General features: G+C 40.2%; 11 protein-coding genes across 14 annotated transcripts; 5 read left to right on the top strand and 6 right to left on the bottom strand.

Moving 5' to 3' along the window:
- Positions 1 to 7591: 7591 nt before the first annotated feature.
- oxtrb (oxytocin receptor b) lies at positions 7592 to 13424 on the top strand. Its single transcript, XM_030051834.1, has 2 exons — positions 7592 to 8648; positions 12605 to 13424. The coding sequence occupies exons 1-2, from the start codon at positions 7727 to 7729 to the stop codon at positions 12865 to 12867; spliced, it is 1185 nt and encodes a 394-aa protein (XP_029907694.1). The 5' UTR covers positions 7592 to 7726; the 3' UTR covers positions 12868 to 13424.
- A 1538-nt stretch (positions 13425 to 14962) lies between these two features.
- On the bottom strand, positions 14963 to 16155 carry LOC115359641 (caveolin-3-like). Its single transcript, XM_030052202.1, has 2 exons — positions 16039 to 16155; positions 14963 to 15304 (listed from the first exon to the last, which is right to left on the bottom strand). Exons 1-2 carry the CDS (start codon positions 16153 to 16155, stop codon positions 14963 to 14965), a joined length of 459 nt encoding a protein of 152 aa, XP_029908062.1.
- A 2688-nt stretch (positions 16156 to 18843) lies between these two features.
- cav4a (caveolin 4a) lies at positions 18844 to 19893 on the bottom strand. The gene is made up of 3 exons (XM_030052217.1): positions 19657 to 19893; positions 19152 to 19339; positions 18844 to 19032 (listed from the first exon to the last, which is right to left on the bottom strand). The coding sequence occupies exons 1-3, from the start codon at positions 19873 to 19875 to the stop codon at positions 18882 to 18884; spliced, it is 558 nt and encodes a 185-aa protein (XP_029908077.1). The 5' UTR covers positions 19876 to 19893; the 3' UTR covers positions 18844 to 18881.
- Positions 19894 to 28239: 8346 nt separating this feature from the next.
- Positions 28240 to 35307, bottom strand: LOC115359664 (probable G-protein coupled receptor). The gene is made up of 2 exons (XM_030052236.1): positions 35039 to 35307; positions 28240 to 29686 (listed from the first exon to the last, which is right to left on the bottom strand). Exon 2 carries the CDS (start codon positions 29577 to 29579, stop codon positions 28299 to 28301), a length of 1281 nt encoding a protein of 426 aa, XP_029908096.1. The 5' UTR covers positions 29580 to 29686; positions 35039 to 35307; the 3' UTR covers positions 28240 to 28298.
- A 693-nt stretch (positions 35308 to 36000) lies between these two features.
- LOC115358673 (uncharacterized) lies at positions 36001 to 38918 on the bottom strand. Its single transcript, XM_030050626.1, has 6 exons — positions 38635 to 38918; positions 38176 to 38337; positions 37916 to 38072; positions 37529 to 37704; positions 37005 to 37233; positions 36001 to 36871 (listed from the first exon to the last, which is right to left on the bottom strand). Exons 2-6 carry the CDS (start codon positions 38323 to 38325, stop codon positions 36666 to 36668), a joined length of 918 nt encoding a protein of 305 aa, XP_029906486.1. The 5' UTR covers positions 38326 to 38337; positions 38635 to 38918; the 3' UTR covers positions 36001 to 36665.
- Positions 38919 to 39134: 216 nt separating this feature from the next.
- Positions 39135 to 46935, top strand: rrp9 (ribosomal RNA processing 9, U3 small nucleolar RNA binding protein). 2 transcript variants are annotated; one of them, XM_030052135.1, is made up of 15 exons: positions 39135 to 39356; positions 39640 to 39734; positions 39866 to 39978; positions 40091 to 40158; positions 40270 to 40311; positions 40398 to 40524; positions 40661 to 40785; positions 41514 to 41606; positions 41755 to 41855; positions 41999 to 42133; positions 44161 to 44223; positions 44344 to 44501; positions 44769 to 44848; positions 45443 to 45516; positions 46772 to 46935. In XM_030052135.1, the coding sequence occupies exons 1-15, from the start codon at positions 39273 to 39275 to the stop codon at positions 46872 to 46874; spliced, it is 1461 nt and encodes a 486-aa protein (XP_029907995.1). In that variant the 5' UTR covers positions 39135 to 39272; the 3' UTR covers positions 46875 to 46935. The 2 variants fall into 2 exon arrangements, with proteins under 2 accessions (XP_029907995.1, XP_029907996.1); XM_030052136.1 differs by having other exon boundaries at positions 39137 to 39356; positions 44344 to 44489.
- A 2178-nt stretch (positions 46936 to 49113) lies between these two features.
- grm2b (glutamate receptor, metabotropic 2b) lies at positions 49114 to 77308 on the bottom strand. Of its 2 annotated transcripts, XM_030052133.1 has the most exons (6): positions 76228 to 77308; positions 70231 to 70856; positions 55764 to 56601; positions 53742 to 54805; positions 51254 to 51446; positions 49114 to 49821 (listed from the first exon to the last, which is right to left on the bottom strand). In XM_030052133.1, the coding sequence occupies exons 2-6, from the start codon at positions 70738 to 70740 to the stop codon at positions 49748 to 49750; spliced, it is 2679 nt and encodes an 892-aa protein (XP_029907993.1). In that variant the 5' UTR covers positions 70741 to 70856; positions 76228 to 77308; the 3' UTR covers positions 49114 to 49747. The 2 variants fall into 2 exon arrangements, with proteins under 2 accessions (XP_029907993.1, XP_029907994.1); XM_030052134.1 differs by lacking the exon at positions 70231 to 70856 and having other exon boundaries at positions 76228 to 76325.
- Positions 77309 to 83000: 5692 nt separating this feature from the next.
- tex264b (testis expressed 264, ER-phagy receptor b) lies at positions 83001 to 120563 on the bottom strand. The gene is made up of 4 exons (XM_030050588.1): positions 120090 to 120563; positions 112488 to 112709; positions 90094 to 90259; positions 83001 to 84186 (listed from the first exon to the last, which is right to left on the bottom strand). Exons 1-4 carry the CDS (start codon positions 120339 to 120341, stop codon positions 83909 to 83911), a joined length of 918 nt encoding a protein of 305 aa, XP_029906448.1. The 5' UTR covers positions 120342 to 120563; the 3' UTR covers positions 83001 to 83908.
- Positions 120564 to 121240: 677 nt separating this feature from the next.
- On the top strand, positions 121241 to 122995 carry gpx1a (glutathione peroxidase 1a). The gene is made up of 2 exons (XM_030052001.1): positions 121241 to 121609; positions 122320 to 122995. Exons 1-2 carry the CDS (start codon positions 121385 to 121387, stop codon positions 122671 to 122673), a joined length of 579 nt encoding a protein of 192 aa, XP_029907861.1. The 5' UTR covers positions 121241 to 121384; the 3' UTR covers positions 122674 to 122995.
- Positions 122996 to 124476: 1481 nt separating this feature from the next.
- brk1 (BRICK1 subunit of SCAR/WAVE actin nucleating complex) lies at positions 124477 to 126576 on the top strand. Its single transcript, XM_030052002.1, has 3 exons — positions 124477 to 124662; positions 125840 to 125922; positions 126029 to 126576. Exons 1-3 carry the CDS (start codon positions 124545 to 124547, stop codon positions 126053 to 126055), a joined length of 228 nt encoding a protein of 75 aa, XP_029907862.1. The 5' UTR covers positions 124477 to 124544; the 3' UTR covers positions 126056 to 126576.
- Positions 126577 to 127207: 631 nt separating this feature from the next.
- Positions 127208 to 137010, top strand: LOC115359320 (RNA-binding protein 5-B-like). Of its 2 annotated transcripts, none has more exons than XM_030051719.1 (25): positions 127208 to 127364; positions 127631 to 127675; positions 128271 to 128448; positions 128551 to 128706; positions 128908 to 128977; positions 129399 to 129472; positions 130284 to 130367; positions 130650 to 130710; positions 131101 to 131166; positions 131287 to 131447; positions 131673 to 131770; positions 132184 to 132271; positions 132353 to 132421; positions 132780 to 132846; positions 133418 to 133518; positions 133626 to 133773; positions 133987 to 134078; positions 134182 to 134352; positions 134883 to 135023; positions 135154 to 135237; positions 135397 to 135582; positions 135731 to 135805; positions 135912 to 136012; positions 136131 to 136260; positions 136384 to 137010. In XM_030051719.1, the coding sequence occupies exons 2-25, from the start codon at positions 127659 to 127661 to the stop codon at positions 136507 to 136509; spliced, it is 2544 nt and encodes an 847-aa protein (XP_029907579.1). In that variant the 5' UTR covers positions 127208 to 127364; positions 127631 to 127658; the 3' UTR covers positions 136510 to 137010. The 2 variants fall into 2 exon arrangements, with proteins under 2 accessions (XP_029907579.1, XP_029907578.1); XM_030051718.1 differs by having other exon boundaries at positions 135151 to 135237; positions 136384 to 136525.
- The last annotated feature ends 5847 nt before the right edge of the window (positions 137011 to 142857 follow it).

Below are 142857 nucleotides of genomic sequence, written 5' to 3'. Positions count from 1 at the left end.
GGTATCTATTACATTATCAAACTGTACAATCACTATTCTAAATCAATGCCTCAATGCATTCCGAGAGTTGCATTTTTTTCCATTGGCATGCAGTGTTTTCACTAAATGTTTCTGTGCAGTTGCCTTACAGTTAGTTATTCAGCCTAATAGAAATAATTTATGGAATACTTTTCAAATTGTTAAAGGCAACTTGTGTTGGATTTTCTAAATATATCACTTTAAAATTGTTGTAATTGTTGTAATATCAAGTGTCTATTTCATGTGCAAATAACTATTTTCTTTTAATAGATGAAATAATACCACAGCTTACACGATTATCTGCCGTTTATTTTGGCTATTAAAATAATGCTTGGCATACAATGATCATTAGCATTCCCCTGCCCATGCCACCTTTTCAAGATGCAATACCTTCAAGATTAGAGTGACTCATTCAGGGAAACAAATAATTATTGACCACAGCATTTTAGGCAGGCGTCTTGTCAACACATTCAAGGCATGAATACTAAACACAGTGTGAGAGGAGCCAGAAGCGAAACCAGAAATTATATTATTTGGAAAACATTTTCAAAGCATCCTCTGACTTACTTCTTGCATAAATATTAGTCAGCCGGTAGCCAGCATCTGAAAGTCAAAATGTTTTGTAAAAGGTTTCATTTGTGCACTTCAACCTGTCATAGTCTGTTTATCAAAGCTTATAAATAAAATATTGCCATTTTAAAGGACCATACTAGTGTTTGGCATGTGCATGTGCCAATATACTTTATATTTCGACTGACTATTGCCCAAAGCATATACACCATACTTTACAGTTTTGTTAGTATTCATTATTTTCCTAGAATTTCTTAATTCAATCTTAATTCAAAACCTAGTTTTAATTTGTTGCTGTAGCTAACATTCATGTATGGGTTAAGTTCATGGGTTGCTGTTAGCCAGACTGATCATTATAACTTTTTGAGCAAGAAGCATGGTCCTTTAAATAGCATCGTGGTGCAGACTGCCAGTGCTTGGGGGCATGCCCAGCTGCTCCTGCTTAAAACCCTATGAGCGTTCAATGTAACTTTTACAGGGATGTTGTGCAGTGTTTGCAGAAAGAGAAATTATTTGGGCCATGGCAAATGTATTTTTGAAATGATTTGCATAATGTTTGTCACACAATATCTCCGTCAAAATCATTTTTTTGTGTAATATATTCAGACAGTTAGCCATTATTGATACCTGGGAGAGGTCTTCAGTTTGAGATTCTTCTTAATGTTTAGCAAAACTCATGAACAGTCTTTTGACCGATCCAAAAACCAAATGAAACACAATGGAGGTTTTCAAATGTGTGTTGTAGAGCCTGTGAAGGAATCTCTGAAATTACAGTTAAATAAAATTGGAGGCATTCAGGGGTCATATGTATCAAACTTAAAACCATGTTTCTTGCTTCCTGAGGGATGTAAAATGTATGCTTTTATTGGCAGCTCTTTCCCCATTGTAAGCTGTGGCTTGGATGCTGCCTTGGATGTCCCTGGATGATGAATTGACCAAACAAATTTCAGAGAGCATCAAACAAAAGCACTCCTATGTCTCAACAATAAATCAGTCTATAACTCTACACCAGTGTTTCAGAAGTCAGAAGAAGTTTATTTTTTAAATTATACTTAACTCTCACAACCAGCGAGATCCTGCCCCAGGGTCTAACCTTTGGATGCTGTCCCGCTGGCCTACGAGTTGCAGGGGTTTGAGGGAGACAGCCCATGTTCATCACCGAACAGAGGCACCCGGGCATGCAGAAGGAGCCTCCACACTAAGACGGGGAGTGGAGAGGTTCTCCTATAGATAACACCTACTGCCTAAACCTAGATGCCATATTTTCCCAATGAAAGCGAGGGATTTTTTTTTTTTTTTTTTTTTTTATTTTATTTTGGGTGGTCATTTTGCTTCATTGCCTAAGGGTTAGGGTTAAGATAGGGTTAGGCATAAATTGGTTTTGGCTAATATGAGGGAAAGGCTGTAGAAAATGAATGTATACTACATCAATTAAAAATCCCCTTTCTTTGCTCGCCCAAATCTCACCACAATACTTTCATAATCATCAGTCTATGTCACATGATTCCATCATAATAAAACTATATTTATTTCTATTTATTTCTTGTGTGCAAACAAGTGTAGCAGATGTACAACATCATCACAGAAAACACATCACATTCCGGGCTTAATATTGTATGTAGGCAGCTTTCACTGCCTTTAAATATCAAATATGGTTAACTTTGGCAGTGAATGGGATCTGAACTTCTGAAAGTGTTAAAATCAGCACTACTGGTATTTGCCCAGTCAACATTAATTAGCATTCAAAATTTTGATGTTTATGGAATCTCATTGACTTCACACCCCCTTGGGGCAATGATTCATAAGTATATGTCATATGTGCCCTTTATTATCTATTCACCCACCTCAGAAAACCTGCTATTTGCATAAAAGGAGCTGATTACTTAGGCCTGATGCTCCCCTTCCTGCTGTTCTTTGACCATTTCACTCTTCAGTGCCCCTAATCAGCTGTGTACCTGTTTCAAGTGGCAAATAGGTAAGCAACTATGGCAGGTTTTTTCAAAAGACACTACCATTCTTTATGCATTTAAATGCATTGTTGTTGTGTGTTTGACTTCCTTTTATGTGTGTGGGGAGGTTTGGGGAACTTTTTAAGTTAATGTTGGTGGGATGTGGAATAGTGATGTACTGTACTGTTTTGTTGCATAATATAAAACTCAACAAACACTGTGTTGGAATCAGGACCTCAGGAGCAGTAAAAGGCACCTCTTTATCACACTTCCAGTAGTACTTATTACTGTTTGTGCTCTTGCTGAGTATTTATCTTTAATATCTATGTGGGGCAGTAGGCCCAGCAACACACATTGCTCAAACCCAGAGATGTTGGAGATACAGCCTGTGGGCCGAATCCTTCCCGTCTGATCAGGCCCCCAAGATGTTTAGGAGGGAAAGGGGAAAAAACAAACAAACATATTTTTAAATCAAGATATTGTTTTTTTTGTTTGTTTTTTTTTTTTTGTTTTTTTTTGTATTGAAATATTTGCATCCAATTATTATCAATACTATCATTACTATGTGTGATAAGCAAAATAAGAGCGTTCTATAAAGAAATGATAAAGGAAAACCGTCAGGCTAGTTGCTGTGCTGATCGTTCCTACATTATGTTAGTTCAGCAAACATTTGTATCAAAAAAGTGAAAGGTTGACATGCAATGCAAGAAAGATGGAAAGAGCAGTATTTCTTCTGGGAGGTAAATGGCAAATCTGTATGCTTTATATTTTGTTGCATTTCTCTCATCTGGTTTATGTAATTCTGGATGATGTGTTATTTCCATGTGGTAGGCTGCAAACTGATTGATTTAAAATAATAAATGAGAAGGTAACCTGAAATATCCAACTAGGGTCCTGCTGATATTAGCAAAAAATAATCCAGTCCCATGTGAGGTCTCATTTGAATGAATGCAGCCCACAACTTAATATGAATCATGTTAGATTGCTCCCCTGCTCTGACCTAACCCTAACCTGTATTTCATGTTTAACGAAATATTGAAATGGACATACCTGGAGGCCTGGTCCAAATGCCCCAACTGTTAGTACAGAGGCTTTGTTTTCTTCCTTTGGTTTAAAGGGGTATCTTTTTCCTCCTGTTTTTGCAGTTCGGAGAGAAGCCCTGGTTCTGACTCATTCTGTATTTGGCGAAAATGCTTCCCCTCTCTCATTCTGTTTGGCCAGACCGCATGACCCTTCAGGTATTCTTGTTAAGTACTTTGGAATTATTCATGAATCCATTTTCTTGCCACTCATCTTGGATGAGATTGCAGTGGAAAAAGGGGAAGAAGAGCAGCTCAGATATGTTTTCCCCACAGGAACGTCCTCCAACTCCTCCTGGGGGATGCCAAAGGAGTCTCTCCAGCCAGCTGGGGAGATTTAATAGCCTGTCTAGCATATTCTCATTGTCTTGCCCTGGTGTCACCTCACAAGTCATCTGTGCCCAGAACACTGCTAAGCGAGGCACTTGCAAAGCATCCTTACCAGGTGCTCAAACTACCTCTACTGGCTCCTCTTGGAGGAGCAGCAAAGGAGCACCAACTTGACTTCGAGTTTTTTCCAGATATCTATTCAACCTGTCTCAGAAAGTGAGGCCAACCACCCAGATGCTTGTATCCATGATCTCATTCTTTTGGTCACTGCCTTCCTCTGTGGACACAACAAGCTGACCATAGATGAAGGTCCAGACAAAGGATTTTCCTTTGTGGCTCTGCTCTCTTTTGACTCATCTTATTGCAAACACAACAATAACACAAACAGCATTTCTTCTTGGATTGAGGAACCATGAAATTGATGCAGTATCAAAGATATTGCATGTCTTTGTAGATATGTAACACAAAAGGGAAATTGTCAAAGTATATTTATGCTAAAGTCTGCAGAGCACAGCTATCTAAATGTCTCATGGTTTATATTATTGGCACAAATGGTTTCTGTTATTGGCACTGTACCCACAATTCAATCTTTAACATCCAGAGCAAGAGTCTTGGCCAGTATTCCCCAAATTTGCCCTTATTAGTGAACTGTACAGTATCCATCACTGATGAACTGACAAAATGATTTCATTATTCAATCATTAGAGCTCATTATTGATCACTAATAATCCATCCTTACTATAAAATATGGCATCAGGAGATTTTGGTGACATGCTCATCCTTTTGTACCCACTTGTGGGTATTTTACACTCTGAGAGCAAAAGTATTCGAAATAAAATAAAGAAATAAGATAAACCACACAGGTTTGGAAATGGAATTTAAATAATGATACGATAAGCTGTCAGACACGTTGCTGGATCTTTCCAAAATCAAAACCTGAAAGCATTTTAGGTTCTATATTTACTGCCTATCGACCATCAGCCATCTACTGCAGATGCAGCTAGATGCAGCTTTGTTGTCACCTGCAGTTTTTTTTTTTCCCAAAATAGAGAGAAAGAGAGAGAGAGAAGCAGCTACGGTGGGATATTTTGAGCTTGTGAGTGAATGAATCATATCGAGTCATATGTCCTTGTACATCCATTATTCAAATGGATGGATACTTACTGCTAATCTCTGGCAGTTGAGGCACAGGAATGAAAATGTAAGCTATCGGTTTCATCTCACATCTGCCTGGGATTGACTGGTATGAACCACAAACTGTTACTCTGCATATTTATATGAAAATGATATAGATTCAGCCAACAGATGTCCCTGTTATGTCAGCATTCCCTTGAAATCATCATGAGAGCTTTATGGCCATCTGCACGATACAGTCAATTATTCACTGTGGGCATCAAGTCCCTCACACTTTTAGCAGTCATATTTGCATACCTTGTGGACTCCTCAGCTGTAAATACCCCCCACACCATCCGCCCCCCTTTCCTGCACAAGCAATCTGTGGAGGAATGAAAAAATAACTCTTCAAGGAGAATGAATGAATGAAAATAACTTTTCAATAACAATAAATTCCACATGTCTTAAATCCACAAAATAGAGACTTTTGTATTGTTTGGCCCACTTCTGTATCCTTTAGTGTGAGTTTGAGGCTGTTTATTTCCTACTAGGGCTTTCTTTGAGCACTTCACTGCAGTATGTCATTAGTGGCCTTACACACTCATGCAGCTCCATTCACTTATCTGTGCTGGAATCCACTGAAAACAATAAAATACTGAAATGTTACGTAGCGTTTTGTTGACAAAAATATATAAACTATGTGACCCTGTCTTGTTAACTGGGTTTCCACAACCAAAACAGGCCCACTTAACTACAAAACATGATTGTGTGTAGCCCAAATTCAACAAAACATCTCTTAGGAGGGCAATTCAGCTGAAAAATGCCTAACAATGAAACACCTGCTAGTGTTTAAAATGAACAAAGGTGCTCACACAGTACAATCATGTCGAGTTCACGTGTACAGGTTGTGTTCGAGAATAATGAAACATTTTGTTAAGTGTCTACTATATTGGGTTTCGGAATGATGACCGATGACAGTTTCCCATTTACATGTGGCTCAGCTGTGATTTTATGAACTGATACTGTTAATGAATTGTTCATATAACTTGTATTTACCTGTTTCAGACATGAATCCAGGAAAGACATTCTGCTTTATTTATTTTCTTTCAGAAGGCATGTCTGGACAGCTTGTTGTGCAGATGAGATGGGAATAAAAACGACAGAATAATTACTTGGAAATGGAGTGTGAGTAATTATGACCCTAGCTAATGAGTAAGTTAGTTTACTGATTTAATTTTTCCTGAGTGAATGATATGAAACACACTGCTCAGTCACTCCCATTTATAATCAACGCATTTCCTGAGTGGTGTGCGACAAGATTTCATAACTAAGAGCTGTGTATGGGTGCAAATTAAAACAGCGTGCATTTAATGTCAAAGTTACACTGTTTGGCCCCTTTAGGCACCTGTAATCAAAAGCAGATTGATACTGCACATGCCAGATCAACTGCATCAGTTTACAGCAAAGGATCAAAGTCTTACATGTACAGTAGTTTCTTTAACAAAACACTTCAATCCAGCTACACAGCTATCGTTTCTTTCCATCTCCTCTGTTTTTCTTTGGGAGAACAGTGTCCTCTTGGGCTCTGTTTCTGGTTAGGATCAGGGTGAAATTTTCCTCCTTTGGGAACAAACAACACATCACTCAAACAGATGCTAAAAGCATTGACTCAGAACTGCACACCACAACACAACACCGTCCAGATCTCATTAAAGAACATTCAATTTCATTCCTTTGACAGAGACACAAAGCATGCCATAAATTTGGGCCTTAACATAATGGAAAAGACACCTGGAAAATGGGTGAGAGTACAAGACAGAAAAAGAAAGAAAGAAAGAAAGAAAGAAAGAAAGAAAGAAAGAAAGAAAGAAAGAAAGAAAGAAAGAAAGAAAACGAATACTATACAAACTATTCATGCATCTTTGCTTCACTGACTTTTTTGTGTATGAAATGACACACATACCCAGTCATAAAATGCCAGTGGTAACCTACAACACTTTAAGTAACCTAATACCTTATATACACAACATGACTATTGTGGAAAAATGGTGAAAGACACTTAACCACACACATATTTTATTGGGTGACATGTTACTGTACTCAGTGGGAAGTTCAACCTGTGGGTTCAACCCATAGCCACATAAAGACACGTCCGGTTTGTGAGTTGTTTTTTTTTTTCCTCCATAAGAGAGGAGGATGAGGGGAGGGGGCAACTCAAACTGATGGGCTACAGTGTTTGAGCAGATCCGACCATCAGACGACACTGGAGCAGCAAGTGATAAGAACCAAGCCATGCGCCTTCTTTAACTTGTTGCACAAAAGATCGCTTTAAAGGTAAGCCTCATTTGAACAAAGCCGCTTAATGCGGCCATAAATGCTTCCTTTTTTTTCTTAACCATTAAGTTGCTGGTATTCCCATTAGTACAGTAACAGTGATTACGTTTTTGTTTCCTTCCAGGCTGCTTCCTCCACGCACGGCTGACTTATTTACGCACCGTCCAGTCATGTAGCCTTCGAGCACCTCACCAAATTTGAAAGAGTGAGTAGCCGACAAAGATCCTGTCGTCTGGCCAGGAAAGTGCGTGGGGCCACCATTACTGACAGAAGTTCAGAATCTGCGCTTGTGATGTGACAATTGGCTGCGCCAAAGTGGCGCTTTTACGCACGATGGAGGAGCTCCTACGGGAACAAAATATTTGGGCAGTGAATGCTTCATGGGGTAACTCAAGTCGGGGGAACGACAGCCACTTGGGGAACAGCACAGTGAATCCTCTGAAACGAAATGAAGACGTGGCCAAAGTGGAGGTCACTGTCCTGGTCCTGGTGCTGCTGCTCGCACTGGCAGGCAACCTTTGCGTTCTGCTGGCTATCCACACCACCAAGCACAGCCAGTCTCGGATGTATTACTTCATGAAGCACCTGAGCATCGCAGACCTTGTTGTTGCGGTCTTTCAGGTACTGCCGCAACTAATTTGGGATATCACCTTTCGCTTCTATGGCCCAGATTTGCTGTGCAGGCTGGTCAAATACCTGCAGGTCGTCGGCATGTTCGCATCCACCTACATGCTCGTCCTGATGTCCATAGACAGGTGCTTAGCAATATGTCAGCCACTTCGCTCTTTGCGCAAGAGAAAGGATCGCTTCTATGTTATCGCCTCTTGGATGCTGAGCTTAATATTCAGTACTCCTCAAGTGTACATATTTTCTCTGAGGGAGGTAGGCAATGGAGTGTATGACTGCTGGGGGGACTTTGTTCAACCATGGGGCGCCAAAGCATATGTCACGTGGATAAGTCTTACTATTTACATCATCCCAGTGGCAATTTTAAGCATCTGCTATGGCTTGATAAGTTTTAAAATATGGCAGAACTTTAAATTAAAAACTAAAAGGGAGCACTGCCTGTCTCTCACACCGAAGGCGTCCAAAGGGACGTCGCTCTCTCGTGTGAGCAGCGTGAGGCTCATCTCAAAAGCCAAGATCCGTACAGTGAAAATGACTTTTGTAATAGTCCTTGTCTACATTGTGTGTTGGACTCCGTTCTTCTTTGTCCAGATGTGGTCTGCATGGGATCCCGCTGCACCAAGAGAAGGTAAATGCACACAAGCGATACTGTTACGCATGCACAAGCAAAAATGCAAAATAATGAACATAACAATTCCAAAACACACCCATTACCCCAAATTTAAAATAAATCCGTGATTAATGTGCACATTTTATTGTTCCCTTCTCCATAGTGTACCAAGTACATATTAGTATTTTGATAAATCGACAGCTCATGAAACATATGACGTCACACCATGATAGAAGAACACAATTCTGCAGCTTATACATCATTGGGTAGTTTTTGCTTTTTAGTGATGGAATAATGTCATTTAAAGGTACCAAATCACATAACGTACATAACAGTGGCACTAAGAACACTGTCCTATAGTGGGAAAGGCTCATTGCATACTTATGAAAAAGTTTTAACGCCTATTTTTTATTTGACAGTTGAGTTATTTGCTCAGTCTGTGTGTTGTATTCAGTGTCCTGCTGACATGAAATAATCACTTTTACAACAGATGCGTAAGTACTCAGTCATTGTTTATATACAGTAAGCCTACACTGCAATATCGAAAGTGAGAATCAAATATTCCAGCTAACAGTCCATTTCACTTCCAAGACAGCACAATGGTGTTAAACTTTGGATTCCTGTCAGACAGAAAAAAGATGAATCGGATTGTCAGTGGTTATAAGAGGAGAAAAAAGCTGCTCTGCCCCGGATACATTTGAAAGCCCTCGAGGCCTTTGGGAGAAGGTCCAAGAGTTTATCTGTCTCTGAGAGATCCCAGTGGTTGGTTTGTACCATTTCCATTTAACAGCATAGTTTGTTAGGAGACTTGCCCCTTATCTGACCAGCTTGCCTTTAAAAAGGAGAGCTGGACCCTGGATATAATCCACCCAGCCTTTGAAGTTTTGTTGATGTTCAGCTGCCTTGTATGAGCGTTCACTGCAGGATGTATTCACTCATTTAGCTGATGGGTTTTGAGCCGTGTTTAGCCAACATATGCCAATCCTCCCCCAGACGAAATAAAAGACAAAATCTCCACGCTGACCCAGGATGACATGCTACAGGCCTCAGTAAGTACATGGCATAAAGTAATCTCATTTTACAAGTCACTTCTTAAACATTCAACTTTTTAGTAGAGCCAAAAAGATTTGTTTATGTTTTACTAATCATTTTGTTAATTATTTTATAAATACCCACCTGGATTATCACTGAGTAACTAAAGCAGGCAAAACTAAGGATTTTATTCATTAACAGTTACAAAGCAGTAGATAAAAAAAAAAAAAAAAAACTATTTTGTTACCATGCTACTGATTAATGATTATATAATTTACACATTAATTTACAATTAATAAACAATGTAGGAAATGAAGTGGACATGAATTAGCTGTGTGCTTTAAAAGAACATTGTAAAACACGACTAATGTTTAAGTCACCATGTATAAGTGACTGTTTTTGCAGAATGCCACCAAGAATTATGGAGCTGAACAACAATTTTAAATCAAACTTCAATAAAGTATAACTAACTTATAAAAGGCTGAGCAGTGCAACAAAATGAAACAGTAAACGTCAATTCTATATCTATTAAAATAAAAGAATAGAAACAAACAATATTATGTGTGTATAGGCAGTGTGTGTGCATGAGAGAGAGAAAGACAGCAAGAGGGGAAGTGAGTGAGTGACAGCAAGAAAGAAAAATATGCAGTCAGTATTCATCATGCAGTATCTCAGCTGTTTTTTAGGGTACAGGGTACATTCATGAGAGATGAGTTGGGAGATTACAATGAATATGTATGTCACTCACATTTTGAATGATATTAATGTCTAGTTCCAGAGGTTTTAGAGGTAATTCAGAGGATATGTAAATACCAGAGGAGCACGTTGAATGACACTCTGCTTTTCCTCATTGACTTTTAACGTCAAATTTGGCAGGAGACACTCGAGTGAAAGTGCACCGTATGTTGTTTTTCTTACAATGGCAGAAATGGGATGATTCATGCCGTCTAAAGTAGGTATTTTCTCACAGGGAAATGCCACTCAAATGAAGAATTTCCATATTGCTGTTGTCCAACCAAAACCTTATATCTCCATAATATCAACACTTCAGAGACAAAGGAAAACAGTCTTGTCTCTAGGTTGACAACTGTACATTTTTCAGTTTCTATAATTCATTTTGCAAAGGTTTCATAACCCCAGGGTTTGTAGAAATTTACGAACCCATAGAGGAACATGTAAGTCAAAACATGAAAATCACCAAAACTGGAGATAGAAGGTTTTCACTGGACAGCGATTATATGTGAAGTCTGCAGCTCAGAAAAGTTCAATCAATATGTGTGAAAAATAAAATGAAATAAATGAATAAATTAACCCATTCTAATCTGTAGAAGTCATACATTTATAGAGCCTGAGTCTGATCCACTGCCACTGAGGGGGAAACTGACTTTGCGGACTTTGTAGAATGTTTGTTTAACTTTTACCATCAAAATGATCTTCATTACAGTCTGAATTGTTCCCAGCCAAAAGACAACAATGATCACACTGAACCACAGTAATCCTTTTGATTGCACACATCCGTTACTTTTTCCACTTCATTCTCACATGAGCTCTTATGTCAGTACAACATCACTGAACTTGGCAGTGAATGTTCCTCAAGGTGCACTCACTGTCCCAAGCAGGGCTATAGTGATAGCTGAGGAGGAAGTAGGTATATGCTTCAATATATATTTAAAAAGATTTTTGGCTGATTGGTGGATATGCTGTAAATCACCAGTAAAATAAGTGGGTATGCCCCATATTCCCACATATACCCTCCACTGGTACCAAGGGGCAGAAAATGATTTTGAATTTGTGTGGTCTTTCCCTTTAGAATGACTCTGTTCTCCAAGGCCAAGAGAGTTTTTGCATACTTTGGACAGTGTTTGCTTGACATACACACTACACACTTGTCAGACTTAGACAGGGCTTTTGGTTAACATCTGTACAGCTCCGCCTCCCTCTCAGGCAGAGGGCCGTGGGGAGGCAGCGCACCGTCAACAGGTCATCATTTTCACTCATTGAGGGAAGAGGATCACACTCACTCCTTCTCTCGCACCCCATTAAGCTTAAAACTCTCGGAATTTTTCCACCCTCCGCTGTCTATCCAGTGCGCTCTATGCTTCACACAGCTGGAGACTTTGCCATTTTAAGAAAATATATTTTCCATCCTGGACAACTTCCTTTAATTACGGCTATTTGTTATGTTTATGTTATGTGCCACATCATTTTAAAATCCTTTTTATGCACAGTCCATCAACTATTCCTCTACTTATTGCATTCCTAAATGTTTCTAGGAATTTCTTCCAGTGGGTGTTTTTAACATGGCACAGCATGCCACTTCAAATGCACCACTATGATGAGTGTGTATTAGTACGTCAGTTGCCATGGAGCAAGACAGATATATTAAAAGTACAAATGAAACGGAGAGATGTGAATCAAAGACCTGAGAGCTTTCGTGTCAATGCGGGATAATGTCAGGATTTATTATAATATGCTTTGAAAAGTTCCACACTCTCCTTCCAAAACTGTCCACTGATGATTGATTAGATTAGACACAGTCTTACCTCTCACTGTGTGCGTGTGTGTCTAAGATCATGCTCAGCTCAGTATTGAAGACTTCAAACTGATGCAAGAATAACAAAACACATAAAGAGACAAAACACACACTTCTGAAGTTAGCCACCATAATGTGAATAATGGGGATTAAATATCCCACTGGAGTGGAATCAAAATGAGTCAGTGTTTGACAGTAATACAGTAATATTAAAATGCTATTTGAGAGGCCTTTTAAGAAAAGTTGACATTGAATCATGCTAATATTTTCCTCATACCAAGATATCACAATTCAGACGCATGGTCTCCTTTTGAACAATTTGAAGATGTAGATATTTATTACAGAGACACTGACCAAATATCAAACATGTCACCAGTGTGGTCTGTGTTTTGTGCTGTCTGTGTTCCAGACATGGCCTTTATCATTGCCATGCTGTTGGCCAGTCTCAACAGCTGCTGTAACCCCTGGATCTACATGTTCTTCGCTGGGCATCTGTTCCACGACCTGATGCAGTGTTTCATCTGCTGCTCCAGCCAGTACCTGAGAGCCTCGCCCTGTGAGCAGCGGTGCAGCCACAAGAGCAGCTCCTCCACCTTCGTCATCAAGAACACCAGCAGCCAGAAGAGCCTGACGCAGACTTCCAGTACAGGAGCACCCGGCCAGACCAACTGAAGGCCATCCAAGTTCCCCATAGTCGAGTTATCTGGCCCATTTAATCCCCACTACTACTGCTGGCCACTGCTACATGTTTGATTAATGTTTCAAAGAGAAATCAACAGACAAATCATGGCATAAGACCCTTGTGCAAACCATTGCTTGCATATTACTGATAACGGAGAAAAGAACACAATTTCGCTATGTTAAATTAAAGGTGAAGCTACTATACCAGCTACATCTGTGGTTAACGTCTCTCTGGCGTTTGAACACTCTCTGCACAAGAATGTGCGTCCTTGGCTTTCCCGAAACATCACTCTCCCAGTGGACATGTGTATATTTGAACAGGGGTCCTCCAAACCATATTCACCTCCCCAGCATAAGTTCATTGCATTTGCAGCCGTTTGTAAGGCACGTTCATTACTGTCCGAGTCCAGCTCGTTGTCAAGATTTATCGTCTGCCTCGCTGAGCAACCATGAACATTTTATTCCTCATATGTGCTTCAGTCTTTCGGTGTTTGTTTTGCAAGATTGTTCCCCAGATTAACGTCCTGATTTGAACTTTCGCGACACAAGCACAATACACAGACATCATTAATACAAATAAGAAAGGGGGGGATGTTTACATTATTAAAAAATTATTACATTTTATTCCTGTGTAAATGGTCACACATTCAGTTGAATTTACTTTTCCATTTTTCAGGCATTACTAGCACTCTTCTAGTATGCAATAATTACTTGTGTGGTTAATTTGAAATATTAATGTACATGAATGTATAGTCATGATATGTTCATGCAATGATAATTTTCACTCTTGAGGGAATGTTTAATGCAAATATGTCCACTCTAACTGCAAAGCTCAACTGGTAAGCCACTGGACTGCGTGTTTCTTTATGGAGGCAGGTTTCAGTGACTTGAATGGATTTGAACTCTCACTTTAAGTCTAATGTGCAATAGTGTAGATAAATTATAGTATTTGTCCTTCATGTCATTATACTGCACTATTTGATTCACTTTGTAAACAGTTTCCTCTGCACCTAATCTGTATCTGCACATCACCCGTGGTGGTCTTTATCAACATTTTCTTTTTTTTTTTTTTCTTTTTTTAATAAAACAAACATGGTGAGTTAAATATTAACAGATTTTTGTCTTCTGTTGAGTTCACCTGTGGAGAAATAGCACTTCTGCAAGATTTGTGTTGGAGTTTATCATCACAAGTGTAAGACAATCACAGGTGGTCATCACTTTACCCAAAGGTGTAAACTGATGTTGTTTTTCTGCAGCTGGACGACTCTATTGTATTTCAGTTTGACTCAAACCAGAGCCATGGTACCCCCTTGTGGCCAAAATGGTTATCTGTATTTAAGCCTCCTGCTGTGCCTGTGTTGTAGTTGGGAATTGAGTGATATGAAAAGTGTTCAAAGTTAATATATTGAGAAGGATCAGAGAAAATAGCTTTTTGTTTTTATTATGTGTTGTCACCTTATTATTGTGCATGGGTTGCATTTCACAATTTTTTAACCCTTATGTAACCAAGCAAATTGTTGAGGGAAAACCGTGTTGTATACAGCAACACTTGGGGATGGTAGTTGCAGTATGACAGCACAATTCACAAAAAATTGGGATAGTGATATTTATAATTATGGAATCATGTATTCACTAAATACTGCTAAATAGTTTCATGTGGAATGAAAACAATCATATGAAAAGTAAATTATTTAATCGAGGTTTAACCAACATCAGTACTGTATAAAAAGAGAACATTTCATGGTTAGTCAATGTTCAACGGCAACAGTAATTTAAAAATACCAAGAAAAAAAAAAAAAAAACAATATCCAGAGTGAACAGCCAAAGGGAAACAAGCCATTTCACAATAACTGCCCCTCCTCCTCTTACTGTTGAGTATTGATCTATCACAAACACAATACAGTGTAAGATCTGCTGCTATAATTCAATGTCACAAAACAAACAAACAAAAAAAGACCACTTCTTGTCTTGAATCTTTTGCTAGCTTTAGGCCTTGCTGGCGTTCCACGAATCTGGTTCCTAACGTCAGAGAGAGCTTCATAAATTTGTCTTTGAGCCAGGATAATGTGATACATCCGTACAGTATTCAGACATCCTTGTGCAGAGCTACTCTCACCCTGCTGAATATCTTCCCCACTGCCTCAAAAAGTGGGTCACAGCAGGTGTGCACCGCCAGTGAGTAGATCTGACTCACACACTGCGATTCGATCAGACAGCTCTTAATACAGGGCATAACAGCCCAGATGTGGCAAAATGAGAGACAAGCGAACAAGAAACCCCAGAGCAGCGACACAGGAATCCCCAAGATGGCCGTCAGGATGCGGTAGCACCAGTACTTGGACACAGTGAAGGTGGTGTAGCTGGTCTTCCAAACCCCATCCAGGCTGTGGGTGCCACTAGGCTCCGCAATCACATCTTCAAAGTCAACCTAGTGCAGACCAACAGAGTTCCTTCTTTTATTTGGTTATACAAGCTTAGGCTTCTAGTCTTATATAAGATAATGACTGGCTCAGATGATTTTATAATGATTTCCTCTCCATTACTGTAAAATGCAGAATATTGTAGGGTGCTGAAAGGTGCTCCATTGAAACTGCTGAACACACACCTCTTGTTCTGGTTAAATCAAAGGCAATTCTGAAGGATAAAAAAAAATAATAAATAAATTATATATATATATTATTTTCCTCAATTTTACATCCCAGTTTAATCTCTGATGTGCATGGCAACACAACTGTCATTTTACCTTGCCAACCAGCTAATGATAGCAAGCCAAAATTATTCTGTGAGCATTGCTGATAGGAATAAATAGAAATGAAAGCTTATGAAAGCTTATGAAAAGCTTAACTATAAAAATAAGTCATATACCTAGATTTGCATTAAAGCTACTTCCATTGAAGCTACAGAGCTAACAAAACTAAGCATGTCGACACTTCTTATCCCATTGAGGTTTTTTTTTTTTCCTTTAAGTTACACCATATCCTCTCAGAAATATCTCTAACAGAGATAGTGATACCATGCGAATGGCTATTTTAAGGCACAATTTTGACAGGGCACACGCTGTCAAGGCCTACTTAATCTATTAACAAAAGTATGATCATCTGAAATAACATGTTTCAAGTTATGTATGTTTTGAAAACAATATAACAAAAACACGATTTGCACCTTGACCACGTCCTCATTGATTAGCTTGGGGTCCCTGTTGATGAGGTCAATCTCCTTGACGCGGCTGTCCTTCCTGAACTTCTGCTCCTGGCTGTGGTTCAGGTCTGCCATGGTCATGGAGAGGGTTCAAGTAAGACTGAGGTGGTGAAACAAAAGAAATCAGAGCGAGCGGCCTGGTCTGTGGCTGTTGTGGTCAGAGCCTCGCTGGTGACTGTGAGTGCAGGGAGTGGCTGTGCATAGGCTGAACCTCCACCCAGTGTTATGCCATCCCAGGAATACCAGCAGGCAGCTGCCAGTAGCTACCACTCCAACTTGTCAAAAATACAGCAGACTCTGCAGACATACCACATAAAGTAAATGGATACAGCTACACGTACAAACAAACACACAAACTAACACACTTCCACACGCAACAATGCTGTCCACTCTTTTGTACAAAGGTGATAAGTCACACTGGGATCCAAAGCATTTCTTAAGGGGGAAAGCATGCAGGCTTGTGTTACATTTCACACTGACCTAAAGTGTCACTAGATACTACAGTAGATCATTTGAATAGACACTGGGATCCTTTTGCCACATGTATAAGATGTTCTTGTGTATTTCATATACTCATCTATACTTTTTACTCAGGTGCAACATGACATGACATTTCAACAATTGTTATTGATACTGTAAGGCATACATTTCTGTAAATCTATACAGACCCACAGACCACTTGCCTTCCAAAGCAAACTTAAAGGAATACTCCAACATTTTGGGCAAAATATCTGTTTTCCAACTTACCCATTAAGTGGTTTGGTTGCTATGAGTAGTGTTTTGTGTTAGCTTAGCTTTAAGACTTTAGGTCTATGAAATTTATTAGCCTAGCTCCATCAATGGGAAAGATTAAACCTTACAGCAACTTCAAAGCAGTCTTATTTACACAATGTATCATGTGTTTTTGAAATACACATTTTGGAATTAAAAAAAAAAAAAAAAAGTCTGGGTAAGTCGGAAAAAGCCTATTTTGCCAAAGCATTGGAGTATTCCTTTAAGCATAAATGGATTGATGGTGAAATATGAAATGGAATGAATGGATAAATGGAGAATCTTCACAGACAACTTTCCTTAGGGAGTATGAATATACTCAACAAATGTCATGGAAATCTGCCAGATATGTTTTGTGATCTCTCTTACACAAAATGACATTTTAGCCCGAGGGTGGTGCTATAGAGGAAAGGTCATGGGGTCACCAACATAAACAGGGTGTGTGGTCTGGGTGTCATGAATGCACTGGGCAAATTATGTGAATTTCTTCCCAGTACATTCTGAAATACCATATTGGACTTTCTGGCCTGAGGGTAGTGCAAGCAAAAGTCCTGGGTAACATGAATGTGTTCACCAAACTTCATGGCACTCTGCCCAGTAGATTTTAAGATATGTTGTCTTGGAGCAAAGTGTTGAAATGGATGCCTACCCCCAAACCCACTCTGTAACATAATGGAGAGTTCTTCCTGGACAGGAGAGTGAGGTCTCAAACTTTTTATGAAAATAATATTTTTTATATCTTATATGTTATTTCTTTAAAACACAGCAACAATTAGTGCCTACTAAAAATGTAGACACTAATATTCTGGCTAAACCTCAGCTGTAGGGTTGTGCAAAATAACACATACTCTACTTGATGACACTTGGACAAATATGTAATCTTTAAACTTTCAAAAATATTCAGCCATTACACATTTATCAAAATTAGCTCAGAATTCAGACTCTACTTACAAAAAACCTTTTTCTCTTTGAGCTCTCTGATGCTGCTACTATTACTAGTAACATCAATATTAAATATTATGACCTTAATAGTTATAATGCAATATTAGTCACAGGTGAACCCTCTGCTTTACACAGACTTTTGATTTAATTAAACAGAATAAGAAATTTTGTGTTTATCTGGTTTCAAATAGGAAAAAAAAAGAAAAACTTGAATGCACTGCCTTTTCTGCCTTTCCATTCATACAAAATATCCCTAACATGATTGCCTTATCTTTTCAACACAACTATTTCATCTTAATATCCTCAACCTTTTAAATCAGTCATTTGCATGGTTAAAATTTAACACAATTTACAGCACAGTATTTACATACAGAATCTCTAACTCCTTGTTAATTTCATAGTTGCCTAGTCTCAAAAAGTAACAAAATATGAAACAGAGGCTGGAAATTATGACATATAAAGAATATAAGACATTTAACTGTAGCGTGCATGCCAAAACCAGATACTGAAAAGTTCAAAAATCACCCTCAGTGTTTATATGCTAAAGTTATATCACTGTGAGAAATGTACTGCATGCTTAACAAAAGGGAACACGTTCAACACTCTCACCCACTAGGCGTATCTAATTAATGAAATCAGTCACCCTAACGGAAGTTATTAAACAATGTCTTCAGTTATTAGACTTTAATCACTCTAATCTTGGTTGTTAAATACTCTGATCCTCTCTGATCCTCTTTTGGGTCTTGCCAAAGCCATTTCACACTCTGAGGATCTCAGGCAGCATTTGATGAGGTCATGAAGTGCATCACCTTCTTTTTGTTGCTGTTTCAAGAACAAGGACCAAATTACTGTTTGAGTGTGTCAAAAGCCATGTACGATCATTTGAAAGGGCTAGTGGATATAATAAGAAGCTGGACATTGACCAAAATTGTCTGTGAAAGACCTTTGACAGTAAAGTAAGTATTTTACACTAAGTGAACAAAATGAGTTGCCAATGCCCTCCTCAGCTCAGTCTTTAGAGCACCAGTGCACCATGGCACAGGATGTGGTGAATAATCCCAGTCTTGATGCCTCCCACATGGGTCAGGACTGTCTTATTCCTTTGCCAGGTGAATGCTGAAGCCTCCACAGCACCTGCCAGCACTCATGAAGAAGGGGCGCACAATGATGTCCAGCACAATGCTCCACAGGCTCTGTAGCCACTGTGTGCCAACAAAGATGCACCGGATACATGGACGCACCATCCTGTTATAGTGAGAAAAGAAAAAGAGGAAAAAACTCACAGACACAGAATATACAACTGAGAAAATAGGTCACAGATGTATTTTGAATGACATGACTAGATGATATTGTTCTAAACCCACCAGATGTGCAGGCAGCTGAGAATGGCAAAGAGGATACCAGAGATAATGGACATGGGAATGGCCAGGAGCACTGTGACTATCCTGTAGATCCACACCCTGGACACCTCAAACAGAGCGTGGCTCCAGATCCACACTCTGTCCCCGCTGCGCACCGACACTGGCTCAGCAATCACATCCTCAAAATTCACCTGACGGAGACAATGAGAAAGTGGCACTACACCTTTCTACTGCACTGTCATGTTGTAATTCTGTAAGTCTGTTCTGCATCTTGCTGTATTTTACACGTTTAAAACCTTATATCCACTAGGGGGCAGTGCAACTAATCAAGCAGCCTCTTGTTTCTGCATGCCTTTCGTTTCGTGTGATCACAGATTGTATTTGTATTTAACTTTATTTTGGTGCATTTGGCTGCAATAAGGCAAATAGAGAGAGAGAGAGAGAGAGAGAGAGAGAGAGAGAGAGATTGTTTACAAACTAATACAGCTACTTTGTAAAAATGAAATACCTTGAGGCAGTCATTGATACCTCGGGGGTCTCTGATATTGAGCAGAGGCTTGGTGTCACTGATTTCCACTAATGCAGATGTGTGAATGTTCTCCTCTTCTTCCAACACAGGAGGGGCCTTCCACAGCGGCTGTGGTTCCTCCCTGTCAATGTAGTCATCAGACTCATCAGAGTCCCCCAAGTCAATCTCTATTTCCTCAGAATCTTCCCCTTTCATCATGGTGTCAACCCAAACACAAGCAGAGAGCCCAAGCCGGAGAGCAGAGTGGGTGTCTCTTTTGCTCCCCCTCACAGCTCAGTCAGGCTCATTCTCAGACCAAGACTAGCCAATCACACCCCTCGGCTGGCACTGCAGCGAGGTTATATCGGGAACGTTACGGTGCCCTGGATGGTATTTCCAGATGGTCTTTCATGTGTAGATCACTTTGCTATGCTTAGGGAGTGCCGTCTACATCCCAGGATATAAATAATGTACCAGGAAGAGGACTTTCACTGTGTACACTGATACACCCTAGTGGGAACACAAACACGCACACACCTCTGCTCTTCAGATCTACTAGATAGAGCAGAGCATGACAGCACAGATAAAGTAATCTAAATATATGCAGTGCACCTCATGTAAAATCAGTGGTGTATAGCCTGATTAAAATATTGCTAAGTCAAACAGGTGTACAAGTCATATTCATTTTATAGTTTCTATGATTTCATTAGGCAAAGTTCAAATACTAAGTTATAAGGTCGGCTCAGCAGTTGGTGTTCCCAGGTCTTGTTTAACTGAAGGGAAAAGTTTTGAGTCTAAATCAGGAAAGGGGTCAGCAGTTGCAAGACTGCAACACAACACTGCCTCCCTCTGGCTTGTAAAGAAAATGATGTATTCTTTTCACTTCACATCTCCAAACCTCTTTTCGTCCCATTTTTGTGCTAATCAGAAACCATTAGTAACAGTATAGCTTTCTGTCAACATGCAACTGAGATATTCCATGTGGGAGGCATATGTATGTTGTGCATTGTGATTCAGTGTCTGAAGTGCTAATTAGAAAAATGTTCCTTCTTATTTGTAGTTAAAAGGTGACTCAAGTATCAGATCTAATGACTCTCACATTGTCTGATCTGTTATAATGCTCATCTCTTAATTTTAATGGAAAACTTAATGTGTGAATTCTGGGCAAACAAATGATGATGTTTCACCGGAAGCAGCTAATCACTCTGCTGTGAGTGCACAGGGTCTAAATTATTGCCGTGGTTTGCTCTGTCCACTTCATCAATAGCATCAATCACTGTCCGGAAACAGCAGGGAAGATATGTTGGCACAACACGCTCTTGGATAATGAAGAGAGTATTCTCAGTTCTCTGTGCTCTCTCTGGTATAGGCGATGTTTCGCAACATGCTTTTAAGGAAAACCTTTTCTCCTCTTTCAACCTTTGGACCCATTAGGAAGTCATCCTCACCACTATTAATAGGTCAGCTATGAGTCCGCAGAGAAAGGCTTCATCAAACAGTCTTCCCAGCTCCCTGCCAGACCTCTGAGTGCAAGACCTAGGTCTCACCCTATTGTCATCATCATCCTCATATAATGATGAAAAGACAGGACGGCATAATCTGACGTGAGGATTTGCAAACACCAAAGCAGCAACATCCACAACCTCATTTAAACTTGCTGCCCCACTTTCAGAGAATTATCTCCATCAGCATAATTCTGAACAAAATCAGACGGCTGTTTTGCACTATAAACAAATGATCAGTGTACTTGGAAGTTTTGTTTGAAGAATTTGAAATTGTTCGTGGATCAATAGAGACATGCAATAAAAAATACCAATACATCTGCGCATCCAAACACTTTCATCATGCAGCGCACTAATGATAAATTAAGTGAGGCAAGCAAAATGGATTTTCATTCCACAAAAGGTGAATATTTATCCTGAATGTAATGTCGTAGTATATACACAACAATCTATTAATAACACAACAAACTGTGCAATTATATAGCATTGAGCACAAGGGAGCTACTCTGTGATGGCCACTGAACAGTCTCCATAGTAATGGTAATTTTGCTTGCTGGATGAAGACTGAGAGAGGACACAACGTGTTGACGGGTAAGAGTTTCCTGTGGCTGTGCAGGCTAGCGGGAGACAACGGTATGCTAATGGACTGCACACCTCGCCAGATGGAGTTTGTTTGTGTGAGTGGATAGACAGGTGAGGTGACCAGTGGAGAGTGTGTGTACACCTGTGTTTGTGTGTGCGTGAGAGAGACAGAGATAAAGATGGAGAGGAGGGGAATGTGAGATTGTCTCCTGCCTCGTATTTCCATGTGCCATCACACATTTTATTGTGAATAATGAGCACCCTAGATGGATTTTGATATGTATTTCAACTGCTTATCATATCAGTGTTAATATTTAGCCTATATCTCTGTGAGGGAGAACCTGAGACTGGCATATTGGATGGTGTTTTGATTCAATAAAGATAACCCCGAAGCTCACAGCCGTCCGTCCCGACAGCAGCAGCTTATGTGGAACGCGCGCGATCACACACTGTTCCTGTTCAGCACCTGTTCGTCCAGCTGTTTTCACAATTCCAGCACAACAGGTCACACTAACAGTTTGTTATTCCTAGTTTCATGGTGGCTTGCAGTTGGTACTTTCACTGCTTGTCACATCAAATATCTAACATGGGAAAATCATGGTCCTGTTAAGCACTGGTGTAAGACCCAAGTGCAACATCAATTGTCTTTTCTATGTGTTATTGTTCCATCCGTTTAGGTTGAAATCGGCCTTGATGTTGGGAAGGCGCCCAATACAGAATAAAAACAATCAATTATTTTACACAAATGCATTAAAACTACAGTGACAAGCCTGTTTTGAAAATGCAAGGAGTAGAAAGAACAGATATTTGAGTTAAAATATGGGGAAAAACTCAGAAAAAAATCATGCAAGTAGTAGCAGGTTTATTGTTTCCTCTTTGATGGAGCTAGGCTAATGACTCCCATAGACTTCAAGTCTTTATGCTAAGCTAACAAGAAATGCTACCCACAGGACGCACAGAGGTGAACATGGTATCAAACATGTTGTTTCAGTCTGGGTAAGTTGGAAAATTCGTATTTTGCCCAAAACATTGCAGTATTCCTTTAAGTGTTGAACATCAGTTGCATTTATTCGGTGCAATTTTGCAACAAACCTGATCAACATTATGTTTTGATACACTGATAAAAAAATAAAAAAAAATGCCAATGCCTGGTATGAATTTGTCTCACATACTTCCTTGCCACAAAGTATGAACTACACTCATTAGCTGCTACCTGAAAGCCAGGGGGCATTTTGTGTTTAGTGGGCTGTGATGAATACACACTTTAGTTGCCCTGGCACTGGGTTCTTACTTAGAGGTCACTTGTGAGCTCTGTGGAGACGGCTGAAAAGCAGCCATGTCATATGTGTGCGTGCAGCTCTGGGCGAACTCATCCTGCTATACTGTTTCAAGCATAGACTAATGAAATAATGTGGCCGGCTCCTGTAGACAGCAGCATCAATCACGCCTTCTCTCTTTGATTTCTCAGGACTGGTTCACTCATTACTGCTGTCTCTGCAACGACAGAAGAAATATAATCAAGCTTAAATTAAACAGACAGCTGAAGGTACAGCACTGAGGAAAACATCAGGCCTTTTCAACAAATTTACCGTGAAGTCTATCTTGAATTGCAAACCACTCTCGACCGGGTTCAAGCCATTCTCATTTTCCAGCAAGTGGGCTAGTGTTTGATATACAATGAATATGCTCTGCGACAGGGATGGAAAAGTGATTTGATTGTGTTGATTTAATAAAGCTGCCAATGAGATGGAGGTCCTTCACTTTAATTAGCAAGTTATGAAGACTGCTCAGAATCAAATATTCATTCAATTGAATCCCATACTATGGAAGCAGGGCTGATGAAACAGGGCAGTCAGCTCTTTGAACTGTATTTTCATCATCCTTGTTGGCCCTTTTCATATAATTTTATTTCATAAGTCATATGCATGAGAGAGATTATTAAAATTAATTTTCAGGTGCCATGATATGCAAAGTCTACCTCCAGAGTGGGGAGGAATATATGGTACAAGAATTTAACATGACTATCTCATCTTGGCCTCACTTTTTAGCTCATTTCACATTGAAAATACATCATAAGACATTATTTAGAGTTATACTAAACAGGATTAAAATTAAAACCAAATTTAAACACATGAAGTGATCATGAAAAAGAAGAAAAGCAAACCCAAAAATTAACATCATTAGCACCCAGTAACTTGACATGAATGAATGAATGACCATATAAATTATTATTATCATAAATGCATTTGATATATCTTGTTACATGTTATAAATAGCCTCCCCGAAAGACTATAAACATCTTTTTTTCTGAATGTGGGCATTTGAGAATTAAAAACTGAAAACTGTGTCTATTCCTAGTGAGTATTTAAATTTGAGAAATTGCTGTGCTGAGCTGTTGTTTCACACACACTCCCAGAAGTCACTGAAAGCAGCACAGAGAATAACTCCTGCCTAAGGCTTGGCACTAAGCAACCGCCACTGAAAACTCCAATGCAAACTAATGAGACCAACCAGGAATAAAAAACAGGCTTTGTTTCCCAAGTATGCACTGTCACTGTCACAGAAAAAAAAATAAAGTGTGTATGTACAGACTGTGTACAAACAGAGCTATAATCATGGCTTACAGGAGTTGTGTCATTTGATATTAGTGCACTGTAATCCTAAAATGTACTGTAGCATTAATCCCTCTGTCTGTGTGTGTGGGGGGATGTCTGTATGTCTATGCTGTTTGTGTCCCTGTATGTGTTTGTGTCCCTGTGTGTGTGTGTGTGTGTGTGTGTGTGTGTGAGTGATTTCTGAACAAAATGTTCAGTCTTTTCGCTTCCTTACTGCTTGACTTTGCTTGTGTTTTATTGTGTGTTCAAAGCTGAGTTGATGCAGTGTCCTCTGCCTTATGTTGTGGTTCTGTAAATACTCTGCAGCGGATGATAGTTATGTGAATGAGTTTACAGATATCGACCATAAAACTGCATGGTGCTACCTTTGCTTTTAGTTTTACAATACATCCGGACATCTATAAATTACTTCACCCTGTTCTTTTGTGTGTGTGTGTGTGTATGTGTGTGTGTGTGTGTGTGTGTGTGTGTGTGTTTACTTGTTTCTTACATTAAGAATATATTATTTAAAACTGGTACCAATATCTAGGTTTCATCATCACACCATATATTTTCTCAAAATTTTAACAAAATTATGCATTTGGTCTTTTAACAACAACCAGATACTGATGACGATGATTTGGTCCTCTATGTGTTATTATCACTATTATCCTTTTCAGTGGAAAAATGCCTTCCCCTGAAAAACATTGGGCAGTTGTGTGCAACAACATCAGAGCAGCTTAGTGAAGCAAGGCCAAATTATTCTCCTGAGTGCTGAAAAACTCTCTCCAACAACAGACTGCAGTTAAACTGAATGTTTGTGAGTGGGAAGTAAAATTCACACTGGGGACATTTTCACAAACCAAGTGATTTTAAAAGCAGGACCAGGTAGACCTTGAACAAACACACTATCTGAAGACCAGCATATCAAGCTCACACCTTTATGCTGCAGATCAACATCTGCATCTGAGACACAAAGCTAGCAGGACAAAAAAACGGCCTAGAGCAAAAAACTAGAGTCAAAAGATGATTGGCAAACTGCAGCTTAATGGGAGAGTAATGGTTGTCACACATCTTCCTCAATGACAAAACAATCACATTAAACTTGGGCCAAAATTGGACATTCATGGTTGCAATCACAGAGTTTATATGAAGAGATGCTGCTTGAGAGGTTGAAGCACCTACAGTCAAACATGATGCATAAAACCTACAGTCAAACATGATGGTGGAAATATTCTGGTGTGAGGATGTTCCACCTATTCCACAGTTGGTATCCTGCATAAGATCATCAGCACATAGAGGTGCCACCCTGCTCTGCAGAGGCATCCTGTCCCTTCTGGTAAAGAGGATTCATTTTCCAGTGAGACCGTGACCCTAAACATAATTGAAACTATCGAGAGAAAATTATGTAATCTGGTTTGAGAAATGTCATTTGATTAAAAACTTGTATTAGTTTTTAATGAATGCTGAGACAAAGCGTGGTAAAGGTCTAAGACTTTTGAAGCCCACCGTTTAGAGGACTTGGGCAGTTTAGCGCAGCATGTTCATTTCATTTGTCCCCAGTGATGGCCACATGTATCCCCGTTATCTTTTAAGTCTAATCTGTTTGTGTGTGTGTGTGCGTGCGCGTGTTTGTGAGTGTGTGTGGGGCCCATCACCTAAAAAATATTCAACAAGGACACATCTTACCAACATTTTACACTAAAAAGTCTTCCCACTAATTATCTGTCAAAATGTTTCTCATGAAATATATATATATATATACCTATGATTAACCTAATTTATTATAAAAGAACTACATGTACCAAAATTGTATCTGTGCAGTTGAGGGAAAGTATGTCATTTCCATAAATAAATGGATGGGGATATAAATTCATTGTATTTAATCTTCCAGTGTACACATATTAAGAAGGTATTAGAGACAACCTCTTTCAGCTGTTATGAAATGGTATTTTCGTCTTATATAATCATATGTTAACTGGGCTCAGTCTCACTCATGGGCTTTTTATAAATGGGCACATAAAGGACATGAAGGTCAGGACTCCAGAGAATCACAGCTCATCTATGCAATATTAAGCACAAAGGTACCATGATGCCGGGGCAGATGGCTCCTTTTAGCCACATGCCAGGTCCCATCCAGTGGCCGGGCAGGGATGGATGTTCCAGTTTTACATTTTAAACATTTAGCTGACATTTTTTAGCCAGAGTGCCTTGCAATGAGTGAACCCATTTGGATCCAGTACCTTGCTCAAAGACACTTCGACGGGAGACATGATGTGTTTTTGATGGAATCCTTACTTGGATCAAAGCTGACAGCTCATGATTATGATACACTCCTGCAAGGCACTTGTTTCAAAGACTGTCCTGTAAAATTCCTGGTCATGACTGAGTATTAGAAAGGAAGAAAGAATACCGAGGAAGGATACCCATTTGTCTGTCATTCACATACAATGTATTTCTTGATTTTCTTTCCCAAAAGTTACAGTAATTCTGTTCAATACAAATCATATAAAGCACAATTTGCTATAATATCCAAATATTTATCTCGCTATTGATGTAGATCTGAATTCCTATCTTTATAGTTTAATAATCATAATAATAATAATTAGGCGTAGATTTATTTGCACACTTAAAGCAAAAGGATACAACCGGTTCTTGAACAAAAAGTGATGCTTCTCCTATTGTGAGTGCAATAAATAACGTTTGTTCCAGCATAAATACATTATGACATTGAAATGTGTGTGATAATTATTTGTACGTTTGTATATTGCCGCTAATGACATGGTAGGTCTATTTCATAAGAACTAAATAGTCTCCAGCACTCACAGATATTGTATGATAGAAATTACAGCTCTCACTTGCATGCTCAATTAACTAAAAATACCTTTTCTCTCAGATGACAGCCAAAGTTGTTGACCAGATGTACGGTGATATACTACAATTTGCGTATGCCATGTTTATGTCATTACCTTTTTAGTAAAGAATTGGCCCTGACTGCAGCCAAACAGCCACATTGCTTTCATGGCTGGGTAGTAAATGTGTTCCATAATGGGATTAGTAACTGATCACTGATAATTTACCAGAAAGTTATGTAATGCCACTTATTTGCAATATATTCTTTTTATGAGTGAAAAAGTGAGTGTACACCTCACTCTTGTTTTTCATCAGTCTTGGAAAAGAAAACTGAAATTATGCCAGTTTGCAAAGAAAAAAAAACACATGAATATTTGATGCTATATCTACAGTGTATCAGTGCCACTGTAGGGAGAAAGAAAAAAAATACAGAGCCAGGGGAGAGGGGGTAATATTCTGAGAAAGATGTCAATGTTTCATAAATTTATTAAGGAAAAAATAGTTTTTCTTATGTTATCAGATTTAGCATCAAGAAACTTCTGATGATTTTAGCCCATTATCACATTATTATCATCATCATCCAGACTTTGAGGAGACATTGCTGTGACTTGGGCCTGTTCAGAAGAAAATAATATTGTGATTCTGGGCTAAAATCACCAGTATTTCCTTTTTACTAAATCCAATTGAAACCATTAAAGAATAATTTAAAGAGGTCATTATCTGCAGGTGTGATACACAGCAGCATCTGTGTGGTTGATCCAGCCTTGCAAAGTGAAGCCATGTGGTTCCTTGGCCCAAGAAAAAATTATGAGAAAAAATATTTTTCTGGGTTTTTCTGATAAATTTGTGAGTTTTTTCTTATAAATCTACAACCTTAATCTTGGAAATTCTGAGTTTTTTTTTTTTTTTTCTTGCAATATTACTCCCCTCCTCCAGCTCCATAATTTTTTACCCTGCAATGACCCTAATATGCCGTCGTATATATCTCATCTCTTACTGTATGCATATTATAGGTAGACAGTCATGTAAGTACTGTTAACCTCATGGTTATCTTGCTGCTGCAGTCTTCCTGCAGGCTGATCATCCTGTGGCACAACAATGAGGTATATGTCTAACTGAACTCCTCAGGGATCTGCCCTGGTATCCTAAATCCAGTCTGCCCAGTTTGATCTAGAGTGTTCCTAGGGCTGGATGTTGTAAAGCTGGCACGGGTCTCCACGGTGCAGCTTGTCCTATGGAGGAACTGCAGGAAGTTTTCATGGCCAGATCCCTCATGGCTGGAGACGGCCAGCTCCACTGGCCGGGATGAGTAACAGCGCCTCAACTTACAAAGCTCCTCCCTGATCTGCCGGTTAAGAAGCCCGTAAAAGAAAGGATTGATAGCAAAGGAAGAATATGCCAGCCAGGTGACTGCTTCTTCCAGGTCATCAGGAATCTTGGGTGAAGCGTCGAGTGTCAAATGGAGGTGGAAGGCAAAGTAAGGCAGCCAACAGATCAGAAATTGGCCAACAATAACCACCAGAGTGAGCGCTGCTTTACCGCCTCCAAAAGGACGATCACGAGCAATCCTGCGAGGTGCATTGCGGGTGGTGATGATGGTAGTCTGGCTGTTGATTGAGTCTGAGCGATTCTTCATTTGGCTGGTTGTCCAGGAGGGTAGGGGCCCATGCTGGCGGGCAGCCACACGGGCCACTTTGTACACATTGCAGTACACAGCAAAAATAACAACCGCAGGCAGGCAGAAGCAGGAAACACAGAAGAGCACAGAGAAGGCTCGTCTGTGGTCACTGTGGCTCCAGTGCAGCGAGCAGTGTGCTGCACTAATGGAGCTAAGGCTGCCATAGGATGGCCATCCAAATACTGTGGACAATCCCAGCACGGCAGAGGCCACCCACACCATGACCATTACAGCTGCGGTCAACTTCAGTGTCATCTTGACTTCATATCGCATGGGATGGACAATGTAGTAGTACCGCTCCACACTGATGGCCGTGATGGTAAAGATAGAGGCAGCAATGAGGAATACGTTGAGGAAGACATAAACTTGGCATTCCAGCACAGTGAACACCACGCCAACAAAAAAAGGGGAGCTGGACACAATTCCCAGAGGCATGAGCAGTATGGCACACAGCAGGTCCACTGCACACAGGTGGCACACAAAGGCAAATTTCCTGAGGTGAGGGGCTTTTATGACAACCACCAGAACAGCAGTGTTGGCCAGAAGCGCCAAAACATTCAGGGTCACCATGAAAAAGATCCCTGACAAGTCTTTGAAGCGTGTCTGAGCATTGGGGAGGGTACCCAGCTGTCTGCTGGGGGCTGAGGGCAAAGGTGCCCAAAAGGTGGTGCTGTCATTGAACTCAGGGGTCAGATATGGTTGAGGTTTCTCCATGATTCAAAGTAAAAGTGTCAAAGCGCACAACTGTGATCCAGATTCCCCCATCTTCTAGTGGTGAGACAGACAAATCCTTCAGAGGTCAAAAGAATCGCTCTTCCCTCCTACATTGGGAAGAAAATAAAGGTCATTATTTCAGTTTAACAACAGAAGCAACATTACATCTCAGCTTGTTTAACAAGCATAACACAATAAAGTTATGGACTCATTTCCACTGAGGTACTTAGTATACCTCAAAACATTGCATTAAAAAAGAGAACAAAATTATTAATTGGGAGGTTAACAGTGTGCAGATCACACTCCTTTGCACTATGCATTGAGCATTTTTTTTGTCTTGCACCTGGACAATTTGCCTAGATGTGAGTATAAAATACACATAATACCCTAATACCAAATAAAACACTAACATAGAATGGTCACAGTATCATAATGGCTTTTGTTTGTTTGTTTTTGTTTCCCAAGTTGTAATTTATCTGTCATATTAAAATTAGATTAATCAATATCCAAACTATTTGATTCTTGCGCTCCTGATAATTGGAATTGTGTTAAATCTAACTACACTGAGATCAGCTGCAGTGTGTTCATCAATCAAATCAATTTATTTTTGTAATTTCTTTAGCCATGCCTTTGACAAGTCTACTATTCAGGAGCTACTGGCACAATCAGAGTAACACTGAACCAGATGTTAGAAGCATCAAACAATCCCTACTGAACCTAACACAGTGTAGGTTCATCAAGCTGTCCCACCAAAATATTCAGCGGGACAGATGTTGCAAGTTAGATTCCATCTGTATAAGCACTGATAAGCCCTGTCCTGTTTAATGACTGAAACGTCCTTCTGGGTCAGGCAAACATAATACTGTTCAAAGCTACTACCAGGGTATCAGCACAGATAATAGTTTTTAGCATTAACTGTTACACTTACAATTTTCTTTAACAGACGGTATCACATTCACCATAATGACTTGTAATCAAATAAGCAACCACAATTACACTTAGATCCTCATCTTGGCCCTCAGCAGCACACAGAGCTGGTGCCTGTCATTTCTCCTTAAAGGTATAGCAAAGTGAATCAATAACTGTTCCTGTTATCAGTTTGTGGGAATATTTATGAAGGGATGCTCTCTCGTTTGGTGAGGAAGGGACATGATCAATAGGAATAATTCATGGAGGACACCCTATCTCTCCTCTATCCGTCCCCATCCTTTTGAAATGAAAGATAATGAGTGTGCTTGTTTTAGCCCAGCTGCAGGGAGCTGGCTGCATTGATTAGTATGTGCTCAGTGTCACCCTGCATAATGCCATCAAAGACACAACCTCTCACCAGGAGAGGTCTGATCCAGAATCACCAGGCAATTTCATAACTGAAAAAAAAAAACAAAAAAAACACCAACAGCTATTGGGTAAATGTCCATCTTGTGCTATGTGTTTGAATTTATTACCAATCAGGATGTAAATAGGGCAAAATAAGTCCTTTACACCAAATTTCAGTCATACAGTGCTTGAAATATTAAACTTCTTCATCAAATTTCTTCTCTTTTATAGTAATATAAACATGCTCTGTGTTGTGTCTTGTGTCTGAATCTCAATCACAAGAATGGCAACTGCATCGCTCTGGTAATGTCATGCCCTTCACACCAGAGGACGTTACGGGCAATTAGTAAGTAATACATGAATCTGATGAGGTGCTACTGATATCATAATCAGGTTTCTAGTATATGACGCTGGAGTATGCTTTGTCCTAAATACATGTGCTTGCTCACTGCCAGTGATCTACTGATGTTCCCCCGATATAATCTTCTCTGGTGGACAGCTATTGGCATGCCATGTTTGTAATGAGATTTATCCCCAGGAAGGACGAGTGCATGTACATTCTATTGCACATTATGTAAGGGTGTCCTCATTTTCAGCTGCAGCACAGCATATCTTATATCCTTAAGACCCACACTTCACCTCTTAAGCAGATGTTCATTTTCAGCCCGCTTAATTTTTTTTTTCGTCCACATTTTTGTAATTGTTAATCTAGGAAGGGGGAAAATCCCTCTGCTCTAGTTCAGTTAAAATTTTTTGAGTGCGCACAAGTCATCAACACATTGTTTTTCTGAATAATCATGAGGATGCGGGTGTAACACAGGTCTTTAAACCCACCTTAAAGCTGAATTATAGTTTTAGCTTGTACTTTTATCTCTGCCAAATATAAGACATATTCTAGAATAGATTCCATACACACACACTTGTACAACCTAATTCAATCCAATACGAATGTTTTCTTTTTGTCACAATAATGGAACAGAGATGTTCATTCAATTCTCTGTTTGGCACTGAGCTCATAGCGAGTGGTGCTGTTGTACTGGACTGCATTTTATTGAGAGCTGTTTCCAATATTCTGTCCCCCTCATGTATATAAATTGGGAGGACAAAAAATTAGAAACACCTCTCAATATAAAGTAGTCCTGTATAAGACCTCTACAAACTACAAACTCAATAATAAACATAGCATTAAATCTACAAATTCTCGATATTGTCAACAGAAACTGAACATTATAAACTTTCTTAAAGGGCAGAATTTATGGCAGAGCTGTCCAGTATAAGTCAGTGTCTTATCTAGAATGCACAGGGCTAGCATTATTATTAATAATGTTATTATCTTGATGGAAGCAGGTCATATTACCTGCTGGAAAATAAAATTTGCCATAGTGAAAGATTAGATGACGTGGCTTTAATCATGACTACAGTTGGAGTTAACTTGCATGACCCCTCTCAACATAAATGTCAGCAGTTTTATAAATTGTTGTAGACTTCTGATCTGACCACTTCAGTGAAAGAATCTGAAAAGCTTTTCAGAGGATTAAATGTTTTTCATCTTTGCCCCATGAAGCAAGTGTTCTGCAAACTCCCATGGCAGCTGATGAATTATATGATGAGTGAATTTAAGTCCATGAGCCATGAGAAATCCCTGGGATAAGACAGCATCCCTTCTGAGTTGTGTTTGTCCTTTTGGTATATAACTGGCCCATCTCTTCTAGAAATTATTCAAACAACCATAATAGAAGACAGCTTCCGCAGAAATGTGGACACAGCTTTTTGAAGTTTTCAGCCTTTAAATTTGATCAAGTCAGATGAGAAATTGTCTGCCCATGTTTTAGGTTATTACTTGAGAGGCACCTTCCTTAATGCATCCTGATGAGAATACGGCACACATGTACATTGACTGCTATTACTCTCAATGTATTTTTTTCATGTGCATTTTTGAGTTTTGTTTGTTTTTGTTAGTCATTCATTTTACTTTCACTTAGCTAAAGGTATATTTTTGCTGAAGTACTGTGTGTAGCTATACATTTAAAATCACATCTATTACAGAGTACAAATTTTGCAAGCTCTCCGTAAGTATCAGAAACTAGGCCATCATGAAGTTTTCAACTATGGAGCCATTCATGGAATCAATCGGCACAGAAGAGTGGTCTGACTTTGCTTTTTTGAGCTATTAGACTTAGACTTAGACTTTCTTTATTGTCATTGCACAAAAAAAAAAAAAAAAAAAAAAAAAAAAACACAGCAGTGAGTTTTTTGCAACGAAATGTCGTTGCTTGGCTTCTGGATTTCAACAGAGATGGAATTGTGGGGCAGTTTAAATAATTAAAATATAATCTATATAACAAGTGCGTAAAAAACAAGAGCTTAATAATAATGAGTGCAAGAGAGAATAAATAGATGAAACAGAATAAACAGTGTAAACATCAAAATAAACAGTGTAAACAGCAGAAACATCGTAGCAGCAGGGTGGAGAGTATCTCACAATAGGAGGTAATTCTCCTCATCTCAGGGGGGTCTCCCAGTACTGGGCCACATACCCTGGGCCTGAAGAAGCTATCTTTTGATTTCTTGAATTTGATCCTCCTCTTGTCCTTTTGCATGGACAAAAAGTAAAGGTAATGCAGAAACTTTAACTCTGATTGCATTATAAAGCAACTACATTTTCATTTTATTTATTTATTTTAAGACTTTACAGCAATTTGTCTACTTAGTAAAATTTCAGCAAGGTAACAGTTATTCTGCTTGAATAGGATGTTTTAGTGCTATAGACTTAAATGGTTCTATCTCTGGCATGCATTATGAGAATTTTATATGGATTTTATTAAAACATTGTATAAGGAACTGGAACCTACAACACTGGCAACAAGTATTGTCCACCATTTAGGGTATTTATAATAACATGGGGTATAGGACAGGGTTGCCTGTCCTATACCCCAATTCTATTCACAATTTCCTTGGAGCTGTTCAAACAAAAAATAAGGATTACTGAAAATATATTTTTAAAAATACATCTAATAAAGTCTACAGTCTGTGGTCTAAACATATGATTTAATGCAGTGTCCGGTGCCACCGCTACATTTTGAATGGTGTACCATATGTTTGAAGAATTTAGTTCAGAATCAGGTTATAAAATCAGCTTTATTGGCCCGAAATAGAGAAATTATTTATCTGAATGTGAACACAGAAATACCAGTAATGCAAATATTCGCTAGTTTAGGGATTCAGACCCCATTTGTGTTTGCAAAATTCACCAACATGAATGCAGTCTGAATCGGTTTACCAGGTAAACTGAGGTGACCTCTGTAGAACCTGTTGTTTCTGTGTGTTCAAATAATACTAAATGTTATGCCAACTGAAAGTTGTCTAGGTTTTAACAAATGAAAAAAAATGGGCAAACACATATATTAACATTACAAATGGTTAAAGATACCACACATTTTCACTTTTCACTAACATCATACTGAAACCCTCATGGCATACATTCCTGCAGAGACACAGTTGTGACATTGAACAGACCACATGCTAAAGGCCCTATTTTGTCCTGTAACAACATCAGTATGACTTCATGGCTTACTGTTGTGAAAAAGCCTGTGCATCTGTATGTGATGGTGTGAGGAGGCTTAGCACAGCAAAACTTTTGCTGTTGCCTCATTTTTGAAAAAGCACAGTCAAGTTCAAGAATTGTGTTAACTTCATTTTGTGCCCAGAGATAATATATCTCTTGGCACAGCCAATCACAGCCAATCTTAATGGTTTTTTGGATATTAAAATGTATCAATTGTATCATATTTTCCAGAGAAAATGTCTTGAATGTTTCACATTAACCTTATGGGGTAATTTTCCATGATGAATTCTTTATATTGACTGAAATATGACCAACAGTGATTTATACACAGTGGATAAACAAGGAAACATGTGAAATGTTTTTATGTGCCCTTAATATTGTGTCACAAACCACTTGGCACTAAAAATGTTTCCATTACATTCAGTAGGCTATGTTTTGCCTTTTCAATATTTATATTACCTTCTAGTGAAAATTAGTCTAGAGTCTGGAAATAATCAAAGAACAATTAGCCTAGGTTTTTCATACAATTCCATGAGCATGAACTTAACCCTGCCGACTGACCAATAAAAAAACTTACCAACCAACTTGTCATGTTTTTACATTTTGCTGTAGGTCCTCCAAAACGTCCTCATTGTTGTCCAAAGTTGTGTATTTCCAAACACCACCAACTCTACCAAGAATCCCTCGAAGCACCAAAGTCCAACCTCAGGTGTGACTGTTTCCAGGTGTAGAGACTACAGGTTTGGAGCACAGAGCTCTGTCGGGACTAGCACTACTTATGGAACTACACTGGCCTGCAATCTCTAATGATGACTAGTTCCCCTGATGAACAGATGGGTGAACACTGGCAGGACCCCAGGATGGGATGACATTAGCAGCAAGAGAAATAATGTGTTGTGGGACCACTGAGAGCACAGCTGGCTCAGGGAGGGAGGAGTCAGCAACTGGTCATTGTTCAAATCTTTCAGGAGGACGACTCTCTGAAACCACACCCACTAATCACATCCAACCCACCCACCCACCCACACACACACACACACATACACACACACACACACACACACACACACACACACACCGTCTTTCATCTGTCAGTGTGTGGCAGTGACTGTCACACATTCTACCTCTGCCTTCACACACACTCCTCTATTCCCCTTCCCAGGCATCTCTGGGGCTCCATGAAAAGATGCATTGAAACAGGCTTCATTCATCCAGTTAACTCACCATCTTGCACACAACTGACATTCTTAATAGACTTTTTGTATATGCTCACAGAAATGAGCGCTGCAAGCTTTCTAAAATAATTATGCAAACCTTTGCATCTGCTTTACATGGTGTTGCCTTTACACCTTCACTCAATCAAATACTACAAACCCATGCATCATAGCCACTGTGCCCTTTATGGAGTGAGTAAAGCCTTACTGAAGAGCATGGAGAGCTCAGTGCTGACATCTGTTGGTTGTTAGTAAAAAAAGAAAAGTGGATTTCTATGACAACATACCATGCTGTACTGATGTGTCTGAGGAAAGATAACAAAAGGATATTGAAAAGTTTATTGGCCCTTAAGGTAGGAAAGCACAACAAACACAGAGGTGACGTGATGGTGTTGTGGAGGCAAGAATTTCATTTACCACTTAAAGCACACTTTGCAACAACCATAGGTACCATTTGGTATAGGTGTAATCCAGAAATTGTCATAAACAACATATCCCTATAACAGTGAAAATGGCATTTTAAATGTCCTTCCTCCACTTACATATGCTAGCTGATTGGAGACGCTACTCAGTGAATATATATGGACTGACACAGATCAACAAACCTGTTATTTCTAAATAACCAGATATCATCGGCAACCTATTACCTCAAATGTGTAAACTTTTCATGAAATAAGGAAGCCTGGTTCATTCTGCCATTGACATCCATGCGTTTGTGACATTTTACAATGTTAATCAATGGCTTGGTTCAGTCCCAGGTCAAACCTCACACTGGTACAGGTGGGGGAACATTAGCAGCTGTGAATTACAGTAAAACAAAATGTACGATTGTAAACAGCATCAGAACAGTTTCGATATCAATTAAAAGACTAGATCTCAATACCAAATATATGAGGCATATTGATTGAAAAAGGCAACCTGTCAAACATAGCTACCTGCCATGAAATACAGATGAACAGCAGACCAAAAAAACACAACTCCTCCCATCAGCTATAAGTGACACTCATCATTTTTTACCACAACATTTTCAGTTAGCATTGCAGCATCTTGGCAAGAGCTCTGATCCACAACAACTCTGGGTTCAGCTCTGCCCAGTCCCAGTCTTTTCTTCAGTAATTTGTCCTCATTATTCAGTTTCGTCCGGATTGCAGTTTTTATTTGGCTGTTATCGACACCAAACTTGATTCCCACGTGATCTGAAAAAAGGTAAGAAACATATCACCAAACTTCTGATCACAATTCTTCATTATCAAATGCAAAATGATATCCAGGCACTGGGGAGGCTTTTGTAATTAGTAATAAATGATATTAAGAGCTTCAATGCAGTACCGATAATACTTCTCAAGATATCAGGTGGGAGTTGTGGCTTTTGGCAGTCTTCCCCGGTGACGTTGGTCCTGCGGCCTTGCAGAGAGTGCGTGGCCAAGGTTTCTCTGTCGAAAAGCATCATCAGCAGGGCTGACGTGTACTTCTTGAAGTCTGTGATCTCGGAGATGCGCTCATACAGATTCTTAGGAACTCTCAAGCCCTCGGAGAGATACAGATAGTTGTCATCTTCCTGGGGGCAAAAATAAGAATGTCAGCACCAAACATGCAAAGCTTCGTCTACAAAAGAGCAGCCATCAGAAACTTTCTTCACGTGATGCAGTAATCTCCTCAGGCTACGTCTGAGATTCCCTTTTTAACATGGTTCTCTACTGAGTGGGACCTGCATTCATATGCATTGATAATCTTAGAATAGAGGTGCCGATGTAAGACTGGTTCTCCTCCTAGGATAAAACAACATTCAAGTGAACTGACCAATGTTTCCAAACAGCACCGCTATGAGAAACATGGAGCTCATGGGCCCTGACCTCTGGGACTTGATGCAGCATTCTCATCTCCCCCTCAGGCTCAGAGAGAAAAGAGATGGCTTCGTCTTCAGCGTTGTGCTGCGCCACTGCTGCATCACCTCCCTGTCGCACGTGGTCCAGAGTAACTCGCAGCTCGTGCGCCGTGTGCCTCATCTGCATCATGAGTGTGTTCATCTCTGCAAAGTTGGAGCAAACAAACTGTTGCAAACCACTTTAGAAATGACAAGCATGAACCGAGTTATTCAACATCAATTATTTAGGTTTATTTAGGACCACTATCAAAATAAATCAACTATTTTTGGGGGTCATTTGGACAGATACAGTGCTATATTTGTGCAGGAAGACATTGTTCTCCATCATGCTAACTCCATCACCACTTCAACCCACCTTTCAGCTCCCTCAGTTCTCTCTCAGCCAAAATCCTGCACCTGCGTTCGTACTTTAGTTGTGCTTGCAGCTGCTCTATTTTCATCAGAAGACTTATCGTGTCGGTTCTGATCCCTGGACTTGCAATACTTTCTTCTTCAAAGTCAGCAGGTTCGCCCTGCGAGTAAAAAAAAAAAAAAAAAAAGTAGGCTGATAAGTCAAACAGGTTGCTGTGACAATGTGGTAATAATTTTTACATTAGACGGTGCAACTTCTTGTACCTCTTGAAGCGGTGAGTAGCTGGGTGCCTCACTGAATCTGAATTTATCCTCCCCAGAGTCACAGCCAAAGTCCTGTATTTCTGAGCCAATCTTTATCATTTTGACTGGTGGTTGTGTTGATGGTGCCACAGCTCCTCTCTTGGGTGGCATGGGTTTGCAAATCTGGAAAGATCAGGGTTTGTTACATTCATAAAAAACACATTTAGCCTTACTTAGTACAGCAGGGAGTAAATCTCTTAGTCAAACTTTTCACAATGTCCAGTTTGTCCATTTTAAACGAGTTCATGTGATAAAACTTTGTCAGTATTGCATCCTCCACCCCCTGCCTCTCCACCCCCTCCTCCTAGTCCTCAGTTTACCTACAGCTGGAAGCACTGAACGATACAAACTGTCCTCAACAGCAAATCACATTTTAAAAAAACGATGTTTTCACATTTTGCAAGTTGATAATAGCCTCACCTGGCTGCACAGTACCGTTTCGGAAATGCTATGTAACGATACGCATTGAGGACAAAGACAGCGCAGTAAATGGAAATACTGCGTAGTAGAGGAAGTACTAGTACTACTGCAGTAGTGCAGTACATAGATCCTGATACAATTACAGGTAAATACTGGCAGCTGCGCAAAATGCTCCCGGTAAAATGGCTGTGAAATACAGCATGTCGCTTTTCTTCTATTATACAAGGGGCGGTTGTGTATAAAGTTATTGTGTAGTGTAATTTTTATTTTTCCAATTACGTGCGGAACTAATGTGCCAAAACTTGACTCGAGGGAAGTCTTTCTCCTTAGTACAAGTTTCCTGCGCAACCTAAATTTTTCATAGCCAATGGAAATTCATCTCTCTTTGCCGTCAGTCTGCTCAGCCATTCACATGTCGGTGCTTTGCGGGAAGGCGGGACTTGCTGGTCATTTTAATGGGCGGAGTCAAAGCGGCTCTCGACATAAACCAATCAGCGTTTCCATTCAAACAGCCCGAGCTTCATAGTTTGTGTGAAGCGTACACATGTGGATGCAATGTTGATTTGCCTGGACAAGCTGCATAGCATCTCTGGCTTTAGTTATCGTTTAGTTTGAAACTTTGTCCTCCGTGGTTCACCATGTCTTCTTCTTTCTTCATAAAGAAAAAGGAAAACCCGAAGTTTTCCAAAAAAGGGACCAACTCGGCAGTGACAAAACGAAAGGTGAAGGAGCAGAGCTGTTAGCAGGAGGCTAATGTACAGCAATTTACTTTAGCTGTGAACCTCAGGCTAGCTCTACTTTACTGCTTACTGTGTGGTTACAAATACAACACTGTATTAATGTTATTTTTTCCTTAGCACGTTGACTGTGCAGTTTAGTTTTGATGGCAGTTTCTGATTTTACAGTATTCAAGACATTAAGGTCACTTTATTATATGACAGCAGATGCTAAGGAGTTTTATTCAAACCTTTCTCTTACTCATCTCTTCTTGTTTTTCCCTTCCAGAGTGATGGTGACCCAGGAGGGAACAGCAAAGGAAGAGCAAAGAAAGTCAACCCAAAATACAACGAGGAGATTTCTAGTGACTCAGAGACAGAAAGGTGAACATGTCATGTGTTTGCTGCTGGTTATGTGTTGATGACTACCGTCTGTGCCCCATAAAAAAGAAAACTAACTAACTAACTAGCTCAGTTTGCCTTGCATGTTGTGAACTTTGGTTTTCGTCACACAGCCCTGCAGTTTCAAAGAAAAGACAGTCCCGTGAAGAGCCCGTATATGAGGAAACGCCGCAGGAGAAGAAGCTCAGATTGGCTAAACTTTACCTTGACCAGTTAAGGGAAGAGGGTAAGTCTTTTTGCCTCCACATGGTTATGTCTGTGATTAATCAAAGCGAGGTCATAAAATCAAAGCTTAACATGTTGGTCTGTGCCTGTAACCACTTGACTCCCTTCACCAGAGGACAAGAAAGCAGAAGAGGAGTCCTTTGAGTCTGACCTGATCGCAGGAAGACTTCAAGATGAAGTGGTAAGATGTTTTTGTGTTTAATGTTGGACAGCGTTGTACACAGTGGACTTGTTATGAAAGAGAAATATTGGTCTATGTTGCTAATCTCACTGTGTGCTTCATTTTCCTCAGCTTGAACAGAAAGGAAAGCTCCAGCGACTTATCGCCAAAGATGTAAGTATATGAACGAAAAAAGGTCTGTTGAAAAAACTGACATGATTTTTTCCTTTTAATTAATTTGTCTGCTTTTTGTCCTCCAGCTCATGACACCAGATCCCTCTGAGATTAGGCTGCTGAGGGGACACAAACTGCCCGTCACCTGTCTGGTCATCAGCCCTGATGACAAACACATCTTCTCTGCGGCTAAAGACTGCTCCATCATTAAGTGTGAGTATTTGCAGAAATTATCTTTAGAGCGCCATAAAAGCATGAGTGAAAATTTTATCATGACTGTGGAGGCTCAGTGACCTAATTTGATAGTCCCTGTCCAATTTTCTTTTATGGTATTATCTGGTATTTTCAGGGGATGTTGAGAGTGGTAGGAAACTGCACACAATAGCTGGTGGAAGAAAAGGAACAGAAGATCGCCATGTTGGACATACAGCCCACGTCCTGTGCATGGCCATATCATCAGACGGAAAGTACCTGGTGAGTCGACCTCACACAGTAAATCTTCCTATACCAGCTTTGATAAAACACCCAAGATTTAAAAACATATACACCATACCATGTTAATTATTATTATTGAAACAAACAGCTCCCACACTGCAGGGCTCCAGTGTGGACTGAGATATTGCACTAACACCAATGTGACGTTTCGAGCACTACTGCTCTTCATCAGAGCCATCGTCAACTTCTGGCTCAGCTCCTGCCCTTTTTTGGTGTTGGATGTGCATGTGTACTTCTGTTTTGCTCAGGAATTACCTGTTGATACTTTGGAATAGAATAGTTACAGTCAGCTAATTGGTCAGCGGCAAATTATGCGATTAGGCATTTCAGTTTTATTTTTTCTTCCACTGATTATTGCTTCAGCTTCTTTATCCTTTTGTCTTTTGTTACATACATGCTTAATCCCACCAGCTGTGTGGAAAGCAGTGCTAAACATGGCCCATTCAGATTATCATTCATCTGAAAGGTTTTCATGCAGAAATTCTAAGATAGATGAATAGACAAAGATTCTCTTTGCCTTTTCTGTTAGTTTGAGAAGAAACTGAATATGTTTACCATTAAGATGCCAAGAGAGTTCATGAAAAAATTGACTTTTGCACATCCCTGTTTATTTGTCAGTGTTGACAGTTCAGTAAGGCTTGCCAGAGTGTGACATATTGTCATATTGTGTCAAATTGTCCCAGCATCTTTCTCAACTTCTCGTTTAGGCAACTGGAGATATGAACAAGCTGATTATGATCTGGGAGGCTGAGACATGTAAACACCTGTATAAATTCACTGGACATAGAGGCCCTGTGTCGGTAAGATCTCACAATTTAAAGTTGTGTGTAAAATAATAAACTCCTTTTACCTTAGGTACCTTTTATCTAACAGTGGCTCATTCCATTGTGTAGAATTTATCCCTGAAAGCCCTTTTGTGATTTCTACCAAACATCTTTCTTTTTTCAGGGTCTCTCCTTCAGGAAGGGAACTCATGACCTGTACAGTGCCTCTCATGATCGCTCAGTCAAGGTGTGGAATGTGGATGAGAACGCCTACGTGGAAACTCTGTGAGTGACTGTATTTTTTGTTTTGTTTTGTTTTGTTTTTGTTTTTTTTGTTTTTTTCCCCAAACGTGCAGAGCATTTGTCTTAGTATTTGTATGTGTCTTGCCTGTGTGAACGCTGCAGTCATTGTGAATCTCTTTTTTTAGTTTTGGGCATCAAGATGTCATCACAGGACTGGACAGTCTGAGCCGAGAGCGCTGCGTGTCTGCCGGCGGGCGGGACCGCACCGTGAGGGTGTGGAAGATAGCGGAGGAGTCTCAGCTGGTTTTCCATGGTCACGAGTGAGTGAAACTCAAAAATCACATTATCTAGTAATTTTAAAATCCTGATGAAATGACCTCACATGATCTCTACTTCCTGTAAAACAGGATTTTAGATGGTGAAATTATCTTGCATGACTGGGTGTAAATTTCAACCACCAGAGCGTGAGAAAGTGTTTTTCTCACAAACTGAGATCCTATTGGTTTGCACATCTGAATAATCCTTCCCTGCACTAGGTCCCGCCCAAATATCCTGTTTCAACAGGAAGTTCGAAAAAATTAAGGAAATAAGAGTCCATCTCATGGGGTCTTGATTTTTTTTTTTCCTGTCAAAATTAAAATTACTATGCAAAAATTTAAATTTGTAGTAAATTTGCAAACCATATCACACCTGCAATATCTGTAAAGTTAATCACAATATGATTTTTTGCCATATTGTTCAGCCCTAGTCATCACTTCACATGGCATCGCTCATGTTTTCATTCATGAGGCTCACTGTCTTGGTTTGAGGGGCAGTCCCTCAGGTCTGCTGTCTGCTCAGGTAGCTGAGAAGTCTTACATCAAACCGAGCCAGTCTGAAAACTCAGTGGAGGCGACTGATTAACAGGCCCGATATAATGAATTTTCAAATTGTTAAACAGGCAGCTATTCCTTCGAAGCAAAATGAAGGAATAAATGTACACTGAATTTGCCTGATAAAGACCTTATTCTGTCTAAATGTTGCAAAAAAAACTTGCTTGGAGCTTAAAATACAGTGTGTGACTGTGACTTATAATTTGCTGTGAGTTTTGACTTTATCCCAATTTGTGTTGGATGCAAACATTTCAATATTAAACAGTATTATATTTTTCTTATTTATTTAGTATTTTTCAGATCATATTTATCAACCGATAACTTAACTAAGTGTGCTGTTAATTTTCAGTGGAAATGATTTGGTTACATTAAACCTTGACAAATTCAAATCAGTTTAGTCACAAAGCTCATTGTTTCACAAAATCATACATGCTTGAGTAAACTTCAGTCTGCCCAGATTGCTGCTACAGGGTCAGTGCTCGACTGGAATGTAACCGTGGATCATTATGTCCAATTTATGATTCATTATATTCATTATATTATGGTCACACACTGGCTGCCCTCCTTCAGGGCTTCAGTTTTTTAATTCTTTTTTTTTCTAGTTGTGCACATCATGAACAAAGCGCAGGATTAGTTAAACCCTAAAAAAAAAAAAATAGATGTTGGACTTAACTTAACATGGATTTTTTTAGTGGATATTATGAAATCAGCTTCAGTTGGGTAAAGCTGTGTTCACACTACATGTTGAAGTGGGCCAGATCTGATCATATAAGAAGGAAAAGCTCAGAATTGGATCACTTTCAAATTTAGACTAAAATACACCAGTCAGTGGTCTATTTTAATGATCATGGCTAATGATTTTGATCTGTGGTTGGGGGTGATCTGGTCATGTAGAAACTGATTTGCGTGACACAGTCATTGAACTGGAGTTAGCCACTGATGAGCCCCTACAAGCTGGCATGAATGATGGAGGGCTACACCTCAAACTCATTGGAGAACACAGAGTAAAATGAGATGAAGCTTTTACTTAAATGAGCTTTGCCTCTCACATAATCAAAATCCACACTAATGTCTGAGGAAAGGGGAGCGAAAATTGTTTCTAGGGATTTTCAGTCTTTGCCTGTCCTGCCACGTCTTCTTTAAAAACACAGTTCACACATTACTCCATAACTTGTAGCTGTGCTTATTTTTCTTCTCAAGAGGCTCAAATATGATGATATGGGAGTGTGATTTTTGTCTTTTGATCAGACCTGTTCATGTCATTTGGGAGCTTAAAACTTCTTGGACAGGGAAAGTGTCAATTTTGACTATTTGATTTTCCAGGATGTGTGTCACTGTTAGATTTGTGGGACGGAAAATAAGATCAAAATGCCAGTCTCTAGTATGCATCTATTCTTTCCTGTCACACTGCTCCTAAGACAATTCAGGCTGTGTCTTGGCCTCTATTGTAGCTGCTTCTGCTTGGTCTCCTGCAGGGGTTCAATTGACTGCATCCAGCTCATAAATGAGGAGCACATGATAACAGGAGCTGATGATGGGTAAGACATCACTCGGTGTATTTTCAGCATTTGTATGAATTACAAGATGCAACCTGCTTATCTTTTTTCCATTCATGTTCTTTTTTGTTTTATGCCCTCTCAATTTTCTGAACACCTCAGCTCCTTGTCTCTTTGGAGTGTCAACAAGAAGAAACCCCTGAGCACGGTGAAGCAGGCTCACGGTTGCCATGGTGACGCTGGGTTGGAGCAACCTCATTGGGTAGCATCAGTAGCAGCGCTTCAGAACTCCGATACCGTAGCCTCAGGTGCCTCTGGCTGTGAGAATCCTCTTCACCAGCTTTTCAAAACACGCGCACACACACACACACACACACACACACACACACACACACACACACACACACACACACACACTCGCTATGTGCAAGAGACATTCATTAAAAGTTTGCACAGTGGAGTGTGTCCTCCCCTGTAAATGCTCATTTCATAAGTACAGCAGCTGTCACATATTTGGCTTAACTGCAGTGAAAAAGCTGTTTGGCAGTCTGCAGCAGTATTAAACAAGCGCCGTGTCTTCTCCACAGGTTCCCACAACTCGAAGGTGCAGCTGTGGAAGTGTGCCCAGGGGTTTCGGGGGCTGGAGCCGCTTTTCAGTGTGCCAGTGGTAAGAACATACCTGCTTCTCCTATTTAAGATGGTGCAAAACTGCCCCTGGTGAGGATCCTTTAGACTCAATTGACAAAAAACATCGAGTATGCACCTAAATCGATAGAGCCTTGGCTGAATGTCACCACCTCTCTCTCTCCCGTCTTTCCTGTCTCTCTCCACTGAATTGGCCCCCCACAAAACTCCATATTACAGTAAATTGAGCAGAGGCCCACACTTGAATAGGAGACAGTCCAGAGATGGATTGACCATCTGCTGTTCAATTCAGTGATGGTGTTTTAAGTTATGAGTCTGTGTTGTTCTTTGCATAGTGTACTTTTCCTCCTTTTCTTTGTGAGAAACCAGTGTTTCATTTCTCTCAAGCTAGTTGTTTTGCTTTCTTGAATAAATTACAGTGTTAACCCATTTAACTTTTTATCAGTTTAAAGATAATAATGGGGAGTGACACTTGGACCCTCAGTAGTCTGGTTCTGGGTGTTTTTTATCAGTTGGGATCGAGGGTCTTCAGCCGCGCTTGTTATCCAGAATGGGGCTCATATTGTTGACCCCAGAAGGCCTGAAGTTTTCTCTCTGTCCCTGCTCTCTGTCACAGACAGGGTTCATCAACAGTCTCAAGTTTTCAAGCTCTGGCCAGTTCTTGGTGGCAGGAGTTGGACAAGAGCACAGGTAAGACGACTTATGGTCTTGTTCTCACAGAAACCATGTCTGTGCAGTCCAAGCCAGCTACTGATTGGAAGTGCAGATTCCAGCTCCACTGGTTGAGAGAAACCCACTAGATGGCACTGTTAACCCATTCTCTCAGTTTGTATTCTCATAGCAGTGAGAACACATTTAATTTGTTTTCATCTCAGCCTCACCTGTCTCCAGTCTTGAAACCACTGATAGCTTTTTGAAATGAGGCAAATATCTCCACTAGTGTCTTGATAATCACTCACTTGACTGAAGAAAGCAAATTTATTTACACTGGAAATAAGTTAAATTTTCTCACACGATTGTCAGATGTATTTGCTTGTTTTAAGAAGAAAAGATTTTAAAACTCAACACCAAGCAAAAACTATGGATGTTTATTTTCAGGATACACTAGTGGAAAATAATGGCCTGCTCCGTAACAGAAAGCCTATTTGAAATGCAGAGGCTGCTGTCGACTCTTTCCAGAGCACCTCAAAGGAATTTGCCATGAGACCCATGATTTAGATGGGTAATATCTGAGGTGGTCATACTGAATGAAAGAAAAGACTAAACCCAGGAGGAAGTGAATTAGTATAGGAACCAAGTGTTGTAACATTGATTTTTTTTTTTTTATTATTATTATTTATTTTGTTGGTATACACATTGTTGCTTAGTGGAGATGAGAAAAATTGACGGCTGCTCCAATGAACCATCATTTTCTAAATAATCTGTCCACCTAATATCGCCGGTTCCTCCTCTTACAGTCCTTGTGTTGTGATATGACTCTGTGCTCTGATTCCACTGCTTTGAAGTTCAATCTGGGATCAGATGGCTCAGGAAACAGGCTTTTAAGGAACGATCACAGCAACCACAACAGCAGCAACCTTTATGACATATTTTGGAAACTTGTTGTGAGCAATGCATGATAATACCAGGGTGAAATAAATCTGCAATGCTGAATTCCACCCATTAGATTTAGGGACAATTACAGTGAATTCCTTAGTGGTGTTGCTGCTGTTTGGAGATTTCAGGGGTTTCTGAGCTCTTTGTGCCAATGTTGTTGTTTTTTTTTTTTTTTTAAGTTTCCATTGGATTTAGTCATTTGACTGACACTTCTCGTACTTTAATGTTGAGAATCAAAGTACGTCAGCTCTAATCTTAAGACGCCCATATTTCAAGTGATGCCAATTATTGTGTGTACCTGTCTGTCCTTTCTTCCTGATTTCTGGTTTCTCTTTGTACCTCCTACAAGACTGGGCCGATGGTGGAGACTAAAAGAGGCAAAGAACGGGCTCTACATCATTCCACTTAAAAGGAAAAGTCCTCAGCAAGAAGACGACAAGATTGCTGACTAGTGGATTGTACAATATCCCTTTTTTTGTTTGTTTTGTAAAATAAAATCCTTTAATGATTTCCTGTTTATCGAGTTTGTTTATCCTACATCACTGCAGCGTATATCCTATTTTCAAACCATCTTTGTGTGGTGATTTTTGTCTTACAGGCATTTGCTGTAGGATTCCCTTGGGATTAGAAAAAGTGCTTTTAACAGCTTGTGCATGAAGGCATCAGACCGGTACAAGGGGGTTGGGGGGCTGGGTGTGGTGTGCTGTGGGATTGGCCCGTAACATTTGTTGAGGAGGCCTGTCTCTAAGGAATTGATGCATCCTACCTAAGCTGTCGTAGACTCTAATCAAGTGTTTGTAAGCCGCACTGTTAATTTTTTTTCTTTTGTTTTTAATTTTTTGTCTTTTACTGCTTTCTTTTACAGCACAACCACCCAGTTTGCATGGTAAACCATTTAAAAAAAAAAAAACTTACCAGCAGGCAGTCGCACAAAGCAAGATTAGTGTCTACGTTTGAGCTTGACTTCTGGATATTTGGTCTCATGTTTAAGCAGGTAGATTGGCATAGTATTTTCCTCTTATGCAGATTCCGTTCAGACCATCTGATACAAACATTAAAGTGATAGCCACTCTATAACTGTCATTATTATCCCTAGAGGACCCCCTGGTATTAAAATGGTCTTATTGAGGAAATTCCATCTGCAAATTTGAATATTAAATGCATTTTTGGCTTATAGTTATCAATAATTAATTAAATTGACTGTTGTATGTTAGGTTTGCTGAAACTCTGGAGTGATTTTCAAAGCAGATTGCACACTAATCCAACACCACAACCCAGGGGAACATGAGCCAGACTTTGAGGCTGTGAAAAGATTTTCTGCTCAAAATGTGACAATGCTGTGTTGTCTCAATGAAAAGTGCTGTTATGCTCACTGTGCCTCCATGATGCTTCTTTAGCTTTCAAACATGCATGTGAATATAGAGAGCTTAATGTTCTGCTGGTATTATTTGTCCCAAACCGTTAACATGGCCTCGTCTCCTGAGAATAATGGTTTCCTCACATAACCCACCTTGTCCATTTATACCAGTTTGTTCTCTACGGAGCCGTACAAATGTGTGCCAGCACACATGGGCACAGCAGTGAAAAGGTGGTGGAGCAAAAAATGCCTTCAAAAAGCTTCTAGTGAAAGATGAAAGAAAATTGTCTATCATGAGTTGCGAGTGCCTGCTGTGATGTTGAAAATGTCCTGTTGCCTTACTTTTAAACTTTAGCTTGAAAAGGTACATGGCAACTGGGAATGCTGAATTTGTAATGTACATTTGCAAATTAACATTTAAAAGCAGACAGACATTTGAGTCATACAGTAAATATTCTTAAACATGAATTTACATGCACCAACAAAAGTAACCTTATAGGACAATGGTAAAGTTACTCATTTTAGAAAACGGGTATTAAATTTCATAATAGTGGTCAAACAAGGTTTATATCTTGTGCAGAGTTCCATTAGCTGTCATAAAACCATCGTGCAACCTTGGTAGTTGCTTGAAATCCATTTGTCAACCTCTCTCTCCAGTGTTTCTGCATTTTAGTGTAATGCTGAATCCTGATCTAGCCACCGGCATTCATGTAAAGTACTATGCAGTACATGGCCGGAGAGTGAGCTTTAGTAAACAAGTGCACTGAGGGGTTGTTGGAGGGTATGTCTGATTGGAGTTAGTGAAACTAAGCTGAATCTAAAAACTTGCTGTAATGTTGCACAGTAGTGTTGTAACTAAGAGAAGTGCTGAACAACATATTCAAGTTGTGCATTGATGCAGCTCCTGCAGCTAGGAAATCACAGAGCTACCTCCTCGCACCAACCCAGAGCTGGTTCATGTACTACCACTCTGAGCAAGTGCACAGTAGTTCCCATATACAGGACTCTGCTGTATTAAACTTAAACTGTACATTGTAAAGAGTGCACGTTGTAAAAAGTGTTGACACACTAACAACACACATACAGGGATACTGTTGTATAGTATGTTGTATGTGCGCCTTGTTGTAGCCTAATCAAGTAGTCAGTGAAGACAGGTATAAAATGAAAATAAAGTAAGTAAAACCAAATTTAAAATGAAATAAGAGAATGGATCCAGACCTTAAAATTGTGTCGTGTCCAAATACTTACAAAGCTCATTGTAGTTGTCTCCTGTGAACAGCTGCTCTGGCTATTTGAGCAAATACCGAAAATTAAAAGCGTAAACCGAAACACAATGGTATTTAATATTTTAATATTAAAAAAAAAAAAAACATTTTATTTACATAAATTACAGGAAAAGCACAAACTGGTTCACCATAGTCTACATTAAAACATTGTCCTTTATATTGTGTAGTTGCCTAGGTTTCATCACTTCACTATGGTTAATCGCATATCATTTTGTTTAGAGGAAGAGGTAAATTCATTCAGTAGGATTTTTTTTTTATTTATTTTTTTTTTTTTAGTCATTGTCTAAAGAAACATTTGGATATTATTCACAGCACTGTAAGGACAAGATAAGAACAACCTTTTAATTTGTATAACACAATGATTGTTTCACAACCACCCAGCTGACAAGACTTCTTATGGCAAGGCTCAGTCCATCCAACCATGTCTATCTGTAAACCAAGGCGATATCACCACACGTTAAATCTATACAAAAAGGCTTTACGACTGGTACACACTGTTTGCCAGAGCAACATCATTTAGCTTTCACAGTTAGAAGTATACCCTTGCCACCATCAGTCTACTGGGACAGAGTTATCTCTCGGCAGCATGTTTGATGGCACGGGTTTCTGTCACAGGCAGCCTTGTTCGATGGAGGGATGATTAATGAAGGGATGGCGTCTTACACTTGGAGAGGGATCTTCTTCACAGAGAAGATGTTGTAGAGTCCACCACCTCACGGCCGTTACAAACTGTTGGCACATAATTGGAGGCTGATCCTGAAAAATAAATAAATAAATGAATAAAATACCAGTTAAGACTTTTCCACAAATCTTAAAGTACAGATACAGGCTGTGTGGAGCATAATGAAAATATTCACCCTCACTGCTGGGAGTCTGTTGCTGGTAATAGTGCATTTTGTGTTATCTTTTTGCTCTCAGTCTTTTGTACCAATGGCTCATAATAAAATACATTTCAGCACAAAGTCTCTTCAGTCCAGAAATACAAGTGAGCAAAGCCATGTGTCAAGACAACTGTCTCTAAATACATAATTACAGATTGGGCTTTTAAATCTGAAAGCTTTAGAAAAAAAAAAACAGTTTCTGTTTTTCTGAAACTGCACCAGAGCTTATTCTCAGCTAATTAATTAATAGACTGACAGTTTACAGTTTTCATCAATTAATATTCCTATGTTATAGCTGGCTTTTTCTTGAAAATGAGTTTCGGTACTTTACTTTCTCCAGTGATTGCTGTTAAATTGGTAAGACTGTCCTCTGATTGGTGAACTGGGGATTGCAGGATAGCTGCAGATAGCTGATGGGTGAGGTCTCAAAACGCTTAGTGACACTTGGGTAAAGCAGCTGATCACCTGGGACTGAATTGTATAGAATAGTAAAGATGACGGTCATATGCAAAGGTATTATCAATAAGCATATATAAGCCTAACTGTGCATTTATGGGAAGTTCATCAGCAGCATATCAGTTAGCTGTAATAAGCACTGACTTTGTCCCGCGGGAAATGAGTGGACAAAAAAGCCAACCAGAAAAAGCAAACCACACCAATATAGATTCATTACTAGAGGTGTAACAATATATTTAGTTCTCATTTTGTGGTACATAATCCAAGGTTTGAAAGTATCAAGAAATTTAGGATAAAATCTCAATGAAAACTAGATAAACAGCTAAGTTTTTTAGAGCCTGGAAACAAATGCAATATTTAAGCAAATACAGGCAACTACAGTTTTACTCACGATGTGTTTATTGTACATGGTGCAGCACGTTGCCACTGATACTTGTGAGGCAAGGCTTTCGTTCAACACTTGTAAATAGTCTGGTGTAAGCGGCCTTATGTCTGTTTTCTTCCTGAGTAGGTACCTCAAAATGCTGCCATACAGCAGACTTAAAACTTGACAGAGAGTCCTCAGGTTCAGTTTTTTCCGCACTCATCTTGTCTCCTACGTTTGTCTACACAGCAGATGTGTTCTGAATGTCGTTTCTTAGATATTAGTCTACAACTGAAATCGCCAACATTTTTTTCCATTTCAATGATTCATTCAGTCAGATTAGTAGTATAATGAAATTTTGCGTCATGAGCATTCATTACATCCCTGTCCATTATCCACTGCAGTCTTGTTGCTGCTTTCTTTATAAATATGTTATGTAATTGAAGGGACATGTTGCAGTAAGCAATGAGCGGATGGGTGTTGGCACCTTTTGAGTAGCTGGAGCTGGGAGCAGAGGCAGAGGCAGACACCGTGGCACTGAAGCGATTGGCTGTGACCCTGAGTGTGGTCACATTCTTCTGGGGCTGGAACAGGATGATGTGGACCTTGGGGGCAAAGAGGCAGCCCAGCACCACAGATCCACTGAGACTGACTGAGATGCACATGGTGGTGGTCTGCACCTGGGACAAACAAAGAGCGGAGGAGGAGTGCTAAACACAAAACCAACATGGTAACTGCAAGTTTTAATGCTTGTGAAACTTAATCAAAACCGTGAATGCAATTTGAGCATATCAGATTTCTCTAAACTGCACATATTTTTTTTCTATATTCAAGACTAATCTACAAAGATTATGCTCAGAAAAAAAAAACATTTAAGTTATATCTACTGCTGCAATAAGCAAAGCCATAGCAAGAGTAAAAATTTAAATCTCTTCTTTTCAGCACTCGGTGTTTCATATAAAGGGAATTTAGAGGCATAACAAGTAAAGTTTCCGTGTTATTTGTGCAGTCACCGTTATGCCTTGTATTTGCCTGTGTATGCAGATGAGGGCAAGAAGAATGTAGGATTTAGGCTAAGCACTGCTGGCTGTCCTGGTCAGTCAGGGCCTTGTTAGTCATATTTCAGCTGCTAATGTGAGCTGACTGCTGGGGTCATCTTCTCTTCCCACCCCACTGGTTACCCCTGCAGTCCAGGAACTTCTATTTGCAGAACCACAGCATGATGTGAAATCCCTCCTAACCATAGCGCACAACAACAATGCAGAAATATGTGAGAGGGCTGCACACGAACTTCAGATTACAAAACAACTAGAGGAAACAGCTGTGGGTAATATTTAATTTGTCTTGTATTACAGCTCCTTCTGTGTTTTATTTATATTCACTTTCTACTACCTGCTTGTGTACATATATTTTTTTTTATGTAGATATACTTTTATATAGGATATAACTATATTTCTTTACCATTCCAGTGTTTACATATAAGTGTTTTACTATACTCTAGATAATCTATTTGCTATTAAATCTATTCACAGAACAATAAAGGTATGTTATGTAACTATGCAATGTATAATTCATGTATAACTGGAAGGAATTGTCATATTAAGTTTTGATAGGAAAAGAACAAAACCATGATAGAGAGGTGAGCTGAAAAAAAAAAAAAAACTGTGCAAGGTTGCTGTAAATCCAAGAATATTTATGTCTATCTGTTATAGACACGAGGTTCATCATGAGTCATCATAACCAGCAAGGCTGGTCTTTCATTAGAATATATCTCCAATGTGTTATCCAAACCCTATTTGAAATGTAGAAACTGCACCCACAACAATTATTATTGGTGTCACATTGAGCCAAAGTGGCAAGGGTTCTGCTGCAGAGCCAAATCCCCTCTTTCTCTCAGTTATTTTGTCTGCTGTCACTCCTGCATAAAACTAATAATCCATTCTATTCAGAAAGTCTCATTTCCTTAAATCCCACTTGGAATCAGAAAAAGTAAAGGTTTTTAGTTTATGGTTTGGTGCCAGGAAGACTGATCAGTACAGACATGAAAAGCCCGAGGTAGCTCATGATGATACAAAGCTTGTGTGATACTAGACCTCCCCCCATCTGTTTGCACAACAAAGGCCTTGTTGCACACCCTGACCAAATGGTGCAGCAGTAGCCGTGAGTCTGCCTACGGCACCAGCACTCACAACTTACATGGTCTGTCAGTTTTATACTCTGTGTTTCACCTTATTTGTCTTACTTTAAGCCATACATTTTCAACATGGGCAAAATAAAATATATATTCTAATGCATTCTTATCTGTATTCATCTCACGTATTGAAAGTATTTTGTGTAATGGGTAAAGGCTGCAAATGCGTATGCCTGTGCCTACGTGCTCTGTAACAAATTAATTCTTCTACAGAGGCAGTGTCACTAAGATGGCTGCAAACCAACTCTGTGTCCCTGTTTGCATTTCCAGGCATCTATTTCCTTTTAATACAGATCATGATTCAACTTTGCAGCATGACTGTGGCCAAAGTAGTGGTGATTCTATCTCAGTAGGACCTAATCTCAAATGCTCAGTTATTGTCTTCAGAATTTGTCTTTTACACATTAAATGTCTCATCAAGCACTTGTCTTGTGATGTCATGATTTCATGAATCCATTTCACTGTCAGTGATTATTCATATATGTATATTCAGGCCCAATCTGTGTCTCCACAGTCTTTGTTCTAGCTTTGAAAGATTCTTCAACCCACATGAAAGAAAGCTAGCTCTTTCATGAGACTGGAGGAAGGTGATCAAATGGAATGTGAAAGTGACACCTACTTCTTCAGGGATGGTAAACACACTAGGGACGGTCATTTATAAACTATGTTTACATTATCTGACAACAGAGGTTGCGATTTATTTATTTATTTATATATGAGAAATTTCTACAAAGCACATTCCAACCACCCCATTGAGTTATTACAGACACATTTTTATACTTACCCTATAGTCACTGGCAGTGACATAGAAGATGGGCTGAAAGGCCAGCCAGATGATGCAGGTGGTGTACATGGTGAACCCAATGAACTTGGCCTCATTGAAGTTCTCCGGGCACTTTCGGGTCTTGAAGGCATAGACAGTGCAGAGGATGATGAGGATGCAGTTGTAGGTGAGCGACATGAGCATGCTGGAGTCCTTGCTGTTACACTTTAGGGTGACCACGTCTCTCCTCTCAGGACTCACCTCCTTCCTAACCCCTGGCATCTCCACCAGCAGCCAGATCACAGCCACTAGCAGCTGGCAGGAGATTAGAGCACCACAAATAGCAACTTGGGAGGCTGGGCTGATGAACCGGGGCCGCTGGGCTCCATCCTTCACCCCGCTGAAGATCCGAGCAATGCGGTTGGTCTTAGTTAGCAGGGCAGAGTAGCACACAGCAAAGGAGGTGCCCAGGCCTAGCCGGCGTAGTGTGCATACGGCAGTGGAAGGTTTGGTAATGTAGATGAAGGTCATGCTGTAGCACATCAGCACTCCCAGCAGGAGGATATACGAGAGCTCACGTCCACTGGCCTTCACTATGGGTGTTTCATTGTGCTTGAAAAACAGGCCAACAACTGACAGAGTACACAATATGCCAAGGCAGGAGATGGTAACAGGCCCAATAGCCCAGGCATCCTCCCACCGGATGTATTCTTCAGGCAGGTCAAAGCAGCCTGTCAGGTTGGCCAGAGGCCACTGACCAAAGCTGCAGTTAGCACAGGTGAACTCATCCAGCAGGTACTGGTAGGGCTGACAAGGGATACAGATCCAGCAACACACATCTCCAGGCTGCATGCTCTTCACTTCATTCTTCCTGCAGGGGTCACTACACTGGGAAGTGGGCGGTACAAGGCCATGCCAGGGCACCATGGTGGTGTTTAGGGTCAGGTTTTGGGCCCAGTAGCCAACCTTCTTGTAGATGAACTTCCCATCTTCTTTATGATAATGAAAAATGTTGTAGCGGCCAATGCTGTCGCCAACAGAGTCAAAGCGCACAATGTTCTCAGTGTCTGCATGTCTGAATGGAGCTGGTAGGAAGCAGAAATACAGCAGTGTTGACTTAAAGCTACTGGCAAAGCTATGTATATAGATAGATAGACAGAGAGAGAGAGGGAGAGAGAGAGAGAGAGAGAGAGAGAGAGAGAGAGAGAAATACTAAACAACTTATTAAGTTGGTTAAATAGGTTTGTAAATAACAAACAATTTTGACTGTCCCAACATATAAAGTAGTAAAAAAACAAATTCAAATTCTTACTAGACTGGTCTCATGTCATTTAAGTTTCTCTAAATTCATTCATCAGACATGCTAAGAATAGAGATGTTCTGGATAGGCTTCAGAGGTGTAATTCTTCCCACTGATATCTTTATGCTAATTTGTGGATCATTGCTACAAACTGAATAATTACAAAGCCTCATTCAACTCTACATGGGAAATAATTTGAAATTTAAATCCAATTTCATGCTTATTGGCACCAGTGTTTGCTTTCAATTAAACAAATTTACCAACATTCATAATGAAATTGTAAATCCAATATTTTATAACTAACTCACAGTAGTAGCTACATATAACATAAGTATGTAAATCTATCTTATCAGATTGAAAAAAGGTTTCAGGCTATAGTACTTCAAGTTCCTCGGCACCCACACAGGGTTTCAGTTCTGCTAGCTGGTTAGACCTCTACTCAGGGCTGTTTGGTTGAGTACTGACTATGCTTAATTGAGACTTCACTGGCTCCTCCTTGACATTTTTGTTCCAATTGTTAGGGTGGGACAGTTACCCTTTCTTTATTATTGGATAGTGAGTTGACCTGGGTCAAAGCTGACATCACCTTGAAACAAGCACAGCTCCACCCAACGCCAACCTGAGTACCTGAGATCTAGTCATCCATCATAACAGGAAACACCTGTGTGGGTGCCCAGGGTCAGTCATGCTGTGACACACCACACTGACAAACCCTCTGTGTTTGCTGTGATTACTTTGCTGACCTTCAAACTTGGTCTTCAGGATGAACTCTTTGTAGAACCTCTTGCCATTGCCTGGTTTCATGGCATCACAGACTTTGGATGCATTGGAGCATACAGCCTGCCTCATGTTGTGTAGAGCGTAAGCCATGGCATACACTGCGTTCACCACAAACATGATCTTGGACTCCTGCTCAAATGTTCCATCACGTAGGCTATGCTCAGTACAACCAGGCTCCTGGAGGCTGCAGCGAAATCGGTGTTCCCAAAACTCCTTGAACCACGGGTTCCTTGTGTTAGTGTACGGGTTCAGCTTTGTGAAGTAGTCTTCAAACTCTCTGATCGGATAGGAAGCCAGCTCAATTGTGAAGGCCCCATCTGCTGCTGTCTCGCTGCCCCTTACCACGCTCTCCTGTGCCCCCCAGCCATCACTCGCCACCCAGGTGAAAGTCACATTCATTCGAGCAGCGGCCACCAGCAGCTCTCGGGCATCCTCGCTGCGGGTGAACAGGATGACCACCTTGGCATTGGATTTCTGCTGCAGGGAGCGGATCACATTGTCATAGCCCTGGCGGCTCATGGAGCGGCTCACCTTGGCTGCAGTTGCAATACAGATTTGGCGAGTGCGGGCCTCCTGCTGGAAGGCATCAATGCCAGTCTCGCCATAGTCGCCCTCTGATGCTACTGTCGAGACGTAGGTCCAGTTGAAGTAACGCAGAATTTCAGCCATGGCCTTGGCCTGGTAAAAGTCAGGGGGCACGGTGCGGGCAAAGTAGTCATAGCGGGTCTTATCGCTGAGTTTGGCACTAGTGGAAGCGTAGCTGATCTGAGGAATCTGGAACAAGCGGAGAAGGTTTGCCACCTAGAAGACGACGGGAGAAACATCAGTAGGTCAGTGATAGTCATAAAGCTCCAGCTTAGCTTCTGTATCAGCAACTATTAGTTACATGCTTTCCAGTTGTGCTCATCCTTGGTACTGGTAATTTAATGGACAGATTATCATGAAGTAATGATTAAGTACTCAGTAACCACTCATTATAATCCACCACTGTAGCGGACACAAACTTGCTAAGTAATGAACAGGTAATGACTCAGTGTTCAATTATTTAAACCATATGGTGCACCACTTCACTTGAAGAGACACAAAAATACAAACTAATAGGCGGATAACAATGAAGTAATGATTTGTTATTGGTTAAGTGCCATTTAGCTCATTATTCAGAAATAATCATGAAATATGCACTATCAAAGAACCATTATAAGGATTCATTTATACCCATAAATAGTTAATTACACATTTGGTCATTAACATAATATCTAACAGTTGTCTATAAAATTTGATTAGGAGTTACTCAAGAGCTGCCTGTTAACTAATAGTTTAATAGCAGTTAGTTCCTCTATTGTAAAGTGTTAACAAGTAGGCTAAGCATAGTGTTTTTGTGTTTTAATAGATGATGATGCATACTGAGTGAGAAGATTGGAACAAGTTTAAGTAGTTTGATTGGTTTGAATAGCATATCACTGCATTGGCTATTTCATTTATAATTCTGTTCAATTCCTGTTTTACTTGTAGTTTGTATTATTTGCATTTTAAAGATGTCATGATTATGTAATCTGACAATTTTAGTAAAGATGAAATTATGTTGAAATCATTTTAAATGAAGCTGATAAATTATGTGTTGAGTGATTGCTTGTAATGATTATTAAGAATTGCGTGCATTAGTGTGCTGTATCTTGGTACAGCAGCATTTATCATGTAATGTCTCATAGCTGAGCTTAGCTAATCTATAATGGCTACAACTGCAGGCATTTCAGAAATGCTGAATTCAGCAAGAACCTAATTGTTTACTGCTCGTTGCTGGCAAATTGAAGGTCTTGTAAAGTCAGAGATTATGCTGAAGAACAAAGTGCATAATCTAAAAATGTTGTTGTGATAACATAAAAAAGATGGTTAACATCAATTTGAGCTGTCACCTGTAAGATAGACTTATCCTGTTTGAACAGCATCAAATGGGCATGCAGTGCATTTGATGCTGTTTTAATCACTCGGGCTTTTGAGCTTCTGCTTGCAGTCACCCATCTGGCCTGTATTTGAGGGGGAGCCAGTCACGCACAGAGCTGCTGTCTATCATGTGCTTCAGGTCTGTGGCAAAGGGTAGTGCTGGAGACAGGGGCACTTCCATGTCCCTGTATCTCAAACTGTTTACCCTGTCAGGCTTCCACATCAGCAGCAGCCACAGCCACAAATCCCTCCACAGATAGTGTCAGATAACAACAACAGCACCAATAGCATACAGATAAGAATTATATCGAAGTGTTTGGCTGTTTTTTTCAGGTTAGAGCCATCTTGTTTCCAGCAATTCAAGCCTCAGGACAGAATTCAGTTTGCCTCAAAAGCCTTAATTGATATTTTCGAACAGGACGTTGTTATGCCTACCTAACCCAGACAAATATATTGATTTCCTTGTGGGAGTGATAGCTGGTGCTGTTGAGTGCAGTGGGGGTGGACAATAATCTGTGAGATGATCTTCCTGGGCATTTGACACAAGCTTGTTGATACTGTTGTCTTGAAATCCTGTTACATAATTTCATGGCAATTATTTTCACACACAACAAGACAAAATGAACAATGACAAAAAGCTGGTGAAAATTAGCTGTCTTTTTTGTTTTTTTTTCAGACTTCCCAAGAGACATTGTGGAGATCAGTGAATACCCATGGGTGCACATTGCTTCAGTATGGCCACCTCTTCCCTCAGGCATCATACTACGCCTGCAGGCTTCCCAAACAATGGTATCCCAATGCATTTAATTGGGACCTCGCACTGTCATAACAACCTCTGTTGCAAGTCCCACTTGTTTTTCCATCCCACTCACCTGTGAGAATTTCAAGAGAAATATCAATCCATTTAGTGAGACTCAGGTATTTTATATGCCCACAAAAATGTGTGGATCCCCAAAGACAGATTCTGTGATGTGCTTGTGTAAGATGTCCTGCAAGATGTCAAACCCTCCATATACGGTGAGTAAGTTAATATCACAGTGGTGCAATACATCATTAACATTCATTCCATTACATTCACACATTTCTTTACCCCAGACATGTTGATGTGTTCATCTCATGGCCAGCCCTTTGTATAAAATGAGGCATTTGCAGATATACGTTAGTAGAGAATATAAGGCAAAGAAGAGGGACTAGTTAGCATGGCAGCTGCAGTGCAGGGTCTTTTTTGCCTTAGAGATTACTGACATGAACCCTGATCTCAGAACAGCCGTGTGCTTAACCCCCTCTGACAGGTCCATTTAAAACGCCCCAAAGACAAGAGCCAACAGAAAACACAAGCAAACTACAAACTCTGCAGGGGAAATATTGAGTAAGTATGATGTACTTAGACAAGCGCAATGCACCCGGCAGTTGTCCTTTCCGATATCTCTAGTTGAATATAGGGCAGACATCATCATCAAATGTATATCCGCTAAGACACATGGTTTCTTACTTCTTTGGTAATGAATGGGAAGCCCTGTTTAAACCCCTGCATTTACTGATTCATTTGTGTTATTGCTGGAATAGACGGTGCTTGGTATGCAGCAGGCCAACACTATGACCAGCTACATGGAGTCAGTCACACATGCATGGTAATGGTTCCCTCGACCAGGGCTTTCAGACAGACAGACTGTCATCAGCAGCATCTTGGAGAGGCTTGACAGCATACCTTTCAGGATAGCACTGGAGTGTGTGACAGTAGCAGTCTGTTCTTCCTCATGCAGTATTTTCCTCTGTCTGTCAATGAGTCAAATGAAAACATTTCCACAGGACTATCACACTATTAATTTGCTCCTTATGTGTGCGGCCCAAAAACTGCAACCAAACAGTGTTGATCAGTGTTCATTTATTTAATTCCTTATTATTGTGCAAGATCAATACATGATAGAAACTTCACGGCTAAACCACAGTGTCTTCCTATAGAGATGTTTTGATTAGGTTTTTAAAGTACTTAAATGTGGATATTAATGATTAAAACCTATTATGTTAAAACGGTTAAAAAAGGTTCATAGTAATATGGTGAGTGCAAGTTATAATTCTCATTTAATGCATTAATCGAGACCATGCACCCAAAGGCTGCTTGTCAAGTCTGTGTACACACCTTCTATTTTAAATTAATATGGCCCATGGATTATGTGAGGAAATAGCAGGTTGGCATAGAAATATTTGCTAATTAGTACATTATCATAATTAATGACCTCATTAGCATAGCTCATATTTAATATATGGTGGTGATTGTGGCAGGACATTAGGCAGGTTGATTATTACATTATAGGAAAATATTGATGCTGTAAATGCTCTTTGTAAATAAAGAAGCAGTTAGTGTGTCTCCTTCCCCTCAGTGTCTCTTTAAACCTAAACAGTGGGACTGTCTTCACATCACCACATACAGTATATTCATCATACTACAAGCAAAAGCATTTGCCAGGCTTGCCTTTGTCAATTAAAAATTGTTGTTTTATAAGATACAAAACATACATTCAGGTAGATTTTTAAGTAATTATAAATGGGTTGAATACTTCATTAGATTGTAGTAATTGTTAGAGATTGTGCCTGTCCTCTGTCAAAAGTAGTTCTGGGCAAGGACCTCACAATACAACATGAATCTTGCTATATGGATCACATCTGTGTCATGAAAACATCTAACTGGAGCTTAAACTACAATCCATAAACTACAGATTACCTGACTAATCGGATGACAAACTGATTCAAAATTAGTGTCAATTAATTATCTTCAATTAATTAAAACATCAATGACATAACATCATATAAGTATACAGATGACATATTTTGATAGAGGGGTTTAGAGGATCGATATAGCACTGCTAAAAAACAATATTGTGATATGCAGCTTTATTGATTTGTTTACACAGCCCCATAAAAGGCTATTCTGCTTTCTTGTGATATTTTTGTTCAGATTTAATGAGGGCAGCGGTAGGGATTTAAAATGTCTTCCCTCAGTATTTTTCCACAAAATGCACTGTTAAGTAAGGAGATGCATGTCATCGTTTGTGCTAACAAGTAGTGAGGCATCCCCTAACAAAGGTGGATGTCATTTGGGCTTCCCTAAGCGTTTTCCTGCGGGATGTTTTTCTCTCATACATAGTTCCAGTTTACACTCATCCTTGTGTTCCTTGAGCCTTCATATCTGAATAAGTAATAGACTAGCTTTTAAAATAGTGTTTAAGAGTTCATTTTAAACAGTCTAAGCAGGTGGAGAGCAGTGGCTGTTGCTGACCCAAGGCTAGAGGGACATACACACACACACACACACACACACACAATCCTGTTATGAGACTGTTTAACTTTCATTTTCCATGTGGCAATAATTCACAATTAGCTGTATTGTAATAGATTTAATCATAATCAAATTTACATAGCTGAAACTGTCTGTCTGTGGTTGCTGGTCTTTGATTGCATTCCATGGAAAGACATAAGCTAAAATGTAAAAATATGATTCAGTGCAGATTATGACTTTAAACTCATGTGATTTCAGTCTCTAGGCTGGTGACTCCACAGGCTAGTTTCCCCTCAAAGGAGCAAGAGCTGTGAGGACAGACATGAGACAGCTGGAACATGGGCACCCTCTTACTTATGTGTCTGTCATGATTCTTTCAACATGGAAAATCCATCTGGATGTCCCTGAGGTTCCTGCCAGGCTGAGCCATACTGTAGATACATTAAATGACATGCAGAGAGAAACTACAGAATATACAGTATAATGTCCACCCACTACCAGAGGGCCAGGGATGCATGTTATGCATAATAGATCAAATGCTCATTGCCACCAGATGTGCACGTAATGTATTTGAATTCAAGTAATAAAAATGGATGTTGCAGCTATTGGCAATAGCATTTCAAAAATAAATGCCCAGTGGGAATCACAGAGACATTTTATTTCAAAATACACATAATTATGTAACATGGAGACCATAAATTGCATGTTTTGTTTTTGTTTTATGAGTGTGTGTCTCAACTCAGTATACGAAATACACATAGATTTGTAATGACACTGACCAAAGCTGTGTGGAATCTGTCTGCTGATGGAGCTTTATTGATCTAGTTGCCTATGAGAAATACATTGACTCATTAAACAAAACACACTGATTTAAAAATGCATTTTTGTTCAAATTTCATTGCTTCTAACTGATCAATCTAATGCCAAAAAGATGGACAGATGATATGTGACCAAATGATATGTGTCCTGCTTTCGTTAGGTTCAGTTTGGGATTTTGTCTATTACATTTCTGATATAAGAAATGTTACATGCAGACTAATGATGAAGTACACATGGAAAGTAGCGGAAAGAGGAATCATAGTGATAAACCGCACCCTAGGTTCTGTATTTTAAGCTATCCCAAAATATACGACTGACATATGCTTATGCATGAAGTGACAACATGACTATTGATTGGCTAATTTATATCGAGAACCTGAAACTTGTTGGATATTATTCACAATACCTTGTGCACGGATGAGAGAGATGGATGCCAAATGCAGTGGCAGACTTGTATTAATGTGAAGCATTTGGCACTCTAATATTTGATCTTAAGATTCACTGTGGGTATGAAATATTGCATGTTAATAAGCACAGTGACAGGTGAAACAAGGAAAGAAAGACAGAGCCAATAACAGCCTGTAAGGACATGTTCTCTGTGCTCGCAGTCTGGAGAAGTTTATTTTCTCCAAGACAACTTAGGGCAGATGCTCCCCTCAAGGACAAAGTACCTATTTGACATTTTTGACTTTGATAATCCTCTCAAGAGTCTAGTTTTCTGCCCCACCTGTGGGCCTGACTGAAAACTCATACTGCGCACAGATCAGCAGGCTTGAATGTACAGTACTCCATCAGCAAATGTTTGTGTTTTGTAAAATTTCACCAGTCAAGTGTGCATTACCTGTATGTAAAACGATATGGCATTGAATTAATGCGAGCTCTGGTGCCCTTATGTCTACAGCACCTGATTTAACAAACCAAGTGACCATGAATATGCTCCCGTTGACAGTACAGGGGTGTGTACTGTGAACACTAGTGCTGACTAGCAGCGCCCGCTGATCAACTGAAGCGTCATCATCCAGCTCAACAACCAAATTATTAACCTCCTGTTGCTGCAGTCTTGGTCGGATCCACCCCTTTTCCTATCTTGCATTTGCAGGATTTGCTTATTTGTGCATTTTCATAATTCAAGAATTCTCTTAAAGCCAGCTTCGGCTTGGCTTTTCTCATACCCACAGCTAATGGACTTCCTATATTCCTCCTAAAGGGACCTGCTTCTGAGACACATCTCAATAGCCTGAGGCATTTCAACATGTGTCTCTTGGATCAGGCATCCATCCTCCTACAGCTGATGAGGCAACTACACACATTTCTCAGAGGCCAGATAACCTGCTGGTAGGCCTACAGGGTAAACTGGTAGTGCCACACTTTGCACTTCCCCGATAACTGGCTTCAATCTGCTGTAGCAGGGCTGTCTGAAAGTTGCTTCAGGACTATTTTCTGTTGGTTAAGGAGAGGTTTTGGAAGGGTTGCTCTGCTTAAACCTTGAGTTCCTCTCACCACTGATGAAGAATATGTGGTTATTTCTGACTCTTGTATGGATGGACAAGTGGTGTGATTTGTTTGTTTCATTCTCATTCAGTCCACCAGCTCATCCAAACACTTCAGGAGTCTGGCCATGCAAGGGCTGACATCTAAAAATGCTAATGAGGTTGTCCAGGTTACTCCTCAGTAGGGGCTGTCATGCCCTAATTGTAGGCATAGTATTATAAGGAGCTTGTTTTTCCTTTAATGAAAAAATAATTTCTTCCTGTCTTAGTGAGCCACCTTTGCCCTTGTACATTTGATGTGACTCTTATGTTTATAATGTGTGTATGATTTGTGCCAGAGATGTGTGCTATCTTGAATATCTATGAGGAATTAATTTTAATCCTTGTAACAATGGGTATGCAGAGGCACAAAGCAGTGTCTGTTGATGTGCTTGCACACTCTATTTCAGGAAGAGACACTTCTCCACATTAAACATACATCTATCAACATTCCCTCCCACCACCAAAACAATGCTCACCACAACGGCGACCTTTAGAGCCTGTTTGAAGTTGAAGGATACATCTGTGGAAAAAAATGCAGCTCGTCATCATCTGTTTCTCAGAGCTTTGAAATGTTACTCCTGAGTCTCTCGCATTTGTGAATTAAGCTTGATAAGTCTGCTGTTTTTCACCGTTATTGAGAGTAGAGGACACACTCCTGTCACACATTCTTAAGCATACAGTTAAATTCACCATTTGAAGTAACAGCCACAGGCTCCGAACAAAACATGATAATTTATTCTTGTGCCACCCTGTGAAAAAAAAATAAAAGGAGGAAAACAACAGCTCTAAGACAGAGAAGATGAAGGGCCATGGCTGGAAATCGATTGGCTAGCATTATTATTGACCGTTTGGGTCCTGACTCGGCCCGACCTTCCAGTCGTCACAATTCTTCGCCTCGCTACAACATTGTGCTGCGCTAATTAAAAAGCTGAGCTGTGCTCGCTAGATGTGCTGAAATTTCCAGTTCAAAAATAACAGGTTCAAGGAAGGTAAGGTAGGAGGGGAGTGGAGGTGTGAGGGTTAGCTATGATATCACCCGATAAACAAGACCCTTTTGAAGTTCATGCTAAAGTGGGATTTTTTTTTTTTCATCTGGCACAGAGGAGGATGCACAATATGACAGAACCTCCAATTTCTCTGTGCCACACATCAACAGGCTTAATAAACCACAACAAACTAATAATGTGAAAGAGTAATACTCATAAAGCTGGACAGATATGGACAGAAGTCTAACAACAAATAAATCTACAATTACTGGGCACAACCCAATAGGTTCAATGCTGGTGAGAGTTTGTCTAATGGTTCCATTGAGTCAAACAGCAATATATGACTGGACAGAAATGAACCCAGAACAATCCACGACTCTGAGATTATTAAGGATATTCCCAAAACCCAACAGGTTCTGCTTGCAAGTTTGTCTAATTATTACATTGAATGGAGGTGGAGCTTCTGGCATATAAATTTTAGTCAAAAAAGACAGAATAAGAGAGTAGCAATTGTTAATTATGTTAAGGGAAATAACATAAAAAGTATATATCATCATAGATCATCAGAGTTATTCGAAGCTCGCAGTTCCATCGCCATGCCAGAAGAATGGGAAAATGCATCAGGTTACACAGTGACTACTTCAAACTGGGTGAATCAGAAAACTGACTGCTTGGCTTAATATCTCTGAGTTTAGGGTATCTTATCTTATATCTTATTTGTTTGACATGATGGGGAGCAAGATTTAAAATGCACTGAAAAAAATCTGAAAATTGCAAGGATTTGGTAGCTTAGCAAACCTCTTGAGACGTATTTACGGTCTTAGTTTTATAGCAAATATATAGGATTTAAATGTTAAAAACATTAAGACATGCTAAGGATCCGCCCTGGGAGCTCTCTAATGTCACAGCTTAACAACTTATTTAAAAAGATGAAATCATTGACACTGAGGTCATCTATTAGTTCCCACATCCTAGATGACATTGAAGAATATTTTCAAAAATTAAACACAGACAAGGTATTCTAAGGATAACAAAGCATCGCATAACAGGGTTAGTAAGAAATGTAGCATACTGTGAGTCCTCTGAATAATCCTTTTGAGGCATCGAGAAACAAGTGCATCTCCCGCCACCTTTCCCACATCCCATCTTTGGCCCCTTTTTCCTCTCCCCAGCCAGGTGGACACTTCCCTGCCAGCCAGTGGAGAGCTCCTGCACCCCACAGATGGGAAAAGCAGCTCCTCTGAAGTTCCCCAGGACCTTCCCTGGCACTCGTGCTCCTCACTTTTGTAGTGCTCCTCATCACAATAAAGTGGTTCTCTGTGATAAACGGCAACTGCGTAAGCCATCAAAACCCATAAAAAATCCTCACTATGGCCCTCTCACCACTCTCAAGGCTTGTGTCGGTGTAGTGCCCAGAAACTGAAGGCCACCGACAAAGAAACCATTGAGCACCACTGACAGTAAAAGTATGTATTCACATCCGTACAAAAACACTCGAAAGCGTTGAGTGTCTTTTTAAATCTCTGTGACTGTGTGGTCTCTGAGGCTCCGCTCACAGGGAGGCACACAGTCCTTTTCATACATCTTGAAAACATGCAGCTCTTTTGTCAAAGCTATCACTGACACTAAGGGGGAAGTGGGTCTATATTGTCCTGCTCTTTCTCAATGAAAAAGCTCTTCCTTTACATGGGGTTTGAATGATCTTAATGGTTCAGTGGACACCCATGATGTTGTCTGTCTGTCTGTCTGTCTGTCTCTGAATGTGTGCAGAGTCAGACCCCCTTCATTCAGCTTTATAATCATAACACACTGCAGTTAAGCATTCAGTGCTGTGGCGTCCTGGCAAGGTTGCATATTTTCAGTGTTTGTAGTGTAAACCAAGTCAGTCAGTCATATGCCAATGCCAACTCAGTCATCAGTTTTTTAGATGTTAAATCAGTTTTAGTTGCATCATTTGTTACGTAGTTACCAGTGATAAGTCAAAATTTAGTGAAATTTTCAAAATAAAATTCTTACAGGTATTGCCCAATGGGTGCTGGGATAGACTCTAGCTCTCCATTAAGTAAGGAAAATGGATGGATGAAATTCTCCCTGGCTATTAACTAACAATAATAACACCGTTATTTATTTGGCACTTTTCAAAACAAATTATTATTAAACTTTTCATTGGACTTATGCTATTTAGGTTGTTGGCTACTTAGACAAGCCAAAGTATTTTATGGGACTTTCTTAGCCAAACTAAACAATGTTGTATCCTTTATTATTTTCAGTGCTTTGCTTTTCAGATAACTCAGTTTATAAAGGTGCATTTGTATAAACTAGTAAGCAAGCAGCACCCAAACATCTCTGCTAACTCTAGCTAGTAAGATTTTTTTGCAAGACAGTGAACTACTGTTAGTTAGTATAGGTCACAATTAATGCATGGAAGTCATGGAAGGGAGCAAGGGAGTAATTTTGCCCTGAGTGCCAACATAGGCAGAGCCAGCACTGCCTGGTTAGGTAATTAGGTTTGCAACATCAACTGTTCTGGTGGATCAACATTACTCTAAAAAGTTCATTTAACTGTAGATGTGTACAATTTATGAGTTCTCTACCAAGATTTAGTTTGGCTAAAGAGAGTGAATTACATAACCAGCTCAAGTCTGGAGAAGAAAACATTGGAAGATGAGTGATACAAGCGAAGGTGAATATAATAAGCAGTGCGGCATGTCTGAAAAACTACGGAAGCCCTAAAGGGCCATACATACATATATTTTATTTCCTCCGTTTTCCCGTGATAACGAGATAAATTTCCTCCGTTTTCTCATGATAACGAGATAATTTTCCTCCGTTTTCTCGTGATAACGAGATAATTAAATCGAGAAAACAAAGCGATTGTCTAGTTTATTAAAGCATTGCAGACATCAGTCAGTGTAGCAATGTCAGAGGAGCAGGAGAATATTGATCACTGCATCACTTATCTGTTCAATCAAGGCCTGACACAGGCTGAAATAGCTTTATGCTTTATGTCAGGGGTCACCAATCATGTGCCATGGAGGGCCGAGAGGCTGCAGGTTTTCATTCCAACCAAGACCTCCACCAGGTGATTTCACTGATTAGTTCCTCCTTTCTGATACAAGGTGAGGTGATCAGTGAAATCACCTGGTGGAGGTCTTGGTTGGAATGAAAACCTGCAGCCTCTCGGCCCTCCATGGCACATGATTGGTGACCCCTGCTTTGTGTGTCCAAGGAGACGTCAGTCAGCATGACATGTCACGTATGATGGAAATCTCAGGCCTATCACGTTTCATTCATTCATTCAAAACGGAGGGAAAATATGTCGTTATCACGAGAAAACGGAGGAAAATTATCTCGTTATCATGAGAAAACGGAGGGAAATTATCTCGTTATCACAGGAAAACGGAGGAAAATTATCTCGTTATCACGAGAAAACGGAGGAAATTTATCTCGTTATCACGGGAAAACGGAGGAAAATTATCTCGTTATCACGAGAAAACGGAGGAATTATCTCATTATCACAAGAAAACAGAGGAAATAAAATATATTTATGTATGGCCCTTTAGGGCTTCCGTAAAAAACAACTCAAGTATGGTTTTTAGGTGACAATAACAATTGCATGGAGGACTTTAATTTGAAATTTCTGCTTAATAAATTAGCACATTGGTCCACTGCTGTGTCAGCAATTAAATATTAGCATTAGATGAGGACTAAATAAAAAACGAATATTGTCTGAATTAGTATTAAGTATTAGTAACATGTCACATACTTTGGGCCCTATCTTGTGCCACCCGCTATCCGCTGCCACTACCCGCTACCCGCAAATTGCGGATTTAGGAGCTTCCGCTATCCCTAAACGGTATCTTGCGCCACCCGCTACCCGCTATCCGTTATGCCGACTCCGTCATTTGCGCCTGGAGGTGTGTTCGTGGGCGTGTTTCATGCGCTTTCCCTAAAGTTGCTATCTTGCGCACACACTTTATGGATAACGGATAGCGGGTGGTCCTGACCACCCGCTATCCGCTATCACTAAAGTTTGGGCTGTTACGAGAGCGCGCCCAGGCGGCTTCAATGCGCGCCCCGACGGAGCCTCGCCATGCACACGGTCGGACTGATACCGGGACGCCGCCGGAATGGATTGAGTATATTACTCATATAGACTGTTTAGAGGAAAGACTGTTTTAATTGGACACTTACGCCAGCACGTTTTATTGTTTTATCATAAGCCAGCAGCTGTGCTATATTTTTATTTTTAATATTTTATTTGCCCAATCTACCTTGTCAATAAATTAGTTTACACATAGTTCCACCTCTGCCTCTTGTGTGTGTGTGGTGTGGCCGGGGATTTTACTCAATCAGTACAACCTTGTGACACGTCCACTTGGACACATGTGGCTCCACCTCCCGAATTAACTCGCCTATAATATAATATATAATATGTATATGTATAAAGCCAACTTGCTTTAGCCTCAGTAGAAGCCCTGAGAAAATCTACCTCCCTCTCTCCATCGCGGGTTTAGGATTTAGGATTTAGGATAGCGCATCCTGCCCTTAAAGGCAATGGCACCTGGCACACTGATTGGTTTAACTGGCGTAACGCCCAAAACACGCCTATTCATAATATAGCGGGTAGCGGAGGTGTTTTGCGGATAGCGGGAGGTGCACAAGATAGCAACTTCTACGGGGGAACGCCTCTTCCTAAATCCTAAATCCGCAAATAGCGGGTTTAGGGAGTCTGGCGCAAGATAGGGCCCTATATGTATATCTCTTTCTGTGTGTGTGTGTGTGTGTGTGTGTGTTTGTTTGTGTGCATGTGTGTGTGCGTGTGTGTTTGTGTGTGTGCGTGTGTGTATATGTGTGTGTGTGTGTGTGTGTGTGTGTGTGTGTGTGTGTGTGTTACACATGTGTTATAAATTGGAGTTAATGTAAAGTGGTACCACATTATTCACACACGCCTTCTCTCCCTAACACCCAAAGCATCATGGTAATTATGGCATGTGAGGGGAATCAGCATTAATTAAGTATGCTCAGATGCATTGCCTCTGGCAACTCTTCATACGTGTGTAAAAGGTCAGTTTTCTTTATGTGGTGGAAATGAAGTCACTGACAAATAGACGGATGTGCCTGTGAATGCCGATGCTTCAAACAGCACCATCCCAGGTGGATAATTATTCCAGCCAAAGCAAAAAAAAAAAAAAAAGTACCAAAACTGAAGGCACGGGTACTGTCCATAGGCTCAATACAAGGTGGGAATGTCTGAAGCCTTTCAGGTAATTATCCATATTGTGTTTGTGTGTGTGTGTGTGTGTGTGTGTGTGTGTGTGTGTGTGTGTGTGTGCATGTGCACATGAACACAGATATGCACCCATCCCCAAATCTCACAATATGCACTCAATAAATTAACATCTCCTGGAAAAACAGCAGGGCTTTCTGTGAGGTGTGAAAGTGCTTGAAGAGGTCAAAACTGCAAGTCCTTGCAGTATTTTCAAGAATTGCTTGATCAGTCTGTGCCGCTTGTGAAGCTCAAATGCTGATGTCAGTATTTTCCAACATTGTTATCTTAGTACCATAGATAGATAGATAGATAGATAGATAGATAGATAGATAGATAGATAGATAGATAGATAGCCTGCACATGGAGATAAGTGGGATAAAGACTACTTTGTATTTAGCATGTCCTCATTAACCTCTTGAACTCTCATTTCCCCTTAAATAGCTTGGAAGAAAAAAAAAAAAAAAAAAAAACATTTGTTCCTGTTGTGGTGCTACATGTTGGATGTAAGGACTTTATGGTAAATATAATGAATTAAAAGAAGGTTCTCAGTGCAGATAGTGTAGTATCTGTGAACATGTGTAAGGTATGAAAATGTACAGGTACCTGAATAGAAACATCACTGTAGGATCCTCCAATGACCCCAGAGATGGCCAGTGGGACCTCGTTTTGGATGGGGTTGGAGCCGTCGGGGCAGATGAAGCCTGGCTCATGCACCTTGGTGAGGGAGGCCCTGACAAACTCCAGGGACTGCTCCAGAGCGTAGGTGTCCTTTGAGCAGGTGTCCAGGATGTGGGCCCCTAGCTGGAGTCCCGGCAGGATGCGATCACTGGAGTTAATTTCATCAAGTGCCAGCAGCATGGCTTCAAGTCTTTGGATCCCTCTTTCCTCATTGATCTTGCCACAGTCCTCCATCCCCTCACCTTTCTGATGCACTGGAAACAGGCCTCCGATCACCAAGTCTCCATCAATGGTGATCTCACGTTTGGCTGCCGCAGGGATTCGGGAGCTGCTGGGTAGGACTCCCGGGACCAGTAGCTCCAACAGGAGGATGTGGAGAGGCCACCAGTGGGCATTAGTGGCCAACAACCTTGGGCAGAGGCCCAGACTCAGCATGGCCAGATCAGGTAACAGGTTTCAGCTGGCAGACGTAGTGAGGAATATGATTACAGGGTCTGGCGGTGAATGACTTTTAAGTCTTCTCTTAACAGATGTAGCATCTTTGATATTTCCTGAGTGGTTGAAGGAAGAACACATTATTTAACCAATGGAAGTGACTGAAGCTGATTCTATTTCCCCCCTTCTATCTATCTTTCTATTTCTATCTTACAGAGAATCCAGTGGCTTTCACATGCTCTACGACCCAAAATTTTTCACCACCAGCTCAGACATACCCCACATCCTGTTCTGGATGAGTGTACTTCGCTTAATTATTTCCTTGAAATAAGTTATCTACTAACATAAAAGAGGAAGAGAAAACCAACCCTTTAATTCAAAGGAAATGAGAACATGAGATGAGTAATAAGAAGGCAATGTGCATTTAACAGTAAACAAACATGCATATTGTTGACACCTACCAACAGCTTGATGCCACCAAGTCACATTCAAGTCAGACTATCAGTTCATTTCTTCTACACTGTTTCCATTTTCAGTTGACTAGCTTTACATCAAACAGTCATTACATATTTGTTTATTTGCCCAGGTCTTTATTTAAAAATCTGGAAGAGTAAAAACCAAGGCATGAATCTGGTATCATAATAAAAGCAGCCAACTTCTATCTAATTTGCACTTTTATGACAAATGGTGACAAATATCCGAACAGCTCTTGATAGTGGTCCTTCACAATTTCCTTATCAATTTATGGCCTTTCTTGCCCATTTTTGCCTAGAATGCATGTTTCTTTAGGCTTAATGTTACCTCTAGAAATGTTTTGACCATTGTAGGATACTCCCACGATCATAATGTGAAAAACCTATATGAAACCCATGGGGCTGAGCAATAGTTACTTTTTAAACTGAAACTGATTAGGAAAAAAAACAGCATGGCTCTTGTGGTTTCTGAGTAAAATAAGTTTGCCGCAGTTGTATCCGAAAGATAAACACTGCTGGAGTGGCTATATCAAATATTTATAAATATTTAGCGTGTGAATCTCTGGAATGAAATATAATTTTCAAGCTTACAATGAGACATTGCATAGAAGGTGGTTCTCCTCAATGACTGGGGTTGCTATGGAAACATGGTAGGTATTTAAAAAAAAAAAAAATAGGGTTGTGCTGCAGGGTGGTGGGCAGTGAGACAAGTGTGCTGATGTAGATTCCTATCATCCTGAGGTCACAGGTTTGGATTTCATTACAACTTATTAGGATGTCTGATTAGACAGGTGGGCTGGTTAAACACGGACTTCTGCGTGAGAGGGAAGAAACCAATCATGAACATGGTCACGGCGGACTGTCAATGACTCACTCTTACTTATTTAGGCTACTATCATAACTTATCTTTTTTACAATACATAAATAAGTTGCAGTTTTGTAATGTCTCATTAGTCACATTATCAAAATTCAGAGGGATGCACATACACTGTACAGTAACTATAGAGTGTCATCAACAGTAATTGCTAATGAGGTCATTAATTGTGGTAAACCCACATAGCTTGGCTTTTGCTTTGGAATACTCGATATAGGCTACAACAGTATCTGTCTGTTCTCTATTAAGGTGTGCAGAGGATCTTATTACTGACTTCTTCTATGTCGACTATAAAACTCTTGTTTCTCATTTTGTCATCCAGTATCCTCCAATTGTAATATTACATATTTTTTGCAGACCTGACTGTGCTATCAATACATTTTATTGCTGGTATGTGTCATATCTGTCATCTTTTTCTCTCTGTGTGTGTATCACTGTCTTCTCATAGGCAGGGAAACCCCACTAAGAGGTAGGGCTAGACTGCAAACACTGCCATCACTCTGCGTATGTGTGTGTGCGTCTGTGTGTGTGTCCACATGCATACTTTTGCAGGGTAGACTGAAGAATATTCTGGTAAGTCCCAAGAGAAGACCCAGCGACAAACAACAGAGAAAATGAGGAGGAACAAGTGTAATGATTGCTGAATCTCCCTCAGGTAAATGTCACATCGGGTTGTGGGCGGGAAACCATATGGTGCACTGATGGATCCACTACTCTCGATCCAATGAAGATTTACAGAGGTAAATTAAAGATAGAGAATGAGACACAAATGAATCCCCTGATTGTTGCTTTTCTTTTGAATAAAGTATTCACCAGGGCTCCTTGGATCAGTGTGAAAATCTTTCTTGAATATGTGTCACATCATTTGCCCTGTTATTAGATAAGCCACATCCCCAACCATCCTTCAGGCATAAATACTGTGGCAACAGGGAACCAACTTGCAAGAGTAACTTGAAGAGTTCAACATTAACAATCTAATTGTTCCTCTCTGCTGTCTCTGGGAGCAGATGGGGGCTATCTGGTTGCAAAGACCGGGTCATGGAGTGAAGTAATGGTGCAATAAGGGACAGCCAATTAGGCAGGCCTACTCAAACCAGGCCAAAATAAGGTTGAAGGTCCAGAACAGCCTCTAGAAACTCTGAAAACTAATGCAGCACACTTCCAAATGGATATCAAATAAAACTGGCAAAATAAGGACCGTATTTCCTACCAATTCTTTAAAACAATAGTTAAAGTATCATGAGTTTGCATGAGCACTGTGATGACATTCATCATCTAAAGTAGCCTCAATAAAGCTTCGATCGCGTCGTTAAACCTATCTCCTGGTAGAAACGGCTGTCACACTCACACTCAGCAGCGAACAGTCACTCGCTCCCCAGCTGCCTCTGTGCAATATTCCCTCTGAAAAGCAAGTTCAAAAAGAGAAGGCAGTATGCTTTACTCAGCTTTGAACTATCAGCTATTGCACTGCTGCTTACAACCCAGTATAGAGAGAATTCCTCCACCATTACCAACATAAAGATGCTTTAAAAAAACACCATTCCTTATTGTCTTATCCAAGTCTGGCTAACGTGTAAATGTATGAGTCACCGCAGGTTGCTTTCAGCAGTGATGATAATTGGCAAAGGGAAATCCAAGTGAGAAACACAGTGCTATTCAAGTCTAAAAAATTAGCTGACGAGATGGTTCGGTGTTCAGCGTGTCAACATCTTGCAGACCACCTAGTGATGACACTGTCCACAATGATCAGGCAGCATGCATATTCAGCCCGACACAACATGGATAATGTTGAACAAAACAATCCCTGGAATGAATCTATTTCATGTGTCATTTAATATAATGCTGTGTTTTTGAAGAACCATTGCTGAAATTTGCACCCGTTTCAACTGTGTTACTATTTCCAGTAACAACATTAGCCCACACATAAAAACTGTACTATCCGTTCTTGGCACTATAGTTGGATGTGATCATAGTCTTCATGCATCACAAGAATTTCACTGTTTGTTCAATGCATTAAACATGGATCGTGGTAATTACATCCTCAGCACAACAATGCTGCCCAATATTTCCTTAATTAGAACATTGCTTTCAAATATTTATATGACTAACACTTCGTTTGGGAGGACAAATGATAGCAGAAGACTTTGTTTTCATTGTTATGATGAAATCTGCAGGATCAAACTTACATTTTAGACTTAGGTGCTGCAAATTCTATGCCTTATTATTTCCTGGTGACACCCGTGTCTGAACTTTTTATGCAATATGACACTACAGAACAACAAACTTTGTCATTATACTGGGAAGTCTGACTTATTTTTTGAAAGCACACAACTCTAAAAACTATTTGTCTGTGGCAAGCATTCATTACAAAACATTTCTAGATGATCCTATGATCACTAAAATCCTACTCATTCTGCCAGGCAACACCATGTTAGGTTACAGCAAATGAAATACAAAACAAAGCAAGAACTATAGTACTATGCATATTATTTCCCTCATATTATCTACAGTGGGGACTCAGTAAATCCCCCATCTGGACTTGTCAGCTGAAGGAATTAAGACTGCTCTGTAGTGGCCAGCAGCCAGCTGATGGTGAATTTGATTGAAAATATAGCACAAGATGGTGAATTTGAACACATCCAAAACTGCAGTGTGCATCAAACACACCGTTAAATTGGCGGGAAGACTGAGTATTGGCCGTTTAATGTCTCAAAACTGTTTTCTGATCATTTTTGTGTTCTAGTATCCCAGCAGATTTTACTCACATGAGCAAGAATAATTTGCCTAAATCACATAATTATGCATTTAACTTTGAGGTGCAAAGTGCAGCAATGAGCACGCTTGGTCTTTGTCAGATATGTCTCATAGCATGCAACAAGAAATGGTGAGTTCATCAACACTAACAAACCCAGCCATTATCATTCCCTTTATATCTCCTGTTTACATCTGGAAATTGCAGTCACACATATAGTCTGGTTAGCTGTCAAAGAGATGATCAAAATGGTCTAAATTCAAACCATTGACAAAATTATAAAATGTTGTTTGGAAAAAAAAAAAAAAACATGAAATGATGAGTATCTGAACAACATGCAATTACAGCTTGGAATTTTAGTGTTTTTTATTACTATTATTTCAATTTTATTTTGCATGAAGGGTTCTGGGTAGAGTGACGTTCACATGATGTCTTATCAAAGGTATTTCACATTAAAAATTCTATACTGCACACATTAGGAAGAACCCATGAATTCACTTTTTTTTTTTTGTTCAGAGTTAAGATGGTGTGACAGCTGAGATCCACTGTAGTGTGATGATGCTTGAGTGCTGCTCTCCGACAAGGTGCTGTGTATCAGTTTTTAGAACAGGAAATAGCTACACTGGATCTGTCATCAGATCTAATTAAACATAACACAGGTTGGATATTGTTTCCACATGTCCAAGTCTCAATTGCACACCTTATAACATATAAGGATTATATCACTCGGATGACCAAACACTTTTCAGCTTCAGGTGATAAATCCAATGGCTTTCAATCCTGAATTCATCATAATAACAAGAAGCATTCAAAGCTGGAGCTGACAGCGCATGCAGGTTACCCTTTTACGCACGGATGATGGTCATATCCAATTCCAAATCAGTTTCAGTGCCAGGCAAACAATCTCATGACCCTTGCCTGAAACAAACCCATGTAGTTTCACAATGTTATTTTGTCTACAGGACACAATCTGGAAACAAAAAGCGCTTATGCAATTTTTAGAGGAGACAGTTTTGATTAGGATTTTTGATTAGGATTAAATATTATCTCCGTCAAATAATCGAATGACAAACGATCTGATCATAAGGTGAACCAGGTGCATCAAGTTGAACTGTTCTAATTTAGGTTTCTTGCGCAGTCGTGAGTTGTTGAGTTGTCTGCTGTGATTTGAGCAGAATAAAGTGATATGTTTGGGACAGGGTGAGTCCAGAGCGCCTTTAATCTGTCATACGATCGTAAAGGGCGATTTGAAGAAAGCGTGCATCTGCTGAAGGCTTGTTATATCTGCCTGAGTGCAGGTACGCTGTGTGATTTCCATGATAGTGTCCAGCAGGCTATGCTTATCAAAATGTGGCATGTGCAGCATAAAAGGGGTTTTCATGTCTTACCTGATGGTATCTGTGCAAACGTGTCTTGCTTGATGCATGTGCAGGACTCCGCGTAACAATGCTCTTCTTCACACGATTCGCGCAAACATGCGTGTACAAACAATTAGAGGATGTGGTTTAGGTAGTGTAGGAATAGAGCCTCATGTGATGAGCTGAGTCCAGATGAGGTTAACTTTGAACATGTTTGCCACGCAGAGGTGGGGATCTGTCCTTGGTTCTGAAGTGTTGCTCACATTGGCAAGTCGGACAAACTCCTCTTTCTCAGTGTTTTCCAAGATAACAGCTATGCCTGGCAGCTACATTGTCCAAGGGCTCACTAAGCGAAGCGATGTAAAGCCCGAGCGCTCAAACATCCATTTGAATGGACATTACTGGTGCTCGAAAAACGCCTATATCAATGCCAGATGAACTGCAAGACAGGTGAATTCGGACTAAACTGCAATTATAAATTTCTCGCAGCACATCTCCTATTTGGCACGCGTCTCTCTGCAAAGTTCATCAAAGCAACTTCAAAACGAGAGCTCTTGAGAAATCCTACTGTCAGGGCAGAAACACGCAGCCACTCTCTCCAGCACCACTATTTGTGCAATGAGTCGAGGCTGTGATCTCGTGTTGCAGGACCCTGACTGCGCTTCACATTACTTCGCCTTGCATGGCAACGCGGTGGATTACAGTACTGAGATAAGAGTAACTCAAAAATAATAAAACTCAACTTTCAAGAAATCAAAACAGAAAACACTGCAGGCTATGTGCTGGCATATCACGTCTACGGCGGTGACGCGCCCTGAAGGTGGGTGCGTTAATCAAAATCCCAAATCCCTTTGTTTCTCAGCCACTCACAGGTCTTTTCAGGAGCTGGTTCATGCAGCCCGCAGCATTGCATTCCCCTGGTGACCTGGACCGGCTCTAACCTCTGTTGCTCTCTGAACACACTGTAAGCTTAAAAACAAATTTGAAATAGCTTTCCAACTGTATGTAGCGCTCTGTCACTCCCTGGCTAAATTTAGAAAGATTCTATAATAAGGAGCATCATCAACTTTCTGCTTCCCACTCTGATACGTCAAAACAGCTCCCAGGCGGCATCATACCGTACCCAGTGGCACAAGATGTGTGAAGCTTCCTTCCTCATTAAAACTGAATCACACTTGTTTTGGGGTGACGTGTCTTCACAAACTCAATTGGCAGCATGCAATAGTTTGTTTTTCACTTTACAGGGGATTGAGGCAACCAAATTCTTAAACCAAGCTCCCTGAACCTGCAATTCAAGATTGAATAAAATGGAAATAAAAAGGTAATCAGTTGTGGCATTCTCTTGCCAAAATGAGTAATTGTGTTGATTGTGTAGTCTGGGTGTAAACATTCAAAGTCATATCTCAGATGTAGTTATGCTGAAACCCTATAGCACCCCATGCCTTTCCCAGGTGATGTATCTCAGATATAGATACCACTTTTTGGTATACACACTTGGACTTTTGCCCCCCCACCAAATGATTTACACTCTAAATAACTCCAGAAAACAGTATTACATCAGCAACATTCCTGTTGCATAATTAATCAGGAGGGGTGTGTGTGCAGAAATGGTCCGTTCTACCCCTCTGCTGCATTTGTTTTGTGTTTCCAACCCAGTACTCTGCAAAAAACCAATTAAGATTAAATCTGGAAACAAGGACAGGAAGCAACATGTGAAATAAAGATTGTATCTGAATTAAACTTCATTGCTCACCCATCTCTGTCACATCCAGAGTCTTACAAGCACCCCCACCTTTCTCTCAACCACACAAAGTCACACATACACACATACACATACACACAGACACATTTTTTTTCTCTCACTATTTTTCAGTGTTTCATTTCCGGACTAACAATAGCTAGTTTGCAGTTAGGGGGAGGAGAGTGGAGAACTTTCCCTGCGTACAGTGGCAATTAAAATGACGAGCGGGTCCTGCTTGTTGCATAATTCCCTCAGCTAACACAAAGGGACCAATTTTCTCCTGAAATAGAATTGTAGTTTACATTACAATAGTAGGGGGCATGTGGGTGGAATACAGAGTTTAGATTGGAACATGTCAATTAATGTCTGCTAAAATTACAGAGCACAGACGCAAAGTGTTTCTAGCCAGTGGTCAATGTCTATCAGACTGACTGCCTGTCTCACCAAATCTTTCTGATGATCCCGGATTAATGACAAATGACAAAACAATGATTCAGACATCAAAACAGAAATGCCACAGACTTAATCGTTGACTTTTCTCTGTTGTGTTTCTCTTATATTAATACATTTAGACAATGTGGTGCAGCTAAACAAAAAAAAAAAAAATCTGCTCACCCATTCATTCATCAGACAATAGTGGTCAATTTCTTGTTAATTCGTTGTCTGCTATCAGCACCCGCCTATGTCAGTACCTAACTTCAGCCACAGAGAGGTGCTGCACAAGCCTCCTCTTCTGATCAGGGAGTGTCCACTCACCTTATCTCACCTCAGTTTAGTCGCCTCTTTCAGGAAACCACAACTCCATCTTTTTGTGTCCTCCTCAGATCTATATCAGCAGGCAAAGTACTTCACTTCCAGCCTGATGAACTGTTACTGCAGCAGGATGACTCAACGGTGAGAGACCATACTGTAACTGGAACATTCCAGGTTCAACCTCGTACAATACCAAGAATTCGCCCTTGCTTAAGTGTCACTGATAAAGACACCGAATCCCTACCTTGTGGCTGGTATAGTGTCCAAATAATGCACACCCATATAAAAGGAATCTTCTATCTTCTCAAGCCCTCTTACAACAAGTGTGTGTGTGTACGAAAGAGTGTGACAGCTGATATATCCAGTGGTGGAAAGAGCACTATAAATTGCTACTCAAGTGGAAGTACTGTCACTTTGTTGATAGTTAAGTACACATAGAAGTACTGCTGTAAAAATCTACTGCAGTAAATTAAAAAGCAGCTCATTTAAAATGAATTCAGAGAAACTTATAAAAGGATGAGAGTACAAACTAGATTCTTTTAAAGGTGCATCACGCAAAATTGCCAAGTGTTCATTGAGGTGAGGACCGTATTGACTCAACTGACAAATGCAGAAAATGTACATAATGATTGAATGATAATTGGGTCTACATGGCTCTCATCATCAGGCCAACTTAAGTGATATCGTTTCCTTTTTTTTTCCTTTTTTTTTTTTTCCACACTGTGTTTATGCCTGTTGAGTCTAAATGGTCCTCCCTTCCATCAGCTCTGCACTTTTTTCATCATGCGGCTTTTCTTGGAAATTTGGAAATGACAAAAAGTAGAACCAACAAAGTAGAACCAGGTTCCCCTTCTCATGTTTGCGGACTGAGCTTTTATTGTGAAAGGTTCCACAATCTGCCATCAATCATTTGTTCTCTGTGATGGATGTACTTTTAAATGTAGTGAAGTACAACACTCAAGCCAAAATCTACTGAAGTAAAAGTGAAATTACGGAGTGAAAAATACTGAAAAAACTACATGTGCAAAAAAAAAAGCTACTCAGTTATAGTAAAATGAGGAAATCTAATTAGTCGCCTCCACGTCTGAATAAATCATTAACGGGATCAGCATAAATTTGGCAACTTACTACATCAGGGGCGAATGCAAGAAACGGGGGAGAATACACAGGAGTACATGATGAGCAGGCTGCTTCCCACCGGCCCCACAGTGGTGTAATTATACACAGAGGCAGTATCTCAGGCTTTTGTTGCGCTCTTAATGCTCATTTGTCTCATTTACCTCTATCCTCTTGGGCATCACCGTCTTGACAGTAATTATTAGCATTTAGATTAAAAATGTAAACACATGCTATAGATCATCTTATTTGTAGGATGTCTGTTGGATTACAGCTCAGCATTTTGCTACTTGTAGGTCTTTAAGGTAATCTGAATTAATGGATGTGTGATGCCACAAGACAGACAAGCTTTCTTTGTCTCATTGATCAAACACAAGTCCTTTTCCTTCTTATACCCATGGCACCAAGGACAACAACACACTGTAGAGTACTTACAGGAGAGAAATTTATTTTAAACCCGTGAATTATCAACTTTATCTAAATGTCTGCATGATCAAGCTTCACAAGCCCTGAAGGGCATGGTGAAACCTCCTCAGGCTTTTGATGCTAGGGGTGCTGCGGTAAGGTCCCCTGCTGCAAAACATAATTTGGTTTAATAGTCTTTTCAGTGCAAGGTGTTACGGTATGGAACTAAAAGCAAAGAAATAAAAGCAAATCATTTCAAACACAAGTTAAAAATGTCCTTGAAGGGTGGCCAGTCTAGAAGCGATGGGTAAAAATGTGTTTGTCGGATTAGAGTACTATTTCTTGTTTTCTTCACATTAATATATTTAGAATAGCTGTCCTCATCTTTTAGCCTCCTCACTGATGTAAGTATCGGTTTTATCAAAGATCCATCTTGGGACAAACATTGTTAATTTTAGCTCTGTTTTAAATATTATGACATGTGCTATCAGACATGTGGTATTAGTTTTGTAAAAAAAAAAATCTTCTATATAAATATGTATATCTGCTATCAAATAAGCATTAATTTAAAAAACAAGTGGTCAGCCCAATCACTGCAGTGGACATTGAACACCGTCAGTGCTACTGCAGAATATAGCATTATTATTGTTCGCAGGGACCACACTGGCAAATAATGTCAGACAGTCACAAACACTAACTGCAGCATATAGATTTTAACAACATACTGTAGATTCTGCTTGTTTTGATGAGCATGGCAGAGCTTCAATCAGAGCGTAGATGCACTGTAAAGCCGACCAACACACCTACACGCATGCTTTGATTTCTTCAGTGTGCAGAAACTCTTGTTCATTCTAGTACACAAGTAGTGGGTAAAATAATGGCGTAAACGGTGAGATTTGTTATCGATAATTGTCGATAACAATAATGCAGGGGAGGTGTTCATGCATTTCAGTCTCTCCCTCAACGAATGGGAAAAAAAAAACAAAATAGTTCACCCATGGATATGTCTTCAGTCTTCTGATGTGCTTGTAATGCTTTGAGTTGTCAAAAGTCATCTTAAGAGCAAGGCAGAGAAGACATCATGTTGCTGCTATGATGCTTGAGGTAATCAACTCAAAGACATACAATGAAATAACAATTTGTTAGTATTGCAAGGCCAGGATTGGGTGTGGCATTGATTGGTCTGGCAGTGTAATGAATTTTATTTAAAGCAACTACAAGGAACTTATATTTTGTGTTGATTTTGGCGGCACCTGTGGACAAAAGTGGTACTGCATCCCAGAATGACGACTGCATTTCTCATGAGTGCCACTGTCTCGTGTCGTAAAGATCTTGATCTGTCCTTGTTGTAAAAGGGAGTGAAAGAAAGACATCAACATGGCCTGTGAGAAGAGATATAGACCGCAGCAAACACGCGAAAGTTTGGGTTTGGGTTGAGGAATGCCTACCTCTGATGCTAGTGTAGCGTTAGCCAACCAGTGGGGTGACAGCTTGGTCCAGATGGCGGGCAGAGGGGCCAATCATATGCCACAGGAAGCAACAGCAAAGGTGAGGAGAACAAGACATGGAGCCAGAGGCAGACTGAAGGTAAATAGAGTGGAGCCTAGACTGCGAACCGGGATCTGACAGTTAACACGGTCTGCCAGTGTGCGTGCCGAAAATCATTTTATCTGATTCCGCAAGGACACCAACAATGTAATAGGCATTTAGAAGAACTATATAGGAATCGCCAGTTTTCTCTCTGATGGTTTTGTTTGCTCATGTTGGTCGTATAGAGGCATCAGTATTAAATTAACTGTTTCATAAACAGTTAAAAACACTTTGTAGCTGCTTTAAGCATCCAGCTGAAGTGGCTCCTCAGGAGTCATATCAAACATGCACGGACCGCGCTGTGTTTTAATTTTCAATAAGGGTGATCCTGAAAGTTATAATTATACATGCATAAGTGCATATTCTAAGTATACTTAAGTGAAGCATACATATTCATACTTCACTTAAGTATACTTAGAATATTCAAAGGCTATTTGCATGAAACTTGCATATACGATGTGGTCTGGCTCTCAATTAGACGTGTGCAGCCCTTTGTGATGGCTGTGCCCTCCAAGTGAATGTGCTTGCTGAGAGCAGCTTGGTGTACTCCACTGTTTGTTGGAAGATAAAGGATATGGATTTAAGTGGACATACATTACAAGGTGTGGGTCACCAGGTGGTCTTTCAAGCTGCAGCTGCCATATTTATTGCAAAGAGAGTGAGAGAGGCGAGTGAGAACAAGAGAACAGAGAAGAAAAGGAAGAGAAGGTGAGAGAGAAATTAGCCTGTGTAAAGAGAAGGCAGATGGGAGAAAGGTTGGGGAAAGTAGAATAACTGATGGCTAAACAGAAAAAGAAGTGGGAGGCGAAAATGAATGTCTGAGGTAAATTGGAGAAATGCGGAGTGCAGCTATAGCTAGAGATTGTGGAAACAAGGTAGTCGTGGAGCTTTAGTGAAATGAATATTAATGGAGAGCCCACCTGTCTTGTCATCTTGCTCCCTGACTGGTCATGGCAGCAGGCAGCACACGCACGCGCGCGCGCACACACACACACACACACACACACACACACACACACACCATAATCATCTTCTCAGTCTCAGAGCTGGTCAGGAAGACTACCAGGCAAATGAAGGATTCTGCATTTATTCAGACAACCACAACATTGCTCATCCCCATTATGTTATCAAAAACTAAGGAGAACAGTTTTGCTATGGTAAGGAGCACAAAAAAACAGGTCCAGGCACAAATGTGGGTTATAAGATTAAAACCTTTATTTAGAAGACAGAGAGAACATTAAAAATCACCAATAGGTTTGTTTGAGCCTTCCTCATACATTATGTTATCATTTATACTGTAACACTGAAACACTGAAACACATGAAATGTGAAAAATAATTCCGATAACTGTGTGATGCCTGTGCCCAATGTAAATTTTCGATTTACTGAATCAAAAGGTGCACTGTGGTGCAATCGTGGGTTGATTGATGAGAATGATGTTTGTTTTTTTCTCTTTCCTTTGGTCAGCTAAGTCTTACAGGTCCTCACCCTCAGGTTCAATGATGAGAGTCATGGAGACTTAACCATCAGATTTCATTCTTATTGCATGTTTCATGTCAGTTGAGTCTAAATGGTCCTCACTTTGATGCAATTGTGCACCTTCAAGGCCCCTTGTAAACTATTGATCAAGTATCACTGAAACTAACACCCGTAATTCCTTGTGTGTCCGTGCAATAATCCTTTGACAGGACATGAATACAGCAAAACAACTCTCGTTCTCAAGCAACTTGACCATTCTTAGACAACTTTAACCTCACCATTTTAACCAGAGTAATTAAATATTATCAGTGAACAAAAGTCAGTCAAAAATCTTCTGAGAAAAACAAATACTCAACTACCATTTTCACAGTAGCATAACATATGCAAAAACATTTCAAGGAATTCAGGATACCATAGGTATTTCAAGTGGACTATTTTCTGACAGCGTAACCCCAGCCGTCTCTGACACTGTCCCTGTAAAACTGTGTGATGGAGAGATTAACATTTCCCCTAAGATAGGAACAGATATTGAGATACTTTCTTTTCATTTGCACCTCTCAACCCTTAGAGCTGCGATTCATTATTTTTTCATCTTCAGCTGTGCTTCGCTTTCCTGTCTGCAGTAGTTCACTCCTCCCCTTCGGCTACAACCCCCCACTCTTGACCTGTGACATCCAGCCTCTTACGGCTCGAGGCTCCATGTTGCGGCTCGTCTCCTCTTGCACGCTGTCCACCGTTGAGCTCCCAGTCCACCTCCTGCAGTGAAGACGCTCTGCTTCTCTCACCATAATCTCTTCCCCCTTGATCATGGAAGATTGCAGAGTGGATGGAGGAGGGGGCCCGGGACGTCTCTCTGCTGTCTGACAGCAGAATCCCACTCCCTAAGGAGTATTCGCTGTCTGCACCTGGAGCAGCGACAAAGCCAGGCAGGAGATACAGAGAGAGATGGTGAGAGTTCTCATTAGAAAGGCCCTGCTGTCCTAAAACACCAGGGTGGGCTTCAATGGAAACTCACGTTGTTGCATTTCAACAACACTGAAAAAAAGCATTTCCTGATTGACAGTTATTACACTACATTCACATGGGTCCTCTGTGAATCATACACACAGGGAGGGAAAGAAATGATTCTTCATGACAACTCAGCCTGAAACAAAGATCAAGTTAAAATTTTATCTATATTGCACATTTTACACAAGAGTGCAACCCAAAGTGCTTTACAGACACAATTAAAAAGAGCAAAGCTATGAAAAATACAGTCAATACCTACAGCAAGTAAACCAACGTCATAAAGGGATACAAGAACCGGAGCAGTAGGCTAATATTTAAAGGGTGTAAAAAGTCTAAAATATTTTCACTGATCTCTTAAAGCAACTCTATGTATTTAACTGGCAGGAAAGGCTGGATGTCGTTATTCATGCACAGACAGAAGCACCTCGATAGTCCAAAGCCCTACAGGCTTGAAGTCTTTCTAACCCCAGAAATGGTGAAAGGATGATAAGACACTGGAATACTGGGACAATTTATGTTCAAAATATGAAACGTTTATTCAAAATCGAGCAGCCCGAGTTAAAGCTAACCTGTACTGAACCGTCTCCAAAAATATAACTGTCCAATTAGTTTTGATAACAACCAGCCCTTCATTCTAAAACCCTGTAAAAAGACTTTCCACCGACTCATTTCATTATTTCCCTGCTCCGCAATTCTTGTTTCTTTAAAAAAGTTAACTCGGCTGGATTTGTCATGGTGAATCAAACCCAAGAACGGCCAAACTGGAGCACAAGACAGAAAGTACAATGCAGATCATGTAAGCTACCGTTTCTGCTGGTGACAGTCTCATGATCCGCTAGCATCTAATTAATTTTTTTTCACAACAGATCTTTTTTTTTTTATTTTAATCCTGTCTCGTCTTGCCCTTTCTTATTCACACAATACATTTCTTCTAATGCGGTAATTAATTATTTATTTATTTCTATGTAATTACAGCAATCTGAATTGATAAAGTGTTCTCTTCTCATGATTTGAAGATTAATTTAAATTCTTAGGAATGAAAAGGGGCAAAAAAAAAAAAAAAAAATCGACAAAAGAGCCTCAGCTTAGACAGCATGGAAGCAGTACATGAATCATCTTCTAAACTTTGAAATTAAAATTTAACCACATAATATATTAATATACAGTATATTAATATTTGTTGCTTTGTTAAACTTGTTTTCCTTGTAAGTCCTGGTCTCTAATGATGAATTATGGGGCACCAATAGTGATACCTTGTCCTGTCACTCAGGACAAAAACAAGCAGTGAAATGCTGTGGATTAGACATTCCCGTAGGCTCAAGGGCTCCTGCCCTTTAACTGGGTGGGTTCATTAACAGTCGACAATTTTTTTAGTTTGTTGTGTGCAGGCTAATTGGTTCAATTTCATACCTGCGTGCACGCCTGTTTTTGTCTTCAGCCTTTGTGTGAGATCGTTTCTGTGTAACTGCAATGAAAAGTCACTCTCAAGTCAAAACCTACTAACAGCTAAACCAGCTTGCCATTAACATCAGACCAGATGATGATGTACAGGTCTATAACTGCATTTTAATGTGAAAAACTGGACTGTAGCCAGTAGGTGGCTAATCATCATATTACTGGTGATGAATGTGGCAGGAGTAAAGCCTCAAAGGCAGCAGAGATTAGCACATGTTAACAGAATGACAAGTTGACAAACCCTATACTCATTGCAGCGCATATAGATTAAAAAATGTGGGAAAAGTATGAGGCCTCATGCAAAGAAAATGTGTCACGAGTGTGTCACGTCATACGTTATTAGTGTTATTACAGTTTTTTTTCCCACCTGACCATAGGGTTTACATTTCAATCCAGCCTCTCTTCAGCTTCTCTTCTGCTGTACACAACACATAAACATATACTGTGCATTTCAGGATGGCGGAGAGAGTCGAAGTTAAAGACTGCAATTATTGCGAGAGCAGCTGCTGCCTTACTTCTGGCTGAGACCCTCTATACATTTAACAGCAAAGGAAAAACAGATTTATCTGGGTGCTTATTAAACATCAATAGTGGAAATTAGAAGTACACCCAGAGACATATTGAATATTGCATTTCTGAGCTCATTTGAATTGACTTTCAGCACCAGCAGCATTACTATTAATCACTGAAACAAGAGGGAATTTAGTGTTAAAGACTAATAGAGATTCTTTATTAACAAACTCTAGAAAGGAGCTTTAATCATGTAGACAACATAAAACAGTAATCACCCTAAAATTTCAACACAGTATTTAACAATAAAGACCTCCAGGTGCAACCTCAAACATAAGGAAATTATGTTTGTGCAAGCCTGTTGTGATTTTTACAAAATGCATCAGTGTTGGTTGGTCACAGGCCCTGCATCTCACTTAGCCACAAGGTCTAGCACTTCTTCTCAATATCAAACTGAGATCAGAATCAAACACCCTTTGAGCATGAGCTGGACCACAGGATTTCACATTAATTACATATAGACGTATATAAAACAGCAGAAAGCAAATTATAGCCTATGTTATGTAGAATAAATTTATATTTATCTTCATGAAAATGTAGTCAAATTAAATTCTTGCCAAGAGTCCTCACTGATTAATTTACACCCAGTTCATTTACATATGATTGACAGAAGCAAGAGAAAACTGAAATAAAACAATAAAAACATATGCGCTCCAAAAGAGCAAGGGGTTTGGTCTCATGGTGGTTTGGCTGACGTTTTTTTCTCGATTGGTTGCCTGAAGCAGCTTTCTAAAAATTTAATCAGTCAATGGGGGAAAAAAATCCCATTTGGTTTGGAAAATCCACATTAGGCATGATATCCTCATTTTTTGGCTGCAAAATTGTCTTCGGATTTGATAGGAGAGGTTTAGTGGTGCCTTCAGGCATCTTTCTCCGCGCCCGTTGAAGCAACAACTGATCCGTTATTGCAGTGAGCCAGGGAAAGACGCTGCAGAATTTCAGCGTGTTTTGATTAAATGTGCTTTCTTCAGCTTACTTGGGATGCATCAGCTGCATAGTCTTCAGCAAATAATGTTGATGGGTCACAGTCACCGTGGAGCAACATACTGTGGTAATCAGCGCAGGCTAATGGTAAACTTGTTTATGTGATACTGAGACAAAAAGCTGTTTAAACACAAGTCCATGAGGCAAAGCCAATTATACAGCACAGTGCACCATGTTAGTGAGTGACAGCGTGACTTAGGGATGGGTGGCTGATGGCATGTGGAAGCATGTGTGTTGAGTTTCAGGGTCGGACCTTGTCAGTGAGACAGCATGGTGTGTGTGTGTGTGTGTGTGTGTGCAACGGTCCGAAGATTCTCCAGTGCGCCACTGACCTGGCTGAGATGACCCCAGTGTGATGGGAGCATGGGTGCCTGTCACATTATCATTCCCAGTCATGGACCTAAATGTCACTTCCACTCTGCACCATGCCTGTGACACTGGCTTCGGAAAAGCACTGAATTTGTCAGTGTCACTCAGTTTCTCTCAGCTTTGTAGCCAAGTGTGGACATCCAGAGGGAACAGAGGGTCTCTGTAGAGATGGGTGATATTCCCCACTGTAATATCAAAGTTTTTGCCTTATGTGACAACTTGTGGGTAGCACCATGGAAGACAGCTGTAGACAGCAGTAGAATTCAGTCTACCTTGATCCCAGTGGTCAGTGGATGATATAAAGACACAGCAACAATAGGTTTGGTTGTTCATATCTTTGGTAAACAAAATACAGACAAAAGCAAGGTCCCAAGTTTCTGGCAGCAGGTATCACATTATCAGGGAGGCAGTCAGGATTTGTGGCAGAGTGAATACAAAATAAAAACACAATCTGTCCTCCTACAGCAGCATGAGTAGAAATAGGTAGGTAGTTTTTTTTTTTCAAAATCACAGTACAGAATGTGTACAGAAATAGATAGATGTGCTCACTCGAACATGCCCCTTGAATAAATCAATCATTATGCTGTGCTTTTGCACAAAAAAAAAAAAAAAACAGATGAGGGCTCACTGGCTCGGAAGAAGTATTTTCCATCAATTTTAATTGTGCACTGACATGAACATCCACCGGATCTAAAATGGACTGTAGAAATCTCAATAACTGTCGCACTAAAATCATTTCATGAAAATAAGTTACAAACTTCTAAGACACATACTCAGTTGAACCATAATCCAGCTGCCAACAAGAAAATGTCTGCTCTTATTGCTTTTGCCGTTAAGAGCACTAGTGACATTCAAATTATTACTGCAGGTGTATTGCTGGGAAACCAGGTGCCAAAGTGAACATGCAAGGTAGCATAGATGATTCTACTTCTGATTAGTGTTATAAGAGGGTACAGGGGGCAGTGCTTGCGACACCAGGACTCTGCAAAATATTAGACCAGATAACAAACGTCCAAGCAGAGGTTATTGTATAGCTGCTGTCTGAAAATAACAAACACGCAAGGGATGGTTAGGGATGAAGCTTGGGGACTTTTTGGCCTGTTGGCTGCTCTATGGTGGGCCAACCAGGTTTATATTCAAAACTCCAGACTCCAGTGTCAAAATCCATGATTGCGGCAAGTTTTGTCCAAAGCACATCAGCAAAGGCGAAGAACTGACGTGAGATGGACAAAGGGACAAATGAAGTTCATAGTGTCCATAGTGTCTTCCCTGATCTGTGATTGTCAGGGACAATTGTGTATGTGCAGCACTAGAAGTTGTGCTGTGTGTATACTGTCTTGTTTTTAAAGATTGTTTGTACCTTTGTGTCCTGTTAATGTCCCTGTGTGGGATGACTAAAGTGGTATCAGATTGAATTTACTTGAACAACATGGCCTCTGCCATAAATTGTGGCAATTAGGTGCTGCACTTCTTCTTACTTTGCCTCTTTGTTTTTTGCAAAATTAGCTTTTTTACTTCCACATTTACTTGCACAAACACTCATTAGGCTGAATCAGAGGCAAGAGTCAAGAGTTGAACTGTAACACTGTGTTAAAATGCTTCAGCATCTTCAGACCTGCAGAATTTGATCCTGCTCGAAATGTAGAAACGGTGAAATGCAGGTCTTTTATCCATATGGTGGCCATAGCTGCAGACAGCCCCCTGGTGAGTGGCAGCACACTCACTCCAGAGGCTTTTGTGTCCGGGCTTTTCATTAACACCTGAGAAGGTGTCAATCACAGCCTGCTTCTGCAGGGGCTGCTCATAAACAAAACAGCAGTGGCAACAAGGTCTAAATCCCATGGGTCCCACCAGATGGATATTCAAAACATTATGTAATGATTCTAAAATCTGACATTAGGTCTGACAGTCTGCGCAAATATATCAAAATTTAATGTAATAAAGAGTGAAAGAGTGAGCAATTTTCTCTAAAATAGAGCTAATTAGCTGGAGAACACAGATTGAGGAATATCTCACAAAATTGGGACAAAATCCATAACCATAAAAGTCAAACTCTGTCACATAAATACTCTTCCCCATAACTTCTTTTTTTAGAGTCAGTCCTTGGCCAGTGAGAAGTTCAACTTTAGTAGCGGATGTAGCAATCTAGAGTGCATGAAGTGAATTTAATAATCATTCAGTTCTAATATTTATTGTTTGGGTCTGAGTTATAACATCAGTAAACCCCTCAACAAGTTTGATTTCAACTAAGTGCATTCATAACCTGCATTATTGCACATGCACGTTTCAACAATGGGTGTCAAACACAGACGGACAGACTCAGCTAGGGATAATCAGTACTTTTGACTGGATCCACTCAGGCGGTCTGGCAAAAATGTATGCACTTCAGAAAAAAAGTTTCAGCAGACAGAACAAGGTATGATTACCTGAGACCTCCGAGTCGCTGTGTGAATCCTCTAATACCGACAGCCTCCTTTCTACCCGGCGGACTTCAGGTACATAAAAATCTCCCTGGCGAGCCAAAGGGGCTATGAACTGGATCTGACCCCCCCTGTAGACCTCTACGAATGGATGTGCACACAGCCTCCTTTCCTGGGAAAGAGAATAAAAACATGAACACGACTTAAATGGTGATTCGAAATGACACGATGAGAAGTCGCTGAGCAACATTTGTGTTTGGTTTAAGGCTAAAGGAGAGTTTATTTTAATGCATTCTCCTGTGAGATTACTGTACATGTGCACAACTAACTAAATTCTACTTAAATGATCTTTAACACATATAGTACTTGTTGTCACATACTGTTAATCAATAATATGCATGTATAGAGTGTGTGTTCGCCCACACAAATGTATTCACATGAACAGGTGAAACACAAGGGCTACAAGGGCAGACACAACAATCTCACTCGCCTGCTTACAGCCTGGCCATGAGAGAGAATTATTTCATTTCAGATATGGTAACCTCTCTTCTCCACTGCTGAACTACAATGAACCCCTTCCTCACACCCCCAGATACAGCAACGCCTTTGATCCCTGCGATCTGTCTTTTATGTATGAGTTACCTCTCTGGTTCTAGCTGGCTGAATTAAAACTGCCTTGTTCTTCCTCTGCAACGCTCCTCATTCCTCCAGAAGAAAGACGAGTCTCCCATGACAGAGGCCGTGCTCATTAACCTTTCATAAACAATGTCTTATTATTCTACTCACACTGGCCAGTGGCTGTCGCTTTAACCCTACTGACATGTGCCTTGTGCCTATGACACCACATACACAGGAGCTACACTGCAGCATCTCAACTTGATCCATTATTTGAAAATAACTTAAATGGTTGCCTAATAAGGACTACAAAAATTTGCTGTAATTCGCTTGAACTTATCTGGCTACCATCCTGTTTTGTCTCAGATTTTTTTCCACTTTGTAGCAGTTGTTATCCATTTTTTGTTGCTGCTCAATGGAGTGGAGCGTTCTCTGTTGGTGGGTGCAAGTAAACTGTGACAAGCACTTTAGACAACAAATGATTTAATTTCTTCACGGTGAACTGGTGGAGACAGTCTAAGGATTTTAGGCTAATTAATGACACACAGAACACCCCATTTGGTCAGGTTTGAGGCAGACTCTAGTCTGACTCCTTGCCAATTAAATGACTGAAATGAACGTCTCTATACACTGTTCACACATACTGCTCACTGCACTCTTTCCCCTTCATCCCACATTGTGCATCAAAGCAAACCTGAACGGTCCTAGCTTGATATCAACTAGAACTGTATTAGCCACAATTAGTCCACAATTTATGTCTAACACTACTGCAATCTCACAAAATCTCTCCAACAGTTCCAATTTTGGGTTAGGAAACTGTGAAAAAAAATACTATTTCTTGACATATCCTGACTGTAGAGAGCACTTGCACCCCTCGCTGACTTGCCAATTACATTCTAAGTCTGTAACAGAGCAAAGTGAAAGTGAAAAGGCAGACAAAGCGAACAAAGTGGAAGTGATGACAGGTAGGTCCACTGTTTAGGAGAACAATAAGACTGCTACAAATACTTTTACCAAAACATCTAATAATGAGACAGACATGGAAACAGCAAAAACACGCATGCGTGTGCGCGCACACACACACACACACACACATATACACAGCAAGGATGAGTTCTTCATAGGAGGCAGCTGACTTCTTTTCAAACTCGATCTTATTATCTCTCCCACCATCTGTCTCTCAACCCAGTTATGACAGGAGCGAGGTTCCTTCAGCGGCTGTCTGTAAGAGCAACATTGTCAGTTTCAGTGATTACTACATCATCAATTATTGATGTGTTTTGCCATCAAAAACATCTGCTTATCCTCACTGGCTGGAGTCAGAAATGGACTTCTGGAATGCATGTAAAACATATTGATGTGGGCATGCATGCAGATGCACATAAGCCACATTTTAATGTTGCTATTCACAGCCAAACAATTAATGTACAAAGTATTCATTTATAAGGCGAATGCCAACTCTCCTCCCTTCCAGCTGTAGCTGTTATTGCATAGTGTGGAAAAGTGCCGGCGTTCACAGGAGCTTTGTTCTCCCTGTCACATCACTCCCTTGTTAAGCACCTCATATATGCATGTCTGTATGTATATATGGTGTGTGAACTATATGTGGGGGATATTGCTCTGCGTATAACACAAACTGCGACAATACATTTCCTCTGAGAAGACAGTAAAAACTATCTATCTAAAAAAGTGGTAACATGTGTGACTGTGTGAAGTGGATTATGGGAGCACTCTTACAGAAGGAAGGCCTCCAGTTCCCTGACGTCTTATGGACATTCATGAAACCACTGATGAATTTGTTTAACAGTGTTTATGGGGGCGTTATCATCTTGGAATATAGGATTTTTGTAAGGGAGCAGTGTCTGCAATAGGTCATTGGGTGCATCTGTTCCTCTAAAATGGCCTCATATGTGATATTACTGAACAATTATCAGTGACTCCTTTGAGACAATGACCTGTACCCTGATCCACCACCATGTTTAACAGTTGGCAGTAAGTGTTTTAGTTTATGTGCAATATCTACCAACATTGATTATGTGAAGCACTTCTACATGTCTGCATACACTTGTTAACATTTTCATTCCTTGTCCAGTTTCTGTTTGAGTTGTGCATTATACTCGGTGCATGCAATATTCCTGTATATCTGGCACAATGCATCTTTGCAGCTGAGGTCTTTTCACCTTTGATAACTGTATATTTTATAGTTTTATATTTCTTTATTTTTGTTTCTTTATTATTTTTATTCTGTAATTATGTGAGAGTTTTTAAAGATTAGTGCAACATTTGACGCTGGCAACTGCAATTTCATTGTGCTGCACAATGACAATAAAGTTCTCAAATTTGTACTTGAACTTTGGGATTACAGTTGGGATTACATTTGGAGAAAGCCAAGTGTAAACCCACCCGGAAGTAGGAAAAAGGGTGAATGAAGTGGGTCAGGGGGGTTCCACACTTTGTACCTCTGTGCAAGAGAAATAATGTGTAAACACTGTTTACACATTATTTAATCAAAAATAATCATATTTTGTGATTATTCTGTACCCATTAATCTGGTTGGTGAACTTCAATATATACAATCTGTGTCCATCTTTGCTAATGCAGGTTGTTCAAGTTTACCATGACTTTCAGACTGCTTCGATTTCCACATAATAATTTTGCTTTTGTGATCGGTGTGTCTATAATTTGGGCACTATCTGGCCTCTGTTAACTGTCTCATGTTGATTTGAAAACATCTAAAAAAGGTCTCTTTGTAAATCTGACAGACTGCAAATTGGCATTCAAATTAAAATGATTTGCCCGTGTTGCTGCCTTTGTAATTCTGATTTAGTTACTTCAAAGTTGAGGACCTTTTCATGTAGTGTTTCCGTTGATTCGTATGCCCCCTGTATCTCCTGGTGAATAATGGTTAAAAGGAACAAATGAAACCCCAGCTCACATAAATAGCATGAGCACATTAAAGTTCCCTCTATCCTTTTCATTAACAGAAAAGCCAAACTGGTCTCCAGCAGGAGGTTAAGGGGGGAGGAGTGGCGACTATTTCAGACCAGCGAGAATGACCAGATAAACGAGTGAAGAAGAAAGCAATGTTAAATGCTAACACTCCCTGAATCAATTAGTATTCAGAGTGGTTCCACTGTCCCTGTAGGTGCTCTCAGTGTAATTGGCTGTTTTGCTGTCTGAGTAGGAAGTTGGGCAGGATGCTAATAGCGAGGGGGCTTATAAAATACATGGCTAAAGGTTTTATAGCAATGCAGGGATGTTGCAATTGGGAGTTCAAATACCAATCAACATTGTGGGGGTCATTTCAAAAACTGAAAATGTTGAATGTTGACAGTGTCATAAGATGGGCCACGGTAAGCAAGATGCAAGGAAGCAGGAAGCAGCAATGGTGAAGACAGAGTAGCAGTGTTGGCTGTGTTGGAGGTATGGTATACTATTTCTTCATATTTCAAGGGTAAATGCATTGAAAAATAAAATATAACTAGACATAACTTTTGGTTTTTGGAGGGGTTTTTTTTCTCTTCTTCTTGTTGGATTCAGTTCAGGGTTGATGTCAGACAGGTCTTGGTGTGGAAGAAATGCCATGGAGGAATAAGCTAATCCTTATTGTTGGGTTGGCCAGGTAGCTTGGAGTTAACAATGACAAGGCCTCCCATTTTGATGTTCTCTCAAGCAGGTACAGGTTGGTACAGACTGGCGAGTGAAACATGTGTGTACTGAGATGCTCATTTGGAATGAAGCTGTGCTTTATGAAAAGCTCTTGTGGACTGTTAAGATGGTCGGCTCGCTGAAGTTGAAGATGCTCATTCAGAAGTCGGGTCTGCTTTATGGAGATGAAAAGGCTCCCATGGAAATAAAAAATGACTGCAGAGGCAGCTCATTCATTTGCAGTTGCATTGTTTAGAGAGTCTTGCGGGACTGTCACATGGACCATCCTGATGGTATATGACTAGCGTATTACTTGAAAAATGACAGAGCCAGTTGGGCACCACACAGGGTAAGTTTTACTATGTAATAACCCCAAAAAAAGTATGACGTAACATGTAAACTAGGTAGTTTGATTCTCATTAGACTTTAAAATATCACAGATACAGATTGGTTGTACTCCATGTAGATATCATTTCATGGCTGAGCATAATTCTGCCTCATTTTAGCACTATAAATTAAAGATCATAGATGAATAGGATCGGTTCTCTGCACTGGCTGCAATGGTAAAAAAAAAAAAAAAAAAAAAAAAACAGTTTTAAGGGTATTTTTCGGTGCTTTTATTGTGAAAGAGTTTTGGGCTTTTATTTTGAAAGGCCGCGGAAGTCCTAGTGTGTGACCGACAGGACTACTGGCAGCTGCTGCATGATCACACCAAAATGCAGGGGCACACACTCACTCACTCACTCACTCACTCACTCACAGAAACACACACACACACACACACACACACACATACGCACACACACACACGTGCACGCACACACACACACACACACACACACACACACACACACACACACACACACACACACACACTCACACACACACACTCACACATGACGCCAACAAAAACCCACTGGTAGTACATTCGCTGCTGGTGCCCCTCTGGCCACTAGCAGCGCCCCTCCAGCAGATGGCGCCCTTAGCATGTCCTAGTGTGTGACTGACTTGAGTACTGGCAGCTGTGGCATGATCACACCAAAATGCAGGCAGACAGAGAAATCCTCATTCAATCCAATGGAGAAATCCATAAAACCCACCCCTGTTTGAGGTGTCACAGCTCGGTCACCGTTTGAGTTACAGACTTGATTCAAAGCTTAAACGAGTCACGAGACTCGGATCTATAAATCTCCCATTTACATGATTTTGCTATCTTTTACTGTTTTTGAGTTATGGCAGTTTTAGTTTGAGAGTGTTTTCTGCTCCCTCTGAGCTCTTACAATGGGTGTGTATTGCGCATTCCTGAGGCAGCTAGAGTGAGTCACATGTCCAGGCAGAGTGCAGAGCAGAGCACACCAGAGTCAAAAATGTTTGAAAACTCTTCACAGCTCCCACAAACTTGGTCCAATCCACATAAAAACTACATATTTTTGTAGGAATTTTTGTCCTCTTTCCATCTGCATAGTTTTCAAAGCCGTCAGACTTTTACTTTAGACTCCAGGGGCCTAATTAGTGCCCAGTGTCAGCCTATTCATACCAAACTCCATGGGAAAAAATGAGGTTTTGGCTCTGGCCACTCTGACTTTGAGGGCTTATAAAATCCAAACTAATCGAGTAATGACGAAATCCTTCAGAACTTTTGTTAAGCACTGTGTCCTCTGTCATCTGTGCAATTTTCAAGCCGCTGACATTTACGCCCTGGTAGGAGATTGATTTTGTTCAAAGGCTGAATTTTGGGCGAGAACGTGACTTTGCAACGCAAATTGCGGACTTCCTGTTGGTTTTAGAGGGGGGGTGTCAGCGCGTGATTTGTAGGGCTTGATGAGACCTACATTTCGGCACTGGTTTGGTGTTTCTATCACATTCCTGTGGGTCGCAGGGGCTGCCTTTGTGTGCCTAGGTGGCGCTACCGAGCCCATTTTTGCACCTTGGGGGTCTGTTTGGCCATTTTATCAAATTTTTCGCCAGACCTGGCCTGCATGCCGAATTTGGTGAGTTTTGGAGCATGTTTAGGGGGTCAAATTAAGGGTTATTTAGACGTAATAAATAGGGCTTCGCGCTGTTTCAGCGCTCGGGCCCTAAAAACAACTGAAAAGTAAAAATCACAAGACTGGAAACAATCAGGCCTGTGATAAGGAGTGCCAAGTGGCCTGGGGCTGCTGTTAGAGAGAACCCAAGCCAGCTGATTGATCTGTCTGTCATTTTCACAATCAAGCCAGACGACTACTGTTTTGTCGCACCGCTAGGTGAGTTTGTTAATTAGAACCGGGCACTGGTGATGTGCAGAGTTATTGGACATGGGCCCCTGCTCCAGTTCAAAGTGAAAAATCTGTTGTGCAACCAGTTGAAATTAACAAACGCATCCATTGGCCCTCCCTATTGGATTCGGAGTGGTGTTATTGAACGCTGCTTTCATGAGCTGAATATGTAGTGTGGGATTTGTGACCATGGCAGCAGCCCTGAACTACAAAGCGAAAAAGAAAAATATTATTGTGGAAGCATCAGTTTCTTTTGTGTGGAACACCAACGGCACCAAGTCAGTCATATTTTGCACTGCATGTCGTCAGTTTAAAACAAAAGCTGATCAAGTGGGTACCTTCAAGAACGAAGAATGAACTTCAACGAAAAGGAAGTTCAAGATAGATAGACAGATAGATTGATAAATAGACACTTTATGCCCTTTGCATACGTCCTCCTGGCTTTTGATACATATATGAAACCACTTTCAATAATCACTCAAAAAATGTGGCTGGGACAAAAAAAACAAAACAAAAAACACTACTAGCAAAATAGCAAAATACTAGCAAAATACTAAAAAAAATCCTTATCTCTACCAGCAGAGATTGATTTCTCTCTATGAAAACAAGCAAACACAAAATTAAGACCTCTCAAACTGGAATTAAGACTTAATGACTGCAGACCCTGATACATGCATGCAGCCACACACACACACACACACACACACACACACACACACACAAACTGTTAAAGATCTCTGTCAGGTAAGTGAAACAAAACCCTAAGCCAATGAGCCTGGCTACACAGCGAGGTTAGTTTCTCTGTGTTTTATAAATACAAGACATGAGACAGAGAGCAGGCAAGTAATTAGACCAGGAGTTGAATCGCTGACACAAACTGTGCACAGTGGGTTTTGTAATTGGGTAGGGGATTGTGGATAGTGTACTTATTGATTTTTGTTTGCCTTTTTTCATAGTCTTCTCTTGCAGTATCACAGTATTAGGGCCCAAGAGAGCCCTTAAAGGCAGTCCAAAGTAATGGGGTCAAAGTTGGGTCATTTCCCCCTTACATCCTTCATGACAGCATAGAAATGGCAATATTTTGGACAGCAGGACATCTCAGTTTTTTTTTTTTTTTTTTTTTTTTTTTTTTTATCTCTGGCATTCAAACATTACCAGGGAACAATGTGTAGCCCCACAAGGATCAGTAGAGCATGACTACATGTTACTGCAATCAAATAATTTCAGAAGTAAAATAAGAGTGTTTAAGCCACAGGCAAAACTGAATATATCAACCTTTGCTTCTTAATGCTGTATCCCTGATTTCTAGTCTTTAGAGACGTCAAACATCACTATGTCCACCTTTGCCAACAATGATGCAGTGTAAATTGTAGGAATGGCTAATTAGGATAACATTGACTATAACAATCAATACTTCTCTAAAACAGAACTGAATATGTCAGAGAACTGCAGTGACCCATCTCTTGGTTTTCTTACTGAGGGATGTCTATGAGTAGATGTTTACATTTACAAGAGTCACATGTCCACATCAGTCCATGTTAAAGCTGTTTCATGGATGCCATGCAAAGGTACTGTGACAGTATAGCAAATGTGTAATAGGGACTTCAATTCATGCCGACACACATGTCAGAGTTACATAAAACTAATTATGGCCCTTTGTTATACTGAAATGTTGCAAAGGAAAATCTGCATCAACAATGAATTCAAAATTAACAATGCCAGATTTCAGTGTATGGGAGTATGGGACTGCCTGAAAAACAAACAAGGATATATGCATTCACATTCATTCGGGCACATACAGCCCTCCAATCATCTGTCACACGTTTTCTCAGGCAGGCTGTGTATTTCTAGCTGCTCTGCAGCAAGTCCTGAGGGAAATGGCGGAGGACAGATATCTACATGTAGATGAGGATGTGCTGGTGTCCTCTCTTTCCAGGTTCCTTGCCTGGGGAAGAACATCTGCACGGAGCCCCAGTGCAAATACATCACATGTGCCCTTAGATAAATAAATGAAACTGTACAGGGTATTTTTAGAGCTCTAAAACAAGGCCTGTGGTCCCCCCCTGGTGAAACACAGCTACACACTTAGCCTACATTCTGGTTTGATAAATCACGTTTTCTAGAAAGTCATGAAAGCTCTACACACACACACACACACACACACACACACACACACACACACCGCCTCAGCTTACAGTTATACACAGCACACCGATTTTCTATACATAAAATTACTGTAACTGCACTGCACTGGTCACGTTACGTCATGTTAGGTTTTGGGCAGAGTTAATGAGGGTATGTTCAACCAAGCAATCACGCAATTCTAATTTACTGCTCTCAGCTTGAATACCTTAAATTTTATAACCAACATTGACATGAACTAGGAATAATAATTCAAAACAAGTTAATCACATTTCCAGTGAAACAAGTCCTTGTTTTTATCAATATCTGAGATTGAAAATCATATCTTTTAATGGTTCTGTGGCTAAATAAAAATAATGGCATAAATGCTGACCTCGGTGAGGAAATCAAAAATATTACAATTATACACAATTTGACAATCTGAAACTGAGCAAAATTCGAATGACTCCAAACATGAGGAGCCAGGTGACTACAGGAGAGTAAAAAGTGAACAGAAGGAGAGCAGGGGTCAGAGCAAAACAGCTGACAAATTTTCATTTTGAGCACTGACATGGTAGCAAAAGACAGACTTCAGCCTCAACAATGGTTCTTGTCCCGAGGTGACAAGCAAAAGGAGTTAGACACGACTGACAGCCGCCAAGAGGCCAGCTGATGGAATAAGAGACAGCAGAGACAGAAACTGCTCATACTTACAGAAACTGTACTGGATTCTGGTGCACTAAAAACAGTGCTATGTCAGTTCTTTTTTAACATGTTTACAAAGACTTTTCCTTTCCCAGTGGCCAATAAAAATATCAGCACTATAAAAAAAAAAAACAAATGCAGACAAAATACACCAGCGGCACATAACTTGTCCCCAAAGTCCCATCATCGATGAGCACGGACGCATTATACTTTATAATGTCAAATATTCCAACCACCCTACCATAGATCAAAATGTAAAAAAAAACGGGCATACAAGGATAAAAATATCACACCCCTACCACTAAAATCTCTGTACAACACCACATCAAATCGCCACACAACAGCAAATATTACAGGCATTGTTGTTATTTCTTGGATTTGCATGTAAATGAAAAACGATACATTTATTATTAGGCACACACAGGTTACAAAACTACCTGGGCACTGTGTGAATTTAGTTATTACAGTGTTAAACTCTATATTTTTTAGCAAGTTAAGCAAGTTTTTCCAAGTTTCCAAGTCACCAGAAACATTCCCTGGTTGTACAAGTGATGAAGAAATAGCCTAATAAATTTAAGATGTTAGATAAATTATGTGAAGGACTGGAAGTTGGCACTGCCCACAAAGTTATCTATTTGCTGTTTACTTATATACAACTGTCTTGTTACAATTCGGAATTAAAATTTTAAATTAGCAGCAATACTAACAATTAAACTGGAGCCACCCATACTAAAAAGGTACATATACATGATACTGTAATAACAGCGATGCATAATACATTGATGTTATAGTCTCTTAACTGCATAGGGACTAGGGTTGTGTGATTTGGGGAAAAAAAGTTCATATCAAAAAAGGGATATGAGCTGAGATATAATAACCATAGTATTACTGTTTACTTATTGCTAAGGACATGCAAAGGACTACAAACACTGACAGTAAGAAGCTGAGAGACCAGAGATCTAACCAACAACCTGGAAAAAAAAAGTGGTTCACAAGTTGGCCAAGGACTGAAGTAGGATGGTGATTAATGTGGCAGAGTAATCAAATAACTGTCCTAACACAACAATCAAGCTCTTCTTTTCATCTCCGGATCCCAATGCACTCTCAAAAAACAAGCACACTACAGATGCCAGTTCAACTCGCCGTCTGACTGGTGGCTCTTCCACATGTGCTCAGAGCATACGCTGGAAACAAAACTGGCAACACTAGCAACAGCCTTTTCACACTCACAACAGCTGCCGGCACAGCATATTCTACACTTAATTAAACCAGTCTTTTGTGATTTAGTAATCGCACGCAGCCATATCGTGATTTCAATTAAAATTCATTTAATTGCGCAGCCCCTGTGGGGATCCCTGGCTTGTTGCTTGCAGCTCTCCGCGGGGAGTGCAGAAGACTTAGGTTCAGCTTAAGAGCAGCACCTTTGAAGCTGTGAGAGGTTCAGCATCTTTCTGAAGGATAATTTAGCAAGTACCTTTACCTCTGAGATGTCTCACACCTCCCCATGCCACCCTGGTGCCAATTCACAGTAACGTGCCCTGGGTAAAGTTTCTACCAAGTGGTATATGTTAGGTTAATTTTTTATAAAACAAGCATTCCATCTGAGGAAAGCCACGGTTCAGCCATTCTGAAGACAAGTTCACACAACAGTCCTCTATTCTGCACTGTCCTGAGTTACAGGAAGTGGAAATTTAGACTCAAGAAGCAACCTTTTAGTTTAGGGGCTAATCTTTCGTGACAAACCACAGTTCACAGGTGCAGCTTACGCTATGTTACATCATCATCAGCAGGTGAATTTTGTAACTGATGATGCAACTCAAGCTCAGCACAACAGTCCTACAGAGCTGTATCATGCTGTTCAAAGCCACTGTAATGTAGGCTTGCCTACAGCCCTTTTTCACAGCAGCCAATTTGACATGAAATAACAAGGGTGTTACTAATGATGCTAATTAAGCTTCTGTTCCATTTAGGTCTGGGGTGCATGAACAAATGATCCACCTGGGACACATGGATGGTTGTAGTGTCTATGACATCATCACTAAATGAGTAATTCGATCAACAGTTCACTCTCCCAAAAGCTCGATGTAGCTGAGGTAACCAGTCGTGAAGAAAAATCTGGGACAATCCCGACTTACGAGCAGTTGTCCTGAATCCCGAATCCTGTCCTGTTTGTCCTGAAAATTAGACTAAACCTGAGTTCTGATAAGTTACAGCCTGATAACAAAACATTATCTGCTGATGGTTGTGAAGCATTATTTTGGTGTTGCCCACAGACAAGCACTGTTGCACTGATAAAATGAATAAAATAAAAGTCATTTAATGTCACGGATAATGATTTACACACTTTCAGATAAAACACAGTCATTGTGTTACTTTTTCTTAATAACAGACAATTGACTTCATGAACAAAAATAAAAAAATAGTGCTGAGTTTTGACTTCCATGTGTTTTACTGTTACGCCAACTGCGCCCACATGACCACACCCACTCCCAACTCCTCTGTCCCGAATTTCACCCATCCTCATCTGATCACTCTACTTAGAGGTAACTACACTGCATCAACCCAAGTAATAAATGCTATGCATGATCAACAACAACTAAACAAGCACTATTAAACTGGGGGTTTGAGGTTTTTTTCATCAAACACACATAGGATTCAAACTGTTGAGATGTTTCTGACACTGTGTGATGAACCATAACCAGACAAGAGGCTTCATTGTCCATGCACATCTGTGACAGGCACATTCATACGACGGGCAAGACTGACCTTGTAGATCACGTGCCGATAAGAAACACGAGGGTTCAGTGTTTTCTCTTGTTCTTCAGTTCAGTTCTCTTCTTGGGGTCAATCTGGTTATATTTGCTGAGGCATGTTTGAGTTCAGAATGGCGTCCACATGGCTTACTGAAGATGACATGAAGGCTCCTCTTGCATAATATTTCCAGCAGAAGAGGAAAGCAGCGAGGAAGTTACACAGTGAACATTCATTATTTGAAATCTGCTTAAGCTGTCGAGAAGTTCACCAGGCTAAATTGTGATGCTAAACGCTGTGGACTGTCACAGTTGCAGATAAAGTGACCATTAGACTATGCAGTATATCTCACTTACTAATAATAGTGCCATGTTATTTTATCCTGCCTTTTGAAAACAATCCCCAAAAGTGTATTGCTCCTGAGCATTCAGATGTTTAGGGGTGTAAATATAAAATATATTAGAACACTGACTACTGTACTGGAATGACGTGGCAAAGACGTTTTCTGTCTTTTTGCCATTTTTATTGCAAGGTTCTGCTCTAAAACTGCTTTAAAGTGTGAAACAATCAGTACAACCGAGTCAGTATTGCAGCAACACAGAGCATATAATACAGGGTCTGAAGTAACATCTTACTGCTTCCTGTAGCCGGTGTCTTAATGACAGTAATCTGTAAGATTATGGAGGAGACAACTCCATGAGACCTAACAGCTCATTCTTCCCACTGGCTCCATTTTCCTTCTTTTGCCTCTCTTACTGCTATGCTTGAAACCAGTATCAATGTTGCTTTTCTACCTCTGTTATGCTTTTCACCTCATGTTCCCATTGGGTGTCAAAATATTTTTTTAAAAAAATTAAAATTTCCTGCAACAGTGCAAGAGATTTTTCGGTTTATACATCGTACATTCCTTCACTTGGTGGTTTTGGAGCAACTCCATTATCCCTACAGCTCCTTTAGTGCTTTGCTGTTCTTTTCAAAGTCCACTGGAGCAGAGAGACGTTCCACAGGGCTAAGGGCATAATGACCGACAATCCTATACAAAACTGTGACCAGCAGCTGCTGCCAGTGCACACAATCAAGGTGTCATTTAAGTAACAACACTCTTTACACAGATTTATTCAGCCCTGACAAATGAACAAGGAGGCCAGCCAAAGTTTTTGAAAGTCACTGAGCTGAGTAAAGCTGTTAAGTCTTAAGCCTCTTTTTTATCTTTACCATTTTCTGCAGCTAAATCACAGAGGTCCGAAACCCCTGCACCTCGGTTAGGTGCCCCCACCCCGCAGTTGGACTCATACTTGAGTGGTTCAAAATTGCCTCTTGGATTGCTTTTCAGAAAATCCCTCAAGAGGACACTGGAGCAAATCCATTTAATTTGCATTTCTATCTCAACAAAGAAGCTACTAAATTGTTGGACTATTTTGGCCAATAACAGAGACAAAGACATGCCTGTGTGTTTGTGTGTGTGTGTGTGTGTGTGTGTGTGTGTGTGTCATTGATGGAACAGGTATTATGAACAAAAGATGCCACAGAGCTCAGTTTCCTTCTCTTTGGCTGCTCCATGTTAATCTATGCAATCACAAAATATGTTGGCAGCGAATTCGACTAGTTCAAGAATGTTTCGGCATGCATTCCAAAAATTCTACTCTAATTTAGCTCTGATCTTTCTGTGTATTTATATCATCCAAATGTTTCACTGGTTCCATTCCTGAAGGATCTGGATCAGTGTTGTCCTGCTGCAGCCAATATCAAATGCGGCAATGATTTACGTGCTGTAAAAACAGAATATAATAAATAAATATAAACCTTTAAGGCTTGAGCTTTGTAATTGAGGCTGCAAGTTGCGCAATTCTTCAGCACTGGCAGACATTTAAGCCTTTTAGTTATCTTGTTAAACTTTTGATCTTGAGATAAATTATGAGATATACAAAATAATACAAACTTGTTGTGTATGTAACCCTGTGTAACTAGTGCAGATCTCTCTCAATAAATGTGAGTATGACATTATCTAAATTGGGCTTGTAATAATGTGTCCCTACTGGTAGGAATTTCATTCTGTCAGCCTTGCAGGCAAGTGCTCGAAATCCTTATGTTCTGGCAGTGTGGTAATGCTCCTCTGTGGCAGTGACACAGCATGGCACACCAGAACTGATGAGACTGAACAACAGGACTAAAAGATAAACGAGGTCAGCGAGAGAAAAAAGTTCCAAGTTGAATTAAACTGTTGTTATCCCAAGTTTAATTAAAATGAGATTCTTGTGATTTCTGTTCCTTTCAATATCTTTTCTGATCTTGTCTGAATCCTAAATTTCTTTGAAAAGAGAAAGACTTAGTTATATAAAGTCTGCTGAATCATTTGCCAAATTGAAGGAAAAGATCTGCTAACTTTTTCAAAAACACTGCAGGCAGGACCCCTGTCTGGGACGTGAATAATTCACTCATTCCAGGAGGCCAAGTTCATTTGAAGAGTTTGGCAATCTACATCCTTAGATCCTTAGAGAAGATGATTGTATCTTAACCAACACAGAAGCACTGACTATTTAAAGAACACATAATTAGTTTAGGATTTCTCACAGTCCCTCTTTTTGGTTACAGGGTGCAGAGGTTGGGAGGAGAAAGGTGCTCACTGTGACTTGTTAACTAGTACACAGAGCTCCCCAAGTGTTTGGCCACCATACTTCTTTTCTGTCTCTGCATTATTATTAGTTAAGACGTGAAATGATTTAATGATTGCAAAGTAAGTAAAAACTTTCAACTTTAACTTAAAAGATTCAAAGCTACAAGACACCACCTGAAAAAATCAAGTTATCAAGAGTTCATGAGTTTTTAAAAGAAGCTAACTTAGAAATCATGGCAAACGTGAAATAACTGCAACACTGGCAGTGACTACTGTCCAGAAATTCATATAAGACACTACACCATATACACCTTGAGTAAATATTATTCTGAAATGGTGACAGAGACTAAGACAGAGAAGAGATTATGCAGTTTATGAAGGAAGTAGTATTCTGACAAGGGAAACATCTTCATTTTCTCTTCCTCAGTGCAAGACAAGGTAATCGGGAGCCAAATTCAGGTCATTCAATCAGTCAGACAGTCAATCTGTCTGTCATTAGCCACATAAAACCTATATACGAAGCTGATTTTTTTTTCTAAGTATTGCTTGGTGGATTATACACATGCCATATCATAGAGACTCCTCTAAGGATTCAGAAAAGTTTCACACTCGCACACACATATTTAGATTTTTTAAAAGTGAAAATCTGAAAGGAACTCCTATACAATATTTGATTCTCCATATGCTGTCACTTCGAATTATTTGGAACAAAAGCTGAAGTTGGCGCTCTACAGAAACACATCCCCTTTGATGTAATCCAGGCAAGAACATACAAAAATAGGAAGCAAAGTAAATCTATTATTCTTGACAATACACCGAGTGAAGGATGTCCTTATCCTGATTATTCCAAGGCTGTAGCAACTTCAGCTACAGCAACACATAGCTAAGACTATAGCATCTGTTTTATTTGTTCACACGGTTGTTTTTGTGGCTTAAGAAATCTCTCCGGCTGGCTGCTGGCTCGGCGATGCTAAAAATTTCTGCAGCTTCAGGCTGCACTCTCAGTGTTGTTCTTGCCCAGAATGCACTACAAATCACCTGGTCAACTTCTGCGAGAGAAAGTGAGAAATGTGTCAGGCAGGGATATGTCCAATAATGGATGTGTCACTGCAAGTTGCTGAATAATGAACACATCCCTGTAAGTTTGAGGAAGCTTATAGAAGCTGTTAGACTAGTATCAAAACGGCTATTATTTACAGGGCTACAGCTCCTCCAGTCATTTGCTTTATGAGATTATTTTCATTGAATCAACACCTCAGGTAATATGACAATCAAATTAGCTGATTCCACCATGCACAATAAACTGTGTAAAAGGCATGTCAGGCTAATTACATCAAATTAAACAGCACTAATTTTATGCATTTGCTTGTAAATGAAGATAGTGACTAGAACAAAACAATTTTTCTTGAATCCAAAAAGATCTAGCCTCCTCTGATTGTTATCACACTGCTGCTGCCTGATCTTGATTCAGAGCAACAGTGGAACAGAATAAATTTTGGATCAGATCAATCATATGCAGATGTGACATTTAACACGAACAAATCCAGATTCCCAGCTGCTTGAAGATAAAACTCAAGTCTGAGCATCTGACGGGTAAACTCCATTGAGACCCTGGTGAGTGGACCTCACAGGTTCAGCTGATGGCAGATAAATGTGGCCAAGCCAGCTAAGCAAGGCTGCACACATCACACATGACATACACTCAAGACACGGAAGCATGCTGAAACATGGGCAAAGACATGATCAAATCAAATCTGCAAGTAAAATCTATGTAAAGACCAAGTACTCCCCAATGTAGAGATAAAAAATTCGGATTGCACTGCTTTTCCTTTAAGGTGTATTAAATTAGATGAAACAGTAAAAGAAGCCAGGACAGGCTAAATGCCCTTGCTGGGCCTGCATACCCAGTTTGCCGATTGGGAAGACCCGCCCCTACTCTGTCTCTGATTGGTTAACCTTAACCCTAACTCAACCCTAACCCTAAGCTTACCCAACTTAACCAGCAAAGGCAAATAGTACTCGCCAATCAGAGGCAGAGCAGGGCGGGTATGCAGGCCCAGCAAGGGCATTTAGTCTCTCCCCAATGAATCTGTATTGTTATTTGTTACTTTAATTCACTGGCTAAACATAAAATCAAACATTGCCTGTTGTTTTGATTACAAAACAACAGGAGGGAGTCAGAAAATGGGATTAGGAAGGATAATGAGGATATTTCTGAGGCTTGCTACACAAGAGCAGTTCATACAGCATCAGAGAAATAATCAATTCAGGGGATAAAGAAAGAAAACAGAACAAATGTATTTTATATTGACAGAAATCCAGCCTCTCAACAAATATTCAGCCACAGGCACGATATCTGTCTGGTTCCTATTTCAGATGAAATATTGTAATATTAGTCTGTACTATTTGCTCTTGAGAGGAAAGTCACACTGAGTATTGAGAAAATATAATCATTTAGCTAAGTTGAACTATATTGATCCCTGGAGGGAAAGTGATTAAGTTGGGCAAATTCCGCAGTTACCATTGATAGAGAAAACATTTGATAACTGTAATTTACTATTCTACGCCATTCTTCCATAGAAAAGCTAATTACTTTTTTATCCAAAGGGAAGATATTGGGCCTAATAATTGTGGCCTAATGAATAGTTCATCCACAGAATAGAAACATCCACAGTCGTTTGAAAAGGGTCGAAAGTCTAGGTTAACCTCTCTGAAGGTAGAGAATTATCTGAGCGACTATACAGGCCCCTCTGTTTCTTGAAAAAAAAAAAAAAAAATAGATTCTCACCTTTTGGTTCTGAATCTAAAAAACCCAGTGTGTAAAAAACCAAACCAAGGCTTTCCTTCTAAATTTTCCACCACATGAGATTAGCTCCATTACCTTTTGCAGCACATACACCCCATGACCTTTTCTGACCTTTCTGAATGCACGTCACTGTTTGCTAAAAGTCTTCATGTTCGACAGGCCCTGCGGACTAGCAGCTGTGCAGTGCCTCGCTTCACCCTTACCCATGTAGCCTCGGCTAATGAGCACTGTGTCCCTAAAAATGAAGCCTTTCTGTGGCCAATCTTGATGAGATATATTGCATGATCACCTCATCATGAGTGACAGCTGGTTTAAAAAAAAAAAAAAAAGAAAAAAAAAAAAGAAAGACATTTCAAAGGAACAAAGGACAACTTCATATTTATAATCAGCCCAAAACTCTGCGCTGGCAAGAAATTTCAGTGCCCTCAAGCAAACAAATGTTCCATCGTCTGTCTTTCACAAACCCTTACATCTCTGTGAATGTCAGCAATACTATTATCCGGCCCCAGTTCCCAATCCAGTCCGCAGTCCTGGCCACCTCGCTCAAATTAAATCTCAAGATGCCAAGGCATCTGTGATGTAGCCCACCACTAAAAAGCCTGAAATACAGAAGAAAAACATCGGGGCCGGTCGATGGTCTGAGTAGGCAAATATCAAGCCAAACCATGGGGCAGCCACTCAAAGTGCCTGACAGACAGAAATCATTCTGCCATGACAAACTAAGCATGCTAAATGCTGATGAGCTTGTCTGAAAAGGTCTCACCACATGGGACAGTCTAAGTGTCAGCCATCACCGACATGCTTTGGTTTCACAATGAGGGAAGCATTTACGAATGCTCCCGCTGTCTGAATCCATTTAGACAACGAGTGCTATTAATTATTTAGAATATTACTTTAAAAATATTGACATCCATAAACAAAAAGAAAGATTCATAAAAACAAATATTGAGGACACTGAAACATTTGTTTTTTCAACTTCAGTTTAGTTTTAGTTACATTTCAGTCTAAGTTTGGTATGTTAAGTTTCAGATTAGTTGTTATTACGGTTTCAGTATAGTTTAATTATAGTTTCAGTGTATTATAGCATTCGTTGAGCACTAGTGTGATATTAGTTATGAAACTGATGCTTCTGAGTACTGTTAATTTTATTTTATTTTTTTTAACTTGAATTGTTTCCATGGAGATACCCTCCTCATGCCTTTATGACAACGGAAGTCTTACCAGTGTGCATATCCTCTTCACTGGGCATTCTGTCACTTGGTATTAATAACTAACTAAAATGTATGCAACGTTTCATGCTTGTATGGCTCCACCAGGCTGTATGAAATGCATCGAAAGAAAGTCATGTCTCGGTTATTTTCATAGACCACGCAGTATATTTTTAGATCACTCTATAAAGCCTGGGTGGAATAGCTTGAGAGAGTATTGTGCTTGTCACTCTTAGAATATTTGATATGAATCCATTCACTGATATTACAATTCCATTATCTGCCTTCGGAGGGCAAAGCTGCCTCTCGGGTTATTCCTGTAAAGGTGCGAGCAGCAGTAAGGAAAGCACGTGACAGAGATGCTTCAGGACAAAGTTGGCCTCAACTGTTATATAAAATGGTTTGAGACCAAATAAAAATGCCTCTGATCTACAGGAAAGTACAGCTGTGTTAAATGGCTCCCTTCCAATAATGAAACACCACATTACAGTACAACAGGACTTTGCTAATGTACCTAAAGAATCCGAAGAAAACAGCTGCAAATAATCATCCGATTTTCTGTTACACCCAAATACGTCACTGTGCTCACTTGATTTTGAAGAGAAATCGATTTCTCAACCCTGTAAAATTCCCCCAAGGATTTGGAATCAAGTCTCCCCCTCTCTGTCATTTGATGGTTAAAACACACAAGTGTGTCTCTGCAGAAATCCCATGTCAGGATCACCACAAGGACCACTGGTCAACTTGCTTTTTGGCCGACAGCCTATCTTTCCAAATTTCACAGAAAATCCCTTTGTACGTTTTTGAGATATCCTGCTGACGGGCACGAAAACATAACCTCCTTGGCAGAGGAAACAAAAACATTCTGCCATCTAGTCCTGCCTTCTGCCAGAGGAGCCTCAGTATGGACATGAGCCAGATACTTTGAAACACAATATTATCTGTAACCATTTATGGTACAAAGAATGGAGAATTAACATAAGATCTATCGTCAGCAAAACACTTCTTGCACTGGTAAAACGCACTGTGGCAAGTTAGCCCAATCATCATACAAGAGGTAACTCCATGTATTTTATTGACAGAATCCAATAATCAAAATAACACGGCATACACAAACAGCAAAGAGCAAATAATGTCTACATGAAAGACCTGAAATGTAGGATTTTGTTCTCAACACTGCAACATGTCTGTAGGAAGTTCAAAAGCAAAAGCCGTCGTAAGATTAAATACTGAAGGTGAAGGAGATTGACACCTGGTTGGCTGCACTGATGGCCGACCTCTGTGCCAGGTTAAGTGCCACTGGACTGCAGCCAGGCTTAAATACTGGCCAAGCAGATGGTAGTGCCAGCCAGAGAGGAAGCATACACATATTTCTCCAAACCAAGCAGAGAGTCTGAGACAACCCATGGTGTTGCCACCTGTGCTACCGCGCTGCATAATTAAAGTATATCAACAACAGTCTTTGCCCATGACAATGACTCACTTTCCCAGCATCCCTCAAGCAGCACTCAGTGAGAGTGACATTTGTTATTAAGTGCAAAATGAGCGCAGATTGTTCTCTCTCTCTCTCTGTCCAAGTTGCTTTTGTTTGCTTTCCCTTTCCTTCTCCAGCCCCTTCAGTGCCTAACAACGAATTTTATAATTTCCATCTGTTTCCCATCTATATGTGTCTTGTCCTGCTGTGCTACCCCACCCCCAACACCCCCCCTCTTCCTCCTGGGAATGGGTAAAGAAGGTGTTGTTCAGCTTTTCCACAAAGTAAATTCTAACTTTCTTTCTGTCTACATATGACTGAACTGTGCATGTGAAGATCATAGGGTTCGATGTAGATGTAAGCCCACTTCAAACTTAGCAATGATTCATTCTTTCTCACACGCACTCACACGTTCTCTTTCCTGCCTCCCTCCCTTTTATCCTCCACTAAAATAAGCAGATAGGCTGTGGCTCATTGTGGTTATTTATTCCCCCATTCCTATTTCCAACATAAAGACTGAACAACTTGTTCAGTTTTTTCGAAATATCATTCAGAAGCGTTTGTATTCTGAAATGGAAAAAGGTTTCAGTGACGGCCAAGGACAAAATGAACAACGGAACATAAATGTTACAAGCCCACAATATCTACTCTCTGCTGTAAAGTCCGTCCGACAGCAGTGGCACTCAACCTTTTTGGGCTCACGACACCTGAAACGAAACAATGCCAGCTCATGACCTCCATCACAGGCTGAATGTGCAGAGTGCTGAACGGTTCAACCAAACAATTAGTTTCCCTTCTCAGGCTGTTTCATTTGAGTCATTATCACAGGAGGCCTAAAGGCAGTAAACCGTTCAGTATTTCACAAGAAAAAAAAGTAGAGGGAAAAAATATGAAACAAAAATAATTTGCTCTTTTCTTATCTCAGAAATCACTTTTTGACCCCACAGAATTACCTCAAAATCCCTCAGGATGGGAACAACTGTCCTTCTGTGGTGCTCTGTGTACTGAATAAAAATGCAGCCAAAATACCTTCTGAGAATACTTTAAGGCCCACTGGATGACTGTGTGATGGGTGGAAGACTGGGATGATGGATATCCACTGTGACGCACAGTGATTAAAGGATAGGCTCTACGTTTGTCAACCCAGGCTGTAGTAAAATGTTTATACCCATCATCCTTAACCGGACATAGCACAACCTGCCTCAGTGACAAGACATTTACGACTCTCCAACAGAGCACTGGTTTCAGTCTCAAAAAAACATTAGAAATGTCCCTTTTGAAAACACAAAACTGAGCAGCACAGACAGATACATCGTTAAATTGTCCACCACCAAAAATAGTTGCAAACGGTACTATATTGCGAGTTTTGCTTTGCATTTACACAAAACACATCACCTTGTGTACATCCACCACGTGTCAGCTAATGCTGCATTTACTTGAACTCGGAACTAGGAACTGCTGTCGTGTAATTTTCCATCTTGCAACAACATGATGCAGGATGTCAGATCGGAATAAATGAAAGCTCACCAGAAGATGAAACTGAATTTTCCTCCATGGGGAATACGAGAGAAAAGAGCAGTCATTTTTCTTGAGCTGACACCGTGGTCGCCATGATGTCACAGGTTGGATATTTTCAAGACAGAAAATCAAGGGTCTGAGGTCCCATGAATACAGCATTAGCCTAGTTAGCAGAACAACTGTGCGGATGTATGTAAGGCAATATATTATCATAAATGAATTAATAAAAATTCTTAGAATGCATCATCTGCAACCATTTTTGGGTGAGCGATTTTAATTTGTATCCGACTGGGCTGCGAGTTTCCTGTTTTCAAAAATGTCATTTCTAATGTTTTTTTAGGCCAAAGACCAGTGTCCCATCGGACTGTGTTGAAAGCTACCCAGAAGCTGCAGCTAAGTGGCAAGTTTCTTGTCACTAAAACTAGCAGTGAGGTTGTGTCATGTATAGTTATACATGATAAGTATCAACATTTTCAGTACTAAAAAATACCAAACCTACCCTTTAATATCTTGTTCATGTCCCCTCATTTTTGTAGTTGTTTGATTGGGTTTAACTTTTTCAATTCTAAGCGAAAAGGAAAATAGACAAGAAAAGAAAGAGACTGGGGATTATGTGTAGTACAATACAAATGACAAGTCAGGGAACTGACAATGGTAGCAGGCAGTCCAAAGAGCGTAATACCTTGATGTAGTGCTCCAGACGTGGGTAGACTCTTCTTACCCCTAGGAAGCTGGAAAAAAGCGTCCTATGGGGGAAGGAGGCAGTGACCACATGTGTCACTTCTGGAAAAGAGAAGATACTAAAGCCAGATTTCTCATAGCACTTCAGCAGCTCCTCACTGGGCTTGCTTTCTCCCTCGCTCAGGATACTGCCCACTACACAGCGACACCGCTGCCCCGACACCTAGAAAGACAGAGTCAGACAGACAGAGGAGAGAGAGACAGAGCAAAAGGAGCACAGAAAGAAACGTATGTTGATTCAGTTTAATATTGCAGATAACAGTTTTGCTTATATTTTCCTTTTGTTGAGCCCCCTCAGTACCATTAGTGTTAAATTGCCTTCCTACTACCTTATTATGTGTTCAGACTCTATTTTCTTATCACCATCCCTGACCCTCCCCTTTTTTCTCATTATAGTGATTCCAATCATCCAAATGATACAGAGCTTCCACTGTGAAAACTGCAAAGCTGACAGACTATCTATCACAATACTCTCTCCCCAATCCAAACCAGCTCCAAATGTTCACTGCAGCAATTAGATGCACAAAAACACAAGCTTTACACGTCCTCTTTACCCATGGTACTCAATCTCCCTGAAGAACAAGACAAAAATGCCTGAGCCTCCGAAAAAGACAATTTCTATCAACGGCATTTCCAAAATATCTGTCTCCACAGACAGATGAGTCATAAAGATTGGGGCGTGTTACGCAAGGCAATTTAATGAGTGGTGCATAGAAAAACAACAGAATGATATGCAAAAAAAAAAAAGAGATATCTTTTTTGATGTCAGACAGGTGACGATGTTAAAGAGAAATATTCTCATTAATCTGAGCACTAATTGGGGCATTTGGCAGCACAGCAATTATTGCTCCTTCCTTCATTCTGGGCACCCCAGCGCCCATTAAAAAAACGAAAAAAAGGGAGACACTTCATATAAATGAATACTCATGGGACACTCAAGACTTTCTCTGCACTGTGCTGAGCTGAGCAGCAAACCCCGATTTCTAACTGTAGTGTGCTCTCACATCCTCCCCTTAGCTTGTCTTCAGGGACAACGGGTCATATTGAGGGTTGCTTTTCCACACTGTGCTCCTTTATTGTTTTATTGTTCAGCTCTTTGGTAAATGAAAGCTCATGTTGTAAATAAGCAAGAATGGCAGGACGTGTTCATAAAGCTATCGATGCTCAAACACGGCCAAGGCCTCTGGGAATGCCTGCTTTCTCTTTCTTCCTCATCACTCAGGACTAACACAAAGGGTAGCAGTGTGGAGGTCACAGTGCAGTGCGGGGTAATTTTTCATGCCCAAGAGTCACACAACCATGCACACACAGACACACACATACATCCTGCAAGATATGGTCAGTCGTTTTAAGACATTACTGTTCTCTCAATTAAAAAAAAAAAAAAAAAAAAAGATTCTTGAGTTTTCCTAATGACGGTTTTTGACCGTTAAAGTGACATGCAAGTTTAGTAACACATGTGCCTCTATATATGCTTTAGCATAATTTAAATCTATATATTCTGGCACTCTGCTTTAGAAGACAGATCTTCTGCTTTTCGCCTCTCCATTCATGCGGTTGGAAATAATGGTTGATAATAGGTTGAAAATAATGCCAATCAAAAACATAGCTCTAACTAAAATATGAACAACTTACAAACAAGAATACAGTGGTCACACTTTTTTTTTTTTTTTTTACAGTGACCACCAAATTTTCAAAATAAAGATTTTTGAATGAAAAATTAGAGCTGGTGGTCCGTAAAACACAGAATTTAAATCTGGATCCACTTTCTCACTTAAACAGTTATACTGTGAAAATTGAGTGGTTTGCATAAAAAAAGTACAACCACCACTTCCTTATTTTATCCTCTTTTGAGTCACATTTGTTCATACTTTAGTAACAACTGCATTTTGTGAACGTAATAAACACGAATGGGGATGCAAAAAATGAAAGATCCGTGTTCTAAAGCGGAGATTCTGGTAAACCTGAGTGTCAGAATATAGACTTAAATTGAGCTCGAGAACATATACAGGCTAATTTGTTACTATACTTCTGTATCACTTTAAAAAGCATTGAGGGTTGACTAAAAACAATGAGGTGAGCACTGACTTCAGACTACATACATAAGAAGCTTGCGATGAGCAAATTTAGTGAGGGGATGCATGCTTCAACTGTCCATAAAATGCATTTTGATTTTTTTATGTCACTAATTAATTTAGGAGTGAAGCACCTCCCTAGTGACTTTATTGCTAAAAACAATTTGCATCAAATATGGCTACTATCTGGACCACTGAGCAAAATAATAGTGTGCTGACCCCTAAAACATGTGCCATGAAATCGGTATAGGTGATGACGATGAGCATATATTCTGGCTAGTTGCCCGTCAAATTCGAAGTGGTGTGCTAACAACCTATAACTGTGCAGGGAGGGCAGGATCACTGCAGCGAATATAATGATATGCAATATCATATAGCGTATGACATCACCTGATGACTTCTAGCAGCTTTCTGAGCAACTACCACCTACTTTCCTTGGGGGAGTGCTGGTAACACTTCTCCACACATTTTCAACTGCTCAGTGATGGAGGATGGTGCATTGAGCAAGCAGCTGGCATCACAAAACATTTTCAAAGCCTGGTTCCCAACACAAAAAGCAACTTTGTATTATTAAGAGTCTGCTGCACCATGGTATATTACCTCTTAAATAGACTTTCCTGTTCAATTTTCACTAACTCACATAATGTGACTTTACTGTTTCTGTGAATTACAGGCCCCTGGAGCTCAAGCGGACAGGTGGGCTGAGATGAGTGGAAGTACCAGGGACCTGTGAACAAACACTTATTCATTATGACAAAATAATGAATAAGTGTTTCGCTTAACACAGTTGAGTCTTGAATGTCAATGCCCTGCCCATTGACACTGGTCCCACCACACAGAACATTTGTCAAGTGTCATCACATAATAACGACCGTAACAACAAAGTAGAGACAACTGGATCTAATGGTATTTTCATAGGCATCCATGTACTATTTTAAAATAAAACTGGAATAATTTTTAAAAAAGGAAGGAAAGGTAAAATGTCAGCATGCGAATGTCACCACAGACACCAGCTTTGCAATGTTCAAGGTAACAGAAAATGCAGGGAGTTTTACTGGTGGGTGACAAGTGTAACGCTGATGTTTAGTGTTACCTTGAACAAAGGTTAAAAGTTGTGTACTAGGCTATAGACTTAACCGAATACTGCGAAATGCACGTTCTGCTTTTGGAAATATCATCACTTTCATTATGTAATACAGGACGTGTTGGATTTGGTACATCATCGCACAAATTTAACATTATGTGAGCAAATTCACAGAATATTAATCAACATCATTATAATTAAAAACTATGCGCCTTTTCTGTTTAGGACATTGAAATCTAGTGGCCCATGAAGGCTACTCGAAAGCTTAAGCTACTGGTCCAAAGTTCTGGATATATGCCTCCATACATACTGTGGATGTATGTTGACAAGAGCTATGCTGTTTTGGATAGTGCCATGCCTAATGCCCCATCTGTTAAATTTGAACCAAGAATATTCAAAGAAATAGTCTTTAAAGTCAGAAAGAGAAGGCACCATCCAGTCTGTAACGTTCAGCAAGTTATCCTAAGCTGAGCGGGACAGAAACGATTCCCAACACTGCTCCATGCACAGGTTTGTTTTCAGGTCAGCTATTCTCAGATTGGGCCAGGTTTTAGGAAGGTAAACAACTCAGTGGGCTGACTTGGGACCATCACTCTAGGCTATGGCGCTTCCCTATAGTTAACAAGTCTATTGTGGCTTGCCTTCTCTTCCTGTTCTGTATCCTTGATGCTGGAATAGATGCAGCGCAGGCAAATAAATTTTGACTGACTTTCTGACCATGGCATGAATACATGTAAAAGTCTCTTTTATTAATTCTATTTTCCCCCTGTTCCAAGTCTCTTTCTCAGCAGGTGTATGTAGTTGTTTATACAACAGGAGATGACAAACAGTCAAGCCGCTGAAAATCTGTTCCCTCCTCGCTTCTTTGATGCACATGGTGTCATCACTTACATCTTTCACAGTGAGGAGACATGAGCCACACCCAGTTTCCAGTAATCCTGGTACCAAAAGGCACTGGATCATGATTGGGGCTATGAAGGGGGGATTCACTAAAGGTAATCTTCATTATTTGTCCATAATCTCTAAGTGGGCCTGACATCCACTCAGTACTGATTGTCACACCACAGGATAACATGATGTACCGCAGGATAACATGAAACATTTTGTTAAATGCTCAAAGAATGACAGTTACTCTTGATGGACAGTAAATATCTCATCAATGAGTTTGTTATATTATTGTTAAAACGACCAAATACATTTTGGAATGACTGGTCACGACAATATTTTTGTTATTTTTAATTTTGGGGTATGCACAGGGGGAATTCTGTGCAAAGCGGATTTATTAATCATGCCAGAGTTCCAAGTAGGGAGTCCAGAACAAAAAGCCACATCGCACAGCATGACCCGGTGTCCACACTGTTTGTTTTGCCTCTCCTCGGTTTTCAGGATACCTGTCATAGTGTGCTGCCTTTTGATGTTCCTTCTGTATACTGACAGCTCATGTAGAGCTACAAAGTTCATTCATTCAACTTAGGGAGACACTTCTTGGAAACCTCTTTTGAGGGTCTGTTAAATTGGCTTTGGTGCGCGAATATAATGAAAGACATATCTTCACCAGCATACGGAGCATTTTCCATCTCCGATCAAGTTCAGTGAGGCTTGTATTGCAGACGTTCCACGAAGACTTTCCAAAAGGGTAAGTATAGGAAGGATTTTTTTTCTGTTTCATCCGTCACCACAAAGACTCCCAGTTGAGCTGACGTAGCCTGACCTGTCAAACCTCCGGCTGCCATTTCCACAGCTTTTGGTGTATGACTATTACTCAAACATGCACTCCCCGGAGATGAGAAGACAGATGTGTCATTTCATCTCCTCCACATTTCCACTTGTTGTCGCTAAGTTTTTCATTTTGACAACTTATGTCACAGGGACCGTAAACACTGACCCCGCTCGCTCAAGTGCAGATAGTTTCCTGACAAACTTGATGTTCACATCCTATCTGATTCACCCCGGTACCTCCTGTTCTCTGATGCTAGTGAGAGCGGGAGGCAGAGGGGGAGAGGGAGGGCTGGAGAGCAGAGGAGGAGTGGGCACATTAGGTGAGAGAAACCCCCAGCCTTTGAAACTGTAAAGAGCCTGTGGAGGAGGAGGGTTTAGTGAGCAGGGCCAAGAATATGTGTTAGCTGTTCGAAGGAAAAGGCAGAGCAGCTCCAGCCCTGTATCCATGGCAACCAACTCAGGACCAACTCCAGTCCTTGTTGAGATCTTTTGTTTCTCTAGAGGAAGTGATTAAAACGAGAAATCTGAGGACAGAGGATGATGCTAGCCACACTGACACTTATCCTCTGACAGTTGTGCTTTTGAAAATCCTTCTCAATACAAATATCAATGGACATCGCCTCACTATTTAGACACCAAAACACCAGTTCCTTCATCTAAGAGCACTCTCTGGGGCTTCTGTCTTGGGGACTGGATGGCATCCTGAGGCTTGGACACTAATGAGCTGAGATCATTACGCCAATTATTTTAACTTAGATCAGGACTTGGCTGTGACTGTACAGAAGAACTAGGACCCACGGCTAGCCTAATTGCAGGCTTGGGAAAAAGAGGATGGGCGCGTAACAAAAGGGTTTTGAAGCAGAGCTGGGAAGAGTTCATCACTGAACGCTGGTTACATTCCATCAGGTTGTTATGCACCAGGCTTAAGCAGGGCCACCATGGACAATGCTATTGAAGACCAGCTCTGAGTGCCTTACGAATTAGCATATTTCAGAAATTGTGAATTATTGTAAGCAGCTGTATTTTATCATAGCGGGTCATACAGTATTGTCTCTGATAGGTAAAATTATGCCTTTAAACTAGATGCGCATAGTTTGTTGCAGAGATGGCAGTCAGTTTAAGAGTCTGTTTTAGGGATGTCACAAAAATTCTAGTAGGCTACCTAGTTTATAACACATTTTTAAAAATGACACTCAAACTAGTATTTGATATATATGCAAATAAATATAAGTAATGTATTTAAATACTTGAGACAGTTAAAGGTACAGTGATGCTTACTGAACTGTAAATCTAAATAAGAGTACATATTAACACCACTAGATTTATTGTATTTACTGACATTTCATATACTTTCTCTAACATAAAATGACTGTTTTAAAGTTTTCTACTTTAACAGGCAAATATTGCACTTGTAACTCTGTGTTCTTATGTATGCTTAAATACTGGAAACACATGAAGTTGTTGATGTTCATACAAAGTTTTTAAATAACTGAGTCTGCACTGAGCAGGATTTCTGTTTTTGCTGTGGTATCAAATCAGAGATTAATAATTGTGGAATTGCATTGTTATTTTTATCGACTATCAAAATCCTGCTATCATGACATCCCTTGTCTGGAGTAAATAATGGCTCATTTACTCTACTGGATGCTTGTCTCTAAAGTGCAAATATTTCTGCTGCCCACTTTCTACCCATGCCAGCTGAACCTCGACACCTCTACAGCGATGCAGCTTTTCCCTTTCCCCATGTGCCTCTCCCATTTCATTTTCTTCTTGTTTGTTGGGATTAAGCCAAGACAGCTATGGGGGGAAAAAAAACAACCCATGCTGGACCCCCTTTAACATGTGGGAAACTGCACTACATGATTTTGGAGACCCCAGAAATGGCACAGTATTAGAAATTGGAAAGGCAGATCAAACAAAAGGAGATTTGTTCCTGTTGCTGGCTCGTAACAAGATTTGTGACTGAGGGGTCCACACGGCGAGCAGATGGGGATTTTAAGAAAACACCTCACAGAGAGACTGATCATGTTTTCAGTGGCAAGGGTGGGGCACCAGAGCTGGGATAACAAATGGATTCAGTGACATTCACACAGGAAGGACAGTGCTGGAAGCTCGCCAGTGACCCTTGACCTGCTTGTGCTTTACTTTGGGAATACATCTCCAGAGCTTAATGAGCAACCTCATAATTCACATGGACAGTGTCCCCAGACATCTAGATTCAGAAAACACACCACACCCTCTCCAGATGTGCCATGATACTGCCCAAGGGAAAACCACAGTTAAAACAACCACTGACAAAAGACCCAAGAATACAGTGTCAATGAAGAGACAGAGTTATCTAGGGCTATATGAAATATCATACCACCTACCATTCACTGTGATTAAAAAAAAAAAAAAAAAAAAAATCAGAATTAAAACAAAAATGTAAATAATAATAATAATAATGATGATGATAATGATACTAGTAATAATAATAATAATAATAATAATAATAATATGCTGTGATCAAGTTAGACTCTTTCTGATTGCATAGCGTTATCGCCATCTAGCGGTCAAGTGTATGTACTACATCAAGAGCTAGGTCAAAACGCGCATCAAAATGCTGACAGAATAGACAAATATGACAAAACTACAACTGAGAGGGGGGTGTGCCATGGTTGTTTACCTTTTCAGGATCATCATAAAACACCCCAATGCATGAAAGCTGGGGTCCCACACTGCGGCACTCCTTAAAAAGTTGTCCGCAGTTTCTGTGTGCCTCCTCTTTGAACTTGTAGGCGAATGTAATGTTCTTGACGGGAGGGGACCCAGTCTGTATGTTAATCTCTGAAAGGAGTCCCGAGTACAGAATAAAGCCAGCTATTGTCAGGACACTCAGCAGCAGGCCAATTACACACAGACACACCAAATCTGGCATGACTGGCTTACTGAGTGACTGGCTTGATCACGCTGGCTAGCGAGCTTCCTCCTGATTTAATAGCATTACCGTAAAAGTCAAAACTGATGTTAATTAAAAAGGTACTTGCTTCCTCAGCTGAATTGTTTTGACTTAAATTTTATTAACTAACGATGCCAAACCAACGAGGTTTCATTATTTCACTACTGAAGTTTATACTGCGAGCACTTTACCACCACTTCCTGGAAGATACCATTTTTGCCGGCCAACGGGTGGCATTGGCACTTTAAACAGTAGCCTAGGTAACACTTTATTGAAAAGGATATTCATAATACTGACATAATAACGCCGTTATACACCAAACACGAGCGTTATCACGAAAATGAATGGATATTTGTGACGGCTGTTGTTAACTGTCATTCTGTCAATCACGTCGCTTTCCCTGCAAAGTTGTCTGCAAGTTGAAGTGTCACTCGATATCATAACGGCAAAAGGAAACTAAACACCTATCGTTTTGTCCTGGCTTTTATTTTGGAGTAACATTATAGCCTTAGTTTTCCAGTTTAATCATTGGTCTTCAAAATTATTTTTTATCCTTATGTGTATTTTATTGCCTTCTATTTCCTTTTTAGATTTTTATTGTTGTAATGCATGTTTGTATTAAAGGTGCTATATAAATACATTTGAGTTGAGTTTCGAGGAGACGCTCAAAAGTTTGTCACTGCCATTCAAGCCGTAACATTCTTTAAATATTGATTTTTTTGAAGAGTCTGACTTTAAATGAAAAGCTGTAACGTTTGTCATTGTTGATATTCAAGCCGTAACATTCTTGGAAAAAAATGTTTTTTCGAGCAAGACATGGGAGAAATGGATGTTAGATTTAACTCCGTTAGAAAGTGGGCGTTAACGCCGTGCGCCTCGGTCCGCCTCCACAGTCAGGGTTCAGGGTTGGACTTGAGTGCTTCCTGGTGCAGCTCAGGTAGAAGAAAGACAAACACAAGTTACAGCTCAACTCAAAGTTGTGGGCGAAATTCAGCTCGCATTCAGCTCTCACTCATCACGCAATGGCTGGGAGCGTGAAGAGGTTTTACGACCTGTCCGCCAGGCTCCTTTGTGGAGAGACCCTGAGCTTCTCCTCTCTGCAGGGGAAGGTGGTGCTCATCGAGAACGTGGCGTCACTCTGAGGAACCACCACCAGGGACTACACTCAGATGAACGAGCTCTACTCCCGCTACTCCGCACAGGGGCTTGTCATCCTGGGTGTGCCCTGCAACCAGTTTGGACATCAGGTAACAGTGAATACATGAGACTCAAGAATGTGCAGTGTATATTGGTGGCATGCCTGATAAGCATGTGGCAACAGTCATACTGGTTATCCTTAAGGTCACAGTATGCAGAAATACACCATTTAAGATAACATATTTGTTCTGCATACAAAAAACCGTATGGTTTGTGTCTCAAACTGCATGGGATTGGCATAAGGTGGGCATGTCTGCAAAGGGGAGACCCGTGGGTGCCCATAGAGTCCATTTTTATTCAGATATCTGGAGGTCAGAGGTCAAGAGACCTTTTGAATATGGCCATGCCATATTCTCCCTCGTTTGAATTTGCCTCCTTACCAACAACGTAGCACAATATGCTTTGTACCAACGGATTATTTAGGTTGTCTAGTTTCATGTGATACCAGTACCTTCACTTTTAATTGATTCTGTGGTCATAAAAAAAGATTTTTAAAAAAGAGAATCACAGTATTTAGGTTAATCATTTTTCCCCCATCCCAAGTTGATAGGCTATGTTAGTTGTGTATTGAGCAGTTTGGGTCTAATGCTTGGCAAAAGAGCAGATTTTCAAGCCGGCTTTTGAGGTTTTGAGGAAAAAAAGGCCAAACTGTTAACGCACAACTTAAATTTGATGTTTGTAAATGTACACCTCCTGCAGGCTCTTGGCTGTTTAATGCATTTCACTGCCTCTGTTAACTGACTGATTTCTTGGACAACAGGAGAACTGCAAGAATGATGAAATCTTGAAGTCTCTGAAGTATATCCGTCCAGGCAATGGCTTTGAACCCAAGTTCCAACTGCTTGAAAAGGTGGATGTCAACGGAAAAGATGCCCACCCCTTGTTTGTTTATCTGAAGGAGAAGCTGCCCTTCCCCTCTGACGATGCCATGGCACTCATGAGCGATCCCAAATTCATCGTTTGGAGTCCCGTCAGCAGGAACGACGTCTCCTGGAACTTTGAGAAGTTCCTGGTCAGTCCTGATGGGGAGCCTTTCAAACGCTACAGCAGAAAGTTCCTCACCAGCGACATCGAGGCCGATATTAAAGAGCTGCTCAAGAGGGTCAAATCCTAAAACACCACCCTGAGTGGCACTAAAAGATAAGAGTGTTAATCACTAGTCACACATTTGCTTTGGGCACTTAATAGTATTTTCTTTATTCTGTGTTATCACCAAAATCCATTCTACATCACACCCAAAATTTCAGCCAGGATATTCACTGTGGTACACTGTGGCTGCTCAGCATGTTTACTAAATGAAGACACTCCTTGAAACCTTTTTGTGTGGGAGTTTCTGATAAAGACGTAAAAGCCTGAACCGAACACTGTGTATTACTGATGATTACAAATACTTTGATAGGGCAAACTGCAAGAGAATAAATACATTATATAAGAAATGTAATGTCTTTGTCTTTTGTTTAAATGGTATGATAGACATTCAGTAAATACCGATGTTAATGTTTTTGACACACCATGCAATATTGTTTTGCTAAATAAGATACACAAGACTGTCCATATCAGAAAATGACTCCACAAAATAATGCTCAAGTAACTGGAATATTCAGTTGTACCTGAGAGTTTAACAAAAACAAATTCACACAATATGAATCACGATTTGTTTTTAAATTGTGAACATGACAAACTATAGCATATCTATAATCAACAAACTCACTGGAGATAAGGCTACTACACAGAGCTATTCAAGATTATGCAAGTTGTGCATTCAGCTAGATGATGACTAATACTCTTGCCTTGCCAAGGCAGATGCTCACTCTTTTAGCTAGACAATATATATTCTCCTCTTGGTATTTTTAAATCTGGCATGTGAAGATGCACAAACTCTAGTGTCACAAATCTCCTCAGATTTTCTATTTTGTTTTGCCTTATTTTGTTATGTCTGTATAGGCCTATCATAAACCTATACAGTGTTTTGTGATTTACAGCATCCAGTGCAGACCTCAAATTAATAATTTGCCCAAAATTGTCCAAATACTAGTGTTTCCACACTAACCTTGAACTCTGAGGGAGTGTTTTGAACAAGGGATTTAATTTTTTCTTAGGTAAGAACATCTTCTGTGTGTCTTGATTATTGCCTTTCATAAAGGAAATACAGTATCTACACTGTCAGATATCAACAATTTGTGATGATAAATACATCTCAGGAGTTACTTGTGATTAGGTGCTGTTATTTACATTTTATGGTACAGCATACCCATTTTTTTAACCAGCCCAGCTATATATATGTCAACAGATTTATTAAATTTAAGGCTGCTTTTAGACAGACACATTCAGGGACAGACTGGACAATCCAGAAATGAGAAAAATGACATGAACATTTCGATTGATTAGGACTTACAGCAAGTAGCCTATAATGTACGGAGTATAGATAATTAATTGGTGTGTCAGTTAGTTATGTAGTATAGGCCTAGTTGTAATAGTAATCTTAGCTAAAATGCTAATTTTAAGCGTATGCTTTTTGGCAACCGGTCTACTTCTGCTAGACTGCATTTACTGACCAGATGTTGACTCTTTTGTTGAACCTTAAACATTTGATGAAAGAAACTCAAAGGCAATTAAACATACCTATTCAATAATTTAAGAAACCCCTCTAAGTTGGTCAAAACGTTCAAGTCATATCAAACATCGTCGCTAAGCTGCGATACTTCTGACCAGAAATTCAACTTGAACCAGTCCGGAGGCGCATCACAAACTTTCTTGAATTGCTGCCTGGCCATGCTCACTACAGGTGGCGTAACTTGCAAGAAATTTGTGCATATTTTCTCCTAACACGGTGATCTTGGTCCAGTAAAGATGTACGTGTTACCATAATCTATGTGTATTAATCACTGTTGACAGTTCACGTCAAATTGTCCCTGAGCGTCGCTGCCAGCCGCTCCGAGCCCGTCTCCGTCCAGCTTCCTGTTTCTGCCAAACTCAACAACCAACATGGCCGGCCAGGAGGATCCAGTGCAGAGAGAGATTCACCAAGACTGGGCGAATCGAGAGTACATTGAAGTCATCACAAGCAGCATCAAGAAAATCGCCGACTTCCTGAACTCGTTTGGTAAGAATCCACCTCGGAGCCTTGACACCTTGTAGACAGTGCTGGTGTAAATATCGCTGTCGATGTGGAGCTAGCTGTCCTGTTGTTGTAAGCTAGCCCGCTAACGTTAGCTGATGTTGATGTCTGCGGCCACTCCCAGCTAGCAAGCCTTTAGCTTACTGAGCTCTGTGACATTGTTATTCCGTCCATGTGGGATCAGCATATCATGTTATTGTTGTGTTATTTCGTTAAATTATCCAATTGCTTATTTTATGACCAATAAACATGTAAAATAGCTCTAAATATAGAATCAGTTTTGAAGCGTTACATATGAGTTGCTAATGCAGCTAACGGCTAAAGGCCTGACGTTATTACGGTGAGCCCGTAGAATAACGATATGTAAACATACTGTGCAAGTCCTGTGCTTTTACTGTAGTCACATCTTTTAAATGAGATATCATAGAAAACTTTGTCAATGTCGGTTTGTAACCTCTCTCTTGAATTTTGTCGTTAATAGCAGCACCACAGTTTAGACCTCCTGTTACGTTCAAATTCACTAGCATCAATTGGGGTCAGATTAACCATAGCAATTTAAACCCCTGGAAAATTATTTAAAACTTGTTATCCAAGTTTATCTGTCGGGTACTTTATATTTTTTGCCAGATAATCCTCAAAAAAAAAAAAAAAAACTCCATCACTCAACCCACCTGATACATCAAACGTCTTGTGGGAATCATGTTTTTCCTCCCAAATGTCACATTAACTGGACACACCACTACAGGTATAGTAATGATAAGTGAGGGAAGTGTTCTGAAGATTTTAAATGGCATGTTATAGTTCCTCAGTGTCATGAAAAACAACTTTCTGCTAAGACAAATTTGTGTAAAATGTTGATTTATACAGCTTAAAAAAAAAAAAAAAAAAAAAAAAACCTCAGTCCAGTTGACTCCCAGATATACTGATGCATACAAATATACATGCATACACAGAAAACATCATCATGCTAATTTCATTTTTACCCACTTGTCCCCATTAGATTAGCAAAAGTCATGGAATATGAAGTAAAAAATATGTTTAGCATCTATTTAGAGGCATTAATGGGGTCAAATTGAGCCCAAAGATAATTGGAGGGTTACAAATGATCATCATTGTACCAGTTACATCTGATTTAATGACCTTTATTTTGTTGCAATCACAGATATGTCGTGTCGATCCCGCTTAGCCACCCTGAATGAGAAACTGACAGCATTAGAGAGGAGGATTGAATATATCGAAGCCAGAGTAAGTATAATAATTGAGTTTATTGGTCCTCTTTTACACATGGATGTTTCAAAGTAACTAATAATCATTTCTCTCAACATGAATATTCATCTGTCTGTCAATGCAGGTGACAAAAGGAGAAACTTTGACCTAGAACTCACCATGGAAACTCACAGCATCATGAAGCCACCTGCCTACCCCCCTGAAATATTGGATTATGTGTGATGGATCTCACCCTTCTTTTTTGGGACCATGTGGATGATTTTGATATTTTATGGCTGAGATTTTTTTTTTCCTGTGTGTGTGCGTGTGTGTGTATGTGTGTGTTATCTGATCCCATGACACAGTTCTATAGAAGAACCTCTGTCTTTCTCCAGTGTCACTGACTCAAACATCACCACTGTTACAAAAAAAATTCATATTCCTAGTTGGTTTGAAAATAGTTTTGTGCAGCTCAAATATGGATTCGGCATCAGCACAACTTATTGGCCATCTGTGTTGTCGACAGTGTCATTACCAACAAAGAGTAATAATGGAGGGGTAACATTCCTGTGTGCCAAGTTGAACAAGTAACTTTGTGTATTCGTCTTTATTAAGGACCTGCTTGTACAGTAAAACTGTTTGGTGATGATGTTTCAAGATTTAAATACTGTAATAAAGGGAAAATAACAACCATGTTTCATTTTGTTACATTATGCCAGATCACATGTGATGATATTTCACAATCCCTTGACCTACATACATAAGCACATTCATTTCTAATAGATAAAAAATGAAAAGGCTTGTCTAGATGAATTTTGGGGGTATTTGGGTCTTAATAATTGGCTTGACCAAATATGTTTACACTCCAAATATGTTTACTTTGATGATAGACTAATAGACCAGACAAACAAAAACTGTTTCCAATAAATCAAATAAAATAACACCCACTAGTGGCTCATGCAAAATCAAATTAAAGTAGACCTAGGTTTGAAAAAAAAAAAGAAAAAGATTTTCAGATCGCACAGGGACTACATCCAAATATGAAATACCTAATAATGTGAAACATAAAAAAAAAAAAATTGTCATTTGCACTTGTGTCATTCCTATATTAAATTTTTGCTGCTCCCCCCCTCTCTTTCTGTGTGTGTGTGTGTGCGCGCATATATATATATAGAGAGAGATGTAGATATGCACGCACTATGGTTTCATCTTGCACTTCTTCTGGGAGTATTTCATGTGGTGCAACTTCTGTTTTATCCAAAAAAGGAAGAAGTAAAATTAAAATATTTCGGTTTTTAGCACCAAAGCTACCCATCATGCACCCGAGCATACACCATTGCATCTTGGGACAAAGAAGGGGCCGTCCTTGCAGTGTTTTGAGCGAGTCCTTGAATCTGAGATGAGAGTATTTGGTCAAAATCTAACCAACAGTACTTTGAAAAACCATTAGTGGGTAATACGCGTCTCGACTAACGACACTGGTGAGTTAATGTGCGTTCAAACAGTGAATTGAGACAGTTTTGGCCGCACGGATGGCGGTGGTTTCAGTTAACGTCATGGCTGCTGGCTGGACCGGGTCCATAATAGCGCAGCTGTCGCGTTCAAGCGGCTTGTTTTGCGCTGCGTCACCCAGTAAACTGTACTGTAGCGTCCATGAAAATGCTCTGTATTTGACACTTTGCATATGTTGTGTGAAACAGAGGTAAGGTTTTTGTATTGACACAGAACCCTTGTTTCTTTTCAAAAGGTCGTGTGAGTTCCGCAGCCGGTTGGAAATGGGAGCTGATAAGCGGTGAGTTGGGAAGGAAATGAACACACTACGGAGAAAATCTCTCAAATGGACTTGTGTATGGCGTTGTCTCCAATATAAGCTAAAGTCACATATCATACCCAAACCTTGATGATCGAGAATGATGCAGCCAGTTGTTAAGTAAAAAAAAATAATAAAGTAACATAGTGAGTTTGGCAAAGGAAATGCAGCTTTACCTGCCCATATCATAAACTGGTAAAAGTGGCCAATGAGAAGTGCTTGGGATACTGTTGTTGTTGTTGTTGAGCTGATGTTCTTATTTTGGAAACCATTTAAAAACAAGTGGTGGACAAACAAAAAAAACCATTGTCACAGACTGAGAGAAAATGCAGCACAGCCATGTGCTGCATTTTACAGTTTTAATCAAAACTTTGGCATTATAATGGTAGTTGTTGCTCCTACAACAAGGGGAGAGGTCAGTGTAATCCAGACTGTCCAGTGTCGCTGAGACATTGTTTTGGTGGATTTCATGATAGTTATTTGATCAAATGATGTTGGGAAGGATACCATGACTATGTGAACTAGCTATTATGGTGCAGTTTTGGTTTACCCTTTTGTTCAACATCTCTCTGAATAGGATTAGCCGCACCGAGCGCAGTGGCAGATATGGCTCTGACCAGTCCCGCGATGAGTCAGAATGGCGTGAGAGGCGGGACAGGGACCAGGAACGGGATCACAGCACGCGCCGTTGGAGCGACGACAGACGCAACGACCGCTATGAAGGAGATCGCCGAGGACCCCGAGACAGTCCAGAGGTAGGGATTCAGGATCTCGTGGCGTTGTGAACTTTTATTTCTGTATTATCTCGTTGTGTTTACATCAACGCTTCACTGAAACACTGATTTATCTGTCTTCAGAGAGAGCGGAAGCGACGCAACAGTGATAGATCAGAAGATGGTTATCACTCTGATGGAGACTATCCAGAGCAGGATTACAGAAGGGAGGCAGGGGAGGAGAAGAAGAGCAAGACCATCATGCTCTGGGGGTTGTCTGCTCACGTCACTGAGGAGGATGTAAGTCCTTAGTTCGGTTCTGCAGATATACAACCACCAACTTTTTAGTTTCGATGTGTGAGCCAGACACACATTCTTGTCATGAGGTAACCTGAATCACACTGAACCAGATCAAGTTTGTGTATAAGAATATTGAATGTGGCACCCACGTAAATGATTATGGGGATCTACTTTTTTTTTTTTTTTTTTTTTTTTTTTTAGATTCGTGCTGCCATTGATGAGCTGGAGGGCCCCCAGCCAGTGGATGTCAGGCTGATGAAGAAGAAAACAGGTGAGAGCCAGATGTGCCATGGAGCCCTGCCTTCCCCCAGTCTTTGACCATAGGGCCAATCTGCTTCCATTCAGACCCGTTTTGCCATAGCAGCTTAGGACAATAGTTTTTGTGACAAATTTCTCAAAAAAGAAAGAGATAGAGACTTAACGTTTTAATTCAAAGTGGATCTATAAGGTAAGTACAAACAGCAGTAGCATTTTTGTCGGAGAGTGTCAAATGCCAGAGACACACTTTGTTGAGTGTGTTTCAAAACAGTGGCAGTCAAAAGGATTTCTTGCTATGGTAAAACTCCTAAGGAATGGCCTATTGTTGACGCAACAGGGCCTGGGTCTTGAAGCAGTTTGTGACAGAGTTTGAATAATATGCCCATGGACTCTGACTAACACGCCTCCCGTCTATATTTGAATGCTGTCTCTAGGTATAAGCCGTGGTTTCGCCTTCGTGGACTTTTATCACTTGCAAGATGCTACCCGATGGATGGAGACCAATCAGGTTGCTTCACAATCGCCAAGTCTAGTTTTTATCTTGGGGATCTTGAAAAATAACCAAAAAGGCAACCAAAATGCATTGGATTGCAGTGTGGAAATTGAACAGATCTGTTTGAAAAACACATGGATTGCATTCCATAGAGCAATAAGATACAGTCTGAAGGATTATAGTATTATTTACATTCATGATTTGTTTAAGTTTTGGTGTTGCTTTTCACTTTTTGGCGCATATACCCAGTAGTCTGTAGTCTTTAATGGAAGTAGCATCAAACCTGCAGATATGACTCGTACTGTGATGTCAGCTCCCTACGGAATCTGCACGCTATTCAGCCAGGAACATTTTTATCTTTAACATAAATATGACTGATGAAGGAATTATCAATGACATTTCAGAGTTGAATGTAAACTTAAATTACTTTTATCATCTTTTCTTTTCCATTTTTTTTTATATGACCCCTAGTTAGAGGGGCTTATTTCTGTGTTTTGTTTGGCTTTAAATTTGTCTTCTTAGAAAATCACTTTCCCCTCTGACATTTGTTGTGGGAATCCCATCCCTGGTTTTACAGAAGGCAGTCAAAATTGTCTGTTAGGGTCTCATTGTACACTCTGCTCCAGCTCAGTCTGGGCACTCGGGTCCCAAACACCTTAAAAATCGTCTGTACATCATGCTCACATATACATGTGCCTGTCTTTAACAGAAAGGCTATCTGTGGGGGGTCCCTCTCCCCTTTCTCTCCCTTCCAACACTGCTTGCTCTATTGATGAGAACAGCGCTAGCCACGAAAACTTGAGTGATTTTTATCCTCCTTTTGCAGAAACGTCTGACCATCCATGGCAAAAGCGTGGACATGCACTACAGCCACCCCCGAAACAAGTATGAAGACTGGCTGTGCAACACTGTAAGTTAATGATCTAGCTTGATTTCATGGCCTCATTATCCACACAATGATTCTTCAGAAATCCCCTCAAATGCTAGGCCTCTCAGCTACTACTGTATGCTGTCCTGTTAGCGTAATTTGTCATGCATCTACATTTGGACAATGAGTGGTATAGGTTGAGTTTTTATCATAGGTAAGTACGGTATGCTGCACCAATGTTGATTGCGTGTTCTCTGAGGCAGCGCTGTTCAGGGCCTTAGTAGCTGTATAATCAATAAAAATGATGTAAACGGTTGCTTGCAGTGTGGCCTGTACAATTTCCGGAGGAGGCTGAAGTGCTTCAGGTGTGGAGCAGCTAAAGCTGGTAAGTAGTTCATCAACCAAGAGGCCACTGACTGCAGACATCCGGACAGCCTGAGACACAGTGCTGGGATGCAGCACACAAGTTTGTGATTTTGGAAGTTGTGGAGGCCTATAGTCAACCAATTGATATGCCCTCTTCATTGCCACTGTGATAGAACTGGGTGAAGAGTGTAGATAGGAAACAGCATGCATCTTTTTTTTTCTTGATAACCTGAGGACAAAACATAATTCGTAATTGGCTGTTTAAAGTAGACCGTGTCAGCTAAATACTCGTGAGTCCTTTTTAGCCCATGGTTTTGATAGTTGGTACTTGGTTTCCAGTTCTTGCATCATCACACAGTTCTGAAGGTTATGTTAATGCATCCCTTACTCTCTGTCATTCTCTCAACAGAGAGCGAGGCCAGCAGTACCACTGGAGTCACAGAAACTCATCCCAGTGCAGATTTCTACGGTGACAGTAAGGACTTTATTATGGACTTCATTCACCACTGTATTTGGAAAAAATATGCATAAAAGATCATAAGCAAAGGTAGTTTGGTCTTTAATGAGCTTAATGGGCTTGTCCTGTCCTTTGCAGCGATCATCTTGAGGAACATTGCCCCCCTGACCACAGTCGAGGCCATCATGGCAGTCCTGGCACCATATGCCAATCTCTCTTCTAACAACATTCGCCTTATCAAGGATAAGCAGACAGGCCAGAACAGAGGCTTTGCCTTTGTGCAGCTGTCCTCCCCTCTGGTACGAAATAGTTTTTGAACTACTTCCCCACAAATGTCATGATTTATTGTTAATCAGCAGCCAACACCTGTACTAATCTCTCAGTGGTCTCTGGTTAATATTCTGATAACCCTTTCAAGCTCTCTTTAACTTATCTCTTTGAAATGTCCATCATACTTTTTGCATGTCACTATTTGAGATTCACTTCTTTGTCGTCAATGTCTCCCTCTCTCTCAATTTTCACAGGAGGCTTCTCAGCTGTTAACCATCCTACAGGGGCTACAGCCTCCCCTAAAACTAGATGGAAAAACTATTGGAGTGGATTACGCTAAGAGTGCCAGGAAGTGAGTGTTGCCTTGTGGCTTTGTTTTCTGGTCTAGGACAGTTTTAGCCTGACAGCAGAAGTGAATCTCAAGTGTTCCCGCTAGCGTATTTGTGAAGGGTGGTAAATTGTAGAAATACTGGTTAAGTGTAGTTTTGCTCATTATTTTTGCTGGATGAGGTAGAATGCTGAACAGGCAAACTATCTTTGGTTGAGCATTAGCATTACAAACATCAAGCAATGTGTCATTAATTGCAAAGTTGCAGAGAATGTGGAAAGACTGCTGTACAAGCAGCATCAGTGTGTGTTTGTTTTTGTGAGTAGACATAAACCTTGAAGGAAGTAAAATTTAAATAAGCACACTTCTAATCTCTAAGCAAATAAAAGCCAACACAACAAATACAAAACTCTATTATCTTCCTTTTGACTCTTTAGGGACCTTTTGCTGCCTGATGGGAATCGTGTCAGCGCTTTCTCTGTTGCCAGCACTGCCATTGCTGCAGCTCAGTGGTCCTCAAGTCAGGTAGGTTCAGTCCCTCTCACCAGCCTTTTTTGTGTTCAGTATCCATGTAATAGACTATTAATGCTCTCTTGTACTTTCCAGCCACAACAGGGCTCAGAGGGAGTGTCAGAGTACAGCTACCTGCAAGAGGGCTACACCCCATCAACACAAGTAAGTCAGTGCCTGAGATGTGTTTTAATGCCGTCTGTTAATGTAATCATCCCAAAAGATACACGGACACAATTAGGATAGGTGACATGTGTTTGGTGCCAGTTGTTGAGGGAATCTGCTGCCAGTCAAGCTTGTTAATAAGCAGCTGGAGCATCTTTGGGTTGTCTATTGTGTCAGCATGAATTTAAATCTCAGTTCTCTAGTTTCTCTCTTTGGGAAACACTCACTCATGTCTTAAATAAACGTTATAATATTCCAGGTTTATACAAAAATGTCACATTTTAAAATACACTTCATTTGATTTCATACATACAATTCCTTCAGAGTAGCGGTTTTACTGTGTGGTTTGTGCTCATAGGACTACCATACGTACTACCAGCAAGGAGCAGGAACCAACACATCCCAGGGCAATGGAATTCTAGGAGGTAAGACATACTGAAACCACTGATAAAGACTATTGGCAGAGTTACTGAACACTAATAATATATGGATTTTTAATTTAAAAAAAAATCTTACAGAACTTTGCAAACATAACTATGAAGAGCATGTGGACATTGGTTTGAAATGCAGAAAAATACATTTGGAGAGCACAGTAATGCTATGAGTTTATGTACAATGTTGGCTTATACTATTATGGCACTTACATTTCAGCAGCCTGTGTGTTGTGGTCATACCTGTGTGTACAGAAAACATCTGTTCTTAAATCAGATCCTCTTTTGACCTCTCAAACAGAAAATTCATCTAATTCATATATGGTGAAATAGTCTCTTCTGCTCAGTCGGCAGTACATATTTTTTTTTAGCAATGATACACAAGCTAGATGGAGACCTCTTGGGGAAGAAGCAGCATTAAAGTAGATGAAACATACTTTTACAAGCAACAGACAGACAGTAGTGCTCTGCATCATATTCTCAATCAGGTATGCATCTGACCTGCTTTGCTCAGCAACTTCTAGTATTGTCAAAATTGTCATAGACTTTGCTTTTCCTCTTTAAGCGGCCCCAGGTGTAAAGATTGTTCCAACTGCAGCTGGAGTTGTAATCTCACAGAGTGCGCAAGTCTACCAGCCCCACATAATTGCTCAGCCTGCCATCCAGGTTAACACCATATTGTTTATACCTTTAGTGCTGTTACTATTTCCCATGATTAAAGTATGTATATTAATTTACAAACTATCCCAGTATAACCATGACATGAATTGCAGGCATTGCCAGTTACCCAACAAATTGATGCCAAACCCCCAACTGGACCCCAGTCAAGTGCTACAACAGTGTCTGTGCCTGTTGCTCCTGCAGCTCCCGCTGCTACCTCTGCATCAGCAGCCTCTGGAGAGACAGCTGACACCAGCACTGGTATGAGCATATAAGGACACTTCAAAACAGGTTCAGTTGAGGTGTCAGATCCTTAAAGAGAAAATTCACCTGAAAATAAATTACAGTGGTAGGATGCCATTCCTACTGACTTAATACTTTGGAAATATATTTCATCTCAGACAGTTTATTAATGATTTGGACTTATGAGTACTGAAGCTACAATGCAACTAATTATGCCCCATTGTATTACAGTTGTTCCTGACACATCCACCTATCAGTATGATGAGTCCTCTGGCTATTATTATGACCCTCAAACTGGCCTCTACTATGACCCAAACTCACAAGTAAGTGGAGCAAATAAACATGCAAGTTATTTCGCTTTCATTGTTGGTGGTGAGAGCCATGTGAGTTTTCATTGTTTAATTTCTGTTGGTATTTGTCTTTCAGTACTACTACAACTCACAGACTCAGCAGTATCTGTACTGGGATAGTGAGAAGCAGACATATGTCCCTGCTGCAGCTGACACAGCTGCTAACATGAAGGCCAGCTCAGCAGGCAAAGAAGCCAAAGATGGCAAGGAGAAAAAAGAAAAGCCCAAGAGCAAGACTGCTCAGCAGGTATGGTGTTACGTATGTCACAGTGGCACACACATTGTGCAGTATGTGTTACAGAAACAACAGGATTTGAATGCTACAATATTTGTACAATTTTTTCCCCACTTAATCAGTTCTTCTTATGTTTACTATTTTAATTTTCCATTTTTGCTTTTCAGTTTATTTCAAGCATTAGATTTACTTTATGTTCAGATTGCTATTTCATATTTTTTATTGGTCTTTGAAATTTGGTCTTACTGTTTGGGAATCAGTTGTCACATTTACATATTACTTATGGTGTCAATGGTTTAGCAAAACAGCAGAGAAAAACTATACATTTTCATTTATTTTCTTAATGTGCATAATGTTTGATTAAATGATTGAGAAGCCCTTACAGACTTTGACTTTTAACAAGTGTATATTAACATATTTTGGCAGTCCATACAATAAGGCCTCATGATGAATTGCTATTGTATTTTCAGTTTTATAGTTTGTTATTATATTACAGGTTTTTCAACGAAGTTTATCAGAGTTTTACTTTTTTTCCCTCACAGATTGCTAAAGACATGGAGCGATGGGCTAAAAGTCTAAACAAACAGAAGGAGAACTTCAAGAGCAGCTTTCAGCCCATCAGTCAGGAAGAGAGGAAAGAGGCAGCAGCTGCTGATGCAGGCTTCACACTGTTTGAAAAGAAGGTATCCTATCTCCATAGGGTTCATTAATGCACCACTAAGTTCAAGTGAGCCCCCATCTGTGAAATTGAGGTAGACTTTGATGGCTCTTTGGAACCAGTGTCCTAAATGGATTGGCTGTTATTTTCAGCAGGCAGGAGCTCTTGACAGACTCATACCGGAGACACTAAAAGCCTCTGAGGAAGAGGTACCAACCACCTCACTCAATGCTACCAAGGTGAGAGCTTTAGACATCCCTGATATTTGGAGGCTTAATCTGACTTTGCAGTTAGAGTGAAATTTTTGATTTAAGTACATATCTACCCTCCATGTTTTTGTTTTGTTTTTAAGATTATTTGTGCTGACAGTATGTTTATCTGCTTCTGTCTGTGATCAGTGTGGCCTTGTGGCGGCTTACAGTGGAGACAGTGACCCTGAGGAGGGAGGAGTAGAACCTGACCTCAGTGAGGAGGGCCAGGACAAGCTGACAGACTGGAAGAAGCTGGCCTGCTTACTGTGCAGGAGACAGTTCCCCAGTAAGGAAGGTCTCATCCGTCATCAGCAGCTCTCTGATCTCCACAAGGTATCTACGCGCGCGCACACACACACACACACACACACACACACACGTGTAAACATGCTGCCTTTCTTTCTAAAGATACAAAGTGTGCTCTGTTGCTCAAGCAAGAAAACCATTCACCCACTCAGGCTTGTCATTTTGTCTGTTGCAGCAAAACCTGGAGGTGATGCGCAGATCCAGGCTGAGTGAGGCAGAGCTGGAGGAGCTGGAGAGGAAAGAGACTGAGGTTTGGCTCAGGACAAAATTGTCCAGTTGTTACCGTTGTTAATGTCATAGTCTTACCCTGTCACTAGATTTGAATTTAACCTTTTTATCCTATTTCTTGTAAATAGATGAAATATAGAGACAGAGCAGCTGAGAGGAGAGAAAAATATGGTATCCCTGAACCTCCTGCGCCAAAAAAGAAGAAATTTGCCCAACCAGCACCAGTTGTGTAAGTTTGCTTGTCAGCTGGAACAGATTTTTTTTTTTTTTTTTAAATAATTCATTAGCGCAAATTAGTCATTTGTTGTTTTTCAGTAAAGTTTTAATATTTGCCTCTTCCCGTGCAGTAACTATGAGCAACCCACAAAAGATGGCCTGAACAGTGATAACATTGGAAATAAAATGCTGCAAGCAATGGGCTGGAAGGAGGGCAAAGGTCTAGGCCGCAACCAGCAGGGCATCACTGCACCTATTGAGGTATGGATACTTGGTTCTGGATTTGCAAATGTACATATATACATATATCCTGGTTCTAGTAAACCAATCTTAAAATTTGGCAGTGAAGAAAACCTTTTTTTGTTTGTTTGTTTGTTTGTTTAGGCCCAGTTGAGAATGAAGGGAGCTGGTCTTGGCACCAAAGGCAGCAACTACAACCTCTCTGCCTCAGACACGTACAAAGACGCAGTCCGCAAAGCCATGTTTGCTCGCTTCACTGAAATGGATTGAGTGGTTAGTCTCAGCCGCTCAAGCCTAATTACTGGTCATTACTGGTTGGTGACCATGTCTGTCACTCAACACCTACTGCGTTCAGATTGTGAAGACCTCCTGAGACAAGCTGATAAGGTGGAACTCCAATATTCCCGCATCCGTCTCACAGAAAAAAACATTAGAGAGGGAAGCGTGTTCCTTCATTACAGTTTTTCCTCCATGTTGGGTCAGTCAAGAGCTCATAGAATGTGCTTCCTTGAGTCCTTACTCGTTAAACCAAACCAGACAACAAAAGATAATCTGTAATGTAGGAATACTGAGGTAGTGGATAATATAATTTATGATTTGTATATATGCACAGTGAGTTTACTTTTATTGTGTACATACTTCCTCCATATTTTTCTCTTGTTATAAAAACATTTTTGTCAGCATGTCAAAAAAAATTGTACAGTTTTTACAGAAATCATGTCTGTTTGTACAGTAAATAAATAAATTCCAGTGATTGGTGTATAGACTTGATCATGTTTGATAATTCTGAGCTTGCATGAAATTTCAGAAATTATGGAAGCTTTATGACTTCCCTCTAATTTTATATGCCAAACCTCAATGGATTAAAATGCAGGTGGGTCAAATCATTATTTGAAATACCTTTCATGTTGTTTTAGTCAACATCAAATACCAAATCAGTGCAGTTTGCCTTTAGGTAATTCTGCATTTGGGTAGACAAGCGATCAGTCACAGAGCAGTATTTTAGAAGCTCAGTCATCTTTCTATGGGTTCATTTGGACTGCTGGTAAGTATTACATGTGGTAAACTCTGCAGCCCTTTAAACAGGGTAAAACAGGTTTTTGCAAATATTTGAAGCAGGTCTGATGGTGAAGTTAACGAATGGCCCTATGACCACTCAGCATATTAAGATCTAATTCAGTATCCTAATTATCCTGTGTTTTCAAATCTTCACAGTTAATCAACAAGAGTAATTTTAGTGTACTCAAAGGTTACACTCTGACACAGATACAGTTCAGTCAGATAAATGATGTCATATGTTACAGTAAAATATGTGTATACGGAGTTAAAGTGGCTCCTAGGCTCTGATATGATCGCTTCCTGTGAGCATGTGCCTGAGCAAGTTGAAAGAAACAGGCTGGCAATACTGTAGGTATGTTAGCCTACTGAGGGATCTGATCAGAGCCTACAGGTGGATGCTGGGGGGAGCATGGAGGAGCAAAAGGTGAATAAGTACACTGATGATTTAAATAGACCGCCTTACTAGGTTGGAGCATTTGTTGTGGATATCTTGTGCACGTGCAGGCCATGTGATGGCAAAGTGATTCAAGTTGTCTGCTTGAAGTTGTGTGCAGGCTTTGGACAGCTTTGGTTTGAGTGACACTTGAGAATCCAAATCAAGTAGCCATCGCTCCACTTTGCCCTCTGCTGTCTGACCACTACAGATTGAAGTACTATTATGGCAAATGTGAGCCGTTCAGCTGCATATTAGCAAAGTGCATTGCATAAGTGAAGTCCCCTTTTCCTTTTTAAAGTATTTGAAGTCATACTTTCCCATTTGAAATAAAGCTGTGCTTATGGAACGGTTTCCATTTTTAAAGCAAAAGACATCGAAAACATAAATCAGGCTTTTAACGCAAAAAATAGAGATGTAGAAGTAATATTTAGTTCTGTGTCCAGTGACATATCGTTCATGTGGAAAATGCAGATTTTTGCTGTTTGGAACTGGAGGAAAAACTGGATCAGTGGTGTAGACAGCTGATTACTGCTGCAGCTCATGTAATGAAGCAGATGCTTTGCCCCATTCTCTGTGGGAATTCAATACACGAGGTTGCAGGCTGTGCTTCTTATCAATTTTCACACATTTGCTGCTGTCCGGTTGGTTGAATAGCTGTAAGGCTGCTCTTGTACTCTGGCAGAGGTCCCACTCTTCACACAGCTGGTGCTTGAGGGGGCACAAGTACTCATTGTTCAGATTGACAGCAATAGTGCTCTCAAATACATGTAGCAATGCTCTCATAGCTCCAGTGCGTAAATTAAATGTAAAAAACAACAACAAACAAACAAAAAAAAAACTCTTACATACATCAAAGATTTCAGTGAGACTCAATCTGAAACCATTTTATCTCAAGCATATGCACTCTAATACAAAAAAAGTGGAATTAGCATGTAATTAAACAGTGAGTCAGGCTTATAATGAGAACCGTATAATCTCAGCCCTCAAATCATGTGCTTATGAAACATTTTTGTCAGTTAAGTCTACAGACTTCTCACATTATTCATGCTTTGGTCATTTTAGTGTTCCTTAAATGTAAACCTGTATATACCCTGTTGGTAGAGAGAGAGTCTGCCGTTTTAGCTGAATTTTCTGCAGGCATTTTCATCCAACTGGAGCTCTGGGTTCAAGCCACTCTGTTGGCAAGAATCGTAACAAACTCTAAACTACCACATGTTGATGTTTCACACAGTTTTGAGCACACACTGACAGGATGAATGTGTCCCTCCACCTTGGATCATCCCACCTTTGGCCGTGGTGCTGTACATGTCCTTAATCCTGTTCTGTATTTGGTACAATGCCCTTTGACACTGCCTGCAGTTTCTTTTCTCCACAAAAAAGTGAGAGGAAAAATAATGAGTCCATCTGGAAGGTCCTTGGATGCAAAATCGTTCTATTTATTCAAGCTGATAGTGCACCACAGGAAAAAAGTGCTGAAAAGGTTTGCTGCCTGAGGAGAGAAATAGTTTGAAACACACAGCCTACTGTATTACAGCCTTGTGTTCCCATAGATTTTTGGTGTTTTTTTCTTGTGTTACCCTATATTGTATATTTCCTAAATATTACTGTTCTACATCCTAGGAGCTTCCAAGTCGTGCCTTTTCTATTGTCCCTCTGTCCAGCCTCTTCATCTACTACCTGCTGGGACTTCACAAGCTGTTTGCCCTCTTTACCATGAAATTCAGCTTTCATGAAAGTCAGATACCACTGTGAGACAGAGCAGGGGTCAGGTATGTAGTGGAAGTTTATATGTAAAATGAACCACCAATAATCAACACAATGGGAGACCGATTCATCTGTTCCCATTCTTTTAGTTTTAGTAGCTTTTAATTTCAAACTGCAGTTGACAAGTCAGGTTCAGCCTCAAATCTACAGGGTGCAGGATTTTGGAGAGTCACCCCTGGTTGCGGTGTGTTGAAACCTTGAGATAGTCACAACTGAGTATTTCAGAGATATACTAGAGCTGATATTGTCCTAGATTATATGTGCAATTCCTGCATTCTGCTGTTTTAATACTGGATAACATCCAGACTGATGAATGTGTGTAAAAAAAAAAAAAAAAAAAAAAAAAAAGACACCACACTTGTTTGGAAGTGAAACCACAGGGAGGCAGTGGTATTCCTTGAAATCCAAGGAAGACTTGACTACAAGCTAATATGGACTTTGCTTTATGGTCTGTCTGTCTTTTTGCTATTATAGAACTGAAAGAATCCTACACTATGTAAATTAAAAATTATTCTGTTTACTGTGCCAGGGATTTTATTTGATATGAAATAAATTATATGAGGACCTTTACTGCCCCTAGAGGAAACTGCCTTGCACAATGGGCCTCATAAAAAGACACTGATCATTTAAACATATAACAGGCCTACAGCATTAAAACATCCAACAATACTGGAAAATGGACATGGACTTGGGTTAATGGCACATTATGACACTTAATGAAGAAAAGAGATGCAGCCCTCAAAAAATCAATAAAATCAAGACTGGAAATTAGTCATTTGATAGATAACAGACTTAGGAAAGCCAAAGCTTTTTTTTTTTCTTGAAATAATAAGACAGGCAAAAGAGAACACAAAAATGTTATGGGAAACTATTGATCAACTCAAAGGCAAAGAGTGATAAATTAAATTATACTGTTGCAATTAGTTTAAAGAGTACACAAAAGCCAATCTTCCTGAACTTGAATGAAGCTGGTTTGGCTTCTCCTTGTCAGCTTATACTGTAGGTAAGGGGCTCTCCAAACATGAACAGCGTCACTGATGCTAATATGTGTCATATGGTCAAAGATTGGCTGCAGTGTTTGGGAACTTACTGAAAATAACCTTTTGAACTATCTTCAACAAGCTCCCAAACACGCTGTAGCCAATCTTTGAACATATGACACATATTAGCATCAAAGACCCAGTCCGTGTTTGGAGAGCCCCTTACCTGTGAGGTTGGGTAAATATCTTTTTGCTTTGTTCCTGTGTACCTTTTGGAGGACATGTTTGAAGAGATCATTGCTCTCTGGGTCTCTGAGATCGAGGTCATTGTTTATGTATCTGTTTGTGGATGAAGAGAGATGAAGAGAAAGCTAATTAAGATTGAAGCGTGAGAGTGACAGTAAGCTGAGCAGGATTTGTTGGAAATGCTTTCCATATCAGGCAACTTAAGACTGTATATAACTATTATCTAGTTCCTCCTCACAAGGAAATTGTCTGATTGCCTATGTGTGGTTTATAAAAACAAGAACAGTCATATATCAAAATATGTCTCCTTCAGTGTTTGCTTTATGGACCTCACTGTGCCCTATCTATTCCCCTCTACCTCTCAGGGAGAGATGATGTGGACCTCACATCCATCTCTGATGTCTAATCACATTTAGCTCCTGGGGTCTGAGGCATCCCAGCTTTTATAGCACCTTTGAATTCTTTAGTTTTAGATTCTCAGTTCTCAGAAACATCACAAGAATCAAACATCTATCTTCAGGCTGAGTAAGATGAGCCGCAGCAGGATTACCGTCTATAAACGTCCTCATGACCTTACCCAATTCCTCTAAGTTAACTGCGATAAGACTGGGCAGCGGTCAAACTCAGCAGCATGCTGCAAGCAGATTTTGGCTCAGGTACGGCACAAGGTCAGTGTGAGAGGACGGGAAGCAGGAGTGTCCTGGGGTTTCATGGACAAAGGGCCTCTCTGTTCAACATTTTGGTTCACACAAGGAACCGGGATCCCATCAGACAGGACTAGGAGCTTCTGTTTTCTTAAGGATCTTGAACTGGGGGCGAGGCAGAGTTTAGTTATGAGTCTCCCAACATCCCACCACATACCTCCTATTACTCTGTGAGGGCTCAGGTTGTCTCCCGGAATTTAAAAAAAAAAAAAAAAAAAACAGCTATGACATGAACTCATACCCACTGGTGAACTTACTCAAATGTTGATCTAATCTCTATGTTTACATATTCTGGGTAACACCAGTGCTGAGGGAATGCAAACTCACTGAGGTCGAAGAGCAGGTTATTGAACAATGAGACAGGCGAAGACCGGATCTGACTTGTGAAAATTCCTGACAACAGAACATGATAGCTTGTTAAAAATCGAAAGCAAGAAATCTAACAGTGAAAGCAAGCGGGCAGTGTGCTGGTTCCCCACAGATGACAAAGTGAACTCACTGAGCCAGCCAGCCACAGAAAAATAATTTCCTTTACTGTATGTGTACTGTATTTTCATTTCTGGAAAATTAAGTCTTGATAAGAAATTTTTGATGACTGCATAGCTTGTCCCCCTCATATCACGGATATGGTCTGAATCAAAAAACTTGTACAAGTTTTATATGCCATAAAAGGTCTCTGATCACAAGAAAACTCTCTGTAACTCTTAGGCATGAAGAACCTGGATACAGTTATGACACTGTGGCTAAATGACAGAGGGAAACAAAGAAGACCTGGGAATGATGCCTGTCTCTCTCAACTGATATCAACTGATTAGCGTTTTATGTCCTACAGTTTTATATTTATGGTAAGTACTTACAGCCTTATTAATATATACATCTAGGAGCAGAGTTCAAACAACCTGGCAAACAGTGATCCAGAAAGCAATCAACATAACTCACTGCAAATTTACCACCATTCTCTACACATAACATGGCAATAAATTGCTTGCATGCTCTCAGATCTATGTTCTGCAGTAAAATACGGTGACACTCAACAAGATACAAACTTATATTAACCATATCTCCTCCACTGCTCATAAAGCCTGTCCACTGTATTACTTAGGGTGAACTTAGTGATCAAAAACCTTTTTCTCTTTTCGTTAGGCATCTCAAGTGAACTAGTGAGTTGACATATTTTTTTCGTATATGTGAGCACTCCAAAACGACCTGAGACCTAAAACGAACCAAACTTGGACCGTCTCGTGAGATGGTCTGAGTTTGGTTCATTTGGAGTTCACTTAATATGCTCCTTTTTATTCTTGTTTTGCGACAGGTGAACCCAAATGCAACAGTGTTGGGGACAGGACTGATGGAAAAGTAGATGTTTAGTTAGAGTGCCAGCTAGGCAGAGGGTTTTACTGAGCCAGAGGAGGTCCAATGAGCTGATGAT

This window comes from Myripristis murdjan, chromosome 5 (assembly GCF_902150065.1).
Source record: "Myripristis murdjan chromosome 5, fMyrMur1.1, whole genome shotgun sequence".
Lineage (NCBI taxonomy): Eukaryota > Metazoa > Chordata > Actinopteri > Holocentriformes > Holocentridae > Myripristis > Myripristis murdjan.
The sequence above is the reverse complement of the archived record's forward strand: the minus strand, read 5'-3'. Positions and strand labels throughout refer to the sequence as shown.

Bases quoted from the DNA above. Each gene is read 5' to 3' on its own strand.
- oxtrb (XM_030051834.1), top strand. From the start codon at position 7,727: ATGGAGGAGCTCCTACGGGAACAAAATATTTGGGCAGTGAATGCTTCA. The intron at 8,649-12,604 runs GTAAATGCACAC...TCTGTGTTCCAG, and splicing joins TCCCGCTGCACCAAGAGAAG to ACATGGCCTTTATCATTGCC.
- LOC115359641 (XM_030052202.1), bottom strand. From the start codon at position 16,155: ATGACCATGGCAGACCTGAACCACAGCCAGGAGCAGAAGTTCAGGAAG. The intron at 15,305-16,038 runs GTGCAAATCGTG...GGTCTGCACTAG, and splicing joins TCAATGAGGACGTGGTCAAG to GTTGACTTTGAAGATGTGAT.
- cav4a (XM_030052217.1), bottom strand. From the start codon at position 19,875: ATGATGAAAGGGGAAGATTCTGAGGAAATAGAGATTGACTTGGGGGAC. The intron at 19,340-19,656 runs GTATTTCATTTT...TGTCTCCGTCAG, and splicing joins GTATCAATGACTGCCTCAAG to GTGAATTTTGAGGATGTGAT. The intron at 19,033-19,151 runs GTGGGTTTAGAA...TCACTATAACAG, and splicing joins CTCAGCTGCCTGCACATCTG to GATGGTGCGTCCATGTATCC.
- LOC115359664 (XM_030052236.1), bottom strand. From the start codon at position 29,579: ATGGAGAAACCTCAACCATATCTGACCCCTGAGTTCAATGACAGCACC.
- LOC115358673 (XM_030050626.1), bottom strand. From the start codon at position 38,325: ATGCCACCCAAGAGAGGAGCTGTGGCACCATCAACACAACCACCAGTC. The intron at 37,234-37,528 runs GTCAGGGCCCAT...TTTTGCCCCCAG, and splicing joins TGCTGCATCAAGTCCCAGAG to GAAGATGACAACTATCTGTA. The intron at 36,872-37,004 runs GTACTGCATTGA...ACCTTTTTTCAG, and splicing joins TATCTTGAGAAGTATTATCG to ATCACGTGGGAATCAAGTTT.
- rrp9 (XM_030052135.1), top strand. From the start codon at position 39,273: ATGTCTTCTTCTTTCTTCATAAAGAAAAAGGAAAACCCGAAGTTTTCC. The intron at 39,735-39,865 runs GTGAACATGTCA...TTCGTCACACAG, and splicing joins AGTGACTCAGAGACAGAAAG to CCCTGCAGTTTCAAAGAAAA. The intron at 44,849-45,442 runs GTAAGAACATAC...TCTCTGTCACAG, and splicing joins CGCTTTTCAGTGTGCCAGTG to ACAGGGTTCATCAACAGTCT.
- grm2b (XM_030052133.1), bottom strand. From the start codon at position 70,740: ATGCTGAGTCTGGGCCTCTGCCCAAGGTTGTTGGCCACTAATGCCCAC. The intron at 56,602-70,230 runs GTACCTGTACAT...GTCGTCTTCTAG, and splicing joins ACAGTGATGTTTCTATTCAG to GTGGCAAACCTTCTCCGCTT. The intron at 49,822-51,253 runs GTGCCAACACCC...TTTATTTTTCAG, and splicing joins CAGCTCCAGCTACTCAAAAG to GATCAGCCTCCAATTATGTG.
- tex264b (XM_030050588.1), bottom strand. From the start codon at position 120,341: ATGCCAGATTTGGTGTGTCTGTGTGTAATTGGCCTGCTGCTGAGTGTC. The intron at 112,710-120,089 runs GTAAACAACCAT...CTGTCTTTCTAG, and splicing joins TTTATGATGATCCTGAAAAG to GTGTCGGGGCAGCGGTGTCG. The intron at 84,187-90,093 runs GTAATCATACCT...TCGCTGCTCCAG, and splicing joins CAGCGACTCGGAGGTCTCAG to GTGCAGACAGCGAATACTCC.
- brk1 (XM_030052002.1), top strand. From the start codon at position 124,545: ATGGCCGGCCAGGAGGATCCAGTGCAGAGAGAGATTCACCAAGACTGG. The intron at 124,663-125,839 runs GTAAGAATCCAC...TTGCAATCACAG, and splicing joins CGACTTCCTGAACTCGTTTG to ATATGTCGTGTCGATCCCGC. The intron at 125,923-126,028 runs GTAAGTATAATA...CTGTCAATGCAG, and splicing joins TTGAATATATCGAAGCCAGA to GTGACAAAAGGAGAAACTTT.
- LOC115359320 (XM_030051718.1), top strand. The intron at 134,079-134,181 runs GTAAGTGGAGCA...TTTGTCTTTCAG, and splicing joins ACTATGACCCAAACTCACAA to TACTACTACAACTCACAGAC. The intron at 134,353-134,882 runs GTATGGTGTTAC...TTTCCCTCACAG, and splicing joins AGAGCAAGACTGCTCAGCAG to ATTGCTAAAGACATGGAGCG.